This window comes from Salvia miltiorrhiza, chromosome 1 (assembly GCF_028751815.1).
Source record: "Salvia miltiorrhiza cultivar Shanhuang (shh) chromosome 1, IMPLAD_Smil_shh, whole genome shotgun sequence".
Lineage (NCBI taxonomy): Eukaryota > Viridiplantae > Streptophyta > Magnoliopsida > Lamiales > Lamiaceae > Salvia > Salvia miltiorrhiza.
Window position 1 is genome coordinate 144961 of NC_080387.1, and position 124794 is coordinate 269754.

The 124794-nt window shown below is 38.6% G+C and overlaps 4 protein-coding genes, 2 long non-coding RNA genes and 1 other non-coding gene across 8 annotated transcripts; 3 read left to right on the forward strand and 4 right to left on the reverse strand.

Annotated features, from left to right (window-relative positions):
• Positions 1-265: 265 nt before the first annotated feature.
• Positions 266-2256, forward strand: LOC131016588 (polygalacturonase At1g48100-like). 2 transcript variants are annotated; one of them, XM_057945299.1, is made up of 5 exons: positions 266-997; positions 1062-1106; positions 1178-1385; positions 1470-1551; positions 1620-2256. In XM_057945299.1, the coding sequence occupies exons 1-5, from the start codon at positions 476-478 to the stop codon at positions 2119-2121; spliced, it is 1359 nt and encodes a 452-aa protein (XP_057801282.1). In that variant the 5' UTR covers positions 266-475; the 3' UTR covers positions 2122-2256. The 2 variants fall into 2 exon arrangements, with proteins under 2 accessions (XP_057801282.1, XP_057801290.1); XM_057945307.1 differs by lacking the exon at positions 1062-1106 and having other exon boundaries at positions 295-997.
• A 3655-nt stretch (positions 2257-5911) lies between these two features.
• LOC131016606 (ubiquitin C-terminal hydrolase 12-like) lies at positions 5912-9361 on the forward strand. Its single transcript, XM_057945314.1, has 3 exons — positions 5912-6044; positions 6488-6566; positions 9109-9361. The coding sequence occupies exons 1-3, from the start codon at positions 5929-5931 to the stop codon at positions 9136-9138; spliced, it is 225 nt and encodes a 74-aa protein (XP_057801297.1). The 5' UTR covers positions 5912-5928; the 3' UTR covers positions 9139-9361.
• Positions 9362-16423: 7062 nt separating this feature from the next.
• Positions 16424-19428, reverse strand: LOC131006447 (uncharacterized). The gene is made up of 3 exons (XR_009095528.1): positions 19189-19428; positions 17266-17332; positions 16424-16663 (listed from the first exon to the last, which is right to left on the reverse strand). It is a non-coding gene; the product is annotated as an uncharacterized LOC131006447 (long non-coding RNA).
• Positions 19429-25664: 6236 nt separating this feature from the next.
• On the reverse strand, positions 25665-29563 carry LOC131006446 (uncharacterized). Its single transcript, XR_009095527.1, has 3 exons — positions 28929-29563; positions 27006-27072; positions 25665-26403 (listed from the first exon to the last, which is right to left on the reverse strand). It is a non-coding gene; the product is annotated as an uncharacterized LOC131006446 (long non-coding RNA).
• Positions 29564-49799: 20236 nt separating this feature from the next.
• On the forward strand, positions 49800-52736 carry LOC131006426 (uncharacterized). The gene is made up of 5 exons (XM_057933595.1): positions 49800-50346; positions 50578-50697; positions 50809-51104; positions 51255-51442; positions 52733-52736. Exons 1-5 carry the CDS (start codon positions 49800-49802, stop codon positions 52734-52736), a joined length of 1155 nt encoding a protein of 384 aa, XP_057789578.1.
• Positions 52737-76179: 23443 nt separating this feature from the next.
• On the reverse strand, positions 76180-80454 carry LOC131006427 (probable boron transporter 2). Its single transcript, XM_057933596.1, has 13 exons — positions 80060-80454; positions 79630-79825; positions 79455-79537; positions 79020-79212; positions 78772-78910; positions 78523-78688; positions 78260-78426; positions 77999-78172; positions 77814-77909; positions 77579-77716; positions 77133-77452; positions 76769-77036; positions 76180-76691 (listed from the first exon to the last, which is right to left on the reverse strand). The coding sequence occupies exons 2-13, from the start codon at positions 79731-79733 to the stop codon at positions 76377-76379; spliced, it is 2163 nt and encodes a 720-aa protein (XP_057789579.1). The 5' UTR covers positions 79734-79825; positions 80060-80454; the 3' UTR covers positions 76180-76376.
• Positions 80455-97482: 17028 nt separating this feature from the next.
• Positions 97483-97555, reverse strand: TRNAF-GAA (transfer RNA phenylalanine (anticodon GAA)). Its single transcript has one exon. It is a non-coding gene; the product is annotated as a tRNA-Phe (tRNA).
• Positions 97556-124794: the final 27239 nt, after the last annotated feature.

Below are 124794 nucleotides of genomic sequence, written 5' to 3' on the forward strand. Positions count from 1 at the left end.
TTTAATTATGCCTTTAAAAGTCTAATTTCTTTTCCCACATTTTACACAAAAGAAAAGTTTACCATTTTTCCTTTTTTATTTTCACTTTAAGCCGGGATAATATTAAGTGATTGTTAAAAAAATGCATGAAAATGAAGTGTACGGAATGCTCAAAAAAATTTGCTGCGGGGACTCCCGCCCCCGAACCCCTGTTTAAATATCTTCAGACGTCGTAAATCAATAAATTCAGCCCCTCTAACTTCAAATCCTGGATCCGCCCCTACTCCTCACAAATATTATATATAGATGGAAACTGGTTTTGCATGTCATTCACAAACAGATTGAAGGCAATTAAGTTGATGTTAGTGGTGAGTTCGGTTGCTCATACTTTAGAAAAAGCTTCTTACAACTTTCTTAACCTAAACCTAGTTTGTCACTCTCACACTCGTGTCTTTTCATTCATCTGTCACCATCCCTCCTTTAATTTGTCAAAAAGATGGTGGCGTTTCGCCCTTCCCTTTTGGTATTTTATTTCATCAGTTGCATCGGAGTTATGAATGCTAGATCTCACCACCACCATAAGAGGCATATGCATAGGCATTCCCACCAAATTTCCATTCCTCCAGCGGCGGCGCCGCCCTCCTCAGACGAGAACAACAGCGGAGTGTACGACGTTAGAATGTTTGGCGGCGTTGGCGATGGCGTGACAGATGATACCGAAGCATTCAAAGCTGCATGGGAAAATGCATGCCAAACAGAGTCCGGCGTCTTACTCGTTCCCAACGGCTATACTTTTATGATTCAATCTACTATTTTCAGCGGCCCTTGTGAAAACGGCTTGGTCTTTCAGGTTGAGGGGACTATAACGCCCCCGGATGGACCGGAGTGGTGGCCGAAGAATTACAGTCGGCGGCAGTGGCTGGTTTTCTATCGAATCAACGAGATATCACTGCGAGGAGGAGGCCTAATTGATGGCAGGGGCCACCCCTGGTGGAATTTGCCCTGCAAACCTCATAAGGTTGTTTCAATAACATATATATGTTGTTTTATACATTAATCCTCATTATATCCATCCATCGCAGGTGGCAAACGGTAGCATAGTTCGGGAACCATGTGACAGTCCAATTGTGAGTGGAGGCTACCAAAATCAAATTACTTAACATTAATTCTTTAATTAATTTTCTGAATATTGGTGCAGGCCATAAGATTCTTCATGAGCAACAACGTGAGAGTGGAAGGAATCAAGATGAAAGATAGCCCACAATTCCATTTCAGATTCGATAGCTGCCAAAATGTTCACATAGAATCAATTTACATAAGTGCTCCACCTCTAAGCCCCAACACTGATGGGATTCACATAGAGAACACCAACAACGTTGAGATATACAATTCTGTTATTTCCAACGGTAACTAATTAATCACAACATGCATCATATCCATACATACAACATACTAGTAATTAACCTAAAATGAATCAACTTGTGTTGCAGGTGATGACTGTGTCTCAATAGGATCGGGATGCTACGACGTGGACATTAGGAATCTAACTTGCGGGCCCAGCCATGGCATCAGGTCCATAATTTACATTCAACATTAATCTAAACATGCATATTAATTAGTAGTATCACAATACAATACAGCATAGGGAGTCTGGGCAACCACAACTCGCGCGCGTGCGCGTCCAACATAACGGTGAGGGATTCGGTGATCAAGAACTCCGACAACGGCGTGAGGATAAAGACGTGGCAGGGCGGGTCGGGGGCGGTGTCGGGCGTCTTGTTCGACAACATCCACATGGACAACGTGAGGAACCCAATCATCATCGACCAGTTCTACTGCCTCACCAAGGACTGCTCCAATCGCACTTCCGCCGTCTACGTCTCCGACATACACTACTCCGACATCAAGGGAACCTACGACGTCCGCAGCCCTCCCATGCACCTCGCCTGCAGCGACGCAATCCCCTGCACCAACATCACCTTTGCTGACGTCGAGCTTCTTCCCTCCACGGGGGATCTCGTGCTCGACCCCTTCTGCTGGAATGCTTATGGACACCTCCACACTTTGACTATTCCGCCGGTTTCTTGTCTGCTCCAAGGGATTCCTCGTTCTTTCTTGGAAAACGATCTTGGCAATTGTTAGCCACTCTTTTGCCCTACTTCCTTTAATTCTGTACATAATCTGCAATTTCATTTGTTGGGGCCGTGTATGGGTGAGCATTCGGGCGGTTCGGTTTCAACCCGAACCCCCAAACTGCCCTACAAAATTCAAACCAAATCAAACCGTTTCACTAGCCAAAACCGAACCAATCGAACCGTAAATTTTCGGTTCGGTTTGACTTAAACCGTTTTATTTTTTTATTTTTTAAACTAAGCTATATTCCACAAAATGGAACAATTTTGCTATAAATAAAAAGGGTGATTAGCTTCAGTAATGTTAAATAAAAAGGGAGAAACAGAAACCCTAGTTCTAAAATGCTAAATATTTAATTTGAACCTAAAATAAAACCCTAATGTTTAATAATTTAATAATTAATTATTTTTAAAAATATATAATATATTATACTCCCTCCGTCCCTGAAATGACTTCCTCTTTGGGGACGGCACGAGTTTTAATGAAAAGTTGTAAAGTGTATTGATAGTGGAGAAAAAGTGATATAATTATTATTGGAAGTTGTGAAAAGTGTTATAATTCGTATTGAGAGTGGTGAAAAGTGAAAAGTAAGAATAAATAAAGTATTATTAGTGGTGGGATAGGTGTCCAAAAATGGAAAGAAAGAAAGAGGAAGTTATTTGGGGGACATTCCAAAATGGAAAAAGAGGAAGTTATTTTAGGGACGGAGGGAGTAATAATTATTAATTCGGGCGGGTTCGGTTTAAAAATCAAACCGCCTTGTTCGAACCGATCCCAAACCGAAAATTGGCGGTTTGAAATTTTTTAAACTGAACCGCACTGTTTTATCTATAAAAACCGAACCAAACCGTCCGATTTGGTTCGATTTAACGGTTCCGTTTTGATTTTGCTCATCTCTAGGGCTGTGTTTGTTGTAAATTCATTATCTATCAAAACAAATTAATTATAGACTTTAGTTTGGCTACTTTTAACGTTTATTTCAAAATATGTTTTCATTTAAAAAAAATCCTCAAATTTGAAAAGAAATATTATTTGTGTCCCCCCTTATAGTATTTGACGGCAAAATAACAATGTCACGTCTAATTAGAATTTCAATTATTTAATTATAAAATTGCCAAAAAAAAAATTTCATTAAAAATCTATGTAAGAATCTAACGATGTGATTTATAGTTCTTTCTATGGACTATGTTAGTTTTTTTCGAAATGAGATTTTCTGTCCCGCAATTTAGTGTGTACCATCGTATCTCATTCTTAATTTCTCTATTCTATAATTATTTGTTACAAAAATAAAAAATATTAGTATTATATAATGGACTCTAATTAATATCTATCACTAAAAATTGAAATTAAATATATATATATATATATATATATATATATATATCATAACTTTGATTTAATTAATCAAAATAATTCATCATTAATTCAAATAAATATAAAAAAATACTTCATCTATCCCGCGAAGCTTGAGCAGTATTCCTTTTTGGGATGTCCCGCGAAGCTTGAGCACTTTTCTTATATGGCAAAAGTTTTTCCCTTTATTCACATTTTCACTTTACCACCTAACTTTAACACACAAAATACTATACTACAAAAGTTTACATACATAACAGTGAATAGATAACGGTTTTTTTTCAAAAACCGTTATGTATGAGCGCACTTTTACAAATAGATAACGGTTTTGCGAAAATCCGTTATCTATGTAGTGTTGTCTAAATGCATAGATAACGATTTGAACAAATACGTTATGTTTTTGCGTTATCTATTAGTTGCATACATAACGGTATTACAAAACCGTTAAGCCACCGTTATCTATGACCATATTTTATAACAGTTATTTATAACGTTAAAGAACCGTTATGTATAAGAGTCATTTACAACGATTTTTGAACCGTTATGTATGAGCGTCTCTAAAAACTGTTATTTATAAATTTTTTTGTTAATTTTTTTAAAATAATATTATATTATATTATATTATATTATATTAAAAAATAACAAATAAATTGTTTATCTTAAAATGTGAATTTATTCCTAAATATAGACTTTGAGAAATAAAAAAAACTCATAACATTTTTTTTATTGAATAACACTTAAATAAAATCTGAAAATATTATTAGAAACCTAAATACCCAAAATTGAATAATAAAAATTAAACAAAAGAAAAAAGAAAAAGATTTCCTTTCCTAAAATTTGAAAATATTATCAGCCCTAACACTTCTCTCTCTAGTTCGCCTCCCCCCAAATCCGAGTCCGCCGCGCCCCCCAGTCCATCGCGCCCTCGGTCTGCCTCCGTCTGCCCCAAAATCAGCGTATAATTCCCCACCCAACCAAACCCTAACACTCTCTTTCTCTCTTGTCCGCCACTCCACTACTCTAGTCTGTCGTGCCCTGGTCTTCTGCGCCTCCGTCTGCTTTCCCCAGGTCCGCCGTACCTCCGGTCTGCCTCCGTTCACGCCTCCTTTGTGAGCCTCCGTCCACCCTGCCAGCAAGCTCTGCCTCGCTCCACCTCGGTCGGCCTCGCTCTGACTTGCACCGCCTGCTCCTGGAATATTGACGCCAAATCCTAGATTTGTGGCCATGGTTTCTATTGCTTGACTTTTAATCCCGCTATGTCATTTCTCTTCTCTAATATTGTTCTTCTAATTTTTATATGTTATAAATTTGCAAATTTGGGATTAATTCATGGATTTTCATATTTGGGATTTGTGGTTTTCAAACCCTAGCTGTGATGAAGAGAAGAAACGGGTCAGAAAGATGGGCTAGGGTTTTCCAGACTCCAGTCTTCGCGTGCCTCCACGATTTGCCGCGCCGCTTCCTTTTCAGACCGCCGTCCGTCTGTCCACTGGCAACTCACGCACACCGCACACACACGGTAAGCCCTCTCTTTCAGAATTAGAATTACAGTAGGCTTTTTCTTAAGTTTTTGGAATTAGAATTTCAAATTTGCTTGAATTTGTTTCAAATTTTACTCTGTTATTGTATAATGTGTATAGCTGTGTGATGAATTTTACTCGAATCTTAGTGAGTCTTGCTTATTACTCAGCTTGATTTTCTGCGCTTCCGTTGTCAGCGGCAACATCTCGCTCAAGTACTTGCCCGTGAGCTTCAATCAGGCGATTGGCGCCACGACGCCGTTTTTCACCGCAGTGTCCTGAATTTTGCTTTAAATTTACTGCATTGCCTTTGAATTAGGATATTTGCTAATTGTTGGCACACTCGGTTGTGTTTATGCGCCTCAGGTGATGATTGAGACAAAGTATTTTAGATGAATTATCATTTGTTTGGTGAAGCTCAGTCAAAAACCATAATGTAGAGTCGGAAGTACCCCTAGGCAATAGAGAAGTCATGAGCTGATTCTTGGATACCTTCAGTCATACAGTGTATGGCTGATTTGGGAAGTGGGTATGGTCTAAACTCTAAAGGCGAGAGCTAGTGTTAAATAGGACATTGCGACTTGATTTTCTGTTGTGTAGCTGTACATGTGTGAAAGAACGAGTGAGTGTGTTTGATGAAGCCATTTATTCAGCCATTGTGATCCAAATTTTCTCTCAAGCCTCAAAATTTCAGTCTTGAGTTATGCTCCTGCCATTTCATTGTTGTATATGTATTTCTTGGATTTCACTTCAACCTTTATAACTTGCGACTTGCGTGAAAAGTGCGAGATGTTTACTTTCCATTCTTAAAGGCTGAACAATGTTTACTTTCATAAATTATTTCTATAAATGCCCAAGTTGATTTTTTGAAAATCTATGTTTCTTTGTGACTTGATTATAGCCTTTCTAGATCCATCTAAATAGATATATCACAATATCTTGAATGCTACATCTTTTCATTGGTTCAACTTATATTGTTCGCAGTGTTTTGGTCCATAGTGGTGGTGTGCACGGTGGTCACTATTATGCCTTTATACGGCCTACTCTTTCCAGCCAGTGGTATGCACATTCTCAAACTCCCCCCCATGTCTGCAGCATAAAAACTAAAAAAGTACTACTTTTATGGGTTGACAGCTTTCAGCGAGTCGAATTGATTGTTGTACATCATTAAGCTCATATGTTCTTGTTTGAGAATTGGTCTGGGTTCAGGAATTATTTTTGCAATAATGACTCTCTTTTTGCTGATTGGATGGAAGAATTTGTTGTCTCATTTTCTAGTCAATTCTCTTTACTTAAACTAAAATATAGTCGTGGTTGTTATTCTCTGGAGAGTTAGTTCCTTTGACAAAATTATGCAGTCAGCATCCCTCACTGTGGTTTTCTTATACCACTGTCCCCAAAAATTTCAGAAACCCCCTGGTTGATCATGAAGATTACATGAATCATGTAAATGGTTTTTGTTTTTTAATTGCATACAACAAATAATCCTAAATGTCTCTCAGGTATAAGTTTGATGATGAACGAGTGACAAAAGAAGATATGAAAAAGGCATTAGATGAGCTGTATGGTGGTGAAGAAGAAGTAGGTTTTTGTGATATTATTTTTCAATGATATATACATAGATTGCTTTGCTTCTGCTAGCAATCTTCTTGTTTAGTGACACATATCCTTTCTTAATTTATCTTTTCAGCACCTGATGCAGACAAACCAGGGAATCAATAATACTCCCTTCAAGTTCACCAAACACTCAAATGCAGCTCCTCGCCCTCGTCATTGCTTTGGAGCAGACTGTCTTTCATGGTTGGAATCATGTTTGGATTGAGACTGATTGCACCTATCTGGTGGACCTCTTCCGGTCCCGCTCTGACACTGTTCCTTGGAGATTCCTCAACCGTTGGCGTAAGGTTCTTGCTTCTATCGTGAATTTCCATATTATTATCACTCACATCTACAGGGAGGGGAACCGGGTTGCGGATTGCTTGGCTTCTTCGGTGGTGGATGAAGGTTACTGGAATTTTGCGATCCCCGAGATTCTCCATCTGGTCCGCGATGACAGAAGACAGTTGCCTTACATTCGGATTGTCACTTGAGGTGTTCTTCTCCCTTTTCCCCTGCCTCTTCCTGTTTTGTTCCCGTTTGCTCTTGTTGCTACCTGTACGGGATTTCCGCTTCTCCTTTTCAGACTTTTCGACTCTCTTGCGCCTTTGGTTCGGTTTGGATCATCGAGGATCTGGTCTGTGTTTGGTGTGGTGGTCGGTCTGGGTCTGATTGTTACAATTGTCCTTTTGATTGGGCTGGGTTCTAAGGTCTTGGGTTGTCATTTCTTGGGAGACTTTGTTGGCCGTGATTTGTCCGGTTGAAGCTAGCAGGAGTTTTTTCATTGCAATATGCTTAGTTTCCTCTCTGGTATGTTTTTCGGCTGCTAGTCTTTGCTCCTCTGATGTATTTCCCATTATGAGCTTGGGAAACCACGCGGGAAGACTTGGAAAACCCCCAATGGCTTCATCCCGTGAAGTTGACCCTTAATGCAGCTTGTTTCTCTGGTTTTTCGACTGCTGGTCTTTGCTTCTCTGATGAAATTCCCATTATGAGCATGGGAAACCACGCGGGAAGACTTGGGAAACCCCCAATGGCTTCATCCCGTGACGTTGACCCTTAAAGCATGCTTAATAAGTGAGTTCTTGGTTGAGATTGGATCATAAAAGTAATTGCATTAGAAGATACACTGCTAGCGGAGAACTGGGTCTGATCGGCCGGTTGGTCTTACTTGTGATGGCTCCTCTTCACTTTGTCCCCCTTTCGTTGGTGACTGTTGGAGCTTTTGGTTTCAGTTTTGGTTTGTGGTTGTTGGTTGTTTGATCCTTCTGATGTTCTTTCTTTTCTGAGGGCGCTTTTGAGGCTGATCTGTCTGTTTTTGAGAGGTCTTCCTTGGTAGCAGGAGCTTGTTTTCTTGTGCAGTTTTTGCCTTCTTTGTTCTGCTTTTCTCTCCTGTTGTTTGGTTTCGCAGGTTCGTGTGGCGATCAATGAAGTGCTTGAAGGGCGACGTTGAGCTTTGCTCTGGTGCGCTGGAATCGAGCCCTGCTCTGGCTGTGAGCTCCGCTCTGGCGCTGTGCTTCGCTGCTCTGGAATGACTCCTCTGCTCTGAACCGACTCCGCTGCTTTGGAGCATCTTCTCTTGGCGGCCCGACTCCTCTGGCGCCTCTGGTGCCTCGACTCCTCTGGAGACTCGACTCCTCTGGCGCCTTGACTCCTCTGGCGCCTTGACTCCTCTAGCGCCTGACTCATCTGGCACTTTGACTCCTCTAGCGCCTTGACTCCTCTGGCGCCTCGACTCCTCTGGCGCCTCGACTCCTCTGGCGCCTCGACTCCTCTGGCGCCCTGACTCCTCTGGCACCCTGACTCCTCTGGCGCCTTGACTCCTCTGGCGCCTCGACTCCTCTGGCGCCTTCCTGCTGGCGCCTCGACTCCTATGGCGCATTGACTCATCTGGCGCCTTGACCCCTCTGGTGCCTCGACTCCCCTGGCGCCTCGACTCCTGTGGTGCCTGCGGTCCCGTCTTTTGTTCGTTCTTGTTGTTTTCCTTCTCCTTACGCTTGGGTTTTTTTGTCTTCTTCTAGTTTTTGGTTTTTCCGGACTCTCCTTGTTTGCGCCTGTGCTCTCAAGGGTTTTTGTTTTTCTTCAATAAAATTTCTATTTCAGCAGCACCAAACACTCAAATGCTTATATGCTGGTGTATATACGTGAATGCTTAACATTACTTACTTTTCTTGACTGTATAGGTACCTATGGGACTGCTCTTATTGATCTGTGTTGTGGTGTGTTGTCACCATGGACTGCTCAAGTGATTGCAAAGGTTATATGAATTATCATGATAGAATGTGTTATATGGTTTTGTCGCAAAGGTTATATGAATTATCATGATAGAATGTGTTATATGGTTTTGTCGCAAAGGTTATATGAATTATCATGATAGAATGTGTTATATGGTTTTGTCTGCGTTACCTTTTTTTTTTAATTTGTTGTACTTTGTAATGTTCTTGATTGAAGGTGGACTTGACCATTGAGCTCTTGGAGCTACTCTTTTATTCCACATAATTTATTTGGATTATTTTTCTATTGGCAGGTTGAGCTTGTGTGTCGGGTTCTCTCCTGAGTTAGTTGTTGAAGATTTATCATAGCAGGTTGATCAACTAGTTCTTGAGGATTTGGTGCTAGAACATATAGTATGATAGATTTTCGTTTTAGCTATAACATAGTTGGTACTTTCAATTTTGAATCGAAATATGCAATGATGACGTATACTTGATACTTGGTTCATTTAGATGATAATGTATGAATTTTTTGGATGATATATAATATTGTTATTGTTGATTTTATCATTTTGTTGTTTTAAAGTTATTTATTTATTTCTTGAGATAAATAACATAAAAATCGAGAAAAAAATATTAAATATGCTAGTTGTAGTTGAAATACATAACAGTATAAAAAGTACAAAAAAATCGTAATTTATTTCTATCAAATATAACAGTCAAAACCGTTATAAGAAGTAAAAAAAACTATTAACTATGATGGGAAAAAAACAAAAAAAAAATACAAAATAACGGACAAATTCTCATTTATAACAGTAATAAACCGTTATGTATAAGCATTATAGATAACGGTTTCATACCATTATGTATAAAAAAAAACTGTTAACTATGATAGGAAAAAAAACAAAAAAAATACAAAACATAACGGAAAAATCCTCATACATAACGGTATAAACCGTTATGTATAATCATTATAGATAACGGTTTCATATCGTTATGTATGAGCGTCTCGTACCGTTATCTATTCTCACATACATAACGGTTTTTTAACCGTTGTCTATGATACGTATCATAGATAACACCACTATACACAACGGTTTTTTTGCTCATAGATAACGGAAAAAATCAGTTATCTATGAGCGTTTTTCTAGTAGTGCTAACTCCTTAAAATCCGTACTGAAAAGAAACTGCTCAAGATTCGAGGGAATGAAAGAGTAATTATAAACCTTTGTTAATTATCTTTTTTATTATATTAAAATATAATAATTTAATATTAAAAAATAAATTAATTAAAAATTATACTAATAAATTAAAAATGAGACACAATGGTACACACTAAATTGCGGTAAAAGCTACATTTGTGTTGTGAAGTTGAGATTTTCTCTCACTAGAAAGAAGTGCTCCCACTTCTCTCTAGACTTCACGCCTCTCTCTCTCTTGTTTTCCGGCGGAGAGAACTCTCTCTCTTCTTACGGAAATCATCTCCTTCACGTTATATTCCATTGAATCATCTCCATTTATCATTTGCAAAGGAGGAAATTGTGCCAAGGAAAGGAAAACTTGCGGTATAAAAGTAGGAGAAACATCTCCGGAGGGCTTCCTTCTAAACCTTCTGGTTTGAGGTTCCCTCTCGCCCTCTACATCTCCGGCAGTAGAAGTCTTGAGTACACTGCCATTGGAATCCCCGTTGTTATCTCCTTGAAGGAGGTGTGAAAACTGCCGGTGAAAGAAAGTCAAGTGCGGCAACAGCTGTGTCTTTAAGATAAACTGTCGTCGGAAAAGTACACAAGGAAAACAGTAGGAGTCCCTCTGTAACTATCGGAGAAAGGTTACAAGGTGGTGGAAGTCTGAGTACATAGCCCTTTCTCCTCGGAGCCCTTTCCCCGGTGAACGGTACACAGTTTTCTGTAAGGTTCTTTAGGTGCTGCTGAAATCTTTTTCTACGTTTTTGCGCCTGATCCTCCTTACTCCTTAGTGTTTTTTTAAATATGTGTTTGTTGAATGTTTGTGGTTCTTAACGTTGAATACAAGTTTGGCGTCAGTTTTGGAGTTTGTGTGACTGTGTTCCATTCTTGAGACACATTTTAATTTTGAAGGTGGTGCTACTATTGTGTTCTTCATTGTGCTATCTTCTCTATTCTGCTGCCACCTGGTCGGAAAGTTTGTTTTGAGCTTTATTTTGTAGTTGTTTTAGCATCTTAAGTGCTCTGGCGCGGGCCACTACAATGCACTTTTTGCGTTAAAACGCTGTCGAAAAGTTGCGGAAGTGGTGTGGTTCGTACCTGGAGTACTAACCGAAAAGGAAAACTAGTGCCTCTTCGCCGGAAAGTCCCCGGAAGCTAACTGCAAGCAGTCGCCGAATTACTAGCGGTAAAAGACACTTGGGCGGTGGAATTAAACTTTTGGGCGATGGCTTTAACTGCAGAGACATCTTTCACTAATCCCACTTAAGAGTATTTATTCCCTTACTTTGCTTTAATTCAAATTTCAAATTGTTGTCGGCTTGGGGCTAGTGTGTGCCCAAACATCATTAATTTGCCTCACTTATTTTGGCGGCACCTCTTTTAGTAAGTTTTGTCAGCGTGGACCTCCATGAACTGATTTTATTTCCTTGTGTATTAAAAAAAAAATATTGTTAATTTTATAATTAAAAAAAAGGAAGAAATTGTGTTGGCCTTACTTTCTCTCTTTTCATGACTAACCCCTCTAAGGTTGGAAAAGAAACACTTATGACGGGAGAGGAGGAGAACCATGGTGCATCATCACACCAAATCCCATCCGGCTCGATGCAACCTGAAAAAAGTAATGGAGCAAACCAAGCCACTCTAACATACACTCTAACCAAGCCACTAGCAACCTCTGGCAGAGCTGCGTCGAGCAGCACTTCCGGGCCAGCACTTGACAACACTCAACAGTTGGAGCGCACACCAGAGGTTGCTAGTGGCGCTGAACTCCTGATAAGTTACGGCCTTGGATGAACCTCAATACTCACAAGGCTAGAGGAGTACCACTACGTCACCTATCACCTAGAGATCTACCGGCAGCACGTGAATGATTGGCTCCAAATTCTCGCTCATCAAGTAAGCTCTAATTTGGATTCTGGATCTGTTCCCATCCTCTATGTAGCTTTCTTTTTGGGGCGCCATGTTACTGGTCGCTGCCATGTATTGTACCTAAGTTTGTAATAAAAAAATTTGGGTGTGTGTGTGGGGATATGCTCTTGGATGATCCGAGCCAAAGTACCTCAGTGACTTTCGTGACATAATCCTAAACCACAAAACTCAAACACAATAATAACAAAGATGTATGCACCACCACCCATAGAAGGGGTTGAGATTTTCTCTCACTAGAAGAAGTGCTCTCACTTCTCTCTAGACTCCTTCGCCGCTCTCTCTCTAGATTCTCGACGGTTTTTCACGTAGCTTACACTCGTGAATCTCATATCCTTCAGGATTAATAGCAATACTCATCATCATCAACATCATTCGGTGAAGGAAAACAATTGCTAAAGGAAGAATCAGTACGGTCCGAACGTTGGAGGAACTCCTCCGGGGGTTCTCCCCTTTAAACCTTGAGGTTTTTGGGGGTCGCCTTCTTCCTTCTTCAGTCCGTAGAATCATCTCAAGGTGTTCTTGTGGAAGTCTTGAGTACACTCGACATCGGCATTACTTTGAAGCATCATAATACCTTCTCTTCTTTCCCCTCATCGGTGTTTTGTGGAAGTCTTGAGTACACTCCACCGTGGATACATCTTCCCCATCCTTCTCGTGGGCTGCCGGTGGTAAGGAAATACATATTCACATCTCTTGGTGAAAGGTACACAAGTTTTCAGTTTGCTCGTTACTTGTTAACTTGCTCCTCGCTGCTCTTGTGTTCTTGCTCTCCTTTGGTGCGTGTTTTGTATTTTTATTTAATTTTTAGGTGTTCTTCGGTTCTTCTTGAGTTTTTGTACTGCCGGTGCTTGATTGTCACGTCCTCTTCCTTGGGTGTTAGGTTTGTTTGTTTCTTGTTCGTGTTTGTTGGTGTCTCTCTTTTCTTTTCGGTTTGATCCATTTTCTGGTTTTTCAGATTGTTTTTCTGGTTTGTTGTGGTGCGTTCTCGGCCTACTGTACATCCTTGGGGTGTCTTGCTGTTGAAAACCCACCCTTCGCCGGTTGAACTGTTGGTTTTTGGCCGGAGAAGGTTTCTGTGCTGATCGGAGAAGGATACACCCCTTGCCGAACGTTCTAACGACCTGATACACTTGGGCGGCCGCATTAATTGTTTTTGGGCGGTGCTTTTAATTAGCAGCACTAATTCCCCTTTGTGTTTAGTGCCTTAGTTTGAATTTCAAATCTTGTTTAATTAGTGGGGAACATTTGGGCGGTGAAATTAATTGCAAGTGCATTAGTTTTTTTACTTGGGCGGTGCTTTGACTTTTCTCTTCGTATTCTTCCTTTTGCCCTTGACCGAGTTTTAATTACTCTCTTATTATTATTATTGTCAATTACTATTAAAAAAAGAGTTTTAATTTATTAATATTATAAAAAAAAAGGAAAAAAAATAGGTTGGCTGTTTGGTCTTGTCCTTGCCGTTGCTTGAGTTTCTATGGCAGGTAAGAAAAGTGCAAAGAAGGCTGCCAGTCCTTGCTCGGCTCCATCTACATTGCGCCCGCAAGGCACGCCCGTGGGGGGCGTGGGTGAGGTATCCTCGGCACACGCCGTGTTGCCTTATCGCGAGACCTCCTCCATGCCCGCCTTGGTGCTGCCGAGTGCGGATCCTGCTGATGCCGAGCAGCCTAGCCAGGACATCTCGCCCACGTCCATACCTTTGCCAAACAATATCGATGGGCTCATCACCGATGCTGAGATGGACATCCAACGATCATACCATGAAGTGGTGATGCTGGACGTAAATGACCCAAATAAGGAGGATCCAATTAACGAGGTTGACGACCTTGAGTGCCTTGACACCCCTACAAGGGTGGTGAGACGCATTGAGCTCGGCAACCTTGGTGAGCATGAGAAAGATTTCTATATTGGCCTCCAAGACGAATGGTTTGAATCCCCATGGGTAAGGAACTTGGGGAATTTCAATAACAAAGTTATCGTCAATCCTTCACTCCCCTCTCTTCCAAAATGCGAGCCTAAAATTGTTAATGATACTTTAATTTTGGATGATAAGGACTATATTGCTACAAAGCATGCATGGGGTTTTTGTCTCCTTGGTTTCATTGCAGGAAAACTCCCCAAGAAAGAGAGAGTGTCGGAGTTTGCAAAGACTTGGCCGGTAGGTTGCAAGATTTCCTACCACGAGGAAAGATGGCTACTCTTTGCTTTCGAATCCGCCGAGGACCGTGATAGGATTTATCGTGGAGGCCATTACGCCATTGAGGGCTCCAAATTGTCTTTATGTCATGTTCCTCCGGATTTCACCTTCGACATTTTGGCAATCAACAAATACTCGGCGTGGGGGTTCCTCCCAAACCTCCCACTCGAGCTTTGGAATGAGAGGGCGATATCCAAGATCGCGTCCCTCAATGGAACTCCCATCTCCGTTGATGTCAAGACTTTCTACAAGAGTGACGTTACGGCGGCAAGATTCCAAATTCTTGTTGATGCCACAAAACTGCAAGCAAAGAAGAATGTGTTTATCAAGTTGCCAAACGGGAAAACGATCAACCAAAGAATCACGTTCGACTACTTCCCTAAACTTTGTGCCTATTGTCACAAGCTTGGCCACCATGAGGTGGAATGCAAGAACAAGGGCACCATGGCTCAAAAGGAGGCAAAGAAAAAGAACAAAGGGGAGGAACCGACGAATGGCAATGAAGAGGATGGGTGGACTAAGGTATCCTATCGCAAGGGCCGAAGCCGTACCCGTCGTGATGTTCGGAGTGCTCCTCCATCAAATAGGAAGAAGTCTCCGGGACACAAGAGCAAGCCCCCACCACCTCAACATCAAAAGGTGTATGTACCGATCAAGAAACCGCCTCCTCCACCGAATACTCACATTAGGTTTCCTAGTCCAACACCATCCTATGATGGGATGGTTGAAGATTGGGAAACTAGATTTGAGTGTGAAGAAGAGCATCAAAGCCAACACCTTGAGGAAATGGAAATGCAAAATCAAGAAGGAATTAGACTTGTGGGGGAAACCACGCCACTCGGCAATGTGGGCTCACCACCGCCCTGCCACTCACCATCGGCTGGATACCACCACTCGGCAGCAAGCAAGGCCTCGCCATCGGTAGCAAGCAAGCCCTCGCCATTGGCAAGGAATTTGTCGCCGCCTGTTCATGCACACTTGGCAGACCACACGCGGGGGCCTTCGACGCTGCAGGCCTCGCCGATAGTACACTCGAGCTCAGCAGTCAGCACGCCCGTCTCGATAAGGGCTGAGGCTTACGCCTCGGATCGAATTGAGACACCTGTCTCGGTGCCTAGCGCCTTGGCGGGGGGCATTTTGGTGGATGTCTCGGCGCCTAGCGCCTCGGCAAACACCTCCTTGGCTGCGTTGAGTTTGGAGAATGCACAACCACCATGCTCGCCTATTGGACAGTTTGCTCCACGTTCACCAATTTTGGCTCTTGAAGCTCCTGTAAAGACAGACCAGAGTATGGATAAAGCCAAGGCCGAGAAGCAACAAAAGCTAAAAACCAATGGAAAGGCCAAAGGCAAAGGTAAAGGAAAGGTTAGTAACACTCCCAAAAATCTTTCCTCATGATTTGTGCGACATGGAATATTCGGGGATTGCATAAACCCCATAAACAAAATGCAATTTTGGAATTTTTGAAAAAACATAAAGTTGGTCTTTTGGGTCTTGTTGAAACTAAGCTTAATTCCACTAAGGTTAAAAAGATCATGGCAAAAATCTTACCTCATTAGAAATTCGAACATAACTTTGAATTGTGTAAAGGTGGCCGAATACTTGTTTTATGGAATTCATCTCTCATTCCGGCCACTTGCAAACAAAAGGATGAACACTTGGTTTTGGAAGTTGATTGTTTGACTAGTAGAAAGTCGTTCTATTTCACTTGTGTTTATGCTTTTAATGCTCTTCCAAAGAGGAAGCCTTTGTGGAAAACATTGGTGGATTTGGCGGTGCAAAGTGTTCCTAACATTATTGCAGGAGACTTTAATAATGTGAAGGGGCCAAGTGATAGAACAGGAGGTGCCACCCCTATGCCTTGGGAGTACGCGGACTTTGCCGATGCATGCTCGGCGGGTGGTCTCGAGGATGCCCCGTCGTCGGATTGTTTTTACACTTGGACGAACATGAAAGTGTATTCAAAAATTGATCGGGTTATGTACAACAATGCTTGGGCTTTGGCAAATCTCTTTTGTCGAGCCGAATTCCTTACTAGGGGAGTACACTCGGACCATTCTGCTTCCATTATTCACTTATTTGATAGTGTTAAGAGCTTCTCTCGGCCTTTCAAATTCTTTAATTTTTGGATGCAGCACCCGAAGTTTCATAAGCTTGTGGAGGACTCGTTGTCACAGCCCGCCCTAACTAGGGATAGTTAGGCCGAGTGATCCACGACTAGGGATGGGGTTAAAGAAGAAGGGGAAGAAAAGGGGCGTCATTTATAGCCGTAAAACTTACTCATCTTAATAAAACTCGTCATTTTTATTCATTAATACTCAATTGAAAACAGTCTATGAAAGACTGCATAAAAGTTAATTAATATCATTAATCAAGTTATACATCATATGCAACCATTCTCTTAAGACTCAAAGTATGACATAACATACTATAACATCAACAACATCTTGCAGCGGAAAGTAGCTAGACATATGTATGAAGACATATTCTAGACAGGTTAACTATTTATTAACAACCCTGGAGACTCCGCTCATTGCAGCACCATCATCACATCAGCTCAACCTGCACATTTAGAAAACATATGCAGGGCTGAGTACAAAAGCACTCAGTGGGCACGTATGCCTAGGTATAAAAATACATGCTTCAAAACTATAAATTGTCATGCCATCATAATCAGTACAGCAAGGGAGTTTTTCGCTAAAAAGGCCCAAGCTTACTAAGTTCATTTGTGATTCTTAAAGTTCGTCTGATCAGACTAAGTTCTTTTGTAATCTATCATATCTGAAACTGTGTGCCGGAGAGGTGGCCACCTCTCATGGTCACTTGACCGGCCAACCCGCTAGATGACTCACGGTCACTGGTGTACACTAGCCCTGGCAGGATAGCTATCAACTGCTCAGGACCCGAATTCGATTGCATCATTGGCAAAGCCAAAGCAGATAGATATCATACTAAAATTGAAACATTTTATGGCAAGACAATAGTTGAAATAACTTTAACTCAAAGATTTTGTCATGAAATAACTTGCTTGAACGTAACATTTAAACTCATTTGATATATATGAAACTGAAATTAACAGTTAGATCATCTCATGCATTCATTCGTATAAGAGGCCTACGACACGCAGGGGATCTCTATATACGTATAGTAAAAGTAATGCCCACCTCGTTGTGTCTCTGTATCAATGAGTAACGTCACTCTCTCCCTCAAGTCGTTACTTCCCAAAAGGACCTTCATTGTTATGAAGAATTGGTGAGAAGTTATAAAAGAAACCTCGATTAATAATCTAATCTCTTTTATGAAACATTAGTATCTCTAATGTTCATCTCTCTTGATTGTTAATCAATATAACAATTATTATCTCTCGTCATTACTCATTAATTATAACATCCTTATGTTATAATTAGCAGCGCTTCAATTAAAAGAAATATTTAACACATCGAAAAGTCCACTTTCTTAGCAGATCTATTCGCTCTCATCTCGTCTAATTAACCAATTAGAAAGTTAAACTTTCCATTAGGCATGTATTTGAGTCACGGGTCAACAAGAATTTACTATGCTCAAATTCTAATTTCACTAAAAATTTCGGCATGACCTATTCATATATAATGTCAGCCACGAGATTTCAACGCGTGAATCTCACTACGTGAACTCGTCTCTCGACTCAAAACTTAACATCTTGACATCTTTTCAACGCAAACCAAACAATTCAAAATCATCAAAACTCTTTATCAGTAAACTATCATTTATACTCGACACCAATTGTTCGAGTGTCAGATACCAACATTTATGTGCGTTAATCATAACTCTCACAACTCACACCATTTAGTCATATCGTATCATCCATCAAAACAAATATAATCAAGTTGTTTTCTAGAAAGTTTTGCTGTTTTTGTGTCATCTTTAAAAATTCATAACAACCAACTCAATAATCATAAACTCTCATATCAATTGATCTCAAAAACTTCATGAAGTGTAGTTCACTCTAAAAATGGTAGTTAACCAAAAAGGTTAAAGGTTTTTTTGAAGATATTGCTCTTTTAGTGCAGGCTGTCAAAGATTGACAGTTTCTGCCAATTTTGTTTAGGCCATTAGAAACCAAGGCAAACCTTAATAAAATTCCATCAAATTTAATCAGCCAAAACTAAAGGTATCCTTGAAGATTTGGTTAAAATTTCACAAGAGAAAACGTTCATATGATCTGCCAAATAAACAATGAAACTCATACACTTTTACTGTTGGAAAAATATGACAGCAGAACAGGGCATTTTTGAAATAATAAACTGCTCTGTTTCAGAGGTCATAAAAATCGAAATCTTATGTTTTTAGAAAAGTATTGAAGTCTAGTTTCGTTTAAAAAAAACGGTGATGCAAAATCCTTCATGGATTAATAGATATAAACGTTTTTGTGAAGTCTACCAACAGTTGACAGATTCTGTCAAGGATTTTTCAAAATATCTTTAAAATAGCAAACATCATTCAAAAGACATGAAATTTTGCAGCGACGAAATACACATATCATAGATAAACATACTAAAATTTCAGAGCCATCAAGCAATGAAAACTCATCGAAACATAAGCTTGAAACTGCTGTAAAATTTTGACAGAATTCCAGTTTTAATTTCGTTCAACCAATTATCATCCATAAATTGTAAATCAATTAGCATGCTCATGTGATATCGTAGAACACATATACGCAATAATATTCATTATGCAACGTCCCAAACTTCACGAATTTAAATAATCATGCTCTAAAAACTTATACAATTTTCGTGCTTGGAAAAATACGAATTTAATATATATCGATCCTAGCATACCCCTAAGCACATATATCAAGTCAAAACGATCAAACAAAAATCGAAAGACAAGCTAATATGTGAAAAACGGGGCTGCCCTCATGGGTTTCATAGCTACGGTTCGTACCGTTCTTACTCCCTTCATTAAACATGCTCAACATCTACCCAAGAACAACATACTAAAATTTCACGACGATCCGACGTCGTTTCAAAATAAAGTCGAGAATCGACGTTTTTCGACGTCGACGAAAATCGAAAATAAAACCATCAAAACGTAGGTAGAGATCTTACCTACTTAGATACATGATCGAAAAGATGATCGGCGCTCGTCTCGGTGCTCAAATCGGAGCTTGAAACCTCCGTCCAAGCTAAAAATGGTGTTTGGCGTGTTTGAGTGTGAGTGTGTGAGAGAGAGATAGAGAATGAGTGTTGTGGCTGATATCAACGTGAGTTAGTGAGGGGAAAGGGGTTTTGGGCGGTTGGGTGGGGTAGTAATGGGTAGGTAGGATATTTAGGATATTAACCCGTTAGTCGTTAAATATCTCGTTTCGTCTCGTTTTAACGACTAACTACACATACTCTTCGTTACTCGCCCTCTCAACTCTTACTCACTTTCATTATACTCGTAATTCTATATAAATATAGAAAACGCAAGCTCGTTCTCGAAATTCTGATAAACGAGCTCGGTTCGTTTATCGAGAAATCCCGATTTACTAATCACTCGTCGTCCAAAAATAAAAACTTTCATTATTGGACTCGTATCGAAAAACTAAGAATATTTCTCGACGACGTGCACGTAAGATTTTGAAAGTCGACAAAAAGACGAAATAGCAGTATTTTACTATTCATCGTCAAAAAGTCAAAATTTTCAAAAACGTCTTAACGGACTCAGATCTCACTTCCGAGTTCACCGTTTTCATTCAAATAATTATCTCGAATTATTCGAATACTCAAACTCAATTTCGGATATAAAATCTCACATCATCCAAACATCATCAAAAGAACATCTCAACATCTTTTTAAAAAAAAAAAGAAAAGAAAACTTCATAACTCATCATCTATGTACAAAGTAATCAAACAAGGGATCTATACCCTAATTACTCAAACTTAAACAATTAAACACGTCATCAAAAGCCCGGGTATTACATACCTTCCCCCTTAAAATAAATTTCGTCCCGAAATTTGTACCTCTTGTAAATGTTTCGGGTGCTTCTCTCACATCTTATCCTCAAGCTCTCTTTCCACTTCTTTCTAACTATCATATCTCCATTGGACCTTATCCAATGCAATCGACTTATTACTCAATTGCCGAATTTTATGATCTAACATCATCTGAGGTCTCTCTTCATAACTCAAGTCTGGTTCTAAGATCATTTCTTCTTAGTAAACCACATGGTTTGAGTCGAAAATATATATCCTCTCAATTGTGACACGTGAAACACGTTATGCACATTTCCAAAGCTAGGTGGCAAAGCCAACCTATACGCTATTGGACCTATCTTTTGCTATATCTCGTAAGGACTTATAACTCTGGGTCTAAGCTGTCCTTTAACTCCAAATCTATTCATCCCCTTTGAGGGTGAAACCTTCAAGAAAACTTTGTCTCCTATCTCGAAACTTTGTCTCACATCTTATAGGCAAACTCAATTAGTGGCAACACATTCTCCCGATTTACTCCTCTATCAAGGATAGTAGTTCCTATAATATCTTCTATCGCCTGCTATGCTAAAATTCATCCTTGTACCCAACTCTTTCTGTAACTCATCCAAAAACGTGATGTAAATTTTTTTTTTCTCTTTCTGAGGTGATCTACACCGGTACTCAATGCAATCTTATAATCTCACGAACGTACAATTGTGATAACTTATCGGGTCCATACGCGATTAGGATCGGTATGAAATGTGCCGATTTTGTTAGTCGATCTACAGCTGTATTTCCTCTTTGACTTTTGGGTAAAGCTGTCACAAAATCCATCGCTATGTGATCCCATTTCCACTCGGGAATCTCCAACGGTTTTAACTTCCCATAGGGTCGTTGGTGTAATGTTTTCACTTGCTGACAAGCTAAGCATCGCTCTACAAACGAAGCTATGTCTCATTTCATTCCGTCCCACAAAAATCTATTTTTTTACAACCTGATACATCTTTGTGCCTCCTGGGTGGGCGGTGTAAGGCGTGTTATGAGTCTCACTCATGATCGTATTCTTAAGTTCATCATCGCGGGGAATGCATCTTCTCCCCTCAAATAAGATAGCATTGTCTGATTTTTTTTTTTTTTTTTTTTTGTAACTCTTGAGATCTCCTGCTCTTATCCTTCCTCGTAACTTGTTCATTGTCTCATCTTTCCTTGTGCTTCAATCACCATTTTCCTCAAACTAGGCATCGTCGCAACAATACTTGCTATCGTCCCTGGTGGTTTTATCATCTCTATCCTCATCTTGTCAAAGTCCTTTATAAGCTCATCCTCTCTCGTGAGAATACATCCTAACTTTGACGAGACCTTTCGGCTCAATGCATCGGCTACTACATTGGCCTTGCCAGGGTGATAGTTAATGTCGCAGTTAACATCCTTTACTAATTCGAGCCATCTCATTTGCCTCATGTTAATATCCTTATGCTTGAAAAAGTATTTCAAAGTTTTGTGGTCCGTGAAAATCTCACATCTAACTCCGTAGAGATGATGTCTCCAATTTTTTTTTTTTTTTTTTTTTGGGCATGCACAACGGCTGCAAGCTCTAAATCATGCATTGGATAATTTATCTCGTGGGATCTAAGTTGTCGTGATGCATAGACTATAACTCTTCCTTCTTGCATCAAAACACATCCTAGCCCATTCTTTGACGCATCTGTGTAGATGGTATACTCTTTATCCATTTCCGGGACTAGCAGCACTGGTGTTGTAGTCAATTTCCTTTAAGCTCTTAAAAACTCTCTTTACACTCCTCTTTCCAATTGTACTTAGCTTCTTTTCTCGGTCTTGCTATCATGGAAAATCCTTCAATAAACCTCTGATAGTATCCTGCTAAGCCTAAAAAGCTGCGAATCTCGTTAGGCGTAGTTGGTGATCTCCACTCATGTACAGCTTGTACCTTGGCGGGGTCAACTTTAATTCCTTCGGATGATACAATATGTCCTAGAAAAGTTACTTCGTTCAACCAAAACTCGCACTTGGTGAATTTGGCAAAAACTTCTCAACTCTTAGCGTTTCCAACATCGTTCTCAAATGTTTTGGCGCTCCTGCTCATTCTTCGAATAGATGGGAATATCATCTATGAAAACTAGGACAAATTTATCCAGTTATTGATGAAAACTCGATTCATGTGATCCATGAAAACTACTGGTGCTTTTGTCAAACCGAATGGCATAACTACGAACTCATAGTGCTCATACCTCATTTGAAAAGCTGTCTTAGGTGTATCCTTCTGTCAAAATTTGAACTGGTGGTAATATGATCTCAAGTCAACTTTCAAGAAAAACTCGCTCCTCGTAATTGATCAAACAAGTCATCTATCCTCGGCAAAGGATATTTGTTCTTGAGTGTCAATTTATTCAGATCTCGATAATCTATGCACATTCTCAACGTGCCATCCTTCTTTTTGACAAAAATGACTGGTGCTTCCCACGGGGATACACTAGGTCTAATAAAACCTAACTCGAGCAATTCTTGTAGCTGAATCTTCAGCTCTTGTAGCTCCTTAGGCGCCATTCTATAGGGTGCCTTCGACACTAGTGCTGATCCAGGTTCTAAATCGATAGTGAACTCCAACTGTCTTGTTGGTGGCAATCCTGGTAAAACCTCGGAAAATACATCTCTATATTCCCTTATCACTGCTACATCCTCAAAGTTTATTTTTTTACTTGATTATCCTTCATCATTCAAGTAAACTAGGTAAGCTTGTGCTCCTTTCTTCTTTACCAATTTCGACGCCTGAAGTGCCGAAACGATTGGAACTCTCTTCTTTCTATCAATGCCGTGAAAACATGTCTGTTCCTTCCCAGGTGGTTGAAAAGTTATCTGTCTCTTCTTACAATCAATCGGGGCAAAGTTCTCTGCTAACCAGTCCATCCTTAGAATAATGTCTACGTTCCACATAGGCATTAAGTGCAAGGTTCTTGTTTTCATCTTTAGTGATCCTAACTCAACTCTAATTTAGAAATCATGTGAGAAACTGTAGTAGCTCTTCCTACAGGAGTGATTACTCTCAACTTGGGACTAGCTCGTTTTTGGTTCGAGTTTGAAGGTAACATGCTTCAACCAATTAAAGAATGCGAAGCTCCTGTATTAAACAGGATTCTAACTGGTGCATCCAATAACTTGCCCATACTACCTTAAAGTCCTGCCTTAAACCGGCACTTAAAACTCAGACATCTCTTCATCAGTATCCATCTTCTGATGAGCGAACGTGTTAGCTCACAGAATTCTCGATTATACTCTACAACCGATTTCTTTCCTTGCATCAAACTTCGATAATCAGTCTCTCGCTGCTTACTGTACTCCTCTGTACATACTTCTCAAGAGTAGTCTTCAATTGTTCTCAAGTGTAGTTTGCCAGTTGCTCAGGTGTTAAAGTCCTCTGACGTGCCTCTCACTAGTCTTATACATCAAAAGAATCTACTAGGATAACTCAAAAGTTGTAAGGGTTCAACCCTAGAATGACATCAAAACAAATTGTTCAAGAGACTCATATGAATGACCAGAGGGTGGAATGAAGTAACTACCAGGTCGAACAAAAATGACCTAGAGTAAGAACCCATCTGGCTTTTCAACCGAAAGTTGAAACACATGGGTTTATAAACCCAAAACACGTTTACTGAGATTTGGATCATGCGGACTGGCCAGGTCCAACATAATCACTCCCCAGTCACACGGGATATACTATCCCGAACTTGGAAATTCTGTGTCTTCTAAACCCTCAACATACTATACATAACAAAACTTAAGTTCACACCAGCAAGCTAAAAGCTTAAACTCAGGGTCCTATGTTCTAGCTCTTGTTTCGAAAGTTCAATATTTTTTTACTCTCCTCTCATGTTGCGGTGGTGGTGGCGGAGTATTATCCCGCCTATCCTTCACATCACACTCTTGATGACATCTTTGAGGCATTTTTGAAATCACAAAAGGAAAACTCAACTCGACCAACGCTCTAAGCATCCTCAAAACTCAAGTTCAATTTACTAACTCAACTTTAAGGAAAACCCTCACGGTCGCCTTAACATTCATCTGTAAGGCAATAAGCACTCACGAAATGCTAACAAAAAGACCACTCTGGTCAACCTAATATATCCATCAGTAGAATGCCTCTTTTTAGAGGGCTTACATAAAGGGGTTATTTAAACCCTACAAAAACCATAGTATCTATCGTAATGTCCCTTCTAAATCGACACCATTAATAGTACTATGTCTCGGTCTGGACCTCCTACGGTAATTGCTACCAGTTAACTCATCTAGTTGCTACTTTAGCACACTAGGAACATCCATCTATTTAACATCAGTAGGGTACTAAATTCGCATGCTTATCTATCATCATGTCAAAATCTCAAGTACCAGTATCTCCTAAGTAAGTTATATACATCGCAATGTAATTGCAACTAATCAAAAACGAGGGTGTACCGCGCATACTCTCAAGATCATCCTTAGCTCTAGCCTACATCGACTTCTCTTCTCATCCTCATCAACTCTAGCCCTCCTCGGCTACTTCTCATCCTCATTATCGTTTATCATTTTATCATCTTTGGTAACTGATACTCAAGAATCGACTCGATATCTACTACACTCTTCTAGAGTCCCTGGTAGAAAACAAGCATCCGGTCAGTAGATCCGCATAGAAAATCTGGGTATCTGTAACAAATCCCATCTCCTGTGGGTCCAATGCTCAAGACGACATGTCCCATCATATTGAGTGGCTTTCTTCCTTGCTCAATCCTACCACTCGATTGGTAGCACGGGGACTAGGTGCACGATGCCATCCAGTCTAGTAACAACCATAAGGCTTTCATCCTTTCATAGTCTATGAACATGTGTTTGAAAATCTGCTAGGGTATCTCTGTACCACATACTGTACGCCTCGTCCTCGTATCCGATCTTTCCTGAGTTCGATCTCACAACAGTCCACTTTCGTGCTGTGCCAACAGTCCTGGCCAACCTATAAGGAGAACTTAAAGGTGACTCTAGGAACTAACTCTACTTGGCTCCAGCAACAGAAATAAACAAAACATAACTTAGCAAAACTCCTATTAAGTAGTACTGTTATCTTAAAACTCAAGCTCAAAACATCTAAATTCTCATCTCGTCCCGTCTTTACTTAGTAGGGAATCTCTCTAAACAATGATATTAGATCCCTTAATCTAAATCATCGTGACTCAGTAAGACAACTCAACAATTCTCTCTCAAAGCCATCTCCAAAGACTATGGCTCATGATACCTCCTCAAGTACCATTAAGGTTGCGTGAGCAAAACTCGCGTCACAAAATAACTCAACATATCGTACAATATCTCATTGCAGCATGCTAATAACTCATCATTAATCATGCTATTATACTCAAGCTCATAACTCAAACTCATAACTCAAACCAACAAGTACTTAAAGCAATTGCTAATTCTCTCAAGCTTTAGCTCTAAGTTCTCATTTCATCCTTCTACTTAGTAAAAAAAATCTCTCTTAACAATGACATTAGATTCCTTCATCTAAATCATCGTGACTTATCACAACTGCTCAAACAATTCTCATCACAAAACATCTCAAATACATCACATCATAACTCATAATTATGCATCCTCAATCATATAACATCATATGATATAAACGCTCTCATGATTCATCATGTAACATCAACATATGCTCTTACAACATAATAACTCATTATTAATCATGTTGTCATCCTCAAACTCAAACTATGCACCTTTAAAGTGTAACATCATAACTCATCATATAACCTCAACATCATGCTCTTCAAAATTTAACGTCAAATAAACTTTGAAATTTTACATACCTCGTTGAGCCTGGTGTGATGGTGCGCTGAGCTCACGGTTGTTAATAACTATTAGTCTAGTGACTCATTCTAGACTAAACTCAAGACTTCTAATTCAGAGCTTTCCTTCGCTCTGATACCACTCTGTCACAGCCCGCCCTAACTAGGGATAGTTAGGCCGAGTGATCCACGACTAGGGATGGGGTTAAAGAAGAAGGGGAAGAAAAGGGGCGTCATTTATAGCCGTAAAACTTACTCATCTTAATAAAACTCGTCATTTTTATTCATTAATACTCAATTGAAAACAGTCTATGAAAGACTGCATAAAAGTTAATTAATATCATTAATCAAGTTATACATCATATGCAACCATTCTCTTAAGACTCAAAGTATGACATAACATACTATAACATCAACAACATCTTGCAGCGGAAAGTAGCTAGACATATGTATGAAGACATATTCTAGACAGGTTAACTATTTATTAACAACCCTGGAGACTCCGCTCATTGCAGCACCATCATCACATCAGCTCAACCTGCACATTTAGAAAACATATGCAGGGCTGAGTACAAAAGCACTCAGTGGGCACGTATGCCTAGGTATAAAAATACATGCTTCAAAACTATAAATTGTCATGCCATCATAATCAGTACAGCAAGGGAGTTTTTCGCTAAAAAGGCCCAAGCTTACTAAGTTCATTTGTGATTCTTAAAGTTCGTCTGATCAGACTAAGTTCTTTTGTAATCTATCATATCTGAAACTGTGTGCCGGAGAGGTGGCCACCTCTCACGGTCACTTGACCGGCCAACCCGCTAGATGACTCACGGTCACTGGTGTACACTAGCCCTGGCAGGATAGCTATCAACTGCTCAGGACCCGAATTCGATTGCATCATTGGCAAAGCCAAAGCAGATAGATATCATACTAAAATTGAAACATTTTATGGCAAGACAATAGTTGAAATAACTTTAACTCAAAGATTTTGTCATGAAATAACTTGCTTGAACGTAACATTTAAACTCATTTGATATATATGAAACTGAAATTAACAGTTAGATCATCTCATGCATTCATTCGTATAAGAGGCCTACGACACGCAGGGGATCTCTATATACGTATAGTAAAAGTAATGCCCACCTCGTTGTGTCTCTGTATCAATGAGTAACGTCACTCTCTCCCTCAAGTCGTTACTTCCCAAAAGGACCTTCATTGTTATGAAGAATTGGTGAGAAGTTATAAAAGAAACCTCGATTAATAATCTAATCTCTTTTATGAAACATTAGTATCTCTAATGTTCATCTCTCTTGATTGTTAATCAATATAACAATTATTATCTCTCGTCATTACTCATTAATTATAACATCCTTATGTTATAATTAGCAGCGCTTCAATTAAAAGAAATATTTAACACATCGAAAAGTCCACTTTCTTAGCAGATCTATTCGCTCTCATCTCGTCTAATTAACCAATTAGAAAGTTAAACTTTCCATTAGGCATGTATTTGAGTCACGGGTCAACAAGAATTTACTATGCTCAAATTCTAATTTCACTAAAAATTTCGGCATGACCTATTCATATATAATGTCAGCCACGAGATTTCAACGCGTGAATCTCACTACGTGAACTCGTCTCTCGACTCAAAACTTAACATCTTGACATCTTTTCAACGCAAACCAAACAATTCAAAATCATCAAAACTCTTTATCAGTAAACTATCATTTATACTCGACACCAATTGTTCGAGTGTCAGATACCAACATTTATGTGCGTTAATCATAACTCTCACAACTCACACCATTTAGTCATATCGTATCATCCATCAAAACAAATATAATCAAGTTGTTTTCTAGAAAGTTTTGCTGTTTTTGTGTCATCTTTAAAAATTCATAACAACCAACTCAATAATCATAAACTCTCATATCAATTGATCTCAAAAACTTCATGAAATGTAGTTCACTCTAAAAATGGTAGTTAACCAAAAAGGTTAAAGGTTTTTTTGAAGATATTGCTCTTTTAGTGCAGGCTGTCAAAGATTGACAGTTTCTGCCAATTTTGTTTAGGCCATTAGAAACCAAGGCAAACCTTAATAAAATTCCATCAAATTTAATCAGCCAAAACTAAAGGTATCCTTGAAGATTTGGTTAAAATTTCACAAGAGAAAACGTTCATATGATCTGCCAAATAAACAATGAAACTCATACACTTTTACTGTTGGAAAAATATGACAGCAGAACAGGGCATTTTTGAAATAATAAACTGCTCTGTTTCAGAGGTCATAAAAATCGAAATCTTATGTTTTTAGAAAAGTATTGAAGTCTAGTTTCGTTTAAAAAAAACGGTGATGCAAAATCCTTCATGGATTAATAGATATAAACGTTTTTGTGAAGTCTACCAACAGTTGACAGATTCTGTCAAAGATTTTTCAAAATATCTTTAAAATAGCAAACATCATTCAAAAGACATGAAATTTTGCAGCGACGAAATACACATATCATAGATAAACATACTAAAATTTCAGAGCCATCAAGCAATGAAAACGCATCGAAACATAAGCTTGAAACTGCTGTAAAATTTTGACAGAATTCCAGTTTTAATTTCGTTCAACCAATTATCATCCATAAATTGTAAATCAATTAGCATGCTCATGTGATATCGTAGAACACATATACGCAATAATATTCATTATGCAACGTCCCAAACTTCACGAATTTAAATAATCATGCTCTAAAAACTTATACAATTTTCGTGCTTGGAAAAATACGAATTTAATATATATCGATCCTAGCATACCCCTAAGCACATATATCAAGTCAAAACGATCAAACAAAAATCGAATGACAAGCTAATATGTGAAAAACGGGGCTGCCCTCATGGGTTTCATAGCTACGGTTCGTACCGTTCTTACTCCCTTCATTAAACATGCTCAACATCTACCCAAGAACAACATACTAAAATTTCACGACGATCCGACGTCGTTTCAAAATAAAGTCGAGAATCGACGTTTTTCGACGTCGACGAAAATCGAAAATAAAACCATCAAAACGTAGGTAGAGATCTTACCTACTTAGATACATGATCGAAAAGATGATCGGCGCTCGTCTCGGTGCTCAAATCGGAGCTTGAAACCTCCGTCCAAGCTAAAAATGGTGTTTGGCGTGTTTGAGTGTGAGTGTGTGAGAGAGAGATAGAGAATGAGTGTTGTGGCTGATATCAACGTGAGTTAGTGAGGGGAAAGGGGTTTTGGGCGGTTGGGTGGGGTAGTAATGGGTAGGTAGGATATTTAGGATATTAACCCGTTAGTCGTTAAATATCTCGTTTCGTCTCGTTTTAACGACTAACTACCCATACTCTTCGTTACTCGCCCTCTCAACTCTTACTCACTTTCATTATACTCGTAATTCTATATAAATATAGAAAACGCAAGCTCGTTCTCGAAATTCTGATAAACGAGCTCGGTTCGTTTATCGAGAAATCCCGATTTACTAATCACTCGTCGTCCAAAAATAAAAACTTTCATTATTGGACTCGTATCGAAAAACTAAGAATATTTCTCGACGACGTGCACGTAAGATTTTGAAAGTCGACAAAAAGACGAAATAGCAGTATTTTACTATTCATCGTCAAAAAGTCAAAATTTTCAAAAACGTCTTAACGGACTCAGATCTCACTTCCGAGTTCACCGTTTTCATTCAAATAATTATCTCGAATTATTCGAATACTCAAACTCAATTTCGGATATAAAATCTCACATCATCCAAACATCATCAAAAGAACATCTCAACATCTTTTTAAAAAAAAAAAGAAAAGAAAACTTCATAACTCATCATCTATGTACAAAGTAATCAAACAAGGGATCTATACCCTAATTACTCAAACTTAAGCAATTAAACACGTCATCAAAAGCCCGGGTATTACACTCGTGGATGCAGAAATTGGATGATAGAGCTCAACATAACTTCTCCTTGAAGCTTGAGGACCTTCAACAAGTCCTTAGGAATTTCAATTATAAGGAATGTTCGCATATTTCTGAGCGAGCCAATCTTGCAAGGACTGAACTGAATTCCATTCAAGGAGCACTCGATAAAGACCCTCTCAATGCCGTACTTAAAGAGAAGGAAGTGGAGGCTCGAAAGCATGCCACCTTCCTCGATCTTGCCGAGAAGAACTTTCTCAAGCAAAAGGCCAAAAGCCAACATCTTAACCTTGCCGACAAAAACTCTAAGTATTTTTTCTCCATGATTAAGAAGAGAAATATCACTAACTCTATCTCTTTTCTTTGCAAGGACAATGGCGAAGAGACGAGAGACATGGATGAAATCATTCATTTGTTCGGTGATCATTACAAAGATCTCTTTGGAAAGGAAGTGCTACCGGATCCCATCGAGTGGGCTGCTTTTGAAGAAGGACCGAGACTACAATTAGGCGAGAGAGATGCCATGATCACACCAATCTCGGACCAAGAATCAAGGACACACTGTGGGACATAGGCAATGAAAAAGCGCCGGGACCCGATGGTTTTTCGGCTGCATTCTTCAAGACCGAGTGGCCAACGGTCAAGGTTGAACTCCTTGAAGCAGTCCATGAGTTTTTCAACTATGGACTGATCCAAAAGGAGCTCAATCATACGGTGGTTTCACTCATCCCAAAACCAGCCACAATCCAACCGTTGAGGATTTCCGACCGATTGCATGCACGAATGTGCTCTACAAGATCATTACAAAAATTCTTTCAAATCGAATGCAATCTTGCCTTAACAATATTATTCATTCTTCCCAATCTGCTTTTGTTAAGGGTCGGTCTATTACTGATAACATTTTCTTGGCACAGGAATTGATCAGGAAATATGAGCGGAAAAGGATATCACCAAGATGCATGCTGAAAATTGACCTTCAAAAGGCATATGACTCCATCTCTTGGACCTTCCTTGGAAGGGTTCTAGTCGGCCTTGGCTTCCACACGACGTTTATCCAGTGGATTATGACGTGCGTTACCTCGGCCACGTTCACCCTTTCCATCAACGGTGGACACCATCACTTCATTGAAGGCAAGAGAGGACTCCGTCAAGGCGATCCGATGTCCCCCACACTCTTCCTTTTTTGCATGGAGTACCTTACTCGACTCCTCCAAATGCGCACTAGAGAGAAAGAATTTAACTTCCATCCAAAGTGCAAGAAACTTAAGATCACCCACCTCGCTTTTGCCGATGACCTCCTTATGTTTGGTCGGGGTGATCTTGGGTCTATCGAGGTTATTGACGACACTCTCAAGGAATTTTCTGGAGCTTCGGGGCTCAAAATCAATAAAAGAAAGTCTCAAATCTTCATTGTCGGCGTTAAGGGTGAAGAAAAGCGTGAAATCATTGATCTCTTCGGCTTTGAAGAAGGTACTCTCCCCATCAAGTACCTTGGCATTCCCTTGGCATCAAAGAGGCTCTTGGCTGCACAATACGAGCCCTTGATACAAAAAATCACCAAAGCCATCTATAAATGGACCGACATCAACCTTTCAATGGCCGGAAGACTTGAACTTGCAAGAGCGGTCCTCCAAGGCACTGAATGTTATTGGCTACAGATTTTCCCATTACCCGGTGAAGTCATTCATCGGATTGATAAAATTGTTAGAACCTTTGTTTGGGGAAAAGCTTCGGGACAGGTCTCGTGGAAAAAAGTATGCCTCCCTAAAGAGGAAGGTGGACTCGGCCTTAGGGACCTTGGTGTATGGAACAAAGCCTTACTCCTCAAGAACCTTTGGAACATTCACAACAAAGCGGAGTCCCTTTGGGTTCGATGGATCCACACGGAGTATATCAAGACTAAAGATATATGGACCTTAGTTCCACTCTCGACGGACTCCCCCCTTATCAAGAACATATGCACGATAAGGGATTCTCTACTTCTCAAGCAACAACAGTCCATTCCTAAGGCCATGGAGGTGCTCACGGATTGGAATGAAATCAGTCTCACGGCCTCGGCTTATGATTGTTTTCGACCGAGAGGGACGAAGGCTTTTTGGCACAAGATTATTTGGAAGAGCGTTATCCCCCCTCGATGCTCTATCACGTTATGGCTGGCTCTCCAAAACCGACTCAAGACAACGGACCGGTTGCAAGCCATACAAGGTATTTCGAAGGAATGCCCCTTATGCAAGGTAAATGATGATTCTCAAACTCACATTTTCTTTCAATGTTCAATTACAAAATCTGTTTGGGATCCCGTTAAAGATTGGCTTAGGATTAGAACACTTATGTCTTCTATCCCAAGTGCAATTAAGCAACTTACAGCAAAAAAGAAGGGCTCGAATATCGTATCTAAAGCGAAACTTCTTGCCCTTGCTTTAACCGTGAATCACCTATGGTTTGCAAGAAACAAATTGGTGTTTGAAGAAGAACCAATTGCCAAAGACAAGGTAATCCATAATATTAAATCCGATCTCTTTACTTGTCTTTTCGATTTGTTTGCACCGGAAGAGGTACGTTCCCACCTTGAGTGGAACGGCATCTCCACTCGTTGGAAATAGTCTCTTCGTCCTCTCTCTTTGTTTTTTCAGGTTTGGAGTCCCTTTGAGCTAGTGGTGCTGAGCTTACTTTTCAAGGACGACCCCTGTACTGAATGAACAAGAGGAAGAGCTAAAATCTTGTCGTTCAAGATGTAGCTCTCAAGCTATCTTGAAGACCACGAGTTTCTATTCCAAAAGACAACAAGACTGTGGCTGTACTGCAAAGCCGAAGAGTTCAAGTGTTGTGTTGATGGAGTGATGGTTCCTGTACTGAAGTTCGACCGCCGATGCTCTTGAGCTGAAGCACCAGAACGGCAGCTACTGAGCCATTACTCAAACAACAGCACTTTTGTGCTGAATTATAGTGTGTTTCTTATGCTGAAGCTCGATGGCTGATGCTCTTGTGCTGAAGCTCCTGAGCGGCAGCTTTGAAACGCAACTAGACCCACAACCGGATACTTGCAACAATGGGACGATTACTGATTTTACTTTTCCAGAGTCAACTCTCCTGAGCTGAAATTCAGGGTCAACACTCCAGAGCTGACTTTCCAAAGACGAGATTCCAGAGTCAAAACTTCAGAGCAGAAATCCCAGAGTCAACGCTCCAGAGCTAAAATCCAGAGTCAACATACCAGAGCTGATTTTCCAGAGCTGACATTCCAGAGTCAAAGGATCAGAGTCAAAGATCCAGAGTCAACGCTCCAGAGCTGAAATCCAGAGTCAACACTCCAGAGCTGACTTTCCAGAGCCGAGTTTCCAGAGTAAAACTTCAGAGCTGAAATCGCAGAGTCAACGCTCCAGAGCTAAATTTCCAGAGTCAACACTTCAGAGCTGACATTCCAGAGCTGAAGATCCAGAGATGATACCCCAGAGCTGAAGCTCTTGAGCTAAAGTTCCAGAGCGGGAACTCCAGAGCTGACTCTCCAGAGCTATGGCCCAGAGCTGAAGTTCCTGAGCCGAAGCTTCAGAGCTGAATCTCCAGAGCTGAAGCTCCTGAGCTAAAGCTTCAGAGCTGAAGCTCCAAAGCTTCAAAACTGTGATTCCAGAGGTGTAGTCCCAGATTTGTACTCTCTTATGGCACCGTCCAATTGCAAAGGATGTGCCAAGTTTGTTTCTTTGCTATCCTTTTTAGGTTTAGCACTTACTCTTTTCGTCTCCTTTTCTCACTTGAGACATGGAGACTTGTACTCCCTTGGGTATGCCCAAGTTCTTTTGTACTTTTTTCGTTATTTATATATTTTAGTATTTTCATCAAAAAAAAAATAATAACAAAGATGTCGTTCTAAATTGGTACACCTTGATACACGGACTCCATATTGAGATTTTCATACAACTTGTATTCAAGAATGATAGTTCCTTTCACCCCTGCATAGGTTCTCACTCTTAGTTTGCAATTTGGACTCCCCCTCCTCGGGAGGCCACCCCATCCCCGGCCAGCATCAAACTTACTTAAGTTTGCTTGCTTTTTTGGCCCTGTTCTCCCTTGGGTATGCCCAAGTATTTTGTATTCTCCTTTTTTTCATTATTTATTATCGTATTTTTTCATCAAAAAAAAAGAAGCTATATTTGCGAGTCCATTAATTCAAGTTATTCAACTAATGAAGGTCTTTTCTTGGAGGAGAAATTCGATTATGGATGCTATTGTTACCAGTAAGGCTAGTTTTATCAATGACCAACAAAAACCGGTCATAGCTAAAGACAAACAAAAAAATAATAAAAAAATGTTAAAATCAAAAGAAATACACAACCGATTGTGAATTTGGATTGCAGACCAACTGCAACAACCTTCACCCTTGGTTTGACATGTGGCATTTTATAATTAAAAAATATGACAACAAATAATAAAAAAATAAAAGTATTTAGGTTGTAGTAGGTTATTGATAAAACATAAAACTAGATTTGCCCATAAGAATATAAGAGTCGCGACAGTCCAGCCGGGTTCCAGCACCAGCCTTCGCGCCAGCCCCTTCCGCCGCGGGTAGCAGCCTTCCAGACCGTCCTTCGCGACAGCCCAGCCGCCGCCGGGTCAACCTCACTCTTCAATGATTTTCCCTCTGCTCTCGCTCTCCACACCTTCATGAAAATTGGGGATCTTGATTGCGCGCAAGGTGTTTGATAAAATGTCTAGAAGGATATCATATGTTGGAACACCTTAGTCATACGTTGATCGGAAAAGATGACGTCGCCGATGACTGGAGTTCATGCAGCCGCCTCCATGGCTGATATCAGAGATCCCTCCTGCCTCGCTATGCCGAAAATATCGGCGAACTTTGACCCGCCTCGCCGTGAAACATCAAGCCCGACTACGGTTTCGCCTAATGCTCGTGGAAAATCCACGATATCTCAGAGCGTCACAGCGGATGTTGCTGCTAAAGAAGTAACTGCTACGATTCAGACTGACAAGCCATCATACGCAAAGGTTTTGGGACCGAGTCCGGTCCGTAAACAAGATGTTCCGGCGCACATGTTCTGTGCGCTTAAGCCGGAGAAACATGGGGAGGAAATTGCTCTCACCATCCCCTCAGCACTTTACAAAAAACAGGTCGAGGAATTTAAACATGCTTTGATCGGGAGAGTGCTTCTTCGCAAGGGAGAGAAACCCAAACCCAACTTGGAACTCAAACAAGATTTGCAGAAGTTATGGAACATTCAAGAGAGCTGGCGTCTGATTGCTATGGGAAAAGGCTTCTTTATTTTGAATTTCTCGATCCCAGAAGACAAAGCTAGAGTTAAACAACATCTGTTATGGGAACTGCCGTCCGGATCGGTTCGAATAAGGGAATGGACAAAAATTTTCGACCCCTATCGTGAGATCTCCTCGCTTTGTCAGGTATGGGTTCGAATATATAATCTTCCTGTCGAATGCCGTCATCTTGAGGTTATTGCTGGGATTGGAAGACATATTGGGCTACCTTTAAAGCTTGATAAAGCTTCGATCCAAGGGGAGTTTGGACACTTTGCTCGAATATTAATTGAGGTCGATTTATCTCTTCAGTTGCCGGATTCGCTGCTAATTAACTGTGACGAGGGCTCCTTTTATGTCGAATTTAGCTACGAAAATTTGCCTCATTATTGTTCTCGATGCAAGATCACAGGACATACTATTTCACGATGCAGAAAGGGGGAAGCAAAGAAGCCGGCTTCGGCTCCTGTTAGTAAACCCCAAGAGAAAGAGAAAGGAAAGGAAGAGAATCGTTGGAGGGAGAAGGAGCAACCGGAAAACTCAACTCATTCGGCAAAAGGGGTGGATGAGTCGCTGACACAACCTTTGGAAGATTTGTATGGGCCAGATCTTTTGGAAAAAGTCTTAGTTCCCATTGATGATGAGTTAAGGAATGAGGAAGAGCAACTTGATACGGAGAATTCTGACTCAGAATCGGACGGTTACACGAGCTCTGCAGCTGATGCGGTTTTTGACGAACAAGAATTTGAGAATCAAGCTTTGGAGACTTTGCAAGATATTGCTGTACCAGCCCCTTCGCCCAAGCATGATCAGGTTGTTGAGCATAGCGACGTTGTGGCAGCAGATATGATACAGCCGGTTCCTCGCACTCCTACTTCTACTGATACAATGATTGAGAGCTCTCATATGCGGGAGTCCGAAATTGTGCATAAGGGAGCAGACAAAAGAATTAATTTACAAGTTCTGGAGACAACCATGAAAATGAACAGAATTGCAAGTACTGTGGATAACAAATGCCCGGAGTTGGATCCGCCGCTTAAGAAACGGGGAAGGCCACCAGGACAGAAAAAGAAAGTGTCAACTCGACCAGAGGATAGCATCAAAGAGAGACTCAGAAAAACGGAGCAGCTGGACAACTCTCGGCCATCTTCAGCTGAGCTGCTAATTAACAGACATTTGACAGAAGCGATCGCTTCAGGGCAGAAACCGAGGGATTTTGCCATCATTAAGGAAAAAAATACCAGCATGCAAACTATGAATATTGTTTCTGCAAAGAGTTGGGCTAGTGAAGTGGAACGGGAGGATGCCCGATCCACACATCGTCAATGATTTTAATGAATATCCTTGTTTGGAACGTCCGGGGGCTTACGGACGAGTCTAAACTCATACTCAAAGAGCACTGTCGATCTTTCTCCCCTATGGTGATGGGCATCATTGAGCCTAAAGCTAAGTTTTCTAAAGTTCCTGCTTCTTTTTGGAATTCCCTTAATGTTGTTCCTTGTCATCAAAATGCGAGAGTGAATAAACGTTCTAATATTTGGTGTTTTGTTCATCCGAATGTGATTACTACTGTTGTTTTCTCTTCTGAGCAGGTGGTGATTCTGGAGTGCATTCTTAATAACTGTAATTTCAAGGTGGCGATTGTCCATGGGGCGAACTCTCATATTCTGCGCCGAAGACTTTGGATCGATCTGTTGGACCATGTTAATGGTCCCTCTATTTTTATTGGCGACTTCAATGCGGTCAAGGGTGCTCATGAGCGTAGCAGTGACTGTATGCCGAGTGCTACCTCTTGTCAGGAATTCAGGGAGTTTATTGAAACTACTGGTTTTATTGAACCGCCTTCGGTGGGTCTCAAGTTCACTTGGTCTGGTAGACGTTTTATGCCCTCTCATGTTGAATCGACTATTGATCGGGCTCTTATTTCTGAGGAGTTTGTGGATAGGTGGGCTGACGTACATTTGCAGGTCCTTCCTAGGATCTCCTCGGATCATTCGCCCATTATTTTGCGTTGCAGCAGTTCTATTGTTACAGGTCAGAGATTTTTTAAATTCCTGCATATGTGGACGCTTCATGGTGGTTTTCATGATTTGGTTGCGGAGTCTTGGAAGCAGAATATGGACAGCAACTGCCCTATTTTCGCTGTTATGATGAAACTTAAACGTCTTCGTGGTGATCTGAAGATTTGGAATAAAAATGTGTTTCGACAGGTGGACAGCATGATTACGGAAGCTAATGCGGAGTTGTTACATGTTCAGGGTCAGATTGCGTCGCAAGGTTACACTGAGGAGCTTTTTGACGCAGAGGTGGCTATTCAAGCTAAAGTTAATACGGCCCTCGCTAGACAGAATAGTTTGCTCCAGCAGAAAAGTAGAGTGACTTGGTTGCATGATGGTGATAGAAATACTGCCTTCTTCCACAGTATGCTGAGATACAAGAGAAAACCTCATGTGGTTTCTCACCTTAATATTGGGGGTAATGTGGTTTATGATCAGGTCACGATCAGTCAGCACATTGTGCAATACTTTTCCAATCTTTTTGAAGAGGATAATCATGCTGATGTTGACATTGTGGAGATTGAGGCGAATATTGATTCTGTTATTGATGATTATCATAATGCCCTCCTCACAAAAATCCCCGATGAGGCTGAGATCACGGCGGCTGTTTTTGGTATGGATGCCTCTAGTTCGCCTGGTCCTGACGGCTTCTCTGGAAAGTTCTTTCATCACTGTTGGGGAATTATCAAGGAGGATATCTTTAGGGCGGTTCGCACCTTTTTTCAGAAATCTTACTTACCGAATGGTTGTAATTCAAGCCGTATGGTTCTGCTCCCCAAGAAAGAGGAAGTCCAATCGGTCACGGATCTTAGACCAATTGTGCTCTCTAACTTCTTCTATAAAATTATTCCCAAGATCCTTGCCACGCGGTTGAGTGTTGTGGCCGCCAGATATGTGACAGCTAATCAGTTTGGCTTCATTAGTGGACGTTCGATTCATGATTGCATTATGCTTGGTTCGGAGGGGGTGAATTGCATGCGGCGCACCGGGGGTGGCATTAATATGGCATGTAAAATTGACATCACTAAAGCTTTTGATACTCTTCGTTGGGATTTTCTTCTCAAAGTGTTGAGAGTGGGAGGCTATGACAGTAAGTTTGTGAGATGGATTGATATCATTCTTCGTTCGGCACGTCTGTCCATTTTATATAACAGCAGCTCTCATGGCTATTTTGCTTGCTCCCGGGGTGTTAGGCAAGGTGATCCTCTGTCGCCTATCTTGTTTGGTATTGCTGAGGATGTTCTGAGTTCTCTTTTTCACAATTGTGTTGCTTCCGGTCAGCTTGTTCCCATGAGTATGAGACGTGGGAGTCTTTTTCCGACGCATCTTTTATATGCGGACGACATTCTTCTGTTTTGTAAGGCGACGGTGGATAATGCTGCTACCATCAGGAACATCTTGCATGTTTACGGTTCGATCTCTGGTCAAAATTATAATCCGGCTAAGTCCAATATCTTCTTTTCTGATAAGGTCTCTCACTCTTTGAGACGGGCCATTGGACATCACCTGGATTTTCGGATGGGGGTTCTGCCTTTTTAGTACCTAGGTGTTCCTCTTTTTGTGGGGCGAACTCGAGCTTCTTTTTTTCGTCCGATTCATGATAAGATTGTGAATAAATTTTCCAGATGGCGTGGGAAACATTTATCGATGGCGGGTCGGATATGTCTTCTTAAATCTGTTATTCAGAGTTCTCTAACTCACTCCATGATGATTTACAGGTGGCCTCGCTCTCTGTTAAAGGAGTTAGATGCACATTGTCGCAACTTTATCTGGACTGGGAATGCTCAGAAGAAGCCCAACTGCACGGTGGCTTGGGATAGAATTTGTGCTATCAAAGAGGAAGGTGGGTTGGATGTTAGATCTTTCTCTATGATAAATAGTTGCTTTCTCATGAAACGGGCTTGGAAAGTGATTTGTGGTACGGATTTTGGTTATGACATCATGCGCGACAGGTATCTCACGCCGTTTGGTCAGACTAAAGCGGTTGCTGCCCCTTCTTCAATCTGGATGAGTCTCCGCAGCGAAATTCCTCAATTAATCAGTGATACTTATTGTAGTGTCGGTAATGGCCAGTTGGTTAACTTCTGGACAGATGATTGGTTGGGTTTTCTGATTGCTGATAAATGTGGTGTCCCTCACTTCATGCGAGATTTTCTTACTCAGTCGGTTGCTGAGTACTTTTATGATGGTATCTGGCATTTTACTCAAAGTTTTGTGGATACCTTCCCTGAGATTGTTTGTAAGATCATTCTTGCTCCGGTTGGTGATGATTCTGATATTCGATATTGGAAGTCGTCTCTTCATGGGAATGTTACTTCGGCCTTGGCTTTTTCTCATCACTGTCACAGATTTCCTAAAGTCAAATGGGGGACTTGGCTTTGGGAGAAACATATTCCGGTACGTCGTTCTCTGGTTAGTTGGCGGATCCTTCAGGGCAGAATGCCGACTTTTGACAGGCTTATTCAGCATGGTTTGATTATGCCTAATCGTTGCGTTTTTTGTATGGCTGAAGGGGAGTCCATGGATCATATTTTTTGGCAGTGCTCGAAGGTGCGCCCTCTTTGGCACAAGTTTTTGGATTGGTTTCAGCAGGCTCATATGTTGGATGCTTCGGACATTCACAGTTTCTTTGTTTACGCTTGGAATCAGAAGATGAGTCCTCAGATTGCTTGCTTCTGGAAAGCAGGAATCATTACTTTGATTTGGAGTTTGTGGAGTCAACGGAACAGATGCATTTTTGAGGATGAGAGCTTTGCCCCTATGCGTTTCCTGCAGGTGGTCAAGGTATCTTTTTTGGATATGGAGAATAATTTCACTAAATTAGGTTCAATGCATAATTCTTGTGATGATCTTTTGGTGGTTAAAAATATTGGGGTCAGACCGCGGGCGTATCCTCCGCCGGAGTTTATCAATGTTTATTGGTGGCCTCCCGTCAATAATTGGATTAAGGTTAATACCGACGGCTCGGCGCTTGGTGCTCCTGGCAAGATCGGTGCCGGAGGTGTCTTCAGAGATAAGTTCAGTTGGGTCAGGGGTTGCTTTCATGTGAAATGAGGCATCGGTTTTGCGTTTGAAGCTGAACTTCTTGCTGTGATTACGGCAATTCAGATTGCTCATGCAAGACACTGGCGTCAACTTTGGATTGAGTCTGACTCAACCTATATCGTGCATCTCCTGCATGAGAGATCAACCTCGGTTCCGTGGCGCTTTGCGACTATTTGGAAAAGGATTCTTTTGCTCCTAAAGGATTTTCAAATTCAAATTTCTCATATCTATCGCGAGGGGAATAAAGTGGCTGATATTTTAGCCGCAGATGAGCGACATGAGGGCTGGTGGCCTCATGAGATTGAGGTGATTCATGATGCTGTTAGACTGGATATTTCTTGTCATAGTCATATTCGGATCGCAGGTTAGCTGGAAGTTTATGTTTGGATGGCGATCGTGGGAGTTCTGGAGGGGCTGCATTGATGAGCTGCGCTGCGGCTTTGGTTTCTGGAGTTGCTTTTGGCATGGTCGTTGCTTGTTGGGCAGATCGCGCAATCGGAGATTTCACAGAGTTTTAGTTTCCGGCGACGACCTCACTACGCTCTGATCGTGGTTTAGTGGTAAGCTCACGGCGACGGCATCTTACCGGCTGTGTTGCTTACTTATGTTTGTCTTCTTTGTTCGAGCTAACGGCGACAGAATCTTACCGGCAGTATAGCTTTCCTTTCTGGGCTACTTGGCGACGGCGTCTCACCGACAAGTTGCCTCTGTTTGGTTTTTTTTTTTTTTTTTTTTTTTTGCGGGGTGAGAGCCGGGTTGGTTTGGGGACGATGGTTAGGCCGGAGTTCCGGAAAATTAACCCTCCGCTCTCGCCCCCCTTCTTTTCGTTTTTTTAGACGGGCACTCTTTTTCCTTTCTACGGTCTTTCCCTATGGGTTTTCCGTAGAAAGGTTTTAACGAGGCTCGGCCCTTAGTCTGCTTCTCCTGTGCTCTCAAGGGTTTCTTTGGTTTTTTTCTTTTCCTTTATTAATAAAATCGCAGTTTAATAGGTTATTGATAAAACATAAAGGTTGTTAAATTATAGGTTGTATATGTGGAAGAGAGATAAATAGATTTTTTATTAAAAAGTTGGGTTGTTGTAGGTTGTTGATAAAGATAGTCTAATAACAATTAACAAGTAAAGAGCCCGTGATGATTTATGAGAAGTGTTTGTAAGGGAGAAGCATTCAAAATGATAGAGTATACAAATGAACAAACAAAAAGAGAAGATGATTGGCTTCTAGATATTGTGATGTCCGATTCTTCGTAATTAATAAAGTTGCTTCCTTTTCGTTTAAAAAACAAAAACAAGTAAAGAGAAGGTCCAGATTTAAGGTGTTTGCCCCTTGCGAGTCCATTAATGTTTTTCCAAACATGAATTTGACTTCTTACATTAAAACTCACCTTAGGAATTAGGAAATTCTCTCCTAGTTAAATAAAAATCTTTGTGTTGTATTCATATATTTTAAATAGGGAAAATAAGTTTATATTCTTTTTAAAAAATACTTTCTCTGTCCCTTGATTATATACATGAAATCTTTTGACACGAATTTTAATAGAAAATTAATCATAAGTGTATTGATAGTGAAAAAATTATCTCACACTAAAGATATTGTTAAGTTGATTATGTGTAAATATATGCAAGTTATAAGGATAAAATTATTTAAATTATGTATAAAATAGTATCCAAAAATAGAAATTACATATATTTGAGAACGTACCAAAAGGAAAATAAATGCATAATTTTAGAGAATGTGAAAAGTATAAGTTTATATTTTAATTAAAAAAGAACTCAACTAGTTTTCCTATCTAAAATAAATTAAGTAAAATGTAATAAAGTTCCACCACAAAGGAGTTGGGGCTCTTGGTCTCCCACCGATCGAAATCCATTCCGGCAAATAAATTTTCCAATTTACAGTAGTTTGAGTAGCATATTGCCGAAAATAGTGCACTCTTATGTATGTAATAATCATTATTCATCAAAGATAGAGAAAAAGGACTAGTTTCTTTTAAGGTAAAATTTTTATTTAACTAGGACAAGACGACCAAGCGGGGACGTGGCCGCCCAAAGGGCACGGGAAAGGGCATGGAAAGGGAGCCGATGCAAGCGGTTCCGGAAGGTAGCATAAAAAGTCGCCTCAGAAATACGGGGGAAATGGGCTACAAGCCGATTAACTTTGTGGTTGATTGTAGCAATAGTGATAGCATGAGTGCAATGAATAATATAGTTCATAGACGTTGGTCAGATGAGATGGACGACTATCCTGATTTATGGGATTGCTAGTGTCTTCAGGTTTCTTTGTTTAACGATCTCTTTTCGAGTTTCGTGCCCTTAGTCTGCGTTTTGTGCTTTCAAGGGATTCCTTTTTCTTTTTCTTTTATAATAAACCTCAATTTAATAATAATTAAGGTAAAATTTTTCATATAATTTACTTTTCATAAAGGAAGCAAGAATCTGTCCAAGATACTCATGATGGGAGGCATTTCGTGATAATGAAATATCGAATCAAGATTTCAACTCTACTAGGAAATACACGTCTCAACTAAATCTAAATGTTGTGTTTTCCCTTTTTAATTAGGGTAATATATAAACACACTTAATATTAACACACACATGTGATTGACGCAAAACAATATCAGTTCCAGATTTGGGTTTAAGGCCTAAGTCATGAAAGATAACGTTATATATTGCTCGACCGGATTAACACTTGCGGTTTAGTGTATGCGTCTAGCTTATTTTTATTTTATTTTAGGGTTAATTGGCTGTAAATTTATACATTATACTCAAATTCTGGTTTTTCCCCTACACTATGAAATTGGTGCCAAAATACACACTTTGATACTTTTTGGAATTTTCTATAAATTTCAATTTCTCCCAAATCAAAGCTTACGTGGCAAAATTAAAATCGATGTGACAAGCTTATCGATCCAAATGACGTTATTTTAATTTTCTTTAATTTAAATTAAAAAATAAAAAGAAATTTAATGGGCCACAACCCGGAAGCCGCGCAGCGACATGAAGGATCAACAATAATGCGGCAAGCATGATTTTTTTTTATTTTTCAATTTAAAAAAAAATACTCCATCCGTCCCATTGATCTTGTCCCATATTCATTTTTTGTTTGTCCCGCCATCTTGTCCCATTTCTATAAATAACCCTCCTACTTTATCACTTTATCATTTTCTCTCTCCTACTTTATCTCCTTCTCTCTCCTACTTTATCTACACACTTAACACTACTTATACTCTCCTTAATAACCGTGCCGAAACCAAATGGGACAAGCCCAATGGAACGGAGGGAGTAATAATCAAAACGATGTCGTTTTGATCGATAAGCGTGTCACATCAATTTTAATTTTTCCACTTAAAGCTTTGATTTGGGGAAAATTGAAATTTATGGGAAATTCCAAACAATCTCAAAGTATATGTATTTTGACACCAATTTTATAATGTATGAGAAAAATCAAAATTTGACTATAATATATGAATTTATACCCAATTAACCCTTTATTTTAATTTAATTTTCTTTTGTATTATTATTAATTTCAATTAGTATGTTTTACTTTAATTTAATTTATACTTATTAATTAGAGGTTATTCCACCCAATTAGGAATTTAGGATATATAATTATTTAATACACTCCGTTTATGATAAGTGTGGTATTTTTGTCATTTTCGTTCGTTCACAATGAATGTGGTGCCTTTCCATTTTATGATGTATACCCTTATACTTTTATTTCATTTACGTATACACAATATTTACAAAAAAAACTCTATCTCACAAACCAATTATTAATTACCTAAGAAATCAATTTTACTGGGATCATTTTTTTCACTTTATATATGTCTTCAAATATTTCACTAATAGATATAATAGTTGGACATAAATAAAAATAACGCTCAAAAAATTGTAAGACACTGAATCACATGGACATACCTATATAGTTTTTTTTTTGTGCAAAACTCCCGACCTATCGTTAAATCGATTCTTAGAAAAAATATTTTGTAAAATATAGTAGGTCGTAATCGATCATAAAATCTGAGCTAGGAGAAAGCATGATCCAACGGATACGAAGCATGCCGAAGAAAGAAGAGTTTGATTAATATATTGAATAATATAGTGTATGAGTCCCCAAAGAGACATCAGCGGTGCGACCTCATGTGTGTGAATAGTGAGGTCCCGAATTCAAACCCCACTGCTCCCCCTCTCCAATTTTCCCAGATCAAAAAAATAATATAGTGTATGATGTTGAATAAGCGTGGAGGATATGTATAGAGTAGATAGGTCGGGGCGAGTCCTCCTCCTGCATGCGCGGCGGTATGTGGCTGGCCCAGATGCAGTAACTCGGTGTTGCTGCACCATTTACATCTCAATAAACTCCATGCCTTTTTCAAATTACACTTATACATGCTTTTTCTTTTTATCTCAACTAATCTATTGTAATGTAATGTTTAAACCACAAATTAAGTGTGGATTGTTTCTCGTTCAGTAGTTTCATCGCCTACTAATATACTATAATCATTTTCTCCCCACTGCTCTTCCAAAAGGAAAATAAATTAATTATGTAAAACAATAAAAATACATGTGTACGTTTTAATTAAAACTTTAATCTAAAAAAATATATGCCTAAAGTATAGTTTTATATACGAGTGATGAAAATAATTGGTGCTTTTTTTTACTCCCTCCGTCCCATTGTATGTGAGACCTTTTTTTTGGACACGGAAATTAAAAAAAGTGTATTTTGTTTGTAGGTGAAAAAGTGAAAATGTATTTAAAGGGTAAAATCTTTACCAAAAAAGGAATATATCATACTAACAGCGGGACGCCTTAAATAGAAAGATTATCAGATACAGTGGGACGGAGGGAGTATTTATTTTGAAAGATAAAATACGACTTGAAGTAAAAGATTTCGTAGTGTCACCATGATAACTTTATATAGAGAGGAAATGGATCAAATGAAAAATAAATATATGCGAAAAATGTGAATATATCATACTTAATTATTTTTATAAGGGCAAATTGCATGAAAATACCTCACTTTATACCAAAATCTGATTTTTTGACAATCTTTTTAATTGTGGCAAAAATTTCAACGAGCTTGCAATTTGTTGCAATGTCCGTCCGGAGAAATTTTCCAGCCAAATCAAATCTGAGTTGGCAGCCGGAATGCCAACGTGGCATTAAAAATGCCAAATCACACCCATACACCCCCTCCCACGTCACCCTCCCCCTTCCACGTAACTCTTATCTCTTCCCCTTTCTCCAGATCTGCTCTGCCCAGACCCACCCTCCCCTTCTCCCTCTTTCCGTCGCCTCTCTCCCTTTCTCCAAATCCGCCCAGAGCTACCCTCCCCATCCCCCTCTTCTTGTCGCCTTACCCCCTTTCTCCAGATCCGCCCAGACCCACCCTCTCCCTCCCCCTCTTCTCGTCGCCTTACCCCCTTTCTCCAGATCCGCCCAGACCCACCCTCTCCCTCCCCATCTCCCTCTTCTCGTCGCCTTACCCCTTTTCTCCAGATCTGCCCAGACCCACCCTCCCCCTCCGGCTGTCCGCCCACTGAAGGAACGCCGCTGGTCTCTCTCTCTCTCTCTCTTGTTGACAGCACATACACACATCACCCACTGAAGGAACGCCGCCGTCGACAGCAGTAGCTTCGTCAGCCGCCGCCGCCGCCGTCTAAATCCGCTGCTGCCGCTTCATATCGATGGGTCGGCCTCCCCACTGAAGGAGCACCGCCGCCGTCCACAACAGGAGCTTCGGCAGCCACTGCTTCCCTGAAACCGCCTATCTCCTCCCTCTGCTCTTAAATTTCGGCGACGCAACCTATACTTCGATACTCACAAAAGTAAGGACCCACAAGTTCATAGCAAAATCGTAGTTCAAAATTCAGTTTCTGTATGTAATAGGATTTCATTTGTTCATGAGTTTTCTTTTGTATGAAAACAGAGCACAAGTTATAATATTTGTTCTTAGGTCTCTGTGTATATCTAATATGGTGTTCTGAGTTCTTAGTTTTCTTTTGTGTTCTTGCAATCTTTCTGAAGCTTTTGATGGGAAGAGGGGGAGGGGGGTGGGTCTGGGCGGATCTAGAGAAAGGGGGAGAGGCGACGGGAAGAGGGAGAGGGGGAGGGTGGGTCTGGGCCGATCTAGAGAAAGGGAGAGGGAGAGGGAGAGGGGGAGGGGGTGTATGGGTGTGATTTGGCATTTTTAATGCCACGTTGGCATTCCGGCTGTCAACTTAGATTTGATTTGGCCGGAAAATTTCTCCGGACGAACATTGCAACAAATCGCAAGCTCGTTGAAATTTTTGCCACAATTAAAAAGATTGTCAAAAAACCAGATTTTGGTATAAAGTGAGGTATTTTCATGCAATTTGCCCTTTTTATGATTAAGAAAATTTATATACAGAATGTGACTCTAGTAATTTTGAAATGGATTAATAGTTTTCTTTACCCATTCTCATAGATAAAAAATAAAAAATACTCACTATAAAAGAAAATTATAAAAACTACATTTTGAAATTAAAAGGACAAAGATACCATTACATTACTTAGTAGGTAGTAGCGCATGTAGTGAGAGAAAAAACGAGATCCCACCCTCTCACTGCCCCCTGGCCCCGACGCCCCCAGTTGCCGTTCACACCGCCGCCGTCCCCAGCTGCCGGGTGCCGTCCGCCGCGCCGCCCTCGCCTATTCTTTCATAATCAGAATTCTAAAAGATGGTAGAAATTTTGGTTCAGTGAGTTAATTGCTGGGCAGTAGATCTCTTCTCGATCTCGATCTCACGCGTCCTCACCTCCGCCGACCGCCGGACCCTCACGCCCCTAGCCACCTGCCTCCACCTTGCGCCCCGGCCTCACTTCGCCGTCCTCCGTCTCCATTTGATTTTCGGCTCAGCCTCCATCTGCAAATTGATTCAATTTTGTCAAAAAAATCGGTGATTTTCCTCCCCTCCCAAATCTAATCACTGATCTGCTGCGCCATCTCTGGAGTTTGCCGGAGTTCCCTCTCCGACTGCCGTCGTATTCTCCCTGCCGCTGCCAGGCTGCCACCGCCACTGTCGGAAGAAGCTCTGCCGCTGATGCCGGACAAAAGAAGGCCCACCGCAGCCCTCCAGTCCGGCGAGATCGCGCTTCAGCCAGGCCTTCCGGCTATTTACGAAAGATCAGCGTCCAGATCCGCCGCCCTGAGGTCTTTGCCGGCCACGTCATCTTAGCCGAGCCCTCCCCTACCGTGCACATTTATCAGCCAGATCCGCCCACAGATCCGGCGCCCAGAAGTAGTCTGCCTTCGACTCTAGATCGGCGACACCTTTCTCCGGCGAAACCTGCGGTAGCTACCTTCGACTCCAGACCAGCGAGACTATCCACTCCGGCGAGAACACGCCTCCAGGCCCAACGCAGCCCTCAAGTCCGGCGAGAACGCGCATCTTTTGACTCTTTTTGAAAGATCAGCGTCCAGATCCGCAAGTCAGCCCTTTCTATTCAAAAGCTAAGTTCTACTTCCTTATCTCGGGTGATGTGCAGTTGATATGGATGCGAACTGAATTTAGTACTTGAGACAGCAAATTACCTTGAAGGTTTTCAAGCAGATGGGTTGTTGTTGGGGTTGAATGTATTGTAGGATAACTGTAATGAATTGAAAGTGCCATGTTGAAACGAATGGACAAGACTTGAATTGAAATTAGCAAAGTGTGATTTTTCTACAATGGAGCCTAGACAGAGCGAGAGAGAGTGGAGAGTGGTGAGAAGAAGAGGGATTGGTCCAAAACATGTAGAGAGAAAACAGGCAAGAAGCTGGAATCGGAGCAGTTTGAATGGGAGGAGAGATTGGAGTTCGAATGAACGTGATGACACTACAACCTTTTTCTTTAACAACATCCCAGAGGATTGCAGTCTTGATTTTCTCAGACGTAAGTTCGAGACGGTTGCGAAAACGGTGGATGTATACTGCCCAAGGAAGAGAGATCTTTGGGGAAGACCGTTCGGCTTTGTTCGATTTGAAAAGGTGGAGAGGTCTGAGACTTTACTGGTAGACCTGAACAAACTTTGGATTGGCAGTTATAAGGTTAGAGTTTATAAGCCTAAATTCCAAAGGGATTATAAACCTAAATTCGAAAGGGTTGATGAGAAGAGAAGGAATGAGCAGAATAGCGTCAAAGAAAAGAAGTTGGAACAGATACAGCCATGCACCATGAAGGTGTATAATAGGCACGCAGGTGTCTCCTTTAAGGAAGCTCTTACAGGTGCTAAAGATGATAAAGAACTTGATGATGAAACATTACAGTTCAAGACGACGGAAGAAGATTTGGTTTGGCTTAATGGGGCTTTTACAGGTTACATTAAATCTGAGTTTCTCTGGGAGGAAGTTCGAGAGGAAATAAATAGTGAATGCGCAGGTTGTTTTAAGCTGAACTCCCTCGGTGGCAACATGGTCCTAATCCAAAGCAGCAACGAGCAGACGACCGAGGAAAATCTCAATAAGCTCAACGAATGGAGAGACTTCTGGTTGCAGTGGTGGAGGCCTTGGAAATTTGTTGATATCAACTATCAAAGAGTTGTCTGGACTAAATGGACCGGAGTCCCGCTACATGTTTGGAATTCCCGTTTCTTCAGTACGGCAAGCGCGAGGTTCGGGTTGCTTTTGAAAATTGAAGAAAAAACAAGAACGAAAGAGAGGCTGGACGTGGCTTTTATACAGATGTCTACTGGGTTCAACTCCATCGGAAACATACTGAAATGTAAAATCGACGGTGCTTCGTTCCAAATCCGGGTGGAAGAAATGCCATATAATTTCGTTTCCCCGGAGGAGGAAGTGTGGTCTTTGGACGAAGATGCTGACTCAGAATGTTCTTTACAAGATATCTCACAGTCTCCGGCGAAGGCTTTCATCGTCGAGTCGGAAACAGAGGATGGTGAAGGAAACGATTCGGTTACTCAAAAAAACGGCGTCTCGGAACTCGAGAGGAAGGTTGTGGAAACTAATGGCCCGTTCTCACATTACTCTGACACAGATAAAGGAAGCCAAGTCCAGCGGGTTTCCTCCGAAGGGACTGATAAATCGCCTTCAAATGAGCCAGAGACTAGAGATAGAGAGATCAATGAAGGGAGTAGAAACGAGAAAGAGAAGGAATTTCAAAATGAACTTGAGGGGGACGAGTGCGATCCCTCGAGGGTACCAGATTCTCTCACTGCGGGGGTTGTTTCTAAGAAAGGAACGGCGAACAGACGAGGAGGAGGTCCGAGGAAGAAAACTCAGAAATCAAAAGCCACCGAAAATCAGCATCAAGTTTGGGGCAATTTCATTGCTGATATTGAATCAGAGGGTGAGATGGGCAAGAATGGAAGCGGCTCGCGATCTACTGAGGTGGATTGGGAGAATTCGGAGAGAGATGAAGATACAAGAACATGGATCTTTGCCAAGAAGTTGGGTTTGTCGAGCAATCACCAAGACGCGGTCATGATCGAGCAATTGAAGGAGCAAAGAGCAAAGGCAGGACATCCGACGGTCGTGGGTGATATTGAAACAGGTTTTTAATGAATATTCTATCTTACAACATTAGAGGCTTGGGGAGTTCCATTAAACAGAGTGATATCGGAGAATTGGTTAGGAAAAATGCTTTAGATTTTTGTTTTGTTCAGGAAACCAAAATGGAAATTTTCTGTTCCTCAATGTGTGATAAGTGGTGGGGGAGGAGTAATTTTGATTGGGCTGTGAGGGAGTCAGAAGGCAGATCGGGTGGAATACTATCGGTCTGGAACAAGGATAAGTTTGTGGCAACTAGTAAATGGAACGTGACGGGGGCTGTTATTGTTAATGGGATTTGGCTACAAGGAGGCCTGCATTGTTGTTTTGTTAATGTGTATGCGCCCATGGGAACCACCGAAAAGGAATCTTTGTGGGATACATTACAGCTCATTGCTCTTCAAAACAAAGACTCTTGCCTGTGTTTTCTTGGCGACTTCAACGCAGTGCGTGATCCGGGAGAAAGGGTGGGGAAAGGTGCTGTCTTTAATCAAGCAGATGCAAGGTCTTTTGACGCTTTTATTCGGCAAAGTAATCTGCTGGAAATCAGAACACAGGGGAGAAAGTTTACGTGGTATCAACCTGGTGGAGGATGTAAGAGCAAACTAGACAGATTTATGGTCAACGAGAAATGGATGCAGGAATGGCCGGACACAGTCGGAAGGGGGCTTCAGAGATCAGTGTCGGATCATTGTCCGATCTTTCTGACTACAAAAACCAAGAACTGGGGACCCAAACCTTTTAGGTTCCTCAATTCTTGGCTCTCCCACCCAGATTTTTGCGCGTTGGTAAGGAAATCTTGGGATGAAGCTAAGATTGAAGGATGGAGCTGCTTTGTGTTCAAAGAGAAATTGAAATTGGTGAAGAGTGCGTTGAAAGAGTGGAATCTGAGGATTTATGGCAACATTGAGCACGGATTGACAGATCTTAAGGATGAACTTCAGGAGCTGGACATTTTTGATGACACCTTTGGTCTTGAGGAGAGTGAGACAAGCAGGAGAAATGAATTACGAGCAAAGATTTTCCTTAAATCCAAAGAAAAATGTAGTCTTCTCCAACAAAAGGCGAAAGTCAAATGGGTCAAGGAGGGCGATCTGAATACTAGTTTTTATCACAAAGCAATTGTTGGGAGAAGAAAGAAGAATGAAATTGCAGGGCTTGATGTTGGGGGCTGCTGGATCGAGGATCCAAAGACCATTAAGGAGAACGTCAAAACGTTCTTCGAGAATCACTTCAAGAAGACGCCGCGCGTCCTACCTATGATACCGGGAGATTTCACTGCTCGGAAAGTTTCTGCAGCGAATAATGCGGAGCTGATCAAAACTTTTTCAGAATCAGAAATTAAAGAGGCCATTTGGAGTTGTGACGGTGACAAGAGCCCGGGACCGGATGGCTTTAACCTCAAGTTCTGGAAAGCGTCATGGGAGATTATCAAGAAAGATTTTTTAAAGGTGATGACTGAATTTCACTCCAATGGCAAAATCCCTCGGGGATGTAACTCTTCATTCATCGTTCTCATTCCTAAAAAAGAAGGAGCTTGCTCACTTGAGGAGTTTAGGCCTATTTCACTTATTTGTAGCCTCTACAAAGTCATTGCGAAGGTTTTGGCGAATAGGATGAAACAGGTCATGGATTCAGTTATTTCGGATAATCAGAGCGCCTTCATTGGCGGCCGTTACATCCTTGATGGGGTCGTGGTTCTAAATGAAGCAATCGCGGAGGCTACTAAGAAGAGAAAAGGGAGGATTATCTTCAAGGTGGATTTTGCGAAAGCATATGACTCTGTCGAGTGGGATTTCTTGGATTTAATGCTTCAAAGAATGGATTTTGAACCATTATGGAGGAAATGGATTCGAGGTTGTATCTCCTCGGCGACGACGAATATTTTGGTGAATGGATCTCCATCTGGTGAGGTGTGTTTAGAAAGAGGATTACGGCAGGGGGATCCGCTTTCCCCATTTCTCTTTCTTATTGCAGCGGAGGGGCTCCACTCTTTGATCACGAGAGCTGTTGAGAAGGAGCTGATTAAGCCGGTAAAGGTAGGAAATGATTTCATTTCAATTTCGCACCTCCAATACGCCGATGACACGGTCTTCTTGATGGAGGATGATGAAAGAAATGCAGTGGCAGTTAAAAGGATTCTCAGAGTGTTCCAGCTACTGTCAGGGCTTGCCGTCAATTTCAAAAAATGTTGTCTCTTCGGAGTTGGGGTCGAGGAGGATAAGATCGAGAGGATGGCGGCTGTTTTGGGTTGTGATGTAGGCTCCTTACCTTTCAATTACCTCGGTATTAAAGTGGGTAGCAAGGGCAAAAAGGTTGCTGATTGGAAATACTTGGTTGAGAAGGTGAGAAAGAAAATCGATTCGTGGAAAAATGGGAAGTTCTCTCTCGCGGGCCGAGTGACTTTGGTGAAGGCTGTGCTTCAATCTATACCGATTTACCAGCTCTCTTTTACCTGTTTACCAAAATCAATTGTGAGTTCTCTAAATGCTTTACTTGGTAATTTTCTGTGGGGAGGGGGGTTCTAGTAAAAGTGCGATTGCTTGGGTGAAATGGAAGGTGCTTTGTGCTTCAAAAGATGAAGGAGGCTTGGGGCTTAAAAATATTGAGTGGTTTAATCAGGCACTTGTCGTTAAATGGTTGTGGCGGTACCTTACTGGAAGGGACATGCTTTGGGCTAAAATTGTTAGGTCCATTTATGGTGAGGTTGAGTGGGGAGAGACAGGTCTGGAAAACGCGGGGAAAGGTAGATTTAGAGATGGGTGGTGGCCGAAGATCGTCTCTGCGGCGGGAGGGGCGAGAAATTTTTGGTTTGTTCAAAATTTGAAGCCAAAGGTGGGGGATGGGAAGACCTTTAAATTCTGGAGTCAGTGGTGGGTTGGACAAAAGCCGTTGAAGTTTACTTTTCCTAGACTTTTTCAGTTGAGTGCTAATAAAGAAGCTCCAATCTGTGAAGTTGGGGAATGGACTGATACTGGATGGTGTTGGGATTTAAGGTGGAGAAGAGAGCTATTTGAGAGAGAGAGGGAAGGAGTTTCGGAGTTGCTTAGTCTTGTTTCTGGTACTAATCTGTGTGCAGGTAACAAGGACGGATGGACATGGAGTGGCGACATTGGGAGAGGCTTTACAACCAAGTCCGCTTATGAAGCTATTAAAGATCAAGCAAACGAGACTACGGAGGCGGTGGAGGAAACTGATATGAGTACGAAGGTGTGGAAGATCCCTATTCCAAACAAAGTCAAGCTTACCGCATGGAGAATTTTGAAGAACAGAATTCCGACGTGTGACAATCTCTTGAGAAGAAATGTGATGCTGTGTGATGTCGAGGTGGGATGTAACGCCTGTTTTCATCGGCAGGAATCCACGAACCACTTGTTGATCCACTGTCCAAAGACCTCAAAGGTATGGGAAGCAATCTTTCAATGGCTCGGAGTTAGCATGGCGCAGCCATATGAAGTGTCCTCGCACTTTCAGTTCTTTACTAGTTTGAGTGGCCGGAAAAGAAATAAGAAGCTCTTGATGGCTCTTTGGTGTTGTACTACTTGGCTTATCTGGAAAATGCGTAATGAGAGTAGATTTGAGAACAAAAGATGGGAGAGTGCAAACCTGTTTGGAGAAATCAAAGCTAGAGTGTGGAGTTGGGGTAGAATTTTTGGTTTTGTTAATGATGGAGTTGGGATTCATAGGTGGATGTCGAATGATGAATCCCCCATGATTTTGTAATCTTCTTGGTACTACTGGTGCCTTTTCGTTCTATAATATTTACTTTTCTTATCAAAAAAAAAAAGATACCATTACTTAATTCATAAAAAATGTTGAAATCGCGAACTTTGCTCGACATGCTCGACTAATGCACCTCGAGAATGTCGAGCATCAGTGGTAAATACACTAATGCTCGATATGTATTAGTCGAGCATTGCGTATTTGTGTTAAATATATTAATGCTCGACATGCTCGACTTCTGCGAGTCGAGCAATAGTGATAAATACTCCAATGCTCGACATGTTCAACCATTGCGAGTCAAGCAATCGAGCATTTGTAGTCGGACACTCTTAGAAGATACACTAATGCTCGACATTTATCGATTATAAGTCGAACATCAGTTGTCGAGTATTAGTGCAAAATACATTAATACTCGACATAAGGGTAAAAATGTTCTAAATGAGTATATTTATATATTTTATAAAAAGTGGATAATTTTTTATATTTTATCTTTCAGAATGGGTGGGGTGTATTATATGTTAGGTCCGGAGGGTCTCGAATAGGTGTATGGGGGGGAGAATACACCTATAGACTATTTTTCTCTAAAAAACCAGAGGGATCTCAAGATAGAGATCAAAACGAAACTTTACACGCAAACTTAGACGCCTGTTAACTGAAAAGAGTTTTAACCAAACAGGGTTGACGACTGATACTGAAATACTCTTCAGTAAAGAGTTATTAGTTAAGTCACTGAAACTTAACTGATGCAAGTTAAGGCTTCAGTCGAGTTTGCTAAAACAAAGATGTTACAAGTCTTCCTGACTATCAGAGGATAGATCAGTCAGACTGATAACATACGCAGCGGAAATAACTTTGTTTCGAAATCGCCTTTGTTGAGCACGTTGTTAGTCTTAGGTTTCTCTATGCATTTAATCAATATTCAGTTTATCAATTGAAAGAGCACAAGTAAGAATGTAAAACTGAAAGTTGTAAATGACACAGAGATTTTTACGTGGTTCGGAAAACACTTCCTACATCCACGGTCAGTTGATCAGACCAACAACTTTACTCCGCAAGTGCTTTTACTGGTGCACTGCAAACCTATCCATGTGCTTAGCCGGGTGCACACAACCGAAACAACTGAAAATCCAATCTTCAGAACCAACACTTCACTCGCGCTGGATTTTCCACTCCTAGCACGAACCTGCACTAGGATCTCACGCAGTCAGAGTACCTTCCTGAACTCATATTCAACTCAAACACTCGATTCTGTATCTCGAAGGGAGGTTTGAAATCTTGCCAACTAAACTTCAAAGAACAAGTTCTTTGGAGTTAGTTTTGACCTAGGCTCTGGGTAAACAGATGTTTGCCTAAGGTCTAAGAGAATGTATATAATCAGCAGTGACTGATTTTTGGCTTTGGTATTCTCTTCTTCGATTCAAGCTTTGGAGAGGTTAAGTTTTGGGCTGAGTCGCAATTTTGGCAGAGCTTCAGCTTGAGTTGTTGAATCGGTGAAGATTGAAGTGATCCTCGAGCGCTATTTATAGGAGAGGTCTTGAATAGATCCGTTGGCGGAGAACGTCTTCAAGATTTCTTCCGTTGGAGAGCTTTTTGAATTTGGGCTGAGGCTTCAATCTTCGAGGTTCCTTGTTTGGTGAGAACAGCTATGTTGAAGAGCAGGAGATTTGACATCTCTGATAAAGTAGCCACCAAATAGGAATGACCTCTGCAGAGAGGGATGATCCTGAGATCTCTGCATTTAATGCGGCTGTACTTTTGGAGTACGTGGCTTCCTTTGAACGTTGGAGGTTCAGTCCGAGGAAGAATGTTTAACTGACTTTAGTATTAGTCCGCTGAATCCACGTGACACGCATTAAGTAATCAATTCCGGATTGATTCTTCAACTGATACTTCAGTTGGTAACTCCAGTCTTCAGTCTTCAGTCCTTCGTCCTTCGTCCTTCAGTCTTCAGTCATCAGAACAACAAACTAAACTAGAAAAGAACTCTAACACTTGAGTTCGAACATTTCTAGTCTATTACAATTAAGGCCTATGGATTTTGGTATAATCAAAATAAGGATTAGGATATTTCAATAAGTTCCCAACATTATATATCATTTTGCCCCTTTTGAAATTATTGTAACCGATTGCATCCCATATTTTATAGGATTTTTTGTGATTGACTATGGAAGGTTTTATTATTTCTTCACCTTCATTCAAGTACTAATATATTCGTCCGTGCGATGCACGGCGAGCATCGAAATTAAACGATATATTTAAATAAATAAATATAAATATTAAATAGAATTAAAATATAAATAAATATAAAATATACTTTAAAAATAAAATAAAATAAAATAATTCAAATCAATTACCTAATATTTGAATTTTAAAACGTAAATTTTAAACTTTGTATAAAGTGTATTGATAATTATATATAGTTATTAAACTCCAATTTTCTTGTTTCGGCCATATTTTTCTCGTCCGAACTCCAATTTGCGATCCGTTTATGCTCACAAACTCACATCGAGACGATCTAAAATTTTGATACAAACCCTGTTTCCAAGTTCAGCTTTAATATTTCTATAAATTTTATCAAAGCACGAGCAAGTATCACATTTCACAAGATAAAGCAATTTAAGCACATAATAATCATCAAACACTCAATTCTCTATATAAAATTAACATCATGAGACCAAAAAATAATATAAAAGCGAGTGTTATCAAATATCAGAAGAATATTGTCCATTAAGAGCATACTCGGACTCGCTGATGTGGTAATTTGGAAGCTGGAAACTGGCTTCATTGTTGGAGGCACCTTATGCTCAAAGCACCAACGCTCGTTAGTCTCGAGCGAACGCTGGACAGAAGAGATGTGAAAGAATTCACAGAAATCTCGTGTGATGAGGTGAGATTTCTCTCTTTATATTTTTGAAGGACAATCCATGAAAATCTGTAGAATTTTAAAATCCACAGACTTTTGGATACTTAATGATTTTTTAAGACTTTTTAAAATCCATATTAAATACATCTAGATTTTTAAAGACTTTCAAAAGTCTGGATTGAATACCTCCAAACTTTTAAAATCCTAAAAAATCCTACAGACTCTACAACCAATACACCCCCTTAAACTGATATCAAAACAAGCACTAGACTTGAACTTATCACCTTGCCCTAATAAGGTAAAATCTTATTTTTACGCCATTATATATATGTCACATTTCCTGTCAACCATAATGGAACGCATTTCTTCAAATTCTCCCACTGAAAATAAACTTTCATGGTGTTTATGAGTAAAAATATGAATAATTTTTGGTCTAAGCACCACGTACAAGGTCTTGGAAGAAATAAGCACACCAAAATCACATCTTATCCATTATTTGAGGAGGCCTATGTATAAAAATATGTAGAAAGAATTAGGTATGTCTATTAGCATTGGTCGTCATGTTGTTGGGAATCATTTAATTGTGTTTTCTGTGTAATTTAAATGTGGCAAAAATTAGGAAGAAATATTATCAAATAGAATGCGCGGAATTCAGCCCAACCCAATGCCGCAAACAAGCCCAAGCCCAAGTCCAGGTAAAGTGCCCATTTGTATGTTCAGATTTTAATAGAGATCTGAATGCGACAGATGTCAGGTAAGAGTTGTACACGACTCACAACCACAAGAATGAGCAATAATTGTAGATTCTGCAAAATTTATTTATTTTTGAAAGGAGATATCGTAATTTAAGGTACACGCATCTAATGTGAAGTGCAGCAGTATAGACCAAAATATATTATATAATTAAATAAGCAATTCGCATGCTGGCGAAACCTTTATATCATACAAGATGGGAAAATAATCGTACGCAGGAGAACCACACAAATTAAAGGTGAAAAAACTACACACGCAGTCGGAATTGAAGCCAAGACCTTTCACAAAGGAGAGTCTTTGAGTGTCTCACCTTCGTCACTTTAGCTTCGTCCACCAAAATGATGTAATTTTGATTACATAAAATTTGAAATAATTAGGAATTAAACTCTTATCTTTCCCCCTCCTGACCATTCAATGTTCTCTTAAGTTGCTGCGCTCAACGGTTCTAGTCCGCTTCAAGCTTCAATTTTTGGTTAATCTAATTTAGATCAAGCTAAGGACCACCACTTTAATTCATCTACTTTGCAACACCCTTCTGTAACTCTTAGATTCTCGTATCAATTTCGATTTTGCCACGTCAAATTCAATTTTATGTGCAAACTCTTAAATTCATATATTATTATGTTGAAAAATAAAAAGTTAAATATCAGTTTTTGGTCTATTGTTTAGGCGTTTTCTTAAAAATATCCTATCCTAAGCATAATTACAAAATAATATCTATCATCTCATTTTCAATTTTTTACTTATGAGTTATGGCCCGTAAAAATTTTCTGGCGATCGGTATTTGACGTGTTTCGGCCAAAGTGTCATTGTCATTAGTACACGTCAGCATTAAAAAAATAAAGAAAAAGGGCTAATATTAGTTTTTGGCCCAACGTTTGGGCGTTTTCTCAAATATATCACACCCTAAACATATTTACAAAACAATACCCATCGTTTTAATACTGACGTATACTAATGACATGGCACTTGGCCGGAACACGTCAAATACCGGTCATCGAAAAAATTTTGCGGGCCATAAATAAGAAAAAAAATGAAACGATTGATATTATTTTGTAATTATGCTTAGGGTGGGATATTTTTGAAAAAACGTCCCAACGATGAGCCAAAAAACTGATATTTACTCAAAATAAAATTATGTACAATTTCATAAAATAATGAAAGTTCATGTATTTATGAGTAATTATTGAATAAGTATAGTAAGGCACATAAATTTTGCATTATCTCATTGAATTTGAAGGATTAGTAATTTCAATGATCTTCTTCTCAAAAAATAATTTCAAATATCTTTAAGAGGGTGTTTGGCTAAACTTATTTTAAAGAGCTTATAAGTTCTTGGAGCTTAATTAAGAGCTTAATAATGTATAAGTTGTCATAGTATTTGGATAATTGAAGTTAGAGAGAGAATTTTTAGTTAGAAGAGATTAACTTAAAATGGTATATGATGAAAATAATAAATTATAATTGAATAATTTTTGTAAAATGATTGTTGCATATAATTTATTTTTTGAGAACTACTGAAACTTATTTTGCCAAATATTTTAAAAGAGTTTATAAATTTCTAAACAGTTTATAAGCTATAATTTAAAGAGTTTATAAACTCATCTAGTTTACCTTAAAAAATGAAAAACCTATACGCCTCGAATTGGACGATTTTCCCTCCTATCTCTAAAAAAGAAAGAAAGAAGAGTTTATAAATTTATAAACAGTTTATAAGCTATAATTTAACGAGTTTAAGGGATAGTTGAGTATTATCTGGATCGGGTCACTTGACATTTATGTATATCACATAGAACCGAATATGCATGATATCTATTAATACGATTAAGCCTTAACCTATGTGGCATATCTAAAATCTCACCATTTCAAAATTTACCATATATAATCTTCATCATTTATTAATTAATTAACTATTACATTCTATATATTTTTATTAAATAAAGCTTTTATTAAAGGGGAAAAAAAAAACCAAGAACCCGTGAGAGCACAAGAGAGAGCAAACTACGGGCGAGCCTCATTAAAACCTTTTAAGTAAACCCGCAAGGGAAAAACCTTAAAAGGAAAAAGAGTACTCGTAGAAGAAGAAAACAAACCCAGCGTTGAAGCGGAATGAGAAAACTTCGGAGGTTCCGGCCGAACCATCACCCCTAAGTATCTCGGCTTCAACGAGCTAGGAAGAACAAGAGACAAAACAAAAGACAGCCAAACACGAAACGAAATTGAAAGGGAAAACACCATCAACGGGCAAAAAATACGCAGCTCAGTCGGACCCAACCTCCACTGCCGAAAACGTGGAAGACCAACCAGCACCAGGTCCAACAACAAAACCAGATCTCGATCACCGCCATCCAACAAATGGCACCCCATCTGCTCGAAGAAAAGCCACACCCAGAAACCACGACCGCAAGGTGTATGACAAAAGTCCACAGAAAACCCATCGCACGAGACATCAACAGCGCCCCTGAACGAACCACCCATTCTGCCCAACCAAGCACAAAAACACACGCTCGACATGCTCAGACCACACGAACATGGCTATGTGTAGACATGTCAGCAACCACCGCTTGCGAGATCTCAGGAATCGCCAAGGGCCACCATCCCTCTTGTCTTTCACCGTTGGCCATAATATCCGCAGGCTTGTTACCCTCTCTATAAATATGACTCACCATTAAAGTGAAGTCCTGGAGCCAGCGAATGACACCCTTCCATGACGCTATAAAACGCCACGGAATGTCCAACGACTTTGACTGCAAGAGATGTACCACGTACATCGAGTCGGATTCTACCCACAGGTGTAACCAGTTTCGATCATGAGCAATGTTTATAGCCGTTATAACTGCGAGCAACTCGGCTTCGAAAGCAAAACCTACGCCCCCTTTGATGTGGAAGCAGCCCCGCACCACCGACCAACTATCCCTGAAAACTCCACCCGCCGCAATAGCGCCCGGAGCACCTATAGCAGATCCGTCGGTATTAAATTTGATCCATTGATTAACCGGAGGCCACCAGTAAACTTCAATCATACGAGGCGGGAGAGCAGGACGAGTAGCAACACCTAGCTTCCTCGTGGTCAAATAATCCATCCAAGTATTCTTACTATTGCCAAGAGTTGCAAAACTGTTATCCATCTCTTTAAAGAAAGTTTTCACAAAGATCAGAATCGGTTGGGACTCAAAACTAGCGTTATCAAACGAATTCCTACTATCCCAAATTTTCCACATGGTCGTAATAATGCCTGCCTTCCAAAAAGCTTGAATATGCGGACTGAAAGACGAGTTCCAAGCTTCCACAAGAGAAGAATGACTATCCTGAGAGCCCAAACTGATGTCTTTATCAAACCAAGACAAGAACTCTTTCCAAATGAGTCGCACTTTATCACATTGCCACATAATATGATTAATATTTTCCTCATCTCGAAAGCATATGGGACACCCATTTGGAGCAATCATACCTTGCCGAATAAGGACATCCAAAGTTGGGAGGCGCCCATGAATGATTCTCCAACACAAAATGGATCTACGAACCGGGATAAACGGCTCCCAGATCCACTTACCCCAAGTCACCTGAGGGAAACGATGGCCAATACTCAAGAAAGCCAGAGCCGCCGAGACCTCTCCTTTAACAGAGTGTTTCCAGTATCTACGATCAATATCTCCCGTCATAGGCAGTAAGAGAATGTCAGCGACAACCTTCGGGAATCTATTGACGAAAGAAGAAGAAAAATGCCAAACACCATCGTAGAAGTAATCTTGAACAGAATAATTCAGAAAAGCATGCATGTAATGCGGGATCCGAATTTTATCCACCAATTTATATCCAAGCCAATCATCTTTCCAGAAATAGGTGTTATCGCCACGCTCAATGCAAGAGTACGAATCATCCACAAGTCGATTCACTTCATGCTTTACACCAATCCAGATAGTGGAATTTGCAATCGAAAATTTAGCATAACCAAAATGGTTAAGATACCTGGACCGAATAATTTGATGCGCCCAATCCTGACCTTTTATCATTCTCCAAGCCAGCTTCATTAGATACGATTGATTCATCAAAGTAAAGGAACGAATCCCTAGCCCCCCTTCCTCTTTAGGCGAGCAAACTCTTCCCCAACTGACAGAGCATTTAGGCTTCGTATCCGTGCTCCCTGTCCACACGAAGTTTCTGCATTTCCTGTCAAGCTCGTGTAAAAGCGCCTTAGGCCACTTGTATACCATCATTGAATGCACGATTGAGCTTTGAATAACTGACTGCACAAGACACATTCTTCCCGCCATAGATAGCTGCATCCCTTTCCATCTAGCAAACTTATGCACGATCCTATCAAAAATCGGCATAAAATAGGATGCACGTGGCCTACCAACAAAGATAGGAACCCCCAAATATGTCATTGGAAGAGTACCAATAGAAAAACCCAACGCACGACGGATAGCTCTCCGTCTATCCGTAGGAACACGGCTAGCAAAATAAATATTGGATTTCTCTTGACTGCATTGCTGCCCCGAAATAGAACCATAATAGCTGAGAATCTCCTGAATTTTCTGACTATTTCTAACAGTAGCTTTACAGAAGATGATGATGTCATCCGCATAGAAAAGATGCGTCGGGAAATCAGAAACCCGACTAAACCCCATGGGAACCAAGCGTCTAGACTCCACGCAGCTGCTTATAATACGACTTAGAACATCTTCAGCGATCCCAAATAAAATAGGAGATAAGTCTCACCCCTCGAGAGCACGCAAAATAACCGCTGAGCCTACCATTATAGGAAATAGAAAGCCTCGCAGATTCAAAAATGATCTGTATCCAACGGATAAAACGCTCATCATAGCTATTGGCGCGAAGCACTTGTATAATGAAGCCCCAACGAATAGTATCGAACGCCTTCCGAATATCGATTTTACAAGCCATATTCATTCCTCGGCCCGTACGCTGCATGCAATTAAAGCCCTCAGAGCTTAGCATAATACAATCATGTATGTTGTAACCGCTAATAAAACCAAATTGGTTATCGGAAACGTGAGAGGCAGCCACCGCATTGAGTCGGATCGCCAAAATCTTCGAGATAATCTTGAAGAAAAAATTAGAAAGCACAATAGGTCTAAGATCCGCAACCGTGTTAACATTGTCTTTCTTAGGAATAAGAACCATATTGCTAGCATTACAACCAACAGGCAGATAAGAGCGGCGGAAAAAAGTCTGAACCCCCGAAATCACATCATTCTTAATAACATTCCAACATTTCTGAAAGAACATTCCCGAAAAGCCATCCGGACCCGGAGCGCTATTAACGTCCATACTAAACACCGCGGCTGCGATCTCGCCTTCATCCGGTTCACGAACAAGCATAATATTTTGAGCTTCGGTAACACCCGACCCAACGTAAGCATCAATCACAAACTGTTCCTCCAGCGGGCTACCATCATCGGTGAATAATGAAGAAACTATTACATTCTATATAAAGATTCATTAATCATAATAAATATAATTAACAATAAATAAATAAATATATATATATATAATAATATTAACATTACATATAATCTAAATTAATAAATTTTATTATTTATTTTTTCAAGATAAAAATTAGATTTACATGTCTGATAAAAAAAAATTATAATCTATATACGATAAATTATTTTAATTGAATGTTAGTGATTAGATGTATATTTGTGATGTTGTGTGAAGTCGAGGTCGGATGTAACGCATGTGATGTTGTGAAGTCGATAAATCATAGGTTGAATGTTAGTGATTAGATATATAATTGACAATCTCTTGAGAAGAAATGTGATGTTATGTGAAGTCGAGGTCGGATGTAACGCCTGTTTTCATCGGCAGGAATCCACGAACCACTTGTTGATCCACTGTCCAAAGACCTCAAAGGTATGGGAAGCAATCTTTCAATGGCTCGGAGTTAGCATGGCGCAGCCATATGACGTGTCCTCGCACTTTCAGTTCTTTACTAGTTTGAGTGGCCGGAAAAGAAATAAGAAGCTCTTGATGGCTCTTTGGTGTTGTACTACTTGGCTTATTTGGAAAATGCGTAATGAGAGTAGATTTGAGAACAAAAGATGGGAGAGTGAAAACTTGTTTGGAGAAATCAAAGCTAGAGTGTGGAGTTGGGGTAGAATTTTTGGTTTTGTTAATGATGGAGTTGGGATTCATAGGTGGATGTCGAATTATGAATCCCCGCTGATTTTGTAATCTTCTTGGTACTACTGGTGCCTTTTCGTTCTATAATATTTACTTTCCTTATCAAAAAAAAAAAAGATGTATATTTGTTATTAATTTTAGGGTTATTAGGCTGTAAATACACGAACTTTTTATATTTTCTGAAATTTAACATGACTTTTATTTTTAGCCCACAAATACACGAATTTAACATTTTTTCTAATTTTTGACATCGACAAGAAAAATTCTAATTTACTATTAATGTGAAGGTCAGGATACCATGTCATTCACTCTCAAATCAAAATAATGAATCAAATTATTCTTTTCAAGTGCATATTTCGTAGTCCACATCATGTATTCCGGCCTCCACCTCAACAATAAATATAATTTTTTCATGTCGATGTCAAAAATCAGAAAAAATGATAAGTTCGTGTATTTGTGGGCTAAAAATAAAAGTCATGTTAAATTTTAGAAAATATAAAAAGTTCATGTATTTACAGGCTAATAACCCTTAATTTTATATTTCTCAATAGTGTACATATTATATGTATATGTTGCAATATATTATATTGTATGAATATATATATATATATATAATATTTATATTCTTAATTTTTAATAAAAAATAATTTTAAATTAAGTTTGAATTGAGACATGCACGTATATGTAAATTATAAACGGGTCCGGTCATTGATTTACATGTTTGCATAATAAGGCACAAATTCTATAAACTGATTACTTTAAAACAAAATCTTATTTTATGTCTATCAAAATAATAAAAATTTTATTTTTATTTTTTATAAAATAAATCCATACATTTTATTTATATAGGGAAGAAAAATATATTTTTCATTTCTACAAACTTTATTTGTTTCTGTTCGTCCATTACTACAATAATAATAATAATAATAATAATAATAATAATAATAATAATAATAATAATAATAATAATAATAATAATAATAATAATAATAATAATAATAATAATAATAATAATAATAATAATAATATCTATTTTATAATACGATTATGCCTTAGCCTACGTGGCAGGCCTCAAATTCTTTCTTTTCAATTTCAATCTCCAACGTGGCATTTGAGAATCCAATATATATATATTCTCATTCTCACTTTTAAAACAAAAGTCACGCCTCCCTCTTCCTCACGCCTCCCTCTTCCTCACCCCATCGCCGCCGTCCCTGAATCCGGTCGGCGTCGTCTCCCCCTTCACTGTCTCTCTCTTCTCTCAATCCTTTTCTCTCGCTAAAGTCGATTGCACACTCAAATCGAGCCCTAATTCCCCACTTAAACTGTCCGCCTCTCTCTCCCTCTAAATTCAGGCGTCGCCGCCGTCCTAAGGGCGGCGTTGCTCCGCCTCATCTCTGACTCCCTTTTCCATTCCTTAATTAGTTCGATTATGTTTCCACTTCTTAAACCCATGAGAATTCTCCATTCGAAGCAATTAATACAAGAGCCCTAAGATTTCTTTTTCCTATAACCCGTTGTCGTTCCTTCTTCTAGACTCCAGCGAAATAGTCACCGCTGAGCTTGCGGTTCGTCCGCCGCCGAGTCACCGCTGAGCCCTGGAGTTCGTCCACCGTGCCGTCGACCCCCACCCCACCGACGACTTCTCTATTTTGATACCTCCATTTCCTGATCTGTCGTGATTCTTCCTACACACCTATGGTAAGTATTAAATTAGTTTCCTAATTTAATAACGTGTTTCACTATTTTAAATATAGAATGATTATTATTTTAGAAAGAGCAAATTTTGGAAAGAATTTTGCCATCTGCTATCAAGTGTGTTGTGATTGTTGCATGGAAGCAATATGATTTATCAACTCTGATGAGGGGTGAAATATGCAAGGTCCTAAGATCAGGACATGTGGCTTTGCTTGGAATACCAAAGTGGAATACCAAAGATGAACAGCAGGGAGCAAAGAAGCTGTGAGAAATAGACAGAGGGAAAAGTCTAGAGCAGAGCTAACCAGAGCAGAGTTGGCAGAGCAAAGCTTCCAGAGCAGAGCTGCCAGAGCAGAGCTTCTTGAGCAAAGCTTCCAGAGCCAGAGCTAACCAGAGCAGAAGGCCAGAGCCAAGTTGCCAGAGCAGAGCTGCCAAAGCAGAGATGCCAGAGCCAGAGCTAGCCAGAGCAAATATGCCAGAGCCAGAGCTAACCAAAGCAGAGATGCTAGAGCAAAGCTTCCAGAGCAGAGCTGCCAGAGCCAGAGCTAACCAAAGCAGAGCTTCCAGAGCAGAGCTGCCAGAGCTAAGTCATTAAAGTCAGAGCTAGAGCCAACTCGCCAGATCCAGAGTCAGAGCTAAGTCGTTAGAGTTAGAGTTAGAGTTAGAGTCAGAGCCAAATCGCCAGATCCAGAGTCAGAGCTAAGCTATTGGAGCCAGAGCGCAGAGCCACACGCCAAAGACAATTCGCCAGAAGGCGGAGCTACTTAGCAGAGCGGAGCCAAAGAGTAGAAGTCTGCCCCAAAGAAGGAAATCCAGAGCTACTAGACAGAGCGGGATGATGAGGACAGAATCCAGCTCTGTAATTAGGGGACAACGACCTGACAAGTTATAATCTAATAATAGCCTTAATTAGTTTAATGGCGATAATGCAGAATAGATGACCAAACGAATTTACTACTTTACCCTGACTGTAATGCCTATAAATACCTACGATGATGAAATAAAGCACACGCTCTCTCTTTTACTGCTTTAAGAACTCTTCTCTTTCCTTTCTCTCTAGAGTTTGAACTAATAAAATTACATATATAAATAAAATATCTAAATTGTTAGAGTTATGTTTGTTAGATAGTTGACAATTGGAGACATGGTTGAATATAATTTCATATTTGATGATGCTCTCTCAAACTCTAGATGAGATGATGCTCAAAACTCTAGACGAGATGATGCTCTTTCAAGTTTTAGACGAGATGATTCTCTTTCAAGTTTCAGACAAGATGATGCTCAGAAGTTAGAGGTGATCTGTCAAGTTTGCAACGAGATGATGCCCACAACTTGGTTGGTCTTAAAACTCCAAATGATACGATGTTAGATAAATCAGTTATGGTCTTTTAAATATCAGGCGAGATTATTTTCATAATTAGTTATGCTTTTAGAAGTTCGGAATTATATGATACTCACAATTCAATTATGATTTTTCAAACACCATATAAAATTATGGTCAAAAGGCAAAATAAAAAAAATTGAACAAAATTAATAAATCTTGTAACAACAAATGCAACAAATCAATCCTCCATCATACCTATGTCAAATTTATATGTATTTCTACGCGTCAACTTTTTATAAAATTTCATATGAAAACTAATAGGTATTTTTATGATCTCAACAAAATTAATAATTTAATTACTAAAAGTTGTTGAGATTAATATAATTTAAAATGTATTACTAATTTAATTTAATTTAATTAATTATATAAATAATTTACATAAAAAATTATTTTACATAATTATCATAAGAATAACATAAAATATATAAATTGCAAGAAAATATGTACCCGTCGAATTTCGACGGGTAATACACTAGTGTATTATAATAATGGAACTAAAACATATAATGAAACACAAAACAATATCCAAACTAAATATAAAAGTTTGTTTCATGCAATTAATCCCTTATAATTGCGAGAATGAAATATCTATTTATATGTACGCCAAATTGACGCCGCAAACCTTGTAAATCCTAAAGATTTCTTCAACTATTCCTTCCTAAATTTTGGTACATAAAAGTATGTCGTGGATAGGGTGTTTAAACCGCTTCAAGTTTTTAGGCATTACTTGATCGGGTATTGAGTGCTTGTTTATTGATGAAAATGATAATTGGGTCACTAAAAATGCAATATTTCCAGATATTCGATATACTTGTATCTAATTATTTAATTTAAATTAATTTGAAATTACAATATAATTAATTGAACAAAAAAACCCAAAAGATATATGATTACATAATTTAAATTTAAATTAACCTTTTATTTATTTATTTATAAAATTTGGATATTAGGGTACTGCAATTGAAAAAATGGATCAAAACATTCAGATGATGTTTACTTTGCATGATCGATAAAAAGCATTATTGATTATTTTTATCTTTAACAGCAGAATTTTTTCAATCCCATAATTTTAATGAAATAAGTATCAAATAAAATTAGGTTAATAAAAGGTCTTAAAATATTTTAAAATTCTAATTTATTAAATAAATAATAAATTAATCTTATTACTTTGTCTATTAATTAAGATCAATCCTTCGTAGGGATGGCAACGGGCCGGATCTGGACCGGATCTCATCAATATCAGATCTAGATCCGTTTTAATCTATCAGATCCAGATCCGCGGATCAGAAAATTTTGGATCCAGATCCGTCAGATCCACGGGTCCAGATCCATGGATCTATTATTTTTAAATTAAATTTAAAAAAAAAGTCACAAAATGAACATCTAATTTTAATCATGAAAAATATTGCACAAAATACATTCATGCAATATAAAGATAAAATAAATTTTTAATTTTTAATTATAATTCTAAATGATAGTGTATTGTTTATAATTTTTAATATATTTAATATTGTTGATGAAATAACTATAAAATATAAAAATATATATATAAATAAAACGGATCCACGGGTCGGATCCGGATCTGAAATTTTCAGATCCAAATCCAGATCCGTTTTTAAAATTAAGATTTAGATCTGGATCCAGATCCATTAAGTCCCAAAAATTGAGATCTAGACCCTGAAAAACGAATCTGAATCCACGGATCTGAACCAGGTCCAAAATCCATTGCCATCCCTAATCCTTGGAAACAGACGTCCCTCAAAAGTATAGGAAATGAAATTGGAATTGCGTAGAGGTTATTAATTTTACAATTAATGGGTCCCACTCACAAATCACAACAACTAAAACCTCGTCGTCTGTGTCTCATTTTTGGTTTGAAAAGAATAAATAATGCATGAGGTGACGCAATCTAAATCTGTCAGCCACTGACATCACATCTCTTACGTGAATGTTGGAATTAGTCGTCTTTGAAAGCTATAAATTGTAGTGAGAATGAGTTTGGTTTGGTAAATGGAAATGAGCGAAAACAGCAGAGTGAGTGAGCGTAGGGAAGAAGATATAGAGATATTGGTGGCGCTGTTGAAGAATAAAGTGCAGCAACTGCAGACTAACAAGAGAAAGAGATGGCCAACATCAACATCAACATCGCCCAGCGGCTGGACGCCGGCTTTCCAGCTCCAGGATTTTACCACCGACATAAACTTCAAAAAGCCCGCGCCGCTGCCGCCGCCGCCTTGTAATAATTTTGATATAAACGGAACTTCAAATTCACCGTCTTCTCCCAACCTTAAACTCCGACTTTGAGTTTTGCTTACATTAATTATGTGATGTGCCATACTGTTGTTTTGCTTACATTTAATTAATTACCATATATAGCTCAATGGATAATTGAATATTTATCTTTTCCCGTACTTGTTTTTTTTTCTATTACTTATATATATAAATGATCAAAATAATCCGGCGAAGAATATAAATTGTTGTATTGGCTTAAATAAATAGTTAATATTGAGAATGAGGGTTGAGTTGCAGTGCGCGCGTTTACTTTAATTATAAATTTTTTATTGAAAAATGATAAATAAGAAAAAATGAGAAAATGTTATTATTTTCTATCATAGTAAACATGTGAAAATGATTTTTAAAAAAAATGGCTGAAAATAAATTTTTTCTCTCATTTTTCATCCCTAGGTATATGAAATACGAACCAACTATCATCTCAAACTGAATAAGATTACACATTTATTAGTTTAAAAAAAAATAGGCATATTTGATTTTTGATATTTAGATATCTCATCCCGAAAATCTTTCACATTTCATTCTTTGTTGTTCATGTAATTTATGTTGTTCATAAAATTGTTATTACTATGTACATGTAATTTTTGGAATTTTTTGTTTAATCTTATTGTTCAAACAATTTAAGATAATATGCGAGAAGATTGAGAGCTCTTATTTTTGGAATAAAACTATAATGACCATAAATATTTACTCTACCCATCCCATTAAAAATGGCCTATATTCCATTTTGGATTATCCCATTATAAGTGACACATTTTCATAAATAAAAAATTTTAACTCTTAAAAAGTTGTAGGTCATACCACTTTCAACTCATTTATACATTCTCCTTAATTTTCGTGTCAAAAAGTTTTGAGTCACTTATAGTAGGATAGATAGAGTATATAGAATCTCTTGATTATAAAGTTGAAAATGATTACCATTAAAATTAGAGGATAATAAATTATTGATAATTAATCTTGACCATTAAATTACGAAAAATAGAAGGATCCCAGTAATGTTTAGTTCTCATTTAAAATAAATATTAATAGGTTCATCTTTTTTGGGTGTGGAAATTAAGAATCTTATATTTTAGGAGAAAAGGGTGTGATCTATACTAATTATATAAAAACAAGGAAAACAAGCTTATTTAGAGTGTGGGCCCCGTCCATGTGTTTCATGCATGAATGTGTTTGGCATGGGCCGGTGCTAATATGGTTTACTAGTTGAACGGGTCAAGATGATTTGGTAGGCCCAATAACATGATTATTGGGCCTCCATGTTGCTACTGCCTCAAAATAATAGCCCATGATCCCATCCAGATACACCCGATCATTTATTATTAACGGTTTTGTATAGGCTCTACATCATTCCACCTTTTTTTCTCATCTCTCCTTTTTTTCTTTTTGTAAGATAGGAAAAAAAAAATCATACTTATAAAAATATATAAAAAGTACCTACTCTTATCATATTACCCTTTAGCATGTGGTGCACATTAGACTAATTTTAGCTAATGCACGCTCACACACTCACACGACGCACGATTTGACGTATAAACGTGTATTAGGTCAGTTTTATTAATACATACTCGTATAATCTAGTGTGTAAGGATGTATTGATCGTGTTTTGTGTAAGTTAATGTACGCTTACACATTCGCACGATCAAGCGTATAAAGATAAACACAATCTGCACTGACATTATCGACGGAGGGAAAGCCAATCCCGTTGTAGTCGGAAAAAGCTCAGAGATTAATCCTAGTGAACACCACGTTGAAATCAAACTCATTGTTATCGTACGCCGGTTTCCTGCTGCTGCTTGTGTGAATTTGCCATGCGACTAGAGGGCGTAAGGGCGGCACGTCGGAGAAGAGAAAGTGTCGTGATGGTTCAGATGAGAAAAAAAAAAAAAAGGCGATGGCGGAGGCGGATGATGCGAGATCCGATTGCTTTGTGGAGAGTTTGGATGAAAGATCGGAGTTCCTAAGCAGGCAGATGTCGAGGAAAGGGTGGAAGCTGAGTTTGGATTTGATTAATAAGAAATCGGTTAAGGCGAAGGTTCGTCATTGGATCATTCTCTGAGTTTGTGTGGAAGATGGCATTTATCTTTTTTCGGCATGAGTAGTGAAGATGACGAATAGTTTTATTTTGCTTATTTTATTCATTAATTAAGGGTAAAAATGTCTTTTCATACAAAAATTGGGTAGTTTTTATAGTGGACATAATTTGTTTTTGCTATATAAAATTGGGTATTTTTAAATGTTGCCCCTTCTTGTTCTACTTTTTTTTAGTTCTTTTAATTGATGCAAAAAATAAATACAAATTGTATGACGATGAACTCGAATCTAGAAATTTCCTTATTTCATATATTAATGAATATACTATTAGATTAATACATAAATTTTAATTCATTCTTGATGCTCTCTTTTGATTATCACGGACACGATTAATTCTATAAATACTTTAAAATATGTCAATTTATGCTCATTTGAAAATTTGGTCAAGAAATGAAACAAAGTATAAGATTGATTTTATCCAACGAACTCTATTCTTTTATTTTCAAAAATGTATTCAAACGCACGATTTTCAGAATTAATAAATTTTATAGATTGCGTTTGTTTCAATGGAATAAGAGGGTGTTTGGCTAAGTTTATTTTAAAGAGCTTATAAGCTCTTGGAGCTTATAAGATGTTTCAAGAACTTATAAGATGTAATTTATTAGTAACTTATAAGTTGTTAAAGTGTTTGGGTAATTTAGCTTATAAGCTAAAGAGAGAATTTTTTGTTAGTGAGAGAAATTTTTTGTTAGAGAGAGAAAATCGAAGAAAAATGAAATTAAAATTATATATAATGAAAATAAAAAATTATAGTTAAATTATTTTTATAAAATGAGTGTTGCTTATAAGATAATGAGAAAATAAGTTGAGGTAGATGAACTTATTTTTTTGGGAGCTTATAAGCTTTTTAAGAGTTTATTTTGCCAAACACTTGAAGGAACTTATAAGCTCCTAAACAGGTTATAAGCTGAGTCAAACACCCTCTAAAAGATACAGTATAACGTCAACGTTATGAGACAACAAATTCATGGATTAACCTAACTATATGTCTGTGTAGGTGGCGTGGGAATTCAAAGGTTAATTTGGAGGAGAATTTTGGGTGGTAGGAATTGAAGTTGAGCAAATAATTCACGAGTGACAGCCACCAAGTGCTATTATTAGTAATTGGTGTGATTACATCTAATTAACAAAATGAAGAATTATGTTGTCAATGTGTCATATTTAAACAGGGTTGCATGAAGGACATATTTGTGATTTACCGTTGAAATGCTACTCCAGCATTTGCTCTGTGTTTGTTTTTTATCCCTCTAAATGGAGGGATAACAAAAATTTATGCATTTGAATGTTTGATTTCTTATCCCACATTTTGCACAAACTATTGGAATAAATAGCTTATTTAATGTCATGATTACATTGTAATTAATGATATTAAATGATATTTTTGGAATCTACATGTTGAGTAGATTAATTTGGTATATTTACTTGTTCAAATCTGTAAAGAATTGAATGAGTAATTAATACCCAAAGATATCCATGGTTCGGACCACCTGTTTGCCCAAACAGTACACGTGGTGACGGTTAAGGACCGAAGAGACACGACGGTTCGGACCACCTGTTTGCCCAAACCGACGTGGCAGCGGTTGAGGACCGAAGAGACACGTTGGTTCGGATCTGTTTGTCCAAACAGGGCACGTGGCGACGGTTCAAGACCGAAGAGACACGCCTGTTCGGACCTCCTGTTTGGCCAAACAGTCACGTCAGTTCAAGGAAACCCCTGGACTACTATAAATAGGGCCCTCCAGAATGAGATTAAACACACCAACGAATTCAGATAATTAATTTGTCATATTAGTTTAGTTTACATACTCAGTCCCGAGTATCAAGCCGTTCGACCGGATAGCGAACTCCTAGTGCTAAGGACTCGTCTATCATCCCGAAACCGTTGTATCTTGGGGGGCAATTACTGTAGATCCGCGAGCACAGAGCGGAAGTAATTTTGCCTTACGGAGAGAGAATTTATTCTCGCCTCGGTTCTGCATCCTTACATTTATCGTCATTCTATTTTCTACACTACCAAATAACAATCGTAAGGTAAAATTAGTGTGGAAAGATGGCGACAGGAAGCAACAACAACAACGTTCCAACTGTTCCGGTCAACGTTCCAACTGTTCCGGTCAACGTTCCAAACGCTCCAGCACCTGCCGAAAAGCCGGAAAAATTCTCAGGTTCTGAATTTAAATGTTGGCAATCAAAGATGTTTTTCTATCTTACTACTTTGAATATGGCTCGTTTTCTGAATGAGTCTCCTCCAACTGTGGGGGAAGACGAAACTGATCCGGAAGTGCGTATCGCATATGATGCATGGCATCACAGCGACTTTCTGTGTCGCAACTACATTCTGAATGGGCTAGATAACACTCTCTATAGTGTTTATTCTAGCATCAAGACGTCCAAGGAGTTATGGGACTCATTGGAGACGAAATACAAAGCAGAAGATGCCGGCTTGAAGAAATTCATAGTCGGTCGTTTTCTGGACTATAAAATGGTGGATAGCAAGACTGTTATTGAACAAGTGCAAGAGATTCAACTAATCATGCACGACATTCTTGCCGAAGGTATGGTTTTGTCTGAATCCTTTCAGGTGGCTGCAATGATAGAGAAATTACCACCACTCTGGAAGGACTTCAAGAACTATCTCAAGCACAAGCGCAAGGAGATGGGACTTGAAGACTTGATTGTTCGTTTGCGAATCGAAGAGGACAATAGACTCTCCGACAACAAAAGACTCTAAATCCACAAGTGGGTTTGAATTTACCATTGGTGGAGGAGCAATATCATGAAAATCTTCTAAGCAAACATGTATAGCCCGATCTACAATGGAATCGAAATTTATTGCTTTAGACAAAGCCGGCGAAGAAGCCGAATGGTTAAGAAACTTCTTAGAAGATATTCCCTGTTGGGAAAAACCTTTGCCTCCGGTTATGATACATTGCGATAGCATGGCTGCCATAGAGAGAGCAAAGAATAGTTTGTATAACAGTAAATCTCGACATATTCGTCGAAGACATAATACCATTAGACAATTGATCACTACAGGAATAATGTGCATTGACTATGTAAAGTCAAAAGACAATATTGCGGATCCGTTTACTAAAGGTATTAATCGTGATCAATTGTATAACGCAGTAAGGGGAATGGGATTAAAATCCACACGTTAAGAACTTTCATAGTGGTAACTCAACCATGATGACTGAAGATCCCAAGAACATGGTTCAATGAGACAACTAAATTATGAAAGTTCAAGTTGAGCACTTGAAACTTTCAAAATCCATTCTCATAGCTGCTCAAGTGCAAAACCTGCAGCTTGTGGTAAAGGGTAAGCCTTTTTAAAAGCTTTTAATGATTCCTATAGCCTCAATAGGTGGAGTATGGCAGGATACTCTTTTTAGGAGATCACCTATATAAGTGAAGAAGTGGGGCCGCTTCAATTATCGATAACACTTATGAATCCAAGAAATGGTCCAATGCTAGAAATGGACACAACGTAAGAACGAAAGATATTAGATCTATTATTGTGTGTATGTTGTTGACTTGGTTTACACAAAAGTTGACCGGTTCAAGACATCGCGTTCACCGAGCAACGAGTAAATCCGATGGCATTACACTAAGGAAGGTTCAAAGCTAACAACTACCTATCCTGATGCAATAATGGGTCGTCGGGACTTAGTTTTTTGCATTTGCATTAATCATCATTCATGTGGGGGATTGTTGGAATAAATAGCTTATTTAATGTCATGATTACATTGTAATTAATGATATTAAATGATATTTTTGGAATCTACATGTTGAGTAGATTAATTTGGTATATTTACTTGTTCAAATCTGTAAAGAATTGAATGAGTAATTAATACCCAAAGATATCCATGGTTCGGACCACCTGTTTGCCCAAACAGTACACGTGGTGACAGTTAAGGACTGAAGAGACACGACGGTTCGGACCACCTTTTGCCCAAACCGACGTGGCAACGGTTGAGGACCGAAGAGACACGTTGGTTCGGATCTGTTTGTCCAAACAGGGCACGTGGCGACGGTTCAAGACCGAAGAGACACGCCTGTTCGGACCTCCTGTTTGGCCAAACAGTCACGTCAGTTCAAGGAAACCCCTGGACTACTATAAATAGGGCCCTCCAGAATGAGATTAAACACACCAACGAATTCAGCTAATTAATTTGTCATATTAGTTTAGTTTACATACTCAGTCCCGAGTATCAAGCCGTTCGACCGGATAGCGAACTCCTAATGCTAAGGACTCGTCTATCATCCCGAAACCGTTGTATCTTGGGGGCAATTACTGTAGATCCGCGAGCACAGAGCGGAAGTAATTTTGCCTTACGGAGAGAGAATTTATTCTCGCCTCGGTTCTGCATCCTTACATTTATCGTCATTCTATTTTCTACACTACCAAATAACACAAACATCATTTTTCCTTCCTTATTTTCACTTCAAGGAGGGATAATATTATCACACTAAAATGGAGGGATAATATTATATCTTCTTGAAGGAAGAAAAAATGGTGTTTGTGTAAAATGTGGAATAAGAAAGCAAACATTCAAATGCATAAATTTTTGTTATTCCTCCATTTAGAGGGATAAAAAGCAAACACGCCCTAAATTTATTCGAATTTTGACCAAAAACAAAAAGACACGTGTAGTGGTATAGTATTTGAGATGAGCAAAATTCCAGATTTTGATGATTATAAGCTATGTTGAATCAAATCATAAGTCCGTAGAGATAGAGCTAGTGTAATGTGATGAATTGAGAGGGATATGTGCTTTTAGTGAGTGGTTGAGACCTCATTTCCATGCTACTTTTATCCTGGAAAATCGGCACCTGCTTTTGTTTTTAAAAACAAGAACAAAGATTGTATGATGATTACAACATTAAGTCAATGCTTGCCAAACCACAACATTCTCTTTTCTTCATGCATTTCTCACCCCTGCTTTTCTTTTCTTTGTGGATTCAACTGTATCCATCATTGCTGCTTAACATCAGCATTTCCAAATTAAGCTCTTAATCCATTCTTATTACAGCTCATATTGTTTCTCGTGAAATCCGAATTTCCTATTTTCTTTCCCCACATTTGTCTGTGTCTGTATCCACGGTGATGAAGCCCACACAATTCGTATATGTCTTGTTTAATTACTATTTTTACATCTGTTTCCAAAATTTGAAGTTATAATCCTTCTTGATTTTCGGAAAATTATAGGCCTCTCTTGGGAATCATTGCTCTGTTTCTGTGTATATGAAGATATAGTTTGACAAGATGAAAACGCCAAAAGGGACTTCTTTTTTATTTTTATTTTTTATTAATGAATAGATAATTTTAAAGATCGTGTGATAGTAGACTCCAACTTGAGACATTTAGCCTCAGACACTAACCACGGAGTTCTATTACAAACTTTCTGATCCATATTGTGTTGAGAGAGAGGGAGAGAGATAGAGAGAGAGCTCTTATGCATGCTTTTAGTGAAGTGCACTTGAGAAATAGCACATTAAGCAGAAATTTTTTATCTGATAGATTTTAGTGAAATGTACATTTAAAGACAGAAACAGAAAAAAAAAATCCATCTGCTATTCAACAAGACTTACTATTTTCACCATTTAAGGAATCGATGTAAGGTTAATTATACAAGAGGCTCCCCTCAAGAGGAAAACACAGACAAGATTTTACAACAACATAACCAAATCAAAGCTCTAAAAAGACTTATGGACGCGACTATATCATACTCCCCCCACGTACGTACAGACAAAAGGCGTCTCGCGTTTTTCTCACTGGTTTGAAGTTGAGCTATGCGGACTCACCCCCAGATGAGATGCCCCAACTTCTCCAGTCTTGGGGCTGTAAGGTCCTCTTCCGTGGTGGAGCTGAGGTGTTCTCACGCCTCTCAGCTCACTCACACGTGGGCTGTATGCCTTCTCTGAGAGATGGGGGCTCTGCAGTTTCAAGTCCTTTGCAGGGGTTGATGACGAGCTTCTGACCCTTGGGCTGCAGGTATGCTTGATCTCGCCACGACTTCTTGTAATCATTCCATCTAAGATCTCTCCTCCATCTGCAAAGGAGAGTCTCGACCCAAGTTCTCCCTCCTGCATAAGAATTGAAGACCATTGAAAATGCAATAATTTGATGGGAATGTGAAGGGGGTGAGAGAAAGATGATCTACCGGTGGAATGTTGAATGGCACGGCCGGTGCCTCTTCATAGTCTGCAGCATCTAAATCTTGAAGATGAGCGCCTTTGAAGAACTTTGGCAGCACGTACTGTCTCACCGGGACTAGGAGCATGATAAGGAGAGGGAAAAGGACTCCTGCAATCGGAACCCATGTGATACCGAAGCAGAGAAGCAAGTAGGTCGTTTGGAATAGGGTGAACATTGCGATGGTCTTGAAAGGCACAGTTTCGACAAAAGTGGCGTGGTACTTCTCCAAAACCCTATCAGAGAAAGTTCACGCAAGACAGTAGTTAGTTTAAAGTCTTCAGTAGTAGCTGATTCTTGAAAGCACAAGTTGAGGTATTTGAAGAACGGACTTGTATCGTCTGCCCTGTGCAGTGAAGAGAAGTAGTATCCTCTCCCAAAACTGGTTGCCGGGTAAGCTCTCAATGGCCATGAAAGCAAAATATCCCCACAGCACGGAGGTGGGAATCATTCTCAACGCGGGCATTGCAGCAACGCACCCTCCAACCATAGTGGACTGCAGCAAGTTGCTGAGGCGTTGTTCTTTGACCTCAATGGGGAGCAAATCATCAATCTCCTTTTCAACGTCGAAGACTGTCTCATCCACAGGAGCATCAAAGCTTCCCATGCTAGAGGCCAACTGAACTGTGGACTCTTTCAGCTCCTTTAAACCCTGATGAGTAGTAAATAGATCTTTCCTGTTGGCGCATTTCTACGAGAATCTAGAAATTCTTGAATGCAGAGCAACACAGCAAAGACAATTAAATACAAGAGAGAAAGTGGGAGGGCAATAGCATACTCTATTTGATGGCTCCTGGTAGATAAGAGGGGTCTGCATTTGCTGATAAGCTTCTTGCATGTTTCCATATAGTTGCGCCAGATTTGAATTCTTTTGAATACTTTCACGTGCTGTGGCAACGAGTCGATTCCTGAGTAGCTGAATTATTCATAGAATAAGCTTTAGAGAGCAACGAAACGCTACAAAATCTGCAAGAGAGCCATTGAGATGGGGAAATATTACAAAAGACAATCACCTGGTGTTTCAGAGTAGCTAGGCTTTTTGTATGCATGGGCGACTGTGGAATTACGCCGTTTGATGGAGGGATGCCTAATAGACCACACATTAATGTCTGACAAAAAGAAACACAACGAATTGGATCAGAGCTAAAAAGACTAATCGCGAAAGATGAAGCAACTATGAGTCGATCAGTCTACGAACCAAAAAACCAAGAAGCAGCAAATCATAATGGAAGGAAGGTGGCTTTCTCAGATTGAATTCACTTTGCTGAGCCAACTGAGATGCAACGCTATGGTCAAAATAGTAAAGGACTGCGATCATCGTTGCAGGAATAAAAGCTCCGAGGATGTAAAGAATCGGCACATTTAGCATATCCTGAAATATTCACCATCAACCATTTTTTTCATGTTTTATTGGAGAACTGAGGAATGAATTTTAACTAATTTAAGCAACAAGGCTTGCCTTTATCACTGTCCAATTCTCGTAGGCACCCGGGGACCATGGATTTGGGCTGAAGAGACGCCTTGGAATCCCTTCTGGAACATTCTTAGAAGGAATGTATGAAACTGCTGTCCACACCAACACCATCAATGGCACACCATAATCAGCTATAAGGCTCCTAAGCGAACCTGTAAGGAGACAGTAGTAAGCAACCGTGTTACCAATTCACCTCAGAGATGGAAGCTACTCTTCCTAGATTATCTCGTTTGTATGATAATACTAACCAGACCCATAACGCCATGATCTAGCTTTTCGGCTTTTCAATGCAGTTAGCAATAGACCAAATGACAGCACCAAAGCAAACATGCCATTCGCAAACCGCCATGAAGACATGAAAGCTGGCAGGCTAGTATCTTCCCTTTTTGGTATGCGAAACTCATCCACGAGTCCCTAACACACACCATTGAGGAATTCATGTTATAGTTTAGAAGCTGAAATTCCTTACTTGATAGTACTAAGTGCATTATCCTTACTTTAATTGCTTGCTGCATGAAGAGCATCGCAATAAGCATTCCAAACAATTCCCCGGCCAGACGGGTAAATCTGTTGATGATGGAGCAAGCTCCCAGAATAGCCAACAAGAACAACAAAGCCGCAGTCCAAACACATACCCTGTGTTTTTTGGTTTTTCATATCAAAGAATACATTGAGGCATTAGGCAAACAACAATAACAAGAATCACCACAAAACCATCAAGAATGTAAAGATGAATGAAGCTTACCATCCAGTCCATGCAAGAAACAACTCACGGCCCAAATCCGATCTCTGCTTAGCAAAGTTGAACATGAATGTGTACATTATAACAGTAGGCTCAGCAACTCCCAGAATCAGCAATGGCTGTCCTCCAATTATTGAGTGTATGATTCCACAAACAGCAGTGGATGCTAAAGTCTGAACAGCAGTTAAAACTCCCTCTGCAGTTTTTAGGTACAACTGTCAATACATCACACTCCAACAACAATAAAAGTCTTGCAAGATCTCTTAATGATATATCATGGATGCAGCAATTTCTTTGAGTAGAATTATCTATGTCATATACAATTATCAACAAGATCCATCACCAACAAATTTTATCACCTCTAACCTATCTACAAGTATCTCAAACATCAAAATTATGAATTTGTACGTGATGATTAAGGAACATGAATCTACTAACCTGTGCTTCTCTCCAGTTGTTCACCAAATGAAATAACTGGAATAGCAGAAGCAAAGAATATGTAGGTTGTAGGAGCCAATATTCTGAAATCAATGGGAGGGACAGTATTACAACAAAAGAACTGCAAATTCAAAACAAATATTGGTAAGAATCCAAGAAAAATGAGTGTGCATACCTGAAACCAGCCTTGAATCCACCACTCCAATCTTGCTTGTAGCAATGCAGCCGGTTATGAATATCATTCTTAATCCCACGAAAGGGCACAAATGATTCTTCCATTTCCGAAAACCCCCAGATTTTATTGTCTTCCTCGAGAATGGCTCAGTGGAATTTCAGAGAAAAACCAAACTCAGAAATGGCTATGGAAGAAACTGCATTGCCATAGGATTTGATCAAACAAGATTAAGCAGTTTTTTTTCTGCCCAAGAATTTACAGAAAGGTTGTAAAAGTGCCCCTTCAAGTATCAACAAATGGCAGCACTTCCAATACCAATCAAGATTCTTGAATCTTGATCGAGAAAAATGTCAACTTTGGACACTTTTTTTCTTCTTTTATAACCAATATTCGAGAATAAGAAAAGAACAAGAATGAAAGAAGAGTTTACATTCAAGAATCTTGAAAGCCCAGAGCATTCAAAAGCGCAATCAAGATTCACAAAACACAGTGTGAGCGCGCGAATAACAGAGAGAGAGGAAGATCCCAAATATATAGAGCTTGTTTCTTCTGAAATATACAAGTACTAGTTAGAGAAGAAACAAGTGACGACTGTGTGTGTGCGAGAGAGAGAGAGAGAGAGAGGCGGGTCAAAAGGATAGCTGCTGAAAAGGGATCTGCAGTATTATTGAACAATGCACCATACAATCACAACTCGTAAATAAATTGCCAAATAGTTGTGCTTGAGCTCATTAAATATAGTAAAAGCTCTGAACTGCTGAAGAGGAAAAGAAGAATACAGTTCGAGCCTAGCTGTCGCTGGCAATGCATTTTTTGGGTGAGGATTCTCTGCCCGCAACTTGTGCTCTGTAGTTTTTTGAATCAAAACTCGGCCGTTTGGACTAATTTGCCCTTTTTTTATATTTTTACCTTTTCTTTTAATTATAAATGTATCACTCCATCAGAAGCTGTGTATCCCAAAAGAAAGGGGTGGAATGGGCTTCCGGGACCTTCGGAGTTTTAATAAAGCGCTTCTTGCGAAGCAAGTCTGGAAAATGATCAAGAACCCGAGCTCGCTTATGGCAAGAGTATTCAAAGCACGATATTTTAAAAATGGGGACATTCTGCATGCCGATATTCGACCTGGTGCATCGTACGTATGGCGATCCCTAGCTTGGAGCCGTGAACTTGTTGATAGGGGCATGTTCTGGAAAGTGGGAGACGGACGTAATATCAAAATTTTTAAAGATGTTTGGGTTCCAAAGGCGCACAGGGGAGTGTTGCTGAAGATAGGGGCTACCGTTCGGGAAGATGCGAGGGTGGCGGAGCTTATAACTAGGGAAAGGAGTTGGAATAAGGAAAAGTTGGAGGTCCTCATGTGGCCCCCCGATGTGGAAGCTGTTTGCAAGACTCCAATCGCTGGACATGGCAACAGCGATGAGGTTGCTTGGCGGTATGATCAAAAAGGGGCTTTCTCGGTGAAGTCAGCGTATCTCTTATGCGTGGGCTTCTATGATCAACATGCATTTAGCAGCAGGAGAGAGGAGAAGTGGTGGAGTAGTAACGTCTGGAACTTGTCCATACCACCGAAAGCAAAAAAAATTTGGTGGAAAGCTCTCAATCATTTGATCCCAACTGAAGCTAACCTGCGGGAGCATCACGTTCCGGTGGAAGGGATCTGCACTCTTTGTCATAGCCAATGGGATTCCACTGAGCATGGCCTCTTCTTCTGCTCAACTCTGCGGCAGATCTGGCGTGGGTCACGGTTCTGGCAAACCCTCGCCAAAGCCGCACACCTTGATATGCATGGTATTGCTGATGCAATGAGGGCGGAGCTCACGGGACCTGACTATGAACTCTGGGTTCTTATGGCGTGGCAGATCTGGGTGGAGAAGTGTAGAGCGAAGCATGAAAACAAGGGTGAGAAAGGAGTGGTGTCAGAAACACAATGCTCCATAATGTGGGAAACGTTCCAGAAAGCAAAACCAACCTTTGCCATGAACTCAATTATGGGAATGACGATGGGAGACAAGAGATGGCTGTGCCCGCAGCGCGACACTCTTAGAGTCGACGTGGATGCACTCTTTGATGGCCAGTCGAGTGCTTTTGGTGTGGGCGTCATCGTTCGGGACAGCAACGACAAGATTTGTGCTGCCATGTCTAAACGCACGAGACCCTCGTCTAACCCGCTTCTGGCCGAGATTATGGCTGTTGTGCAGGGCATTACCCTCTGCGTGGAACTGGATTTTGTGCCGTTTAGCATCTTCACTGACTCCATGTTGGCGGCAAGGGTTATGGCAGGTCCGGCGGATGATCGGGACTTCCTACCCGATGATATTCAGGAGATCCTCACGGTGGCTAGGGAGAATGGTATGTTTGGAGTTTTTCATATGCTTCGCACGGCCAATATGGCAGCACATGCGCTGGCGCAGTTTGCGCGTAGTATCGAGAATAGGCAAGTGTGGAAGGAAGATTACCCTCGTTGGTTAAGGGATATTGTAATCAACGATTTAGCGTAATAAAATAACACGCCTTCCCTCTCAAAAATGTATCACTCCATCAACGTTACGATCTTTAAGAAATAAAAAGCCACTACTTTTTAGTTGTAGGATTTTTAAGAAATAAAAATATAAAGAATTATATGGATCGCGTCTCAAAATATACCTAAGAATGAATGAAAATCGAAAAAGTGATACATTTTTCAGGGATGGAGGATATATTATAAAATAAAATAAGATTTGATTATAAAAATAATACTTCCTCCGTTGCATAAAAATGTACTACCTCCGTCCCGTGAAATTTGAGCAATTTTCTTTTGGCACAGGGTTTTAAAGAGTTAGCATTTTGTGTGTTAAATATAATAGGTGAAAAAGAGAAAAAAAAATTACCATGTAAGAAAAATGTTCAAGCTTCGCGAGACAATCCAAAAAGAAATACTGCTCAAGTTTCGCTGGACAGAGGGAATATTATTTTATTATTTTCATTTGTCCCATCAAAATATATCACTTTTATTTTGAGACATGACCTTACACGATTCTTTACATTTTTATCCTTTTAAAACACCATACATGAAAAAAAGTGGGTCCTTTCTCAACTCAGTACATTATCTACCAAATATTTCTTAAAATTTGTGTCATCCCTTAAGCGAGCTTCGTCCTACATTTTAGTATTAATTTGAGAATGACACAAGTTTTAATAAAGTGGTTTAGTGTGTTGTGAGTGAAATAATGGTCTCACTTTTATGAGAGTGTTAAAGTGATTAAAGTGATTTCATATGATTGTGTGAAATACTTTTACTTAAAAATAGAAATAGCTACTATATTGTGGGACAGACTAAAATAGAAAGACGAATACTAAAATGAGAAATAAAGGAAGTACATTCTTATGAGACGGGAGGAGTATAAATCAATTTATAAATTATATGTAAAAGTAATTATGATATGCACACTCCGTCCCACTTATAATGACACAATAGAAATGAACATAAAGATTAAGAATAATGTGTTAAGAGCACTCCCAGCAGAAATTCCAAAATTATGCTCCTATATTCCTCCCTAAAGCTTCCCTATTTAATTTTAGGATCTCGATTTTATAAATGCATACACCAGATCTCCTATTTTCTACATAAAAATAATAATTATGTGTGGTCCCTACTAATTATAAGCTTAAAATAAATTTAGGGTGGGTGTAAATTTAAGATTGAATTTAGGTAGGTGTAAAATTTTTTGTGGGTCCCATCCAATTTAGGGGATCTGCTGGATGCATTTTTTATCTCATTTTCAATTGTTTTAGCCTAAATTTAGAGTTAGTGATGCATTTAGGTGATCTGCTGGGAGTGCTCTAAGAGTGTAAAATTGGTAGTCTCTATCCACTTATTAAATATGTATAGAATGAATAGGGATCACATATTATTTTTAGAAATTATTATTATAAATAGGACAAATTAATAAAGAAAGTGTCTCATTATAAGTGGAAATAAGAGAGTATATTCTTAAATAAAAAGATTGGTTGAAAAAAGTTAAAAATTAGACGAGCGAAATACAATGGTTATGCAAATTATATTAAGATAAAATAAATCATGTTAAAATAAAATAAAAATAATAAATCGTATATATATAAATATATCAATCCTAAAAAATAATTTTTCATTTTGAGTAATGTAAGAAAGACAAAAATGTTAAAAAAACTACACGGTGTGCTGTAGGCTGTAGCAGAGGATCCTCAGCCGCATCTTTAGGCAGTGAATAACAATAACGGCCCAACTAGCCCAATCCTTCCTTCTCCCATTTGATTTCATTATCCTTTCATTTTTTTTTCTTTCTTCACGAAATTCTATAAATGCAGATGATTGAATTAACAATAGTTTTTTTTTTTCTTTTTTTCTTTTTTGGGAGAAGGATTAACAATTATGAAACTACAAGAATGTCATGGGTTGATGTAATTTTCATTCAAGTGGCATTTAATGACTAATGAGTTGCGAGTTTAGATCATCCAAAAAAATCTATACAATCATATTGTAACCATTTACGGATTAATTAAATAAGAAAAAAATTAATTTATTTTTAAAATTAAAATAAAGTTTAATTATTTTATTGTATTATTTGTATTGTATTTATTTTTTTCTTATACGTTTGTTTTTATTTTATTTTTTCAAAAAATTATTAAAAAAATTACAAAAACATAACTACAATGTGAATAATACAATAAGTCATTAATATGGATATTTAGCATCAATTTTAATTAAATTTTTTTATATTTTAAAAATTAATGTGGATATTTAGCATTAATCTTAATATGGATACAATAAGTCATTAACGTGGAGTAATTAAATTTTTTTCTATTTTAAAAATAAATTAAATAATTTTAAATTTCTCAATTTAACGAACGTGCACGTGACCATAAGGTGGATATTTAGCATCAATCTTAATTAATTTTTGTCATCCAAGATATTCGCATTCCTATGTCTTCAATGCTCTATCTCCGGCAATCTATTAATATATGAAAATACGGTTTTTAACTAATAGTTTTTACCGCCATTTTTTGACAGTTTCTTTCACAATTTTTATTCCCAAATTTTGAGGGATTTAAATAAACGTGCGTCAACTGCTATTAAATTTCTCTTGCGACAGATTTTTATATCAACATAAACAAGCTTTATGAAAGGAGAAACAACAACGATTTGAAACATAGAGGCAATTTCTGAAAACATAGAGAAACAATGCAAAGATTTCAGCTGGCCGATTTCGAAATAACACCATAAAACAGCAACAACATCAACAATTTTTAGAGTTTCCTTCTAATGGAGAAACAACAGCAAGACAGAAAAGAGAATAAGAAGCAGAAGAGAAGAAGAAAAAGAAGAAGACCGGAGAAACAAGCGGCGCTGAATAAACAGAAGAGAACAAGAAGAAGGCAAGTGGCGCTGAGAGTCAGAGATGATCAAAAATGAGTGGATTTTGAAAATGGCCACTTTCATATTGTAAAATTAAAATCTAGCCTATGAAATAAAAACATAAAAAAATGGCCACTGTTACCAAAATACCCTTCCACATTAAAAATTAAAAAAATGGCCACTTTACACCACCCCTTTAAAAAATCCCGCAATTCACAACCAGTGTGAATTCACAATCAAAATTTTTTGGTTGTGAATTCACACTGGTTGTGAATTCTCAATTCACAACCAGTCGAATTCACAACCAGAATTTTTTGTTTGTGAATTCACAACTAGTCGAATTCACAGCCAAATTTTAATTCACAACCAGTCGAATTCACAACAAAAAATTAATTCACAACTAGAATTTTTTGGTTGTGAATTCACAACAAACGAATTCACAACCAAAATTTAATTCACAACCAGATTTATGTTGGTTGTGAATTCACAATCAGTAAAATTCACAATCAGAATTTAATTCACAAGTAGAATTTATTTTGGTTGTGAATTCAAGTAGTTGTAAATTTGAGTTTTTAAAGTTTGAATTCACAACTAAAACTAAAATTTATTTTGATTGTGAATTCGAGTTTTAGTTGTGAATTAATAGATCTGATTGTGAATTCAAGAATATTAAGTTGTTGATTGTGAATTCGAGTTTTAGTTGTGAATTAATAGATCTGATGAATTCAAGAATATTAAGTTGTGAATTCATAGATGTGGTCGTGAATTCAAAAACATTAAGCTGCTGTGAATTCATAAATTTGGTTGTGAATTTAAGAACATTAAAAAAATAATTATACAGCTCAATCAAATTGCTGTACAACACCAAAATACAACAACTCAATCTACCATCAAAATACATCAATTCCTCTAAATCAAACTAAAATTAAACTCTCGTACAAAGGTACAAAATTTCAAAATAATGACAAAAGTAAACAAGGATGAAAAACTTAATTTGGTTCAATTCAAATGCAAGCAGAACTGCAAAAGCACGATTTGAAAACAATCAAAACATTTTCGTAGAAGAGCTAGTTATTTTCCAAGAATAAGTCGCAACACAGAACTCTAAACCTTAACCCTAAATCCCCAATTTGGAGTAATTTTCGTTGCAAATTCCTCAATTTGCCGTCTTCGCCGCCTTTGACTATAACCAGCAGCGGCAACAACTCGCTGGTGTAGGTGGAAATGGAACAGATTTGCAGCAGATGAGCAGATCTGTCGTCGCAGCCGGATGAGGCGGCATGACGGCAATTCGCAGGCGGAGAAGACAGCGCGAGGGACGACGATGAAGAAGCAACCGGAGGCGACGGCGCAACGGAGATTTGAAGTTGGAGGAGGCGGCGGACGCAAAATCGAGCTCCAAAATGTCCAGATCTGTCGACGGCAACAAGAGAGAAAGCCGACGACAGCAGCAGCGAGGGGATCGGCGACGCGGCGTTGGAGGTGGCACGACGGCGGACGATTTAAAGAGAGAGAGAGAGACCTGGAACCCCGGCGGTGCCACGACCACAAGCCACCACCGTCGGGATTAGATGCGCCGCTAGAATCTGGATGGGCGGCGTTGTTTTCGGCGCTGCTATGGGCGGAGACGACGAGGCTGGGGCGGCGGCGCTTCGCCGGAGGAGAGAAAGAAGGAGGGAGGGAGGTAGGGGGAGAGAGAGAGAGCGAGAGAAGTGAGAGAGCGCAGAGAGAGAAAGCGAGAAATAGCAACTATTTAAGGAGGGGCATTTTAGTCTTTTCACGCAAAAACTGGCTAAAATTTTATGTTTTTATCCTATAGGCTAAATTTTAATTTTGCTATATGAAATAGGCTAGTTTCATATATTGACACATAAAAAAATTAGGGATGTTTTTATATTATTATTGCACTTATTAATTTGGAACATGAAATGGAGTAATTAGATAATTCTATTCGCCCTTAATTTTGCTCCTGTTTTTATGGCATCTTATTTAAAATATATATGCAAATATACTATTTTATCATGTACTCCTAAATTAAATTTCTCTCTCACTCTTTGCCTAAAAATTTGGACAAACACAATTCCCTATAAATTTGAAGAAGAAAATAGAAAAAACTCTGAATATAAAAAAACACACATAGATCTCCATAAATTCGAAGAACAAAATATTACATTCATATTTTTTATAACTATGTATTTATATAAAATAGATGAGGGACGTCGTTTCACTAGTTGAAAATAAAATATTACTACCATTAATGGAATTTTTTTACTTTTTTTACATAATGTTGTAAAATAATATTAAATTGAATGAATAATAATTTTCTCATAGTGATCAAGTGAGTTTTTGATAAATAACTAACTAACTAACTATATATACTTTCGTTCAAAAAAAACTAACTATATATACTAACATTTGCATCCCGTACAATGCACGGAAAATGTTTTTATATTTTTATATTAATATAAAATTGATATCAACTCAATTATCATATGTATAAATATAATAAAAATAAATAAATTAACTGAATATATTTAAGCTAAATATTGAAAAAATAAAAAAATTCACAACATTAAAATATGAAAAGGCAAAAAAAAAAAAGGGTTAAGGTGCAGATAGGCCCCTCAAGTGGAGGCCCTTAGAGCGTTTCAGTCCCCTTACTAACTGAAAAAAAAAGAAAAAATAATAATAATAGATTTATTCAAAAAAAGATGAAAAATGAGAGAGAATTTTTAAAACATTTAATCTTTAAATAAATAGTATAACCTTTACATTTAAATTTAAACATGTATGTAAAATATATCAAATTAAATCTCTTATCGTGATCTTTAATTTGATATGCATATAAATATTTTTATAATTAATCGAATTTTTTAATTTTAAAAAGAAATAAATAATAAAATAAAAATATAAAGGATAAAGGAAAAGGAAAGAAAGATAGTTTATAAATAAACTATTTTACAGGAGACCACTTCTTTAAAATGACGTTTGATTTAAATATTCGCCGTGCATCGCACGGGCAGACATACTAATTACTTTTATGTATTAAATTGGTTAATGCAAGAACATGACTTTTCCTCATAAAAAAAAAATAGCATGACTATGATAACAATTACATGTTCCCATAGGCCATAAGCACAAGGGTTAGGTTCTATTGAGAAGTTCATTTTCATAAGAAATAAAATTAATGAACATATCAATAAATTATTTAAACATACCAATATAACTGATGAACATACGAATTTATTTAATTTGTTAAAAAACATGCCACCATCAGAGATCGAACCCCAAACCAAATGCGCGTTTATAAAAATTAATTGACATGTTCATCAAAATGTACTACTTGTTCACACCTATTTAGATTGCTTTTCACTTCTCAACATATTTATATTTCTCAATTGAACATTTTCATATATATATATATATGTGTGTGTGTGTGTGTGTGTGTACACGAAATAGTTCAATTAAATTATATATTTATTTTCTCTAAAAAAATTATAAATTTATTATAAATCTTAATAATTTAAGAGTTGAAATAAATTATATTTAATATAATATATATGTACTTAAATTTAAATCATTTATATATATATATATACATATATATATATATATGTATATATATATATGTGTGTGTGTGTACACGAAATAGTTCAATTAAATTATATATTTATTTTCTCTAAAAAAATTATAAATTTATTATAAATCTTAATAATTTAAGAGTTGAAAATAAATTCTATTTAATATAATATATATGTACTTAAATTTAAATCATTTTATATATAAGGGGAGATTCAAATGAAAACTCCTAAGTAAAATGAGAATGGAGCAATTATTTTTAAATGCTTTAAATTTAATAGTGAATTCGTTAATTTTTGTAGAAAAATACATTCTTCTCACATTCTTATGAAATACTACCTACGTCCCATGAAGCAAGACCAAGTTCTTTTTGGCATGGGAATTAAGAAATTGATATTTTGTGTGTTAAGTGTGGTAGGTTAAAAAGTGAAAAGGTGAATACAGAGTAAATTTTTTGCTACTTTTAGAAACTGGTCTTGCTTCGTGAGACAAACCAAAAAGAAAATTTAGTCTTGTTTCATGGGACGGAGGGAGTATGTAATTTTACGATAACCATATATATATTTTATTTATTTATTTTTTAAAAGAAGAATTGTCATGGTGCATACATTAATAGGAGGTATATAAGTCGCATTATATATATATATAGAGGGTTAGTTTTTATGGAGAAGCAAAAAAAAATATAGAGAATAGAAAAGTATTAAACATGTCATGAACATATTAGTAGAAAAATAGAGAAGCAGTTGAACATGTCATGAACTTTTGGGGGCTGGGGGGTTCGATGACTGATCATGTTCAACACAAATTCCCGTTGAACATGACGCGAATCAATCTCAGCCGTTAAATTAAATAAGATCAATGGCTGAGATTGCTTCTCCTTTCTATATATATATATATATATATATATATATATATATATAGGAGAGGACTATAATAAAACCACATTTTATTGTATAAAATAGGAACTATTTTCAGCTCTTAGATCATCAAGATCTACGGTTGATTCACCATCTTTTCAGATGAATTCATGGTCCTGAGTTCGAATCTCATAGGTAGCAAAAAAATTATGTTTCGCAATTCATACGTTTATACAGTGAATTTATACGTGTTCTACATAATATTCATACATTTTTACTGATTTTTTATTTTAAGAGTTGTTTTTACTGTAGCCCTTCTATATATATAGCAATTGTTAATTTGTTATTATAGTGAAATAAAGGGTATTATAGACAACACTAGAAGTAATGTAGATCACAGTCACAACATTAATATTCAAAAGCTGGATTGAAACCATTTTTAATTTCTTGCTGAGCCTGAGTGAAAAAAAGAAAGAAAGAAAAAGAAAACTACAAATTTATTTCGATAATGCCGTCCCCCGCCATCATTATGAGAGCAAATGTTTTTTTATAGTGAAGCAAATCTTAGCTAGCACAAGTCACATAATTAGTAACTACATAGTATGTATCTGCCTAAGCTAAACTAAATCAATAACCGACTTAGAAATTGATGACGAGTCAAATAGTAGAAAAGATTAAAATAATCAAACATACGTAGCATGACAGCAAAACTTACAGACAAAGAATTACTACTCCATTATTTATTTTCAGATTTAAGCAAACAGCGTACATACATGCACTCTGTCTACCCATTATTTGAAATTCAATAATGTTTTTTAGACAGCTTTCTACCCACCTCTTTATTTATTTATTTATTTATTTATTTATACGTATTTTTCTCTCTTTTCAAAAGGTTGACCTTTTGTAAATCTGCTCCCAGGGCGGACCCAGAGGAGGCAGTGGACTTCATGAGCTTTACAAAATTAATTGTTTTTCTTTTCTTTTCTTTGGAATTAATACAAAATTAAGTTGGTTTTCTTTTTTGTTATCGTTGGCATTAAGTTTCTTAGTAAAATGATGCAGCTAGTATACTAATCAAAATATGTTTTGAATTAAATTTTTATTGCATGTCAAATGTGTGTAATACAACTTTCATTTGTATGCAACATCTATGTATTTCATTCTCCAGATATGTAAAATTTAATACTCACCTCGACTCACTCTATAGGTTCATTTTCCTTTTTGTGACGTCTTACTAGAATAGACTTGTTTTCCATTTTGAATAAAAATATATATATATACTTAATTGGTGTTAATCACACCACTTTCCTCTTAAAAGTTACTCCCTCCGTCCCACTTCAATTGACACTTTTGAAGTGAGCACGGAGATTAAGAATAAAGGATAAAGAGTGTAAAGTAGGTAGGGTCCACTTCTTTTATGTGTGTAGAAAAAGTGAAAGTGCCAATTGTAGTGGGACAAAGAAAAAAGGCAAATGTGCCAATTGAAGTGGGACGGATAGAGTAATTTTTTAATCTCTGTGTCCAAAAGAAGTAAACCTATTAGAGCGGGACAGAAGGAGTATCATAATGTAATATACAGGGATATTGGTCTGATTGGATCCTTATTCGAGTTTTGTATAAAACTATTTGTCTTGTATTTTTTTTTATGATATGTTATGAATTAAAAAATAATTATTATACAATGAAAAATTGAAGTTCAAATTCAATATATAAAGCTATTATAGCTAATGTGTTCATTGTTCTTTGAATTTTGTTATTATTATTTTAAAAAATGAAACAATTTTACATGAAAAGTGTCCCCAATTGTGAATGTCTCATGTTCACTATAATGAACCTAGTTTTGTCCTACTTCAAAAAAGATAAGAGAAATGCTATAAGGTGGTTGTTGTGTTCAACTATTTTTTAGTGATGTTGCGATGTAACTTAAACATTAATATGATTGTATTATATAATTAATTATTATTTAATTCTAACTTTAATTTTAAAAATATATATTTTATATATAAAACTATGATTAGTTGGACCCCATTGACTATAAGATATGAGTCCGCCAGTAAGTGCTCCCTTACTATAATTATATTTCATCTATGTTTTAGAACGATAACTTACTTACAGATAAAAGGACCACAATAAGTAAGAAGGTCACAGTGGGATGACTTGATAGCTTACTTGATTTTTCTTAATTTTGATTTTTGTATTTTTCATTTAAATTTAATTACAAAAATTTAAATAACACAATTTACTTCAAATTTAAATTACATTAATTTTAAAATCCTAAAAATTACATAAAAAAATTACATAAATCTTAAAAGATTAAAAACATATCCTAAAATAATTATTCCGGCCCTAGAGGCCTGAAACGTGCCCAAACGTACTCGATCAAATCATTTTGGAGCTAAACAGGTATCTGCCTATCTCGAAAAAGTGCATCTTTTGCACATATTGCTCGAAACAAACCGGGGTTGCTCGAGCACTCTCCGTCGAGTCACTGCTAGACGCCTCATGTCCTGCGTCGTCATCTCTCCAATGGGTAGCTATTTCATCTTCGTTCTCCACAATCATGTTGTGGAGAATGATGCAACACATCATGATGTCCTTGAGATGCTCGACGTACCAACCTCGCGTCGGACTTCGAATGATTCCCCATAAAGCTTGAAGCACTCCAAAGGCACGTTCGACATCCTTCCGTGCCGATTCTTGCATCTTCTTGAACCCGGCCTCCTTTGGATTTGTCGCCATCGGTGGACTATTGACGAAGCAACGCCACTCCGGATATATGTTGTCGCACAAGTAGTAGTGTCGGTTGGCCTCAAAGATCATCAGCGCCGTCGTTCCATCCAACACGTCGGAGAACAGAGACGACTGATTCAGAACATTGATGTCGTTGTTCGAACCGACGACACCGAAGAAGGCATACTAAATCCACAAATCGTGGGATGCAACGGCTTACAAGATCAAGATGGGCTCCCCTTGATCACCGCGTGTATATGCGTCATGCCACGCCTTTGGGCAATTCTTCCACGCTCAATGCATACAATTAAGACTCCCGAGCATCTTGGAAAATCCGTGTCGCGCCTCGTGCATCTGAAAAAAGCGTTGGACGTCTGCCACCGTAGGACGTCGAAGATACTCGGCTCCGTAAGCCCGAATGACAGCCTTGCAGAATCTCTTGAGGCATAGACGCCTCGTCGTATCGGCGACCTTGAGATACTCGTCGAAAGTATCCGCACTGACGCCAGTGGCTAATTGGCGGATAGCCACCATGCATTTCTCCAAAGGCGTGAGAAAATCCCGACCTCGTGCATCATGGCTCATCTGGAAGTAACTATCTTCACCTTGCACAACATCGACGATGCGCAAGAACAACTCCTTCTGCATCCGAAAACGACGTCGGAAAAATATAGGCCCGTACGTCGGATTGTCGTTGAAGTAGTCTTGCATAAGACGTAAATGGGCAACCTCACGATCACGGTAGACGTAAGACCGGTGATGAACAACACGTTCTGGCTCCGATTGGGAGTACATTTGAGCAATCAATTGTTTCTGCAACTGGATCTCATCGATGATCTCTTGCGCTACCCCGTTGGACGAAGACGGCGAAGTATCATCGAACCATTCGGCCATTTTTAGAGAAAGAGAATATGAAAATATAGTAGAGAAAGAGAGGAAGATTGAAGGAGAAAATTTTTTGTGTGTGTGAATGAAGAAATAGGAATATCTATAGATAAGAATTTAAAAAAAAAAAAAAGGGTGAAAATGACCATGTAGCTGTTGGAAAGAAAAAAGAAAAAGAAGTTGAAATCAGCTAGATAGCCGTGTGGACACGCGGCTTGAATAAAGAAGATCAGGCCTTACCCGTTAAATCGGGTAAGCCTTGAGTACATGATTACTACAATGGGAAACTCGATCTGTGGATTACTCGAGTAGGTGGGATCGTGTCACCCATTGTGGGTGCTTATTGTACTTGATCTAGAAAACGAAACTAAGATAACTTTTTTGTTGAAAATATTTGTATTGCACATGACGAACAGAATAATGTTTAATTGTTAGTCAATTCATCACAAGAAATTATTTATTCTTCTTTGAGATGTTTCAAAATATAATTCATTTTATTAATTTGAATTATCTTAAATTTTTCTTTTATTGAAATAATCTTATTTAATAGTTGTAAAAATATATATGGAGGAATAAATATGGGCAAAATACAATAATTACATATAAGTTATATTTGCCAAATAATTTAAAATATATATTCTTAATTTGTTTGAAACATAAAAGGAGATTATTTTGATGAGTCGGATAAAGTATTTATAAGTATAACTGCATGATTCATAATTGAACGCAGAGTAGAGTTATTAATTAAACGAAAACTTCTTTATGGTCATTCGCCTACCATGCATGTGTTTGTTAAATTATTTGTTAGAATCCTTTTATTGGCTTCTTGTGATAATTCTCTTTATTTTGCATTCTCAACATTTGATTGGAAATTTTGATTAAATTAGGATTATTATAACGTGTTTGGAAATTGGTAGTTTTTGAGATTGTTTACAAAGCGAAGGAAAAGAGGTACAAAAGGAATATTCATAATAGGCAGACCCGCAAAAGCTAAAATATACATCATACAAAAAAAATGGATTTTATATATTTGTCAAAAGGGCCTTTAAAGTAAACTTTGAGGAAAATTATGTCTTTTTTTAATTTCATTTCATTAAATAATCTGAAAGGGTTGCTTCATTATTCGACTGATTATTACTTCCATTAATGGTCTAATAGGAATGGTGGAGAAGCATGTTATTAGAGTAAACTTATGTCTTTTTTTTAAAATTTCATTTCATTAGAGTAAAATTAGTACTATATTATATTGTCATTATGTAAACAAGTGATAATATCTGCAAATGTTCTTCTCAAAGTTAGTACAATATCTTCTACAGTATCTCTCAGATTTCTAAGTGGCAACAGAGACGTTTAAGAGCCTTAAACTTGTGATTTTTGTAGATACTTTGAGTTATCTTGTGCAAATTTTATGGATATACATGACCACGAATCTATTGATTTAATGAAGCTTAATTGGATCACAATTAGAGATAGATCAAGATCATCCAAGTTGAGTTCTCATCAAGCCAGAACTCCTGTTTCCATCTACGATTAAGAAATGATTAATTTGGGCTATAAGAGAATATTGGAGGTTTGAAATGACTGGGGAATTTCGTACTTAATAGCTCTCGCAATGTAGTTGAGAATTCTTGTTTCTGCTAGTATTTCCCCCATACTTATTACAGTCTGTAGTACATTCATTGATACTGTATTGTTTGTTCTAGCAGAAGATTTTTTGCGAGGAATACACTTGAGCGTACATTGTAAAAGAGATACAAACTCTTCTTTATTGTTGGTTCTTGTTTTTCAAGGGATTAGGTGCACCTAGGAGGTTAGTCGTTATTTAGCTTCCAGTTATTCACCACTGATGAGGTTTTGGGAAGATGTATAAGCTAAGTAAGAGGGAGTCGTATTGTATAAGTTCTTGTACATCATAATTTCATATGACGAAAATTTTTCTCTAGATAGGTTGTTTAACTGAATTGAGTTATCATTCTTGGTGTTTTCATGTGTTGCATTACTATATCTGCACACATACATGTTCACATTAATTATTTCATCACATCTCACCACATATTCTATAAATTAATCATTCTTTCGCATTTCATTCACTAATCTGAAAAGGTTGCTTCATTATTCGACTGATTATTACTTCCATTAATGGTCTAATAAAAGGAATGGTGGAGAAGCATGTTATTAGCAGCGTCACCATTATGCGATTCACTTTTGTCCATGCAACAATTAATACTTCAGATAAAGTGAAAAAGAAATAGGAACAATAATATTATTTAAAGTATTAAAAGAGGTACAAAAATGAAGTGGAAAAGAGAGATCGCAAATTCAAAATTTTATAATGGCAAAGGGGATCTTTTTTTGATTCAAAAGTATCACCAAATTAAAAAGTATCTGGATCGATAGAAGAGATTAAGATTCATAATGAATTATTAATATTCTTAGTTCCGATATCTCAAAAAAATATACTATATATTTCTAGTTCCGAATAAACTATACTAAGTAATTATAGTTTAATTATTTAGAACTTGTTTCAAGTAAGTGATACATAAATATTTATAATGTTCATATTAATACCTAGTCAATGTGATGCATGATTCATTATTTCAAGAGATGAAGAGGCAACTCTCAAGAATAAGAAATATAAATAAAAATAAAATAATAAATACACTTTGCAATAAGTTAAAGAAATATAGTATTTTATCAAAATTTTAGTGTCTGCAATATCAAAATCCTGCAGCGGTTTTATATTTAATCTTTCCTTGATCATGGGTATCAAAAAAGATAATTCCTTGATCGTATATAAATATCGAGCTCGTTTATTTACAAGATTCTCAAAATTTACGCCCTCGAACACTAAAATATTCCAACTTGAAATTTTTGTGCTTTTTAATGCAGCAAATGCTTCTCAACCTATTTTAATGATCAATTGAGTGGTTTGATTTATATATGTTCCTATAGCTTTAGAGTGAAGAAACCATTTATATATTTTGCAAGCAATTATTGACTTCATATTAAAAGTTAAAGCTGTCATTCATAATAACTATTGCACCCATTGAAAATTGCGTGCAGAAAAAAGTAAAAGGGAAGCGTAGTCAAACAAATGACATTATCGAACCAATACTTTTTTGTTTTTGTTATCAACTAATATTAAATACCCTTCAAATTTGGACACATTCCTCGTTGCTTTCGACTTTCAAGGTTGTCATGACACATTTTAGGACAAAATTAATCCCACTAATCTCCATGTACTTATACACTCACTTGTTACAATCTATCCCATTTTGGGGTGTCTCATTCATTATTTTTATATGTTTTTTTTTTTCAATTTAAATCTCTAATGCTTTAATTTAATTTTATAATTATTCATGCAGGTAATATATTTGTCTGCTGAGTTGATTATTTCATAACTAGGATGTATAATTCTTTCAAACTTCAATTTTTAGTAAAATATAGTAATAAATTTTATTTTATAAAAAATATTACCCCACTATTAATATGGCCCGATGAATACTCATGAACATTATAGAATAGAGGATTCGAACCGTTATAAGTGGACTGGTTTTTACCCATGGGTATTAATTTTTATGATAAAAAAAACATTGAGATGTATAATATGAAAAAATTATTTTATTCAACGTGCTTTGAGTCTGGATTGTAAAAATTAGTGGACTGATTTTTGCAATTGGGGCGTGACCCAAATAAAAATGTTAACACATCTAGCTAAGTAACCATAAATCCATTTTTGTATTCATATTCCATTCAAATTTGTACAAAAATACTGAGTGCACTACATTTTATTTTAGTAGCCGAGTAGTTTTGGATTTAATATTTTTACACAATTTGAAGATAATAGTAATACTTTAATCTGTTTTCCAATTCTATGCATCTAATGATGTTTATTTGTGTATGCTATTGGTAGCCTCTGAATTTGATTTGGTAACTTTTGTAAGGTAGAATCGGAATGATTTTGTCTGGCACCAAAAGCAAAATGATTGAGAGATTTGAGGCGGAGAAGAAAACCAAGAAATAAACAATAATAATAGTGAGATACTTAATTTTTTATCTCAACCATTGGCTACTGTGTATGGGTCCCCATTCTAATCTTTGATTTTATATTTTGGAGATATATAATACTATAATGCTTCATTTTGATCCATCGCTATTTCAAATCTCAAGTGTTTTAATTTTCTAGAATTGGGAATGAATGATGATGCTACTTAATTATTGAGCTCATTTCTCTAGAATAGTCCAAGACTATGACTAGAAGCAGAGGCTTAGTAGTGTAATAATCAGCATAAAAATGGGCCTTGGTGAAATGATGTTTTGAAAGAAACAGTGAATGGGCCTGGGCCTGAATTGATTGCAGCCCGAAAGCATTGTAATATAGTAGTAGTAGTAGAAAAATATGAAAAACAAAAAATAAAAATAAATAAAATATGCGGTGAACGTGGATCGAACACGTGACCTTCAGATCTTCAGTCTGACGCTCTCCCAACTGAGCTATCCCCGCAGTGTGTTTAATATTTGGTATATTCATATTAAGTCTTAATAAGTTCTATATACGATTACATGAACAATTAGACTTTGTAGCACACGATAGAAGCGTTGGTGGTGACATAAATCTTATACTTAATTTTGATAATAGAGGCTTCGAAATTAAAGTATGGAATTCCGAGGGTCATTTATACTTACATTATACACAATAATGACCATTTAAAAAATAATTTTAATAAATTCCTATTAGTCAATTATATCATAATTCATGTATATATATATATATATACACACACACACACACTCATACTAAGTAATTATTAAATATATAATTTTAACCTAAATCCTATATATTTTTGTAGTCAATTAATTTTAAGTGTCGATTTAGTTGATGAGAAGTTTCTCCTCCAATCATTAAGTTAGAGGTTCGAGTCCTCACGGAAAAAAATGAAGAACTAATATTAATTTTTAAAAAATATCTTTAAGTTCAACGCAACTCTCGTTTAAATTAACATCAAATATCAAATTTTCAATGAAGATATAAGCTTAACATCAAACGTGTCTATTTTGATTTTATCGACACTCATTTTATTTACATTAATGTGTATGCCGTCGAATTTTGACGGAAAAATCACTTTATTATTTTAACTTAATTCTAAAGAAAATAAGACGATACTTTTAGATCTAATTTGTGAATTGCATATTATTGAGTTTTGACGGAAAATCACTTTATGTTATACTCCCTCCGTCCATCAAAAGTATAACACTTTTGGTGGACATATGTTTTAATAAAATTGGTGATGATTTTTATGTAGTTGATAAACGATCCCAACATTTTATGAGATGTGTGGTTGAGATTGAATTTGAGGTGATTTTTTTTTTTTTTTTAAATAAGAAGTATTTGTAAGGATAAAAGTTAAGGAAAAGATGTGGAGCCATGTTCTGAAAAGAAAAGTGTCATACTTTTTGTGGACGAAGAGAGTAGTTTATAAGTAGGAATATAGAATCACTTTATGTTGTAGTTTATAAGTGGGGATATATAAAATAATTGTATAATTGGTTAAAGCTTAGTCATTTATCTATTGCTGACTGTGATAGAACATGGCAAAAAGCTGAAATGATATCGATGATGCTAGAGTTGATCAACCCATAACTTTGATAGGAAGGATAATGATGATAGATCGAATTTATAAGGTAATGATTTACCGAACTCGTCTAAAATGTATACACACATACAAGTAGCCTCCAATCAGTCCTTCTATTTTGAATGTTTTGGAGGTGATGACGATGGGGCCTTCAGTCAGTACTTGCCACATCATGTTGTGCTAAGCCGTGAGATGACTTTTCATCATGAGCTTCCATAGCTCATAGTTCTCAACTATATACAAAGGAAGAGAACAAGTAGAATGATCTATGGCAGGAATACACTATATGATGATGAAAAACTTTTGAAAGGATTTTTGAAAGATTAGTTCAAGCAGGTCTGATATTCACATGTAGAGGTTTAGTGAACCCTTGCTTTGATACCTATTGTTGGTCCTGAGCGAGCATGTACTGGTGTACTGGTGTCACGACCGGCCCTTAATTAAGGATAATTAAGCCGGGGAAACCGTGACTAAGGGGGGGAGATTAGAAGCGGGGTAGAAAGGGGAATAATTAACCAAGGAATGATAGTATTTAATCGCTGTTAACAAAAGGAATATTTATAATATAACGAAGGTTTAGTCATATTGACTCAAATAAACTAGTAAGTTCGGATAATTCCAACTTAGCCAAAATATCATAATACTTGTGAGTACGCAGCGGAATAAGGTTCTGATTACATGTATGAAGACATGTATCCCCAGAGTTCATTAATACATAACGATAAGACAAAAGACTCCGCTCGTCACTTCATCACCACCAGCAGCTGCTCAACCTGCACATTTAGAAATATATGCAGGGCTGAGTACAAAAGTACTCAGTGGGCACGTATGCCTAAGTACAAAAATACATGCTTCAAAACTGTAAATTGTCATGCCATCATAAACAGTACAGCAAGGGAGTTTTCGTGAAATAGGCCCAAGCTTACTAAATTCTTTTGTGATTCTTAAAGTTCGACTGATCAGTCTAAGTTCTCTTATAATCTATCATATCTGAAGCTGTGTGCCGGAGAGGTGGCCACCTCTCACGGTCACTTGACCGGCCAACCCGCTAGATGACTCACGGTCACTGGTGTACACTAGCCCTGGCAGGATAGCTATCAACTGCTCAGGACCCGAATTCGATTACATAACTTGGCAAAGCCACATCAGATAGATATCATACTGAAATTGAAACATTTATGGCAAGACAATACTTGAAATAACTTTCAGTTCAAGGATTTTGCAATGAAATAACTGTTCAACTGTAATTTGAAACTCATTTGATATATATGAAAGTAATGCCCACCTGATAGCAACTCTTGTTGTGGTGTAGTGGCTCTTAATCTAGTTATTGCTCTCCCGCTTGACCTTTATTGCGAGAACTTTAAATAAGAAATTTGCTCGAGCAGAATTCTCAAATAATGAGAATGCGAAAATAAATATGCATGACTCTCTTATGCATGATTTATTATTCTTGATAGTTCTTTTATTAATCCCAACTATCGGATTGATTAAGCAAAATAACTAGTTGAAGCTCATCTCGTACGATCGGATAAATAATTATGACTAGCCCGTTCGTCTTAGGGTGTTCTAACTTAAATGGGATTAAAAGATCTCGCTCTATTTAATCGATTAAAAGAAAATAACTAAGTCGGCTCATTCGCTTAGTAATCTCGTAAGAATTAATCGTAATTGGGCAGCTGCGTCTAATTAATCGGGCCAAACAAATATGACTTGAAGTAATAATATAAGTCAAATAATTAAAAGGCTCAACATAATACAGCCTAATAATTAATTAAGAAAAGTGGGCTTGGATTAAATATTACAATCAACCCAAATAATTAAGTGAGGAGGTCTTAGTAGTATAATAAATAAATTTGGGTCAAGGGATTTTTATACAACCCAATGAATGAATTGTTAGCTGGGCTTAATCATTTAACTAAAATCGGCCCATTAAAATAGAGGTGGCCCAACTGAATTAATACACAAGGCAATCAAAAATAAAGGCTTAAAAGATGTGGATCAGGCTCAGCCCACGAGATATAAATCAACTGGGCTCGATTTAAATAAAAGAGTTCAGCCCAAAGGAAAACATATGAGCCCCAAATAAAATAAAATTTAAGGCCCAAAACAAATTAAACACAGCCCAAGCTTCCTTCTCTTCTCACAATCGGTCTCTCTCTCTAATCTCAAAATCGGCCCTCTCTCTCTCCCTTCTCACTCGATCTGCCTCCGGCCGATCCGCCGTCGCCGCTCCGCAATTCGGCGAACGGCCGTCGTCTGCGAACGGCCGCAATCCTGAGTCTGACGCTCGCCACCCCATTCTCTCTCTCAATTTCCCACTTCCAACATTCTTCGTGTAAAATCGAGCCCTAATTCCATCCCCTTCCAAAATCGAGCCCTAGCTCTTCTCCTGCCGTCGAAAACCCGCCGCCGCTGCAACTGAAAGACCGGTGAGCGGCCGCTGCCTTCCTCCGCGACGCCGCTGCTTCTGTAATCCGACGAGAGTCGATCTCTCCTTCTCTCTGAATGCACGTGCGCGAGGTCAAAGGGCGGCCCCCAAAATTCTCGTTTCCGAGGCCGAATCCACTTTGAATTTGATAAGTCTCGAATCGCCTTCGCCGTGGACTCTGTAAATCCGGCGACTGCTAGTCATCGTTCTTCCTCCCAAACCGGCGACGCCGGTGTAGAGCCTGAGCCCGGCGCCATTCCTCATCTCTTCTCCCTTCTGGAAGCTCCGGGAACACGCACACACACACACCCGAGGCAGAGGTCGAGCCCTGGTCCTCTCAGCGCACTCTCAATCTCGCCGTTGCTGCTGCATTCCTCCCGGCGGCAGGTGAAGGCCCGTCGCCTCCGTCGGCCTCCGAGCTCCGTCGCACCGTCCTTCTTGGTTTCAGAGCAGAGCAGGGCCGTGGCCCCTTTCCTCTTCTAAAGCTAAGTTTTTGTTCTATCCCCTGTTATTGTATTTCGATTCATGTCGCTACATGATGGGAGTTCTCATGGCTTTGGTTCTATGTACAGTGGTAATATCTCAATGTATGAATCATACTATTTCTGTTGAAGGCCATAAATTATGTACGCATATGTGATTTGCTGCCCCTCTGTAATATACTTCAACCTATATTTCTGAACTTCTAATACATGATGCGTGGGGTGAAATGTATATGAAGATAGTGAACTGAGATAGCATAAAATACCTTGAGGTATAGATGTTGGTTGGCTGCTGTGGGTGGATTAAATGGGAGGATTCTGAAATAAATGATATAAATCATACTTGTTTCTTTCAATAAATGCAGGTTGCAAATGGAAGAAGATGAGGGATAAATGCCAAGGTTTACCTTAGAGCTTATGGCAGTGAATCAATGTTCTTTCTTACTCTTGGATCTTTGGGTATTATCTGCACTGGAATGGCTGGAACAAATTTGCGTTGCTGCTTTTGTAATTGCAGGTGAATAATGGAGGAAGGTGGATGAATGAAAGCCAAATCTCACCTTGGAGTTTCTGGCAGCAGCTTAGACTAATTACTTCCCTTGGTTTGCTGGTGATTAAGGGAGTGTTTTGGCTGAACTTGTAGGCTAGGAAGGCAAAGGGGCGATGGAGTGCACTTGAGTGTGCTAAGGAGATGGTAGTAGGGTGTAGGGGAGGGGATTGGGAGCTACTGCCAGCAGCTGTTCTATTGCATCTGCACACACGTCTCCTTTTTCCCTTCCCAATACTTTTGCTTGACTAGCTAGGTAATAGAAGTAGGAATTGTCTCCTTTTTCCCTTCCCAATACTTTTGCTTGACTAGCTAGGTAATAGAAGTAGGAATTGTAATAGGTAGGTTGTAATGAAATAGGGATGTACTGAACAGGAAGTTGTAACGTTTGGAAAGATTGTGGTGTGACTAAATAAAATCCCTCTATCTTGGTAATTCACTAATTCTAAATCTGTAATATTGTACACGTGTTTGTGTATCTGCTCGATATCTATTTCCTGCTTTGCTAGAATTGACAGGTTGTAAAATGTATCCAAATTAAATCCGTGGATTTAATTAACTCACGAGTCGGAAATAATCCACGACTTAAGTAATTATAAAAATAAAATCTAGTTCCATCTCGCTTAAATAAATAACGTGACTTTGCTAAGTCAGTTATAATTATGAAATAATATCATTGACTGCTTTAACAATATAAATTCAGGATCATAAGCTGAATTCATATCAGGATAATAACCGGTTTCATTCACTGATGAAAAAAATAATAAACACGCATTACTGGATTTAATATATATATATATAAAAGAGCGGGTCACTACATGACGATGGGGCCTTCAGTCAGTACTTGCCACATCATGTTGTGCTAAGCCGTGAGATGACTTTTCATCATGAGCTTCCATAGCTCATAGTTCTCAACTATATACAAAGGAAGAGAACAAGTAGAATGATCTATGGCAGGAATACACTATATGATGATGAAAAACTTTTGAAAGGATTTTTGAAAGATTAGTTCAAGCAGGTCTGATATTCACATGTAGAGGTTTAGTGAACCCTTGCTTTGATACCTATTGTTGGTCCTGAGCGAGCATGTACTGGTGTACGGGGGAAAATACACCAGTTAAAAACTTTTCGTTGCTTATCAGAATGTAGTCTAAGACAACTTCAACTGATTATTAATCAGCTAGAGTGATTCAGTACAGCTGACTGACAATCAAAATATGGTTTGTCTAACTTAGTGATCAGTTAGCAATTCAATTGACTAATCGAAAGCTGATTAGTTGGACTAATAACTAATGTTGTGCAGAGTGTGGTGGTTAAGTTACTCACATTGTGAAAATCTTTAAGTTCAAGTTTTCAGCTTAGTCAATATTCAGTTTGATTAGCAACTTGAATATGTTGATTTAAAGTATGCTGAAAATATAGATTTTAGCTGATGATTATTATATACAGATTAATGACAATTTAAGTAATGTTGAATGCAAAAACACAAAAGTAAATAACACATCTATTTAACGTTCCACGAGCATGGGTGAATCCACTAACTTTGGATTCTTTGTTTTAAAGCTGCAAGCCAGCTGACCAATTAGTTTCTTTGTATTGATCCACGGGTCACGGGGCTATGACCGTTACTACAATTTACTCAATCGCGTTCGAATTCTACTTCAAGTTCCAGACTACAATTAATCAGTAGCTTACTTGTCGACTATCTTCTCACAACAACACCTAGCTATTACATGGGTGTATGTTTGAAAGTTTAGCTTCCAGCGAAAGAACACATTGTTACAATGAAGAACAGATTAGGTTGTTAAATGTGTTTGAATCTAGGCTTAGGATTTACAATGTAAACACCTAGAATTAGGGGTGAGCAAAAACCGAACCGATAGTCAAAACCGAACCGAACTGAACCGTATTGGTGCGGTTCGGTGCCAATTCTATTGGTGGTCGGTTCGGTTCGGTTCCAAAATTCAAAAATCGAAAAAATTCGGTTCGGTTTCGGTTATGAACTTTTGGTTCGGTTTTGCACCGAACCGAACCGACTAATATTAATATTTTATTAAATATTTATATTTTATAATATATTTAATTTTAGTTTTAAGTTTTAACCTAGACTAAGAAACCCTAAGACTTGTTTATGTTGCTATTTGTTAAACTTTGACATTAGAATTTGTGTTTTTGTGATGTTGGTATTATCATTGGGGATTTGACATTTGAAATTTGTGCATTTTTTTTACCATTTTTAATAGGTAATTTCGAAAAAAAGCAAAAAAAAAACTGCACATTTTGGTTCGGTTCACCGAACCGAAACCGACGGTTTTACCGGTTCGGTTTTGGTTCGGTTCCGAGCCCCCTATTGGTGCGGTTCGGTTTCAATTTTCACCATCGGTTCGGTTTTCGGTTTTGAGTTTTTGGTTCGGTTTTGCACCGAACTGAACCGATGCTTACCCCTACCTAGAATCTAAGGAAATGTTTATAAAAAATATCTAGAAGATTAGATCTTAAAATTCTAAAGAATTAACACTTAAATACTTGAGAAATTCCCTTATTCATAGTTACGATGAGTTCGTATAAGAATGAATAGAGAGCTTGATTGCTTGCTTGTGAATTCAAATGTCAAAATATTTATGGTAAGTCTTAATTCCAATGGATGATGTGAGGTATTTATACTCTAGAGATTGTATAGTTCCGTTGGAGATAACATCTTTGAAAATCTAATAATTATTGAAATCTTCCCGTTTGATCCATGGGATGTTGTTATTAGATTTTTGATTCATCGTACAAAGTAGTTTCTGACATTATGGTTTTCCTCGTACTTATTCTAATATAAGCTCCAGATTCTACGAGAATCGCATTAAATACAATATATTTTGAATTAAAACTCTCGTAGGTTAACTTCGCCTTAATTATTGTTGACTTAGGGCTGATGTGGGTTCAGATCAGCTAGGGGTTCCATTCAACATCAACAGCATAGAGTTAATCAGCTTCAGCATGCATGCTTCACATTTAAGCTTAGCAAGGTCTTTTCAACATGACGAGTCTTAGATCATTTGGAGTTAATCTTCATGCAAATTCAATAGACTATATCTGTTGATCCTCCAAGTTGAAAACCTATAAACATAAAAGGCATGCTCCCTAGCTAGTGAGATGCAGTCTACAAGTTACAACAACAAGCATATCACCACAAAGTGAAATTTTGGTATCAAATCAAAACATTTAATTTTCCCAACAAACACCAATGTTGATCCCCCTTCGACTTCCACATAGTTACAGAAATTTTTTATTTATCCTTGAAAAAAAGTGCACTTAATATGCACTGACGTACCCTCTATCGACTGCACTTTTACATGGACCAACACTGTCCAATATTCCAAAATTTATAGAGTCATGGCAAACAATGCTAAGGCTAATGCTGGGTTCTTGAGTCGTGCGAACTTCCTCACGAGAGGTGTTCATTCCGATCATTCGGCCATGATCACTTATTTTTTAAGAAGTTCGACGTGTTCAAAGACCCTTCAAAATTTTCAACTTTCAGATTACTCACCCGCATTTCAGGGACTGGTTAAATGAGGGATGGAGCAATGGAAACAATGGACGTGCTCGAGCAGACCTCCAAGTTAAACTAAAAAATTTACAAGGAGTTCTCAAGAGGCAAAACAAACGGGAATTCAACAACATTTCTGACAGAGCTGCAAAGGCAAGAGCGAAACTTGAGGAATTGCAATCCCTTAGTGATAGAACCCTCTTAATACAACCCTTCGAGATGAAGAGAAACAATCAAGGAAGCAGGCCGTCTTATTGAACAATAATGAGAAAGACTTCATGAACCAAAAGGCTAAAAATTTCCATCTCACTCAAGTTGATAAGAATACCAAATACTTTTTATCCCTTGTTTAAAAAATGAACACCACTAATGCCATAATTATGTTATGCAGGAATGACGGTGAACCAATTTTAGACCATGAGGAAATAGATCAGAATTCATCAACTTCTATCAAAGTCTTTTCAGAATAAAAAGACAAATCATTCCTCCATGTCCCTCGGTGTTTGAAGAAGGCTATATCCTTGTAGAGGATGAAAAAGATGGACTGGTCAGGACCATCACAAATGAAGAAATCAAGGAAGCTCTTTGGGACATAGAAATTAATCTAAACTTCAACATATTGATCTTAAATTGAATATTGATTAACTTACGAGCAGTCAGTAGGACTGTTAATGATGAGGATGCAAAACAAGAGAAATGGATTAAATAAGATAGCATGCCTAATTCGACTTCTAAGTTGAAAAAAATGAGAAATTGAGAACTCTATTCTCAAACTTTATATAATCAAATTATCATCAACTCAAGTCTACATTTCTCTCCATAAGATAGGCTATTATAGGCCCTAACTTAAACAAGTTCATAAATGAAAAAGACTCTTAAACTAGAAACATTAAAACAAAGACTCTTCAACTTAAGTGCCGACTGAAACATTCATAACTCTTTGAATACTTGGAATATTGTTTACCTTGTTTCTTAGTGTTATTGTTGAGTTGTGTGATACACTTTCGAGCATGCTTTGTGCTTTTTCGTGCCGTGTTATTCTTGTCCGAGTGCTGTTTGCTGCTTTTTCTTGTGGGTGCAGGATTCCGGAGTTTGGGAAGTCTTTCGTGAAGCTTTGAGCATTTCTGGATAAAGAAGCAGATGCCGCTGCCAGACTAGGCCACCGCCTCCGGGTAGGCGGCCGCCTACTCTTGCGGCCACCGCCTACTTCTAGGCCACCGCCTACTTCTAGGCGGCCGCCTACTTCTAGGCGGCCGCCTACCGCGTGTTCTGGCAGTTACGAATTTTTTAGTTTAAAACCCATCTTTAGGGTTTCACTTTATCACTCTCGTCTCCAGCAGCCTCCATAGGTGATTTCCACATTTTTCCTTGGGTTTTTAGAGTTTCAAATCAATTACTTTCGATTGTGGATTCATTGGATTGCTTTGGATGTCAATTAACACTTCATCGGATTGGTTTTCCTTGGATTGCTATGTTTTGTAAGAACTCCCTTTGATTCTCTTTGTTTATGAATCCCTTGGTTATTTGAGTTTTTGTTTCTTGTATTTGATGAATATGATGATTGAAGATCATTGTTGTTGATGCTATATTTTCTTGGTTATATGAATCTTTTGGTTAATTAAGTTTTGTGTTTTATGCTTTGATGAATGTGATGATTGGAGATTATTATTGTTGAGTTTAGATAATCTTGATTATATGAATTCTTTGGTTAATTGAATCCTTGTTTTATACTTTTGATGGATGTAAGGATTAGAGATGATTGTTGTTGAGTTTAGATAATCTACGTGATTCGTAGTTCGTTGCTATTGCTTACTTTTTTCCCTTCTTGTTAGTGAAAGTTTAGAGATTTCTTTTTATGGAGATTAAGATTTTCTTTGCATTCGAATCTTATGCTTGATTTAGTTTCTTGCCTAGGTAGTTATTAATCTTTGATGTTTACAAGTTTATGATCGTTTGGTTTAGTGTTGGAGTTGGAAACTCTTGTTGATTTCGTTAATGTTCAAATACCATGTTCTAGTTAGTTCGTCGTTGAGTTGCTTGCGGAATTCTCTTGGATTGTGTGTGTTTGCTTAACATTCATTTGATTAAATGTTAATATGTTATTTCGCCTAGATAATCGTTGTTTATGGTGTTGAATTGATGATTGCTTTCTAGATTGCTAGTTTAGAACCTTAGCTTTGTTTTCCTTCTTGCGTTCTTATTGGCTTCCTATCTTTTGCCTAGTTAACTTTATATGCTTTATTTTAATTACGCATTAGTTAATCGGAGAGAAAGTGTCAGACCCAATTACCCGATTAGAGTGTTTAGATTTCTTTTAAGTTTCTTGTGAGCAATACGATTAGAGCCCTGCTAAGTCTTCCTTGTGAGACGACTTGAGTCACCTTACCACCCTAGGACGACCTCGTATAAATTCGAGTCCATCCGTTAGGTGTTTTTGGATGAGTCAAATTTTGGCGCCGTTGCCGGGGAAGGCTTTAGGCATTTGATTGTGTTGCATTGTTTTCCGTGTTTATTTTTGTTTATTTCTTTTGATTCGGTTATTTTCTCCCTCCGGTGCGTTTGATTTGTTTGTTCGTGTTGTGTATGCAAGGACGTAGAAGCTTGAAGAGAAAGCTTGCACCTTGCTACGACAACATTCATCGACCTCGGGAGGTTCTTTCAAGCCTGGAGAAGGAGTCCGAGTCCAGTTCGAGAAGTTTTGTGGAATCACAGTTTCGAGAGAAAAATTGTGAAGAGAGAATTGCTTCCAATCCCATTCTGGAAACCTTTGAGGAGACACTTCCAGTGCATTCTGAAAAAGAAGAAGAAGCTTGGCCCAATCCTGACCAAGAAGCAATGGCGGAGCAGAATGTTCAGTACATGGGAGATTTTTCCAGGCCAATTATTGGGACCACTAGCACGTCAGCGATAATGCTTCCCACGGCGGTCCGGAATTACAATCTGAAGCCCAACGATTCAAACCTGCTGCCGCTCTTTTATGGGATGCCGAGTGAGGATGCCTTACAATTCATTCGTGACTTCTGCACTCAAGTGCAGACCTTCCCACTACTGGAACTCACCGAGGATCAGTTGAGACTCAAGTGCTTACCTTATGCACTCAAGGACCGGGCTAGAACGTGGTTACTGTCCTTGCCGCCAAACTCCATTACCACATGGGCAGAGGCGAGTGAGAAGTTCATGCTCAAATACTACCCTAATCACAAGACGCAGGAGATTAGGACACAGATAATGAACTTCATGCAAGGAGCTGACGAGCCTCTCCACGAGGCTTGGGAGAGATTCCAAGAGCTTCTTCGCCAGTGTCCACAGCACCAGTTAGCACCTGTTATGTTGATGCAGTTCTTTTATGACGGATTGATTCACACGGCACAGTTTATGGTGGACAGTACCGCTGGGGGAAACATTGCCCGAAAGACAGCTGATGAGCTCAAATAGATCTTCAACACTCTTGCCGCGAGTTCTCAACAAAAATCAGTCAGAGGAAGGAGGGTCGAAGCCAATGCTGTAGCCCCAAATAATGAACTGCAGAAGCAAGTTGCGGACCTGATGAGGCAAGTTCAGCATTTAAGAATGAACCAGGTGGAGCCTCAACCCGTTCAAGCACCGCCAGCTCAGGCACCTCCAGCTCAGGCACCGCCAGCAGAAGGATGTGGCATATGTGGCGACTTTGGCCACGGAACCAACGAGTGCCACCGAATGGGGGAGTTCACACCTGAAGGGGAGGCAGAGGTCTATGCAGCCCAGGGATACCCAGGGAGGCCTCAGTTCGAGCAGAGGCCCATGTTTAATCAAGGGCAACAGAATTCCAACTCTGGGTGGAGAACTCAGCAGAATTCTGGATGGAGGAACCAAGCGCCTGGCCAAGGGTCGGGATCAAATCAAGGAAGTCAATTTCGCCGTCCTCCTCAGCAATTTGGGTATCAGAACCAGCAGCAGTTCTACCCACCTCAACAGCAGTTCCCCTTTCCTCAGCAGCAGAACTACCCTCAAGCTTACCAGCAGCAGCAGCAGCCCCCGCAATATCAGCAGTATCAACAATTCCCTATGCAGCAGGGGAATTTTCAGCAGCAGCAGCAATTTCAGACTGCTCCCCAACAGTTTCAGAAGCAAGCCCAGCCGCAGAAGCCGTCTCTCGAGGACACCATGCAATCGTTTATGGAGATGACCAAGCAGAGCATGGAGTCCCAGTCGGCTACAATCAAGCGTCTCGAGACAACCGTTGGGCAGCTCTCCGGGACTTTGAACCAGATGCAGCAGCAGCAACAACCAGGGAAGCTCCATGGACAAGGATTGCAGCCCCACCAAGCCCAAGCAGTTACTGTTTTACGCAATGGGAAGGTGGTGAACAACAAAGTGGAAGCCACTGTAGAAGAACCACCTAAAGAAGCTCGCATGGAAGAGCAAGTAAAGGAGCCGCTGCAGCCAAGAGAGGAGGAGAAGGAGAAAGAGAAGGAGCCTGAAGTGAAGCTCCACAAGGCTGCCAAGCCATACAAGCCACCGGTTCCCTACCCAAGCCGGTTGAAGAATGAAAAGCTGGACCAACAGTTCACCGATTTCTACAACATGTTGGCAAAGGTGAACGTGAACCTGCCACTTCTGGACGTGATCAGAAATGTCCCGGCTTACGTGAAGTTCTTCAAGGAGCTGGCGTCCAAGAAGAGGAAGTTTGTTGACAACGAGAAGATTCTTGTGTCCGAGGTTGCCAATTCCATCATGCAGCAGCCCTTGCCACCCAAGCAACGAGATCCAGGTAGTTTTGTTATCAATATTGCTTTGGGGAACGGTAAGGAGGCCTCGGGTATGCTTGATTTGGGGGCAGGGATTAATTTGATGCCGTACTCTATCTTTAAGCAACTAGAGTTAGGCGATTTGAAACCCACTCGAATGTGCTTACAATTGGCAGATAGATCAGTTAGGTATCCTCGCGGGGTTATTGAGGACATCCTAGTTAAAGTGGGTGGGTTGATTGTGCCTGTTGATTTTGTTGTGCTTGAGATAGGAGAAGTTCATGAGAATGGCAAGGAACACACTTTACTGCTAGGAAGACCATTCATGGCCACCACTAACACGTTGATTGATGTGAAAAATGGAACAATAAAAATGACAGTGTTAGGAGAGTCTGTGTCTTTTTCAGTGCATCATAGTCGTGCTTTGCCATCATCTTTATTTACTAATGAATGCTCTTATATAGATGCTATTGATAGCCTCGCCGAGATGGTTTATATGCAGGAACAAGAGATAGTGGAGGTCTTTGCAGGATCGGCGGATATGGAGGAGTTGGCTCGGGAAGCCGAGGAAAGAGAGAGAGAACGAAGAGACAAACTCCCCATTGATGAGCCTGTGGTGCTTGAAGATGCCACGAAGTGCAACAAGCCCAAGTTGGAACTCAAGGATCTCCCCAAACACCTAAAATACGTGTACTTGGAAGAAGGAGAGGAGAAGCCCGTGATAATATCCGCCGAGCTCACGCATGAGCAAGAAATGGCGTTGATGGAAGTGCTAAGGAGCAACAAGTTGGCATTTGGTTGGGGTCTTGCTGATATCTGTGGCATTAGCCCCGCCACATGCATGCATCGGATTTACCTCGAGGATGGAGCAACACCAAAGAGGGATGGTCAACGACGATTAAACCCCGTCCTCATGGAGGTAGTACGAAAGGAGATACTCAAACTATTAGCAGAAGGTATCATTTACCCTATCGCCGATAGTGAGTGGGTAAGCCCGGTGCATGTGGTGCCTAAGAAGGGAGGAATCACGGTTATCCTCAATGACAACAAGGAGTTGGTGCCGACCCGTCCGGTTACGGGTTGGCGTATGTGTATTGACTACAGGAAACTAAATGCCGTAACAAAAAAGGATCATTTTCCTCTTCCTTTCATTGATCAAATGTTGGATCGTTTAGCTGGACATGATTTTTACTGTTTCCTTGATGGTTTGTCAGGATATTACCAAATAGCAATCGCGCCGGAGGACCAGGATAAGACGGCGTTCACCACCCCATTTGGTACCTTTGCGTGGAAGAGGATGCCATTTGGGTTGTGTAATGCACCGGGGACTTTCCAACGGTGCATGATGTCGATCTTCGCGGAAATGATAGGTGATTTTGTTGAAATTTTCATGGATGACTTTTCCGTGTTTGGAAATTCGTTTAATGATTGCTTGGGTAAAATTAACTTGGTTTTAAAAAGGTGTATAGAGAGTGGGCTAACTCTTAGTTGGGAGAAGAGTCATTTCATGGTAACTAGTGGCATCGTTCTTGGCCACGTTGTGTCAAAAGATGGTATAGAGGTTGATAAGGCTAAGGTGGAAGTGATTGAAAAATTACCTCCACCAAACGATGTGAAAGGCATTAGGAGTTTCCTAGGTCATGCCGGGTTTTACCGGCGTTTCATTAAGGATTTCTCTAAGATTACCCAACCTTTATGTCGTCTGCTTGCTCAAGATGTGGATTTTGATTTTAATGAAACTTGTATGCATGCTTTTGAATTGCTGAAGCTCAAGTTAAGCACTGCACCCGTTGTTGTTACACCTGATTGGTCTTTACCTTTTGAGATTATGTGTGATGCTTCAAACTCCGCTGTGGGGGCCGTTCTTGGTCAACGTGTTGACAAAATGTTGCGTGTGATTTACTATGCTAGCTTGACCTTGAACAGTGTACAAGTGAATTACACCACCACTGAAAAAGAGTTGCTTGCTGTGGTTTTTGCTTTAGATAAGTTTCGTGCGTATATTATTGGGTCTAAAGTAATTGTCCATAGTGATCATGCGGCACTAAGGTATCTGTTGACTAAGTCCCAAGCTAAGCCACGCCTTATCCGTTGGATTTTATTATTGCAAGAGTTTGATCTTGAGATTAAGGATAGAAAGGGGAGTGAAAACTCCGTTGCAGATCATTTATCTAGACTTGAGCATAATGTGGTTGAATCGAGTCAAGATGCCATACATGAGTCATTCCCGTTTGAACATACTTATGAAATTGCCTCTGTGCCTTGGTTTGCTGATATTGTCAATTACCTTGCTTGTGGGGAATTAAGACCCGATCTAACATCCCAAGAGAGGAAAAGGTTTTTGGCTACTTGCAGGCAATATTATTGGGAAGATCCTTACCTTTTCAAGTTGGGAAAAGACGAGGTGATTCGGAGATGCATCCCGGATGTGGAGCAACAACAAGTGTTGAGGTTTTGCCATGAAGCCCATTGTGGTGGGCATTTTGGTGGACAAAAGACGGCTCATAAGGTCCTCCAATCCGGTTTGTTTTGGCCAACTCTTTTCAAAGATGCTCATTCTTTTTATCTTGCTTGTGATAAGTGCCAAAGAGTTGGTAACATTGGGCGCAGGAATGAAATGCCTCTCACGAGCATTCTTGTGGTTGAGATTTTTGATGTGTGGGGGATCGATTTCATGGGCCCCTTTCCTATGTCTTACGGTTTTGAGTATATCTTACTCGCCGTCGACTATGTGTCCAAGTGGGTTGAAGCCATCCCCACAAGGACATGTGATGCTAATGTCGTCTTGAAGTTTGTGCAGGAGAACATACTTTGTAGGTTTGGATTTCCCAAGGCCATCATCAGTGATGGAGGCAAACACTTCTGCAACAAGCTTTTTGAGAAGCTTATGAAGAAAAACGGCATCACTCACAAGGTGGCCACACCCTACCATCCTCAGACCTCAGGGCAAGCCGAAACCAGTAATCGGCAAATCAAGGGCATACTGGAAAAGACAGTCCAACCTTCACGTAAGGATTGGTCACTTAAGCTTAATGATGCCTTGTGGGCGTATCGTACTGCCTTCAAAGGAGTCCTGGGAATGAGTCCCTACCGCCTTGTCTACGGGAAATCATGCCACTTACCGGTAGAGGTTGAGCACCGAGCTTATTGGGCAATCAAGGCCACAAATTGCGACCTTACAACTGCAGGGAAGCATAGAGCCTTGCAAATGGAAGAACTTGATGAATTGCGCAACGAAGCGTACGAGAATGCAAGGATCTATAAAGATAAAGTCAAGAGGTTGCATGATAGCCGTATTGTGCCCAAGAACCTCCAACCCGGAATGAAGGTTCTTTTGTTCAATTCAAGGTTGAAACTTTTTCCGGGCAAGCTCAAATCTCGTTGGAGTGGTCCTTTCATCCTTAAAGAAATTCTCCCTCATGGCGTCGTAATTTTAAGCAAGGAGAACGCCGATGAACAATTCACGGTGAATGGACATAGGGTGAAGCCCTACTTAGAGCATGGTTCTTCTCCAGTCATGGTGGAGTCCCAAGCACTCCATGATCCCGTTTCTTAAACGACCTACCTCGAGTCAAGCTCTCGACCTTAACTAGAGCGCTTTGTGGGAGGCAACCCACACTTTCTTTCCCTTTCCTTTCCTCTTGTTTATTTTCTTTTTATCTTGGTGTTGTTGGTTGTTTAGTTTATTTAATGTTTTACCCGTTGTTTGTGTCGGTTTGATCTTATTCGTGATGTTGTCTTTATGGCGTGTTGTAGGAAATCAGCTTGGCGGAACCTAAACGAGCGAAAAATGGTGCGAAAATTGAGCAAGGATGAGCAAAAAGGTTGTCTGCACGGCCAGGGGACGGCCGCCGCCTACCCACGGCGCCCGCCTACCGCGGCGCCCGCCTACACACGGAGCCCGCCTAATTCCTTTTTGCGAAGGGGCCTCTAGGCGGCCGCCTACCTACGGCGCCGCCTACCCCTGCGTCCGCCTCCAACTAGGCGCCCGCCCCCCCCCAGCCCAGCCCGCCCAGCCCGCCAGCCCAGCCCGCCCAGCCCGCCAGCCCAGCCCAGCCCGCACCCCTCCCAATTAAAACTAAACCCTATTTCCTCTTCCCCCCATCAGCCCCCCCCCGCGCCGCACCATCTCTCTTCCCCCCTCCCAAACTACTCAGCTCGCCACCACCGCCAACAGCCACCTCCACCACCGAAGCCACCAATTCACGCCACCAAACCACCACTCACCTCGCCACCACCGCGCCGCGACCAGCCGCCTCCCAATTCCAGCCACCTCACCACCACCACTCCATCCAACGCCACCATTTCACGCCACCACCCCACCACTCAGCTCGCCACCACCGCGACCAACCACCTGCCTCAAGCCCCCACCGCGACTAGCCACCACCTCAAGCCACCACCGCGACCAACCACCTGCCTCAAGAACCCACCGCGACCAGCCACCACCTCAAGACCCCACCGCGACCAGCCACCACCTCTCTCCACCACCGCAACCACCACCTCTCTCCACCAACGAACCAGCCACCATCTCCCTCAATCTCCATCACCGCCAACCACCAACGGCCGCCGCCTACCCACGGCGCCCGCCTATTCCACGGCCACCGCCTACTTCTAGGCGGCCGCCTCCTTCCACCGCCTGTTCACGCCGCAGCCTGCTACCATGAGTCGCCGCACCCGTCGTCGTACTGTTGTTTCCGACCATGACGACACTATGGAGGACGTCCCAAGTCCTCGTGCCTCCCCTAGGCCACAGCCCCGTCGCTTGCCACCACCGGAGCCACCGAAGGATGAACGGGCCCTCTATGGCGCCCCCTTTTCAATCCTGGAGTCCGTTGAGGGGGCTCGTTTCTTGAAGCTCACTGACAAGGCCATCTCGCCGCCCCGTTTCCTTCAGTGGCCCCTCCTTCGCGCCCTCAACATTGACAAAGACGTGGAAAGCTATTTGACTAATCTAGGCGTTCTCAAATACGCCGCAATGTCGCATCCGGGACTCACTCCCCTCTTGTATGAGTTTCTCTGCACCATGGCTTTCACCCCGGACAATCAGGAACTTCATTGTCGCCTCTGCGATCGCCCTGTTGTCGTCACCTATAACGTCATGAAGGAGTGTTTTGGTTTTCATTATAAACCTCTACGTGGCCGCCCGTTTGACTTTGATACTGCAGCAGCTTGGACAGAGCTCACCGGTTTTAACAACTGGACATCCCAGGGCGCCCGCAGTGGTTTCCTTAGCGACCCGGCATTGGGTATTGTCCACAAGTTCTTGGGGTTTCGTATATTTGGAAAGGAGCAAGCAAACAAGGTAAATTCCTCAGAGGTATACATACTCCATTGTGCCAAAAACAAGAAGAAGATCGATGCCACCTCCTATATTTGGACTCAGATGCAGAACATGGCAATGAAGGATGGTTACATGCCGTCCTTGAGCTCTGTCGTCACGGCCTTGGCACTGCACTTCAATATATTTACTGCCCAGGCCATTCCTCAGGGGCAGACTACCATTCGTCCTCGGCCTATCGACAGTTCTGAGCTCAAGGTCTTCATCACCCGAGACAACACCATCATTCCCTTTAAGCAGCGAGCTTGTGTGCGCTCTTATCTTCAAAAGCGCAATCTGGGTGCACCATCATCCTCCCGTGTTGTACGTGATGAGGACGAGGATGAAGACGCCGATGATGCAGCGGAAGTCCATACAGAGGTTCCTACATATTCATATGAGACCCGATCCGACATCTCCACCCAAATTGCCCGCTTGCAGGACCACTTCGACCAGTCTTTTGGTCAGTTTCGAGAGGATGTCTACCAGCGATTTGATTTTGTCCAGGATACTATGACTGGCATTTACAGCAGGATGGACGATTTCTACGGGCATCTCGACTCATTGGATGGACGTGTCCACCCGATGCAGCAGCAAATGGGCCACATTTACGGCCAGGTCAACACAATGGCTGGAGATATGACGCGCCTGCGTGAGCAAGTGTCGGCGTATGATGCTCGCCTTGCCTCTTACAACCACCATCTCGCCAACAATGACACCAGTCTTCAGGCCCTCCAGGCACAGTGGGCCGCTTTCTCCTTGCAGCATCGTGACCAATTCGCCCCACCCCCGCCCCCACCTCCGGGACCACAGTGAGCTATTCCTTTTCTTTCTCTTTTTTTTTTTTTTTTTGTCTTTTTCTGTTTTTCCTTTTTATTTATGTCTGCCTTGTTTTCTTTTCGTTTTCTTGTGTTTGCTGTTATTGCCCTGAGGACAGTGCTCGTTTTTGTGTGGGGAGGGGTGTGTGTGTTTTTGTTGGGATGCTTGTTTTGAAATGTATGCTGTTGGGTTCTGGATTGTTGGTTTTGGGCAAATGATCTCCTTGCGCTGATTAATTACTTGTCTTTGAGTTCACCCTTGGTCTTGACATTGGGTTGCCAGTGATTCTGGAACTGCGTTGGTTTTGGTTGTTGTCCTTGTTTGTCGCGATTGACATTTACCTAAGTAGTGTTATGGGTTTAATATCTTAGATGCAACAACTTTATGAGCAATTCTTGACGTGATTTGTCCGGTAGATGCTAGGGGGAGTGTTTTCATTGTAATTGCCTAATTTCTTATCTCTTGTTGAAACGTGGTTTGTTTTTTTTGAGTTTTTATGGCTCTGGGTCTCTGCTCCTCTGATGGTGACATTATGAGCATGGGAAACCACGCGGGAACATTTTGGTTTACCTCCAAAAATTGCAAATCTCGTGAATTTCGACCTATTTGTCATAAAAAAAAAAAAATAAATAAATAAAAAAATAATAATAATAATAATGAGATTTGATTGTAAAGGCGGTTACATTAGGAAATTCACCCCTAGCGGAGAACTGGGTTTGATCGGATTGAGTTGTATCATTTTGTTGTTACCTCTTAAGACCTTAGCCTAAGACACTTCGTGGGAAAGTGGACTTCTAGACGGACTTGGATGGGTTTGAGATCTGATGGCGAGCAGGATCACTTGTAAACCCTCTTGAGATGTTGTAGGTGTTGCTTGAGGACAAGCAATGGATTAAGTGTGGGGGGGTTGTTTACCTTGTTTCTTAGTGTTATTGTTGAGTTGTGTGATACACTTTCGAGCATGCTTTGTGCTTTTTCGTGCCGTGTTATTCTTGTCCGAGTGCTGTTTGCTGCTTTTTCTTGTGGGTGCAGGATTCCGGAGTTTGGGAAGTCTTTCGTGAAGAAGGCTATATCCTTGTAGAGGATGAAAAAGATGGACTGGTCAGGACCATCACAAATGAAGAAATCAAGGAAGCTCTTTGGGACATAGAAATTAATCTAAACTTCAACATATTGATCTTAAATTGAATATTGATTAACTTACGAGCAGTCAGTAGGACTGTTAATGATGAGGATGCAAAACAAGAGAAATGGATTAAATAAGATAGCATGCCTAATTCGACTTCTAAGTTGAAAAAAATGAGAAATTGAGAACTCTATTCTCAAACTTTATATAATCAAATTATCATCAACTCAAGTCTACATTTCTCTCCATAAGATAGGCTATTATAGGCCCTAACTTAAACAAGTTCATAAATGAAAAAGACTCTTAAACTAGAAACATTAAAACAAAGACTCTTCAACTTAAGTGCCGACTGAAACATTCATAACTCTTTGAATACTTGGAATATTGTTTACCTTGTTTCTTAGTGTTATTGTTGAGTTGTGTGATACACTTTCGAGCATGCTTTGTGCTTTTTCGTGCCGTGTTATTCTTGTCCGAGTGCTGTTTGCTGCTTTTTCTTGTGGGTGCAGGATTCCGGAGTTTGGGAAGTCTTTCGTGAAGCTTTGAGCATTTCTGGATAAAGAAGCAGATGCCGCTGCCAGACTAGGCCACCGCCTCCGGGTAGGCGGCCGCCTACTCTTGCGGCCACCGCCTACTTCTAGGCCACCGCCTACTTCTAGGCGGCCGCCTACTTCTAGGCGGCCGCCTACTTCTAGGCGGCCGCCTACCGCGTGTTCTGGCAGTTACGAATTTTTTAGTTTAAAACCCATCTTTAGGGTTTCACTTTATCACTCTCGTCTCCAGCAGCCTCCATAGGCGATTTCCACATTTTTCCTTGGGTTTTTAGAGTTTCAAATCAATTACTTTCGATTGTGGATTCATTGGATTGCTTTGGATGTCAATTAACACTTCATCGGATTGGTTTTCCTTGGATTGCTATGTTTTGTAAGAACTCCCTTTGATTCTCTTTGTTTATGAATCCCTTGGTTATTTGAGTTTTTGTTTCTTGTATTTGATGAATATGATGATTGAAGATCATTGTTGTTGATGCTATATTTTCTTGGTTATATGAATCTTTTGGTTAATTAAGTTTTGTGTTTTATGCTTTGATGAATGTGATGATTGGAGATTATTATTGTTGAGTTTAGATAATCTTGATTATATGAATTCTTTGGTTAATTGAATCCTTGTTTTATACTTTTGATGGATGTAAGGATTAGAGATGATTGTTGTTGAGTTTAGATAATCTACGTGATTCGTAGTTCGTTGCTATTGCTTACGTTTTTCCCTTCTTGTTAGTGAAAGTTTAGAGATTTCTTTTTATGGAGATTAAGATTTTCTTTGCATTCGAATCTTATGCTTGATTTAGTTTCTTGCCTAGGTAGTTATTAATCTTTGATGTTTACAAGTTTATGATCGTTTGGTTTAGTGTTGGAGTTGCTTGCGGAATTCTCTTGGATTGTGTGTGTTTGCTTAACATTCATTTGATTAAATGTTAATATGTTATTTCGCCTAGATAATCGTTGTTTATGGTGTTGAATTGATGATTGCTTTCTAGATTGCTAGTTTAGAACCTTAGCTTTGTTTTCCTTCTTGCGTTCTTATTGGCTTCCTATCTTTTGCCTAGTTAACTTTATATGCTTTATTTTAATTACGCATTAGTTAATCGGAGAGAAAGTGTCAGACCCAATTACCCGATTAGAGTGTTTAGATTTCTTTTAAGTTTCTTGTGAGCAATACGATTAGAGCCCTGCTAAGTCTTCCTTGTGAGACGACTTGAGTCACCTTACCACCCTAGGACGACCTCGTATAAATTCGAGTCCATCCGTTAGGTGTTTTTGGATGAGTCAAATATGAAGCTCTATAATATCTCGATGGAAAGGTAATTGAACTGTCTTTCCAATGCCACCGGCCGTTCATTATTTGAAGTTGAAATGCGAAAGTTATGATTGAAACATTGAAGGATGGTCAAGCTGGCATATTCTACGAATTTTTACCACATCATTCCCTCCTTGTCGAACAGAACTCGTCTCCGAGTTCGGATCTCCCCTAACATACACCCCATGAGTATGTATAATTTTCTCTTTGAATTTGTTGTGCGTTCCAAACTTGAATGCATGAACCTCCCGCCGAAACTGTGGCATAATAAGCAAACAATTCCCCTTCTTCTTTTTTTGAAGATTTAGAGTAAGAAATGTGTTTACATGGCAAAACAACAATCTTAACCTTTCCTGTTATAAATGAATAAGTATTTTTTCTACCATCATGCATAACACCTTTATCATATTGCCAAGGTCGACCCAAAAGTATATGACCAACATTTATAGAGATAACATCATACCAAATAATAACTTGATATTGTCCATCAATTGAATATGTATGTGTCACATGATCATCAATGGAAAGAGAGATACCTGATGTCAATACTATAGAAATGGTATCATTCTTGAAAATTTGTTCTTCAGATATGACTTCCAATTCTTCATCAAATATAGGTGGACCGTCATAGAAATCAGTTTACATATCATCACAAGGAAACTCTGGTGAATCTTCATTGTTCCAAAGGCCAGAATTTAAATGGCCATCGTTTGATAGAACTAGTGGGGCAAAAGGATTTTCATATTCCAAGTCATCACCTAAATAGCCGTGGCCTGAACCGCGTTCGCTTTTGGCTCATTGACGCTCAAGACGTATGGTAAGCTCCTCAACTTGTCTCTGAAGTGCCTGAATTTCAGCATCTCGTTCATCTCCAAGATTTTCCATGTCTCCTCTACCACGACCACCTCTTCCTCTTCTCGCTGCCATGAGAGAAAGATGGAAATAACAAAGGGCCTAATCTGGCTCTAGATACCAAATTATGTGGATGGAAAATAAGAGAAATTGATGAAATAAGATAATATGCCTAATTCGACTTCTAAGTTGAAAAAAATGAGAAATTGAAAACTCTATTCTCAAACTTTATATAATCAAATTATCATCAACTCAAGTCTACATTTATCTCCATAAGATAGGTTATTTATAGGCCCTAACTTAAACAAGTTCATATATGAAAAAGACTCTTAAACTAGAAACATTAAAACAAAGACTCTTCAACTCAAGTGTCAAATGAAACGTTCATTACTCTTTGAATATTTGGAATCTGAAGCTCTATAATATCTCGATGGAAAGGTAATTGAACTGGCTTTCCAATTCCATCGGCCGTTCATTATTTGGAGTTGAAATGCGAAAGTTATGATTGAAACATTTAAGGATGGTCAAGCTGGCAGATTCTACGATCAGTTAACTTCCGATTACAGTAACGAAAGTGGGCAATAATTTATGTCCCAAACTTTAATATTTTTTTTATAAATATCCTCAACTTATTTTATACTTGAATAAATCTTGAATTTTGAAAGAAGTTCTTATTATGACTCAAAATCGAGAATTTGACAATGGAAAGATGAATCGCCTCGCTATACAACATCATCTTCTGCCCACAAATAAAAAAATAATCGCTCATAAGCTTCAAACAGTCTTTGCAAAATCCCGATTATCAACTTTCTTCACTGATGACATAGTGAAGTCAATTGTTGCAATTGGAAGGAATGTTGTCTGTAACAACTCAATTGTCCATGTGTTATCAACTCCATCTTCATAAATTGAGTTTGAAGGACCAAATAAATCCATTTTTTTCTCAATTTCAAATATTGACTCTTCTCAACTTGAACCTCAACAACCTTGAGCAAGCAAATCCCTTTTCTCATTGGATCATTCACAAACATTTAGTACTTGAATTTACCATTTGTTGGATTTTATGGAAAGATTTCTCACAATATTGAAAAAGTTTCATATCTATACAGTCAAGAACTTAGTGGATATATATATATATATATATATATATATATATATATATATATATATATATATATAGGCTAAAGTTCAATGAAGAAGGCCTAAATGTAAGAAAGAAGAGAGAAGTAATCTAATCCGTTGATCTTATCTAATCTAACAGACATGATTTATTCACGCCATGTTCAACGAATTTTTTCGTTGAACATATGGGGGGTCGAAACCCAGAACCCCCAAAAATATTGTATATGTTCACGAATGTTCAACGGAAAAATCCGTTGAACATGGCGTGAATAAATCATGTCCATTAGATTAGATAAGATCAACGGATGAGATTACTTCTCTCTTCTTTCTTACATTCAGGCCTTTTTCATTGAACCTAACCCTATATATATATATATATATATATATATATATATATATATATATATAGGGTAGGGGAGGGCTACAGTATAAACACATCTTAACATATAAATTATAAACTAGTTGAAATGCATGATTTCTATGTAGAACACATATGAATTTCCTGTGTAACTGTATGAATTGCAAAAATTAATTATTTTGCTACCTATAGGATTCGAACCCAGGACCATGAATTCATCCAACAAGGTGATGAGTCAACCGTAAATCTTGATGATCTAAAGGCTGAAAATGGTTCGTATTTTATATGCTAAGATGTGCTTTTATTTTAGTCCACCCCTATATATATATATATATATATAGAGAGAGAGAGAGAGAGAGAGAGAGAGAGAGAGAGAGAGAGAGAGAGAGAAGGGTTCAACAGAGAAGCTAAATATTGTGGAGAATAGAGAATTCGTAAAATAAAAACGAACAGATCTATAATTTTAATGAACAGATCAATGTACCGCATGAACAGAAATTTGCCCCGGGTTCGAATCCTGCTGGTGGCGAGTTTTTCTATATTTTTACTAAATACGTCTGTTCATTAGTTATGTTGATCTGTTCGTAAAATATATAGATTTGTTCATGATGAATAAAAAGATAATTCTCTGTTGAACTCAACCCTATATATATATATATATATATATATATATATATATATATATATATATATATATATAGGCAAGAGTTCAATTGTGAAGTGCAAATAATTTGAGAATTGAGAATTAATCATAGCCTTTGAAATATTAAGATCCAATGGTTTCAAGGCATTCAAAGATTCAGCCGTTTATATTTACTTTAAGGGTACTATAGACTTTTGAATATCCACAATACAATTTACGTTGCTAATTTTATGGGATAGGATTTTTGTATTTTTGGAAGTTATGGATTAAGAGTATATCTTTTAATCCTAGTGCGTAAAACCTAGGTATTAAAAAATTTCAATACCGTCGCCGCAACAGATTTGTTAATCACATTTTGCTTTCAAGAGATTTCTCAGTATCATGTTAGAAACCAATTGTAATGCTGGAGATTCAATGGATAGTCAAGGTATGTTTAGAGAAGATCAACATGATATATAACATTCCTATTTTGTTTGATGATGTAGTTTAATTTGTTGTGTTGTTGAAGGAACACGGATATTATCGATCCATCACTTATGTTTTTTTTAGTTGTTTTTTGCATGTCTCAGAATCGTGAATGAGTTCTAGAAGTTAAGAAATCGTTGAAATACATTAATCCTAGCAATATAGACACAATCAAGAAATCATGAATCCTAGTGTCATAAACAAACTTAATCGTCGATATCCATCACACGCCGAACACAAAAAATAAGCAAAAAAGAAAATTACCTTTAGAGTTCTCGACATCCATCGCGTGCCGAACAAGATAACAACGTTTCGATCAAAAAAGATTAAGAAGATATTACTCAGAATTTCAAAGAAATAGATTCGTCGAAATCTGTTAATCAACTCCATAAACATTGAAAGAGCGAAAATGGTGGGATTTGATGAAACTTTCCCAAATCTTACTCAACTAAAAAGACATATATCTCCTTTTCGATCAGAATATTAATTTCCATATTGATACAAAATAAATTAAACCATTTAATTCCTTAAATCTGGTGCGTTGGATCAAATAGATTGAATGGTATAGATTTGCTCTTAATTCTTAATGTAAGGGATTCTTTTCTATTGAATTGAACCCTATATAGGGTAGGGATCTATAGAGAATCCCACATTAATAAAGAATAGAGAATTAATCTCTACTGTTAGATCTAACAAATCAGACGGCTCAAAGTAATTCGAATAACTAAAAAATAAAACTAACAAAACACGTGAAAATTAAATGGGGCGAGAATTTACAGATCGTGGGGGTAATTGGGAATTTAACAAGTCGGAATTTTCTATCATAATTTGTTGGAGATAAATTGGATGAAATTTCATTTATATTCTATTATTATTGTTAAATTTTACTTGAGGATTTTAATATAAAGAGTCTACAGAGGTTGAAAAGCAAAAGCATAAGTGTTGGGTTAATTTTTCATCTGAGTTTTTATTCTTCGAAGAATTTTATTTTGTTCATTTAGAAATAATGTTTTGTTCATTGATATTTGATTGAGAATTTCCCATATTTAATGTAAATTTTTTTGAATAAGCTTAACAAAGTTATGAACATCTAAATAAAATATTTGAATTTATTAATATCTGATTGAGAATTGTAAAAATATTTAACATACAACATTTTGAACAAGCGTACAAAATGTTACGAACATCTAAATAATTTTTTTGATTTTTACTTGCTTACATTAAATATTTAACATAAAATATTTTGAACAAACACAAAAATATTACGAACATCTATATAAAATATTTGATTTTTTTTTTCTCACAAAAAATATTAAACACTGAACTTTTCGAATAAGCGTAACAAAATTAGGAACATCTCAACAAAATATTCGAATTTTTTTTTATTGACGTAAAATATTTCAAATAAGCGTAAAAGATAGGACAATTTTCCTAAATTCTACAGAATTTGATACTTAAATAATTTATTTTACTTACAATAAATGAAATAAATAACCAGGCGTATTAAAAGTATAAATAAATATTACTAATTTTTTATAAGTACTGATAACCGTAACATATGTATGATACAACAATATTCAATTAAAAAAAAAATATACATGTATTCGTATTAGTCTGAGAATGAAAGTTTGCCTTCAAGTTATTGATGTTCTACTCTGCCTCTTATGGTAGAAAAGTTTTCGTTAATTACTCAACTCAATCACATTAACTATCTTGTTGAATATAAAAGGAATAAACTATTAAAATATTGCGTCATGACATCCGTTAGTTAACTTCCCGAAATTAATGAGACGTGATTCAGTTTTTTTTAAGAAAATTGCGGTTAC

What these genes read in the sequence shown, in the direction of transcription:
- LOC131016606 (XM_057945314.1), top strand. Translation starts at nt 5,929, where the DNA reads ATGCTACATCTTTTCATTGGTTCAACTTATATTGTTCGCAGTGTTTTG. An exon ending in CCTACTCTTTCCAGCCAGTG is followed by an intron (nt 6,045 to 6,487) that starts GTATGCACATTC and finishes AATGTCTCTCAG; the next exon opens with GTATAAGTTTGATGATGAAC. An exon ending in TGTATGGTGGTGAAGAAGAA is followed by an intron (nt 6,567 to 9,108) that starts GTAGGTTTTTGT and finishes TTCTATTGGCAG; the next exon opens with GTTGAGCTTGTGTGTCGGGT.
- LOC131006426 (XM_057933595.1), top strand. Translation starts at nt 49,800, where the DNA reads ATGTGTGATAAGTGGTGGGGGAGGAGTAATTTTGATTGGGCTGTGAGG. An exon ending in GAGATCAGTGTCGGATCATT is followed by an intron (nt 50,347 to 50,577) that starts GTCCGATCTTTC and finishes ACGGATTGACAG; the next exon opens with ATCTTAAGGATGAACTTCAG. An exon ending in CCTTAAATCCAAAGAAAAAT is followed by an intron (nt 50,698 to 50,808) that starts GTAGTCTTCTCC and finishes ATGAAATTGCAG; the next exon opens with GGCTTGATGTTGGGGGCTGC.
- LOC131016588 (XM_057945299.1), top strand. Translation starts at nt 476, where the DNA reads ATGGTGGCGTTTCGCCCTTCCCTTTTGGTATTTTATTTCATCAGTTGC. An exon ending in AACCATGTGACAGTCCAATT is followed by an intron (nt 1,107 to 1,177) that starts GTGAGTGGAGGC and finishes ATATTGGTGCAG; the next exon opens with GCCATAAGATTCTTCATGAG. An exon ending in CAATTCTGTTATTTCCAACG is followed by an intron (nt 1,386 to 1,469) that starts GTAACTAATTAA and finishes CTTGTGTTGCAG; the next exon opens with GTGATGACTGTGTCTCAATA.
- LOC131006427 (XM_057933596.1), bottom strand. Translation starts at nt 79,733, where the DNA reads ATGGAAGAATCATTTGTGCCCTTTCGTGGGATTAAGAATGATATTCAT. An exon ending in ACAACTGGAGAGAAGCACAG is followed by an intron (nt 79,213 to 79,454) that starts GTTAGTAGATTC and finishes TAAAAACTGCAG; the next exon opens with AGGGAGTTTTAACTGCTGTT. An exon ending in ACCAGGAGCCATCAAATAGA is followed by an intron (nt 77,453 to 77,578) that starts GTATGCTATTGC and finishes ACTACTCATCAG; the next exon opens with GGTTTAAAGGAGCTGAAAGA.